This window comes from Megalops cyprinoides, chromosome 7 (assembly GCF_013368585.1).
Source record: "Megalops cyprinoides isolate fMegCyp1 chromosome 7, fMegCyp1.pri, whole genome shotgun sequence".
In the NCBI taxonomy this organism is placed as follows: Eukaryota; Metazoa; Chordata; class Actinopteri; order Elopiformes; family Megalopidae; genus Megalops; species Megalops cyprinoides.
This window is the reverse complement of record NC_050589.1, coordinates 17,096,141-17,237,544: the sequence shown is the minus strand read 5'-3', so window position 1 is coordinate 17,237,544 and position 141,404 is coordinate 17,096,141. Positions and strand designations below refer to the sequence as shown.

The 141,404-nt window shown below is 43.5% G+C and overlaps 7 protein-coding genes across 12 annotated transcripts; 6 read left to right on the top strand and 1 right to left on the bottom strand.

Annotated features, from left to right (window-relative positions):
• Positions 1-4,516: 4,516 nt before the first annotated feature.
• Positions 4,517-7,598, bottom strand: snai1b (snail family zinc finger 1b). The gene is made up of 3 exons (XM_036533659.1): positions 7,316-7,598; positions 5,939-6,460; positions 4,517-5,448 (listed from the first exon to the last, which is right to left on the bottom strand). The coding sequence occupies exons 1-3, from the start codon at positions 7,389-7,391 to the stop codon at positions 5,270-5,272; spliced, it is 777 nt and encodes a 258-aa protein (XP_036389552.1). The 5' UTR covers positions 7,392-7,598; the 3' UTR covers positions 4,517-5,269.
• Positions 7,599-23,797: 16,199 nt separating this feature from the next.
• Positions 23,798-37,547, top strand: LOC118780765 (tumor protein p53-inducible nuclear protein 2). Of its 2 annotated transcripts, none has more exons than XM_036533444.1 (4): positions 23,798-24,049; positions 31,388-31,799; positions 32,841-32,970; positions 33,211-37,547. In XM_036533444.1, the coding sequence occupies exons 2-4, from the start codon at positions 31,676-31,678 to the stop codon at positions 33,473-33,475; spliced, it is 519 nt and encodes a 172-aa protein (XP_036389337.1). In that variant the 5' UTR covers positions 23,798-24,049; positions 31,388-31,675; the 3' UTR covers positions 33,476-37,547. The 2 variants fall into 2 exon arrangements, with proteins under 2 accessions (XP_036389337.1, XP_036389336.1); XM_036533443.1 differs by having other exon boundaries at positions 32,487-32,970.
• A 566-nt stretch (positions 37,548-38,113) lies between these two features.
• LOC118781149 (glutathione hydrolase 7) lies at positions 38,114-50,016 on the top strand. 2 transcript variants are annotated; one of them, XM_036534055.1, is made up of 16 exons: positions 38,114-38,201; positions 39,877-40,345; positions 41,133-41,359; positions 41,795-41,946; positions 42,766-42,883; positions 43,090-43,157; positions 43,611-43,684; positions 43,820-44,013; positions 44,386-44,473; positions 45,147-45,274; positions 45,434-45,522; positions 45,754-45,906; positions 46,145-46,262; positions 46,722-46,859; positions 47,122-47,221; positions 47,428-50,016. In XM_036534055.1, the coding sequence occupies exons 2-16, from the start codon at positions 40,126-40,128 to the stop codon at positions 47,595-47,597; spliced, it is 2,037 nt and encodes a 678-aa protein (XP_036389948.1). In that variant the 5' UTR covers positions 38,114-38,201; positions 39,877-40,125; the 3' UTR covers positions 47,598-50,016. The 2 variants fall into 2 exon arrangements, with proteins under 2 accessions (XP_036389948.1, XP_036389947.1); XM_036534054.1 differs by lacking the exon at positions 38,114-38,201 and adding an exon at positions 39,268-39,401.
• An 814-nt stretch (positions 50,017-50,830) lies between these two features.
• ncoa6 (nuclear receptor coactivator 6) lies at positions 50,831-66,456 on the top strand. 3 transcript variants are annotated; one of them, XM_036533125.1, is made up of 15 exons: positions 50,831-51,121; positions 52,804-53,098; positions 53,517-53,672; positions 54,192-54,314; positions 55,829-55,957; positions 56,126-56,929; positions 57,027-57,173; positions 57,856-59,164; positions 59,260-59,381; positions 59,562-62,795; positions 63,020-63,073; positions 63,372-63,402; positions 64,204-64,245; positions 64,536-64,708; positions 65,568-66,456. In XM_036533125.1, the coding sequence occupies exons 2-15, from the start codon at positions 52,849-52,851 to the stop codon at positions 65,618-65,620; spliced, it is 6,627 nt and encodes a 2,208-aa protein (XP_036389018.1). In that variant the 5' UTR covers positions 50,831-51,121; positions 52,804-52,848; the 3' UTR covers positions 65,621-66,456. The 3 variants fall into 3 exon arrangements, with proteins under 3 accessions (XP_036389018.1, XP_036389019.1, XP_036389020.1); XM_036533126.1 differs by having other exon boundaries at positions 52,801-53,098; XM_036533127.1 differs by lacking the exon at positions 64,204-64,245.
• Positions 66,457-68,600: 2,144 nt separating this feature from the next.
• On the top strand, positions 68,601-75,314 carry zgc:114123 (uncharacterized protein LOC569174 homolog). The gene is made up of 16 exons (XM_036532807.1): positions 68,601-68,890; positions 69,077-69,102; positions 69,202-69,375; positions 69,582-69,707; positions 70,102-70,164; positions 70,289-70,453; positions 70,820-70,900; positions 71,485-71,614; positions 71,747-71,877; positions 72,131-72,179; positions 72,686-72,807; positions 73,504-73,560; positions 73,672-73,739; positions 74,264-74,291; positions 74,462-74,589; positions 74,858-75,314. Exons 1-16 carry the CDS (start codon positions 68,635-68,637, stop codon positions 75,024-75,026), a joined length of 1,773 nt encoding a protein of 590 aa, XP_036388700.1. The 5' UTR covers positions 68,601-68,634; the 3' UTR covers positions 75,027-75,314.
• A 4,120-nt stretch (positions 75,315-79,434) lies between these two features.
• LOC118780815 (DNA topoisomerase 1) lies at positions 79,435-104,728 on the top strand. 2 transcript variants are annotated; one of them, XM_036533527.1, is made up of 21 exons: positions 79,435-79,601; positions 79,945-79,969; positions 88,269-88,365; positions 89,742-89,862; positions 90,717-90,772; positions 91,520-91,612; positions 92,572-92,659; positions 92,756-92,850; positions 93,313-93,428; positions 95,188-95,309; positions 95,567-95,689; positions 95,904-96,091; positions 98,355-98,499; positions 99,128-99,271; positions 100,629-100,814; positions 102,420-102,488; positions 102,634-102,748; positions 103,045-103,172; positions 103,286-103,380; positions 103,488-103,637; positions 104,478-104,728. In XM_036533527.1, the coding sequence occupies exons 1-21, from the start codon at positions 79,569-79,571 to the stop codon at positions 104,578-104,580; spliced, it is 2,292 nt and encodes a 763-aa protein (XP_036389420.1). In that variant the 5' UTR covers positions 79,435-79,568; the 3' UTR covers positions 104,581-104,728. The 2 variants fall into 2 exon arrangements, with proteins under 2 accessions (XP_036389420.1, XP_036389419.1); XM_036533526.1 differs by lacking the exons at positions 79,435-79,601; positions 79,945-79,969; positions 88,269-88,365; ... (3 more) ...; positions 92,572-92,659; positions 92,756-92,850 and adding an exon at positions 92,907-93,023.
• A 3,588-nt stretch (positions 104,729-108,316) lies between these two features.
• Positions 108,317-139,091, top strand: plcg1 (phospholipase C, gamma 1). Its single transcript, XM_036533734.1, has 33 exons — positions 108,317-108,584; positions 109,330-109,617; positions 118,896-119,048; positions 119,228-119,321; positions 119,735-119,782; positions 121,458-121,542; positions 122,599-122,682; positions 123,653-123,675; positions 123,808-123,880; positions 124,367-124,468; positions 126,257-126,375; positions 126,785-126,870; positions 127,223-127,343; positions 127,920-128,088; positions 128,325-128,447; positions 128,696-128,797; positions 129,097-129,284; positions 130,958-131,158; positions 131,495-131,614; positions 131,843-132,023; positions 132,703-132,780; positions 133,058-133,161; positions 133,463-133,556; positions 133,845-133,914; positions 135,159-135,322; positions 135,533-135,629; positions 136,086-136,310; positions 136,541-136,689; positions 137,429-137,543; positions 137,832-137,993; positions 138,476-138,564; positions 138,651-138,898; positions 139,012-139,091. The coding sequence occupies exons 2-33, from the start codon at positions 109,395-109,397 to the stop codon at positions 139,052-139,054; spliced, it is 3,933 nt and encodes a 1,310-aa protein (XP_036389627.1). The 5' UTR covers positions 108,317-108,584; positions 109,330-109,394; the 3' UTR covers positions 139,055-139,091.
• The last annotated feature ends 2,313 nt before the right edge of the window (positions 139,092-141,404 follow it).

Sequence of the window (141,404 nt, the reverse complement as noted above, 5' to 3'; positions counted from 1 at the left end):
GAGAGAGAGAGAGAGAGAGAGAAAGTGTTCATGACTGTGTGGTGTGTGTATATCTGATTGTGTATGCATTGCAGTAATTAAAGGTGAATGTTTGTTACTGAATGTGAATGTGATTGAATGTTTGTTTTGCACGTGCGCGTGTGTGTGAGTGTGTGCGCATGTGCCTGCACGTGTGTAAGTGCTGCTGCTCCCCTCCAGCCCTCCTATGTAACTGAAGTCTCTGTAGCGAGCAGGGACAGGTGTCTCTCCACCTGACCACACCCCGAGGCCAGAAGGCACCTCCTGTCTCTAACACCTGTCTCCCTCCGTCTGTGCAGGGACCTGCTTGTCCCTGAGCAGTCGCTCTGACTTGCAGTGGTCCCAGATTGACCCTCTTCCTGACAGGCTATCTCAAGGACCCACGCAAGCCATAATAACTCAACTCAATAATACTACAACACAAGACATATGCTTATTTTCTAAGCAGACACCGTTCTCTGGGATAACTTATGTTTTAATGCATCTTCAGCATCCTGCTCAAGAGTACAACAGTAGTATCCCACCTGGGAGAAGCTTCATTGGAGTTACAAAATTTAATAATTGTTCTCACATGTAATCATTGAAAGTTATGGTTGTGTATCTCTGAATATACACAGTTATACCCTGGCAGTGGAAAAGAACACAGAGGAAAAAGGCAAAGTGCATGTAAGCAGAGGACTAAGAGGCAACACTATCCTTGCGCCACATGTGGAGATGCTGTAAACCCTGCCGATGGGGAGATAAGCATGGTGTGGATTTCAGGCAGGTGCGTTTGTGCGCCCACAGGGTCCCGGGGGGGAAGGAGAGCTCGGGGGGGGGGGGGGGGGGGCGGTGATTGGGGAGGGGTGGAGGGAAGTCAATCTGTGCTCTCCTTGCACATGCTGGGCAGCCTCCCAATTCCAGGGCACACACACCGCCCCTCTCTCCCTGTCCCTCAGAGTGGAATGCGCCAGAACAATAGAGCCCTAAACGCTCCTCCTTAAAGTCCTCCGGGCTCCTACAAGTCCTGACAGGAGAACAAAAGTGCACCTTGCACCTCTCAACCCGCCTGACACCTCCTCAGGGCAAATACCTCCGGCGCATTCTGTAAGTGTATGACCACAGGTGATCTTTTTTGTTGTTTTGTTTTTTCTTGCCATTTGGAAAAAAGAAAACACCCGTTCCATGTAGAGTGAAGAAAAATAACAACAGACTCCCCCTCTCTCTCTCTCGCCCTCCCTCTCATCCTCTTGAGCTGAGCTCTCTCTCCCTCCCTACCTTTCTCTTTATCCAGAATCTCCCTCACTCTCTCTCTCCCTCCTCTTCTCCCCCCACGCCTCACTCCCTCTCTCCCTCCGTTCTCAGTGTGGCACTCTGGTCTGCTCAGTCTCAGCGCCTGTTAGTGTTTAATAGTTTGACATTCGGCCTGCGGAGCGCCAGTGCTATCCTGGTCCAGTTTACTCCAGTTTGCCCTCCATACACACAAGGTTAGGTGATGATGTCACAGCTTGGCACAGCTCATATATCCTGTCTGAGGAAGGCCAAGAGAGAAAGCCAAGAATGCATGACAAGATGACAAGAACACATAAAAAGGAGAAAACGCTATGTATTCACTGACGCTCCTTCTATTAAAAGCAACCCCCCCTTATCCCGGATCACTGCCTCCCCGTCAAAACTCCCTTGGTTGCATAAGCGAGAGAGAGGGCCCAGGCTGGAAGAGAGCAGTGCAGGGCCTCTCCGGCTGGTGATAAGGGCCCTGCCTAATGTGGGAAGGGCCTGTGAGAGCGCGGGGGCAGGATGCAGTCTGAACCCCTCGTGGGGGCCACTTCCTGTCTCTGGATAAGCTGGCTTCATTTGTCCAGAGAGCCAGAGCGAGTAAATGGCCGTCCGTGTACGTGGTGCCTGAGAGAGAGAGCGTGGGAGGGATCTTCCTGACACAGTTTTTCCTTTTGGCCGGGGCTGAACAACACATGTCACTGATCAGATGCAACATCCGCTGAAAACAAAACAAACGCTCTGACCTTGTGCATGTCATCGTTCCTCGACGCGCCTCGTAATTTGCTCTCGGCCCCTCCAGAGCCCTCCAGGCACCATCCGTGCTCATTATGTCTGTGGGAACGTTGTTTTGTGGCAATGTTGAGGCTCTCTGTCTGGCCCACGCGTCGGTGATCTTTTCTGTGAGGACGTGAGGACAAAGGCAGAAAGGAGAGGGACGTAGTGGGGGACTGCAGTGAGCTGGACATGAGGCTGAGGATACAGACAGGAGACTTTGGTAGGAGTGAGGATACTCCACTGTGGACCCCTCCATGAACAGCGCCGGCTGTGAGAGCTGCCCCCGGGCCCTTTATCAGCGGTCCAGGATGAGCTGTGTTTATACGTGGCTGACAGCCCTCTTCCTGTATCCCGGGCCTGGGCTCCAGGGCTTGGCTGGAGCGAAGGCTGCTCCTGCAGCTGAGAAGGAGGGAAAAAAAAAAAAAGAAGACATGTAGCCCCACTCCAAAGTAGGTCAATATAAACTGCCAGTTTCCTGCCTGGGACTTGAACTGTCTCAAAGAGATTCATTAGGGACCCCAGATCCTCACGTGACACGAAAGAAAAGCTGCCCGTTGCAAACGCAAACCCTTAACATACCACGTATAAGCACTCACAGAGGAGAACAGGGACATACATGGAGAATGAGGCGGAATGTCGAACAGGCCTATTGTGACACAAGCGGCAGGTTCCCTGATAAATCACAGAGCACATATTGCTCTCGAAACGTGCAATCGGCGAGTCAGCGGAAAGTTCTCTTATTTCAGTCCTAAGCATTTTTGCCCCAAAAGGAATGAGAGAATGCGTATTGCTTTCAGTGATAATGAAACGTAAGCTCTCCAGCTTGGCCACGGTTTACATATTTAAGGTTAGGCACCGTTGGAGGGCTTTGTGGCTTTGGAACTAGTCCTTTAAAATTTTGTCTTTTTGCAAGAGTCCCACTTGTGTGGGGCCTGACTAATGTGACATTCCTGAGCCATTAGTGACAGACACACAATACAGCATCGGTGGCCCACAGAGATCACAGCCTCACAGGGACCACGCGCGTTCAGTGGGACAAACAAGACCAAAGAAAAGCAACCATTCCTGACTGTGCAGTCATCAATTATGGCCATCGCACGCCACGACTAACCATGTTTTCCCCAGTGAACATTTCTAAAAAAGGGCATGAAACAGAAAAAAGGTATCATTTTCGAGCTGGGGGAAACTGCTCTCTGAAATGACTTACATCACCCCCATCAGCCACCCTCCCACACACCCCTTCTCTGCCACGACCGAATCTGACACCAGGGGGATCAAGTAAAGTTCAGCCTCCGACTCAACAACCTCTGACTCACTGTCTGGGCTAGCCTTTTAACACATCAGTCCAAGGACCTGAGCCCAGGTCTCCCCTAAGAGCGCTTCAGGATTGGCGTCAGGAAAACTGCAATTTAGATTACATGCTAAACGATGCGGCCTCGGCCTGCTCTTTTGAGGTGCCCGAGGGTGGGGGTGGGGGGAAACGCATCGTTGCCGAGCAAGACTGCTTGGCGCCAGGCAACCCTGTCAGGAGTCCAATTCAACCGCGCAGCAGCGGTAGGGTTGCAAAGCAGGGCGAAATTTCACGCACTTCATCTATCTGGTGCTGAGCTGTTGTGAGAGCATGGACGTCCCTCTGGGTGCACAGGCCCGTGAGGTGCTCCTGGGAGGGGTTTCCTGTCGAAGGGCAGCGACGGAGCCTCCTCTAGCAGGCCACCTGCCTTACACCCGCCCCCACCCGTGCACTAGCCGCGATCCAGCCGCAGTGTTTGCACAGACTGAGTCAGTGCTGAGCAACTGCTGCTGAAACCTGACAGGTGTGCGCAGGTGTCCTGCCCATCACTCAACGCGCTTACCCTGCCCCCCCCCCCCCCCCATCCCCAACCTTCAACCTTCTCCCATCACCCCACCGAAACAGTAAGAACAGAAGCTACAACAAATTTACAAACATAAATTATTTTATTGAACACTAACCTACCAGCCATACAAAAGTGTGGAGATAAAAACAGAAACCAAAACTAGTGTTTGTCAAAGAGATTGCACAGCATTTTCAAAATGCTTCCCCTATATAAATTATAGTAGTATAAAGATACAAGGCATATACATATACCACTGGGACCTGTAGCCAAGCGTTAGGGCTTGGCTTGCATAGTATAGAGGGCATACACTCAAGAGGAACAAATATGGCATATTGTAAGACAAGCAACAACAGCAATTTACATATGGAAAAAATAATAATCTGAGCATAGAAAAAGACATCTTTGGTTTGGGAATTCGCACTTTAACAAGCGTACTGAAATATTTCAAAGTATGGCTTCCTTTCTATCAAAGACAAAGCATCTCTTCTGTTTTGTATGATTGTAAAAAAATCTATCTGAAAAACACTTTTTACAGTCTGCTATAGTGCATTGTACAAATTTGGCTGAAGCAGCCGAGAATAAAGCAACCCTGAAGTCATTGCAGACACCTCACAAGGCTGAACGAGGCCTCCCCGCTTTCCACTTCACATGGTCAGTTTTTTGGAAAAAGGCAGTAGTCTTCCACGACCAGTGGCAGACAGCCATATTCTGCAAGTCCCGCAGCCTCCACGCCACCGTGCCCCGTCTTGTTTGCCGCTGGGGGAGGGGGGGGGGTCACCTGTTGGCGCTGCGGTAAAGGTCAGGACTAACGCACCTGTCAGCACCCAGCCCCAGCAGTGCAGCACCAGGGCAGCTGTCTCAATACATTCCTGGATGTGTGTGGAGCGTGGTGAGAGACAACCCCCCCACGCACAAACACACTTGCCAGCAGCTGCAACAGAGCCACAGTCCCGGGCCAGCCGGCACCGCGGGGCATCCTGGGAATAAATGACACGTCCATCTGCCCTCCCTCCCCGCCCGTCTCAAAAAACACACCCCACAAAACGCATCTGAATGGTTATTGCTGTCGCGACTGTGTCACGTATATCCAGTTCATATGCACGAGGGATAATATTTGCTTTTCTTTGCTTGTGATTACAGAGTGCATGGAGCACTTGAATACTTATCCACTTCAAAGAAGATATCGGCTTTCACGAGCCACATACTGTACACCCACTCCGCTCTCTCCATGGATGTCCCTGGCGAGGTCTCCAGTGGCGGAGGGCAGACTGTGGCATTTTGGAAGGTGGATGGAGGGGGGTTGTTGAGGGGGTCTGGACCGAAGCTGTAATGGGGAGGTCACAGTCTCTGGGCGTGCCACCGCTCTAGGTGGAGGAGCAGCCGGTGAGGTTGTGCTTGTGAAGCAGCGACATGCGGCTGAAGGTGCGAGAGCAGGTGCCACACTGGTACTTCTTCACCTCGGAGTGGGTCTGCAGGTGGGCCCGCAGGTTGGAGCGGTCGGCGAAGGCGCGGCTGCAGTGGGGGCAGGAGAATGGTCGCTCGCCTGAAGGGGAGAAAAAGGCCAGTGGTCGGGGGTCAACGGCCAGGGTGGCATCATCAGACTTCTGTGTTACAGTTGTTATCAGCTGCACCATGAGCCCTAACCATTGATCACGTTCTGTCCCTACACAGGAATCACAAGCACTTCAAATACAACAAAAAAGCTCCCAGGTTGATGGCAGTGTGATTATTTAGTAGGTAATGATACGTAATTAACAGACACCCATTGGTCCTTGTATCCCCTCTAACAATGTTATCCACACACAGTCTAACACATGTGAGAGATAAGATTATCCCACCGGGCTATTTACACAAAAGGGCCATCAATGAACAACAAATCACAAACTTCACCCCCTGATCTTGTCCACCAGTACTCTAAGTGCTACGCTAATCAAACAATTTAGCGGACAATTCTGTCGATGACACCAATAAAAACAGCAGAGAGCGAGGACACTGATGTTTGCACAAGCTGAGGTGCGGAGATCTGAACTGACCTGTGTGTGTGCGGATATGGCCACGCAGCAGCCAGGGCCGGGAGAAAGCCTTGCCACATGTGGTGCAGACGCAGGGCAGCGTGTGGGAGCGGATGTGCATCTTCAGGGCCCCGAGGCTGTTGTACTCCTTGGGGCAGTGCTTGCAGCGGAAGGCGGGACGGGCCCCTGGCGCGACCCTCTCGTCTTCCCGGGAGCAGGACAGCTGGTGGCGGGACAGGGCAGCAGGGCTGCTGTAGCTCTTGCTGCAGTGAGAGCACTGGAAGCAGTCGGCCGGCTCCGGGCTGGGAGGGTCCGACGTGCGGCCTTCGTCTTCCTCACTGCTGCTGTTGCTGCTGGACTGTGAGCTGAGGTCCAGGGGTCCTGAGGGGGAAGGGGTGATTGGGGACACTGGGGTGTACAGTGCAGGCAGGAGGCCCACGTTCCACACCAGTCCAGAGGGATAGCAGGACTCAGAGGAGCCGTTTTCCCCCGTCGGCAGCTCTGCCAAAGGGTACCTCTCTGGCACCATTGCTGAGAAAGGGTCTATAAACAAAGAGAGCAGAGAGTGGGGAAGTTAGGACTCTTTCCATATTTCGTTAGCTACTGCCATGGTCACGATTCAGTTCTGTTCTTACGGACGAACGACGAACACGTAGGACCCATTACTGAAAGTGAAAAATTTCCCGAGACCCCACTCCGACTGACTTAAGTGGCAACAGTAAAAAGTCTTCCGCTTATCCGCTGCATTTTTTTTTCCGCTGCATTTTTAGCGGCGCACCTTGTTGCAAACATTGTGACGTGCCTGACGCGGCGTTAAATCTCAGGAATTACTCCAACTAAGGCTTATTAAGGGCTATTTCCTCCACTTGTTGACACGGGGTCGCCAAAGCACTCGAAACGATGTTCAACTGTTAAACTCGTTACATTCATATGAAGATTGTGTTACCGAAGGTCTCCAGTTTTAAGGTTAGACATTTACTGTGGTGAAAATATAACGTTACCAAGTTCAGAATATAATACACTTGTGTAACAGCGTTGCATAAACCGTTAGCTATGCACTCACAGCTCTGCCAAATATGTCTATTCCACTCCCCACGGTATCACTGCTAGACCAAAGAATAGTGATAGTGTTATATTTTGTGGAAGTCGTATCGTTAACAGCTAAACATCACATAAACACTCCAAGCGCAGCGAACACAACACTATCATATTGGTCAACCCTCTGATAGAAATAATTAACTGCAGCAAAAAAGTCGAAGCATTAAACTGTACTTTCTCTTACATAAGCATACAAACGCTACTTCTGCAGCCTTTGACAAGCGCTGCACCCGCTGAAAACAGGTGGCATGAACCGTTGCGTTTAAAAAACCATACACGTCGGGCATTTTTGTTACTCACCAGCTTGACTCTCCAGTTCGCTGTAATTTGGCTTTTTGCTGGTGAAATACTTCTTGACGAGGAAAGATCGTGGCATTTTGTTCTTTGTATTAAATTTGCAACTGGTGAAGAACTTCAGCGGATTTGCAGGTGGTGTCCCGAATAAAGCTCACTGAGAACATAAAGTAAAAAAATACCCTTTACAAATATATGGATTGGACCAAAGTTCCTTCGGAATGTACAGAGCAGGTATTTCCTAACTCGACAGAGAGACCACACAATCTGCAGCGATAGTGCAACTCGTTTGTAGTCTCTCTCTAATATAGTCACACTGGATGAGCCAGGGGGTTGGGGTGTGCAGACGTATCTCCGCCTCCCTACACGGGCTAATCCATCCCTATTCTAGCATGGCTAACGTGTCAGAGTCCTGAAAAACAGGTGCCCCGAGGCGCGAAGTGGAAGCTGTACACATCTGAAGTCTGCGGCACTCGCATTGATCACGATACATCAGTCTATACAATGGGAATGTCATTGTTTCATACTGGAAAGCGCATTCCTGTCGGGGATTAGGCAAATCACTCCAATTTCACCATTCATTTCTCCACCCGCCATCCGTGGTCTCAATATAAAACACGATTGCCCATTAGTAAAGTGACAATTTAGTGACTTTTAGCATTATTTTTCCTTCCAACACATTTAAAAAGCCCCTACTCATTTTAAATGTAAAGTAAAATATGAAAAGACACATCAACTACAACACGCATTTCCACAATCAGTCAGCAGCTTCCTTGAATAGTTTACACGCAGCACGTTATTGTGCGTAGCCCACGTTTAACTATGTACAATATGCTATTGAATATAACTTTCTGAAACGTGTAAGGTAGAAAAACCACGCAATTATTTTTCATTGGTTACACTTAGTTGGCATTGCCAATTTCCCTTTTTGAATTTAGGTTCTAGCGTCCCCTGTCGAAGCAAATCACATTTAAACATTAAACGTTTAAAATGAGGTAGGCCTACTTATGTCTTAAATACACTGCGAGTGTAGCTTAATATATTTTGAACATTTAGATAATTTATTCAAATGGTTTCATATCCCCATCCACATCTTAAATACGGTCATATTTAAAAAGGGATGTAGATCAATACGGTTAATGTCACTCTTCCTTAGTTAAGACTCTTCTTTAGTTAAACGTGTAGCAAGTAAAGTCATTATCAGAATGCTATCATGGTGAGTGACAATAGTTCTGAGTCATCCATCCCCTCTAATTACTGACGTCCACCTGCCATTATATAATTTTAATTTGAGGTACTACATTTATTGTGTACACAAGAGGTTTAAATATGGAAGTTTGTATTTTGCAATTGTTTGGGGAGAAAACCACAGCAGACCGTCAGTGATGGATTTAACGCAGTGTGTTTTGGTGAGTGACAGGGGGTGTCAGTGGAGAAGGAATTCAACAGCGGACCAAATGACAAGATAAAAGCAACCACCGAATTTGGGGAATATGAGCATTTCATAACAACGTTACCCAATTTTTGTTACAGTTGATTTTTTTTTAATTATTTGAATTGCTGCGGAAACCATGACATCAACGCTTATTTCGAGGTTCATTCAAACACTGTGAAAGGATTTTAAATTGTCCAGAAGTATACTGTATATATTGGGTCCAGCAGGGGGCAGCCTCTATAAGTGATTGTTTAGACCACAACCAGTATAGTACTTAATTATGATTGGCTACGATTTGCTTAAACAAAATTATTACCATTTAGACAAACATTCTTACACAAAACACTGGCAAACGCTACCTTGTCGTCTAGTTTGCCCTCAAATTAAGCATTCTGCCCCACTAAGTGATTCAACAAGAAACATTTTTTATTTCTTTACTTGTTTGACACCTGGACATATGGCTTTGACCATTCTGAAATTGTAAACGTTGTAAACCATTCTCTTCTATGACGAGAGACTGGGAACAAGTACAAGACTTTCCAAACAAGTAGGCTTACAACTCCATTCTCAGGTCCGAGCATAACTGTGCGGTGGGGTTTTGCTCTGTTTTAATGCAAATAACAATGACCTTCTCTCAGGTGAGGACTTACGACAGCTGTTGTGATAAAAGTGAACTTTTCAACAGGTACAACACTCGTTCTCCATTCACCCCTTCGTTCCGCCTATTTTAATCCATCCTCGCCGTGAAGCTAAGAAAGAGATTATCTGTCCATCTAATGCTTTATTTCATGCTCTGAATTTATCAGAGTTCAGTTGTCAAACATTGTCAATTCAATCGACGTAACTATTGGCCCATAGCACCTGGCGGTTACTGATGACCTTTAACCCACCATACATGCAAACTGCAGCAATTCCTCTGGTTGCGACCAGGGGGCAGCAACGCATTGCACAACAATTACCTCACGTGATCACTTTGCGGAACATTGTTATCACGCTACCCCATCGACGGGGCAGCTGCACCCACTTCAAAGTGGTACTGCGGCTATCAGATTTGTGATGCTCTTTTAACTTTTTTGTATCTGTGTTTTGCGCCATTCCCATACTGCATGTTGTTGTCTTTGTAGAAATAACGGTGGTGACTATATCATTAAACAAACATACTTCACAAAATGTAGAATACACATTTTACATTTGTGTAAATGTACATGTAGAATACAAATACGTTTAATTACACAAAGATTAATTGTACATGTTATCATGAAAATGCATTAAACTTGCAATGAAAAATACACTGTATTTTTAAACATTTATAACTGGATGTCTGAAGTGTTTTTTTAGATTTGATTTAGGTCTTTAATCGTTCAACTGTGTTTTACCTTCAAATTTACAACCCTCTGCATGGTTCTCATCTTGTCAGACAGTATATGTAAACCTATGGAAGACTGCACATGGGGCACAATAAGATGGTAGCAGTGATTTGATTTCATTAGAACTTGCAATGGGGGGAGGGGTTCCCTCACCTGAGACCATCCCTTATAATGTAGTCAGTGCCCCACAGACAGGAATGTCACAAGATTGAGTGCGTCCTGTTAAACATTCAAAGAGTGAATGGCCGATGAAATGCCGTTGCTGGATGAATGAGAGGGAGCACCTGTCTGGAAGGACAATTGTTGCATCTCTCAGGAATCTCACAGCCTGCACGACGGTTCACACCTCATTCAAGCTTTAACACCTGATGCCTTCAATCAAGGAAACCTGCTACAGCCTATGCTGTACAAGAACATAGTATGCATGCATAACTTATGTATATGTACTGTTCATAATTGAGCAGTATTATTAAAATAGGCAATTTTCCGTTGTAGTGGTTATGTAATATTTGTCAAATGTAAGGAGGTATTGTGTGTAGCACCTGGACTGCCACCTAGTCCAGTGTCTTACAGAGGTGGAAACTACATACATTTGTTTAAGCCTATTGTGGCAGAACAAGCACAGAATGAGACATTTCCTGGTGTTCCACAACTCCACTCTGCATAGTCTTTGGTGTGTCAATCATACACTCTCCTTCCATTTTTCAGTGGACTGATTGACATTTTGTTGGGCATGCTGCTTGAAAACAAACAAACCCACACAGCTATTTTAAAAAGACAGATGTGGAATAGAATTAAAGGATAAATTCATTTTATAAGCAAATTCACAGCCATTGCAAGAACAGGTAAAGTTTCTTTCATAATGACAAAGAATGCCAGAGATGAATGAATTATGGTAATTCAAAGCAATGGAGAATTAGATTGATTTTGTTTTAAGATGAAGGAGCAACATGCATAACAGACCTCTTTTGGTATACCACCACCAGATATTTCCAAAATATGTGGAACTGGCATGACTGGTTTGATTCTCTTTCAGATGATGATGATTAGAACTGGCTGGTGGGCAGAGAAGCAGAACAGCAGCGGCTGCTGACTCAGATTGGATAGATACATCCTGCTCTACATGACGTCAAACTGAAATTGCTTATTTTATTCACCCAGGTCAGACTGCCAGGTTTAAATTCACTTTAATATTATGACATGGTGACATGGCTGATTTGTTGAGTCAAATGAGGTATGACCATTGTTTTAAATGTGACCAGAGCATATTTTATAGTTCATTGTCATGTGGTCTGTGCACTGTTCCTCTTTCATTTGCCTCTGCCAGACCCCGGGGCTCTGATTCCATTTTTTTCCCTGTGACCTCTGACTGTTCCTCTGTTTAGTAAGTCCCCAGTTTTAAAGGAAATTTATCTCACATTTTCACTGATGTGCTTTGCACATTTGATGACTATGACTGTTCATGTTCTTGTCTTCCTCTGTCCATGGATTCCCTATGAAATTGTTTCCCAAATACACAAAAGCACTGTGGTTCCATTGATCACTGTTCATACGTTTGGATGGATTGTTCTTTGTCAATGCGCTCTGTGTTTGTTTTCTCTTCAATTAAGCGAGCTTAAGATGTATTTGTGAGGATTGGAAATATATTCTAAACAAACCTGGACTTCAGATGAAAAGAAAAATGAAGCAATCTGCTGTGTTTCGGAGATTTCCTCAATATTAGCTTTTCATGGGAAAGGCTTCAAATTTTTGTTGATTGGCTCTCCTGTATGTTGACATAAACACTAGAGATATGTGGTATATCCTAACTCCGTCTAAGCAGAGCCAAAAATCAATCCATCAGAGTATGTTTCTTGCATCTGATTTGCTATGCACTGTCTGTTATGGCTCTGTATTATACAGCCTAGTCTATATAGTCTGTCGATCATACAGCCAGTTTTGCTGATGTTTGATGAACTATGTTATGTAAGGATTTTTTTTGGAAAAAGAATGATAAATTTTACTATCCACATATTTTTTTAAACTTTTGTACTTGTGATTCTTCACCGTTTTTTCCCCAGTTTGCAATCTCAAGATGTCACATTAGGCTTATATCAGTGCAATAACCCCTGCACTTACACAGGAGTGTAGGACTAGCTGAATGCAATCCTCAAGTATACACTCACACCAACACAAATATTTTTCACGCTATAAGTCCCACAGTGCACTACACTGATATCCAGCAAATTGGATAGTGCACACAACTCCCCCGACATCATCAGAGCAACTCTCAGATGCCTTTCAGGTCAGCCATGTTTGAAGCAATCCCCCTTCTCTGTATAAGACACCAAGGGGAGAGATGTCACATCATTGTTTATTATCAAAGATAAGGATCATATAAACAAGTGTTCTGTGTCTGAATATTACAATATCATTTTCTCATTGTACAATAATGACAAAATAACAGTCTGTGAATGAGGTGTAGATTAGAAATCAGTCTGCAGTAAAAGCAACAAATAATCCTGCAAAGCCAGCCATCTGGAGCTAGATTTCCATTGCTTGTTTCAATGCCTTTTTTCAGCCCCGTTCTATGTAGAATTGTTAAGGAGAGATGAGGTCTTAATTTTCCAGTTTGTCCAACAACAGTTGGACATCTGTTTCACACCAGTGTTGGATTATTTCTGCAGAAATATGTAAAGAATCGGAACCGTTGCTTTGTTTTAAAAAGGAAGAAGGTGGGATGCTTCCACTGAAACACAGCGTCTGAAAGTTTCTTGAACAAGGTGATGACTCCTTCTATGGCTGGGCCGAAAAATGTGTAGAAGTTACCTGCTGTAACATACTGTCTCATCCAGCACTCCGCTCTCTTCAGTATGTGAGCACTTGATGCTTGAAGAGGGAGAAAGTGGCTCCCCCTACAGAACCCTGTGAGCACTGTGTACATTACGGGCCCCACCTAAACCAGTAAGGAAAGCAATGTATCTACATTCTCAAGTCAGTCTAACGATGAGTTTTAACGGTAGTGACAGTCTATTCTCAGACCAAACCCATAGAGATTTCCAGTTCTGTCCAAATTCATGTTTTAGTGTTTTAACTGGAGAGATTAGGATGTAAATGTGTGCATCTAATTTGGGTAGTGGGAACCGCAATGTTTCTACATGACTTGATTGAGTGTTACCTTTAGAGCTTGTTTTTAGTGCATTGAAGTATAGTGTAATGAACATGATGTGATGATTATCATTGCAGATGAGTCACATAACATTTGTTAATGTGATTTGTTTATTTTTGGCTTCCCTGGGGGCTGCACCACTCCTAGTCTCACAGTTACCCCCCTCCACCTCTGTAACCACTGTGTCATTTCCTTTGCTATGTGGCCATCCCCATAATCACCTGCCTCTGTAACCTGGGTGATCATTCATTGAGCTGTTCTGTCAACTGATTCTACCACATGTTTTCTCCAGTCCTTCCTAGAATCTCTGTCCTCCCATTTTGAGGCCAGTGTGTTCATATTTCCCCAAGTCCATGGCTGTCTGGCCATCTCCAGAGGTCATAAGTGATTATCCAGCCAGTTACATAACATAGCATTACAGATATTAACTAGTCTGCTAGTTGTTTTACTGTGTTTTGATATAGTTGGCTAGCTAATTGTAATTTCACAGATTGATTAGCAGGATGGGGTTAATTTTGTGTTAATTTGTGATATAATATTGTTTTATGTTGCTATAGTTTGTGCTTAAGTAGGCACTCTGTATCTATTTATGCAGTGTTAGCTACAGCAGATATTTGGCACATTATTTCTTAATGTGGGAGGTCCTAGCTCCAGTGGCTCAAGCCAACTACTAACTGACCACCAATGGATGATTACAGCTTTTCTAGAGGAATGTAACAGGTACTGAACCACTATTTTTAGATTTGTATTTCAGACTCACAGTTACAGCCGTTTAAGCGCTGAAGACAAATACCTGATAGTATTGTTTGAGTTCTTATTCCCACTCTCAACTTTTCAACTGTTTGCTATGATAACCAGATTTATTCTGACTAGAAAATAATAGAGAATAATTTAAGATAGAAAGTAAAGAAAATATTAGATAAATAGAAGAAAGATCTGTAGATCTTCCAACTGGCAAATAATGTTTGATGCAGCAACCTTGTGAATATGGCGCCAGTCTGCAACCGAGTTTCCATATAATAGTGAGAACACCATTTTGTATAGAAATTCTACTCTTGAAGAGCCCAGCAGCAGGTGCTGTTTTGTGACTTTATAATCAGCCATATTTTATGAAGAAAAATTATCAATGACAAAGTCAAAAATATTTAATAGATGAATGGCTTGGGAAATATATTTCATTTGGAGGATTCACAGGGATAACCTTTTCATATTTAGTTGGCTATGTTACCAAATGAGTTTTTGAGTATTATTCACTGATCTTTAACTTTGTCCCAATAAAGTCTATTGCTCTCATTAGCTGCTGGTCAGAAGGCATTTCTAACACTTTCGGTACTGTGCATCTCCAGGGCCAGCAGCTGACACCATACCATTACAGTCCCAGCAGAAGCCATTTGTAATGCAAAACCAAGGCATTTAGGTCAACACGTGAGGAGGTAAGAAAGTCAGAGGGCAGGCTAACCTCTCAGGTGCTATTCTATCTGCACAGATAAAGTGAAGACTGAGAGGGCTATTTTAAGATTTCAGTTCTCTAAAACAGTATTCAAAGTGAAAAGGTCACTATGATAGTGGTTTGATGGTGGGGTTTTATGTTGGCTTACTTAGCCATAGTGAGTAGTTGTTGTGGTAGTGGGCATTTACCCTTTTAAACAACATTCTTTATTAACTAAATTGAAAAATCCTAAATTGAATCATTCACAAGTATCTATTGCTGCCTTAATATATGGCTTAAAATTAATCAAAGAATATTGATTGGGGTGTTAAACTTGGGCTGGTGAAGGATATCTAGAGAATTATCCCACTGCAGATGACAGGTATTGCAATGGCTCCTGTTGAGGGCTTCGTTAGCCATACAAATCCAAATCTCTGCACTGTTCATCCTTAAAATCATGCGTGCATGTGCACCTCCTGAGGAGGAGGACACTGTGCCCTGAAAGTTTTTTTTTTCAACCTTTCTGCTGAATGTAGCTGATTGTAATCCCAGCAGTGCTTCCTCATCCACTTTACCACCACTGCTGACACCAGAAAACACAGACGCAAGGGCAGGTGGGGCTTTGCACCACACTGAAATACATCTATTTATTTATTTACACTTTTCACATAGATTCCAGTTCACTGTTACCTTCCAGTGAGAGATGCTGTTACACAAAGACTCCAAATGGTAAATGGTAAGTAATCCTGACTGCCACAGAACCCCTAGCTTCATACATGAGGCAATGTGGGAAATGATCAGAAGCTCTTGTTGAAAATGTGTCTGCATTTGCAATGAATATAAAACACCCACATTAATGAGCAACCCCCTGTTTCCAGAGGGTCTGGGTCCTTTCAGCATTGTACTCTTTTTTCCTGGTGTGGGCTGTTGTGTTGGGAGCTCGTGACCTTGACAGAAGACCACTAGATTGTGTGCGATATTGGGATGTCTCGATATGTGTGAGTTTTGAACTTAAAAATGAAGGAAATGTGAAATAGCCTGTCATGCATGCAAGAGGATGTCTAATGTGGATGTTCATTTTGCTATGGTTGTGTCAGCTCTGATTCTGAATGGTTATAATTTGGAGACCATCGACGAGAAGCTTCAAAGCAAGGATCAGCCTTTCATCTCTGGCTCTGAGGAAATTGTAGGGTGGCTGGCATCGGACTGAAGGTGCCTTGGCAGTTGCATGCAGCACAAAGACAGTCTATTTTTGTGGGCAAAGTCAGTGGATAAGGATGTCCATTGATAATTTTTCTTGTTTTCGCAGCTTCACTAATGACTGACTGATGAGATGGAGCAGTAATGAAAAGTGGAAAAGCTCATCAATTGCTTTGGGAAAGTCTAGCTTCGTATCTGTGTACCTGCAAAACTGTATCAGGGACATGTTTTGAGAGTAAGTACAGTTTCTATGTTTTCAGGGACGGAGGCGATAAAGCTCCCTGATTATGAAATCAGGAGTTTTTGAAATTTAAATTGCACTGTTTTATTCCGGGTTATGTAGTGGAGAAAGAGCTAGAATCGATTAGTATAGGATACTCAGCTGTCTAAGGTTTGACATTCTTCACAAATAGTGAAACAGCATAATGTGGGGCAGATTAAGTGCTTGGTGTTGTAGAGGGCTGTTTTGATAACACCTCTGTCATAAAGAGGTGCTTCAAACTTCAAAACAAAGAGAGGAGACGGCATTCTCTCACAAATACCACTGTAAAATCACTCAGTTCTCAAAGAGGCACTTATTTACAGAGATACATACATAAAATGAACTGAATGCAGAAGACCAATGACTCTTAGTGTACACTTAAATAGCTGTATGGGGAGCATGACCTTAGGGTCTCATATAGGGTCTCATGACAAAGTTTACTGACGAGTCAAACATCCCTAAGAGAGTGAGGTGAAGGGCAGTGTGGGAGTCAATTTTTTTCTATCAATAGACTTTTCATGACAATTAGATGTTTACTTATCATTCAGTGGATTTGCTTTAATAAATGATTACTTTACAAAATAAGCCAATGCAGTATTTATTTTGGAGTCAGGATTGAGCAGATTGTGTTTCTATTAGATCTTAGCCATAGATCTGGAACTGGAAGGGGGTAAAAAAACAAGTGGTAACGCTTTGGGAGTAAATATCGTGGACTGAAAAAGGGTGCCACCTGTTGGTTGGCAGAGGTAAAAATCCACAGCATGACACAGTTCCATAAATTACCTCTGGGTGATGACAGACGACCAGCGTGGACTGTATGGAAATTGATCGTAGGAACTGCAATATTGTTTGTATTGATAGAGCTTGCCAAAGTGTGGCTGCTATTGATTGCTGCATTAAAGGAATGCATTAAAATGATTTGCACTGAAAAGAAATAGTGTATTTAAATGGCCACCGGTGTTTCCTTGCAGTGGCAACCTCCCAACCTCCTTAGTGTTTGTGGTACCTCACACCCAGGGGAAGGGCTAATTATGGCTTGTAAGCATAACAAGAATAGCGTGCTGGTTTTAGTGTATTATTTGTCTGGAATGCAGATAGTCCAGCTTATATGGTTGCCTATATTTGTTGTATTAGATGCGTTTGAGGAGTAACCAGTCTCTGAATCATCAAGAGCTTTGTTAGTGTTGTTAAAGATGGGAGTCACTCCTATCCCATTATGGTCCACTGGCAGTGCTAAACCAAGCCTCAGGCACGGCCACGTTTCACCTGCATCTAGAAGCGGCCCCAGCTGTGCACACTGCAATACGATGAAACTGTTACATCACCTAGTCCAGCAGCAAAATGATACACCAAACACCAGGAATATTGGACACTACAGTGCATGCTTCCGTTACAGACCTTTGTCTTAGACATATAGTACGTAGTGATGGCCAAGGAGAGTGTTCTCTGGACAACTGGGGATTCCAGTCCTGGGCCATTGCTTCAAACACTCTTGTACAAGGGGAGCTGCTTAACTGAGGAACTGAATATATATATATATATATATATATATATATATATATATATATATATATATATATATATATATATATATAATATATATATGGGACACTGTAAGCTCACCGTGAGAGCTTGGTGCTCAGTATATGGAGTCTGCTCAGGTCATGTATGAGTCTTCTGTGTGTTCCCAGGAGGACTTAATGCACCAGTTTTGTTTCTGAATTGTTTGGTGCTGTAGTGACTCATCATCTCCCTTGTGTCTGAAGTATATTCAGCCAGTGAACACAAGGCACAATCATGTATATTCTTCTGTGTATCCTGTGCGAAGTCATTGTGTTTCTGTAGCACGCTTTTAACTACATAGTTTATATGTGGTATGTGAGATATATGGTGGATGGCATTCCACTCTGTGGACCTAAAAGAGGTCGTGTTCTGGCTGGACCTGTGTAAGGGGAGCTGGGCAGTGGGCAATGGGCAATGGTATTTTTGGCCTGGCTGAGAAAAGTTATGTAATGTGAGTACAGTATGACCCTGTGCTTTGCTCTGAACTCCTGAACTTGAGTGAGTGTGATTGTGTGTGTGTGTATATGTGTGTTTGTGTAATTGTGTGTGTGTTTGTGTGCTAGACAATGTGCATTTAGTGTATATGTGTGATTGCGTGTGTATGTCTGAGTGTGTTAGTCGGTGCGTGTTAGGTACAGAATCTGATGATCTGGTAATTGTAAGAGCACTGATCATCTGACCAGCAAAATAACCAGCAACGGGAATTGAATTATTAGTTTGTACATGGATAATGTCACTGAATAAAAAATACAAAAATAGTACATTACAGTAATGACCCACTCAGTGTCCTTGGTTTTTTAGTACTGTGAAAGATAACAGCAGTCAGAGGTAGGTGGTGGCACAACATAAAACTGCAACAGCAAATTCAGAAATAAATATAAATACATTTCTAGAAGTGTTGCTGTTGTGACACTTGGTGTAGGTAGTGAAATTCTTCACAGTGTATTTGAAATAAATTTGTCACAAGCATAGGAAGGTACATTTTTTTGTTAGTTTCCATTCATATGTGGGGTTATTAAAAACTCATCTGCCTGGGGTGGGAAGAGTGGTCCTCCAGCTGGACTACTGCAGCAGTAGCCAAGGTTTCCTAATCCATCCGGGTTTAAAATAGCTGACTCGTTAGGACTCGTAATATTCCCCATGAAAGTGTCTGGCTGGCTCCTCGGGGTTAATCCCGCTGAGCACGGGCTGTCCCACAGCCTGTGCCCTGGACTGCCAAGGACAAAGTGCGGCGGCTGTGTTTGTTACCCTTGTAGGGAGAAGGTGGCGCCCTGGTTTGCAGGAGAGGGCAGCGGCATGCACGTGCACCCCGGGCTCTTGGCACATGCCCACCCCCATGTCGGCCCTGCCAGCGGTGGACAATATGAGAGATCTCCAGACCAGGCCAACAGAGCAGGAAACTGCAGCATATCGTAACAAGCCTGAGGCGCAACAGGTCACTTTGAGAAAAAGGCACTGTCACTGCCGGCGTGATGTCGCAGAAAAAAGAGAGATAAGGAAGGACTAAAGATATACAGCATATGCTAGCTAAAACACTGAGCCACACGCTCCACTGAATGTCCATCATGGCTCTGAGTGTTTGTTCACCCGCTACATTTTGGCCGGGGCAAGACAATGCAGACGGTAGTTGCAGACGCTCCACCATGTTTCTGTCTGAAGCTCTCTGGCCTGGAACCAAATGATAACAGAAGAAAAAAAACTGCTCACCATAGCTATCTGCAGCCACTGTGGTCTTATCATCTGCCAGCACCTTTAAAAGGAAGAAGGGCATGGTGGGATGGCAGCTCCAGAATGCATTGCTTCAAAGCAGAGACAGCCACAGCTGCTCAGCATCTCTGACACGTTCTCCTGTTCAGGACCACTGTAAATAACCCAGGAGAGTGGTCAGCACAAACACTTTGCTCAGTGTGGATTTTGTTGTTTCCCGAGCAGGGGTATGGTGCATCATGCCCATCCCAGATGCACCACTCTTAATACCAGCTGCTCTAGCGAGCTGTAAATGCCGCTGGTGAGAGCATCTGAATTGTGATGCAGTGTACAGCCGGTATTGCTTTGCATGGCAAACATCAAACCTAAATATCGATCTTTGCCCTCCTGCCCCTCCTCATCATCTGCGCTAAGAGCATCAGGTTTACCGCAACCCACCAGCTTTCCAGGACAGGCACTCCTCAGATCCCTTCCTTCCAGCAAATCCCTAAGCCCATCCCGTTTCACAAAGGAGATAATGGGAAAGTCACTCTCCGTCAAAGAAGGTCGAGCCCAGGACAGCAAATGAAAAAAAAAATGCGTTTGATTGTTAAACACTCTAAAGTGTGGCCCATCTCTCAAAATCAAACAAGACCCTGAGCACAATGTTTGATATGTGAGCAGGAAAGAGCAATGAAATGATTATCACTTCCTAAGGAGGTCTGTTGGCTTGTAAACAGGACCTGCACGGTTACGAAACAGGATCTAGTACACCTGTTGAATGTGTAGACCCTAAATTAGCTGTAAGAGCAAGACTACAGTTCCCAGTATACCTTAATACTACAGAACAGATAGAAGCATACCCATTCAATTACAGACCCTAACACAGCAACATCATTATAGTAAAAGACTACAGACTCCAGCATACATGAACACCATAGAACAGATATGAGCATACTTGTGTAGGTCTACACAGCAGGCCCTGACATGCAGTTAGATCTACAGCTCAGAACTACAGATCCCATGAATGCCTGAGCTCCACAGAGCAGACCACAAAACCACAGCTCCAGTGAGGGGTCAGTGAGTGCGGTCGACATGACGACACAGATCAGCAACGGACCCTCTGGGGCAGAAATCGGACAGTGCCATATGACCTTCCTCCCAGTTCTGTAAGGACAGGCCTGGATTCCAGCAGGAGCTCAGTCAGTCAATCAGGTGAAGTGCACAACTACAGTCATGCAAAGTTGCGTGGGGTGAGCAATCTAGGACCCTGATCAGTATACAACAAGAGTGGTTTCTGTCTGCCAGCTTTGTTCAGTTCACTCATTCCTGCCTTGTTGGTCGTCACAGTGCAAGCTTGTTTACAATGCCTAACATTATGCAGGGCACCTTTAAGGCAATTGCAACATAAACAGTGACACATGGTATTATGGTGCTGCAAAGATAACATGCATAATTCTATGCACATATATACACTTTAATGAATAGTTTATATGTATGCTAAAGAGCCTTTCATTTTGGAGCTCCAGTATTGACAGATTTTCCATGCCGCTGGTGCCAGGCAGACGTGGGATAAGTGAGAAGGCGGGAAAAGGAGACCTGTTTGTCCTTCTCGCGTCGCAGGTTGCTTAGCACCTGGTAACTGAAGAGGCCCGGTCCCCACTCCGAATTTCAGCCGCACGTTGTGATCACATCGCAGCAGAAGCAGCGCGCCTACTGCGTCTGTCCTCACTGCTCTTTTAGCTGTTCCGTAACATTGAGGGAAGTGATCGAATCGTGAGGAGGGTGGCAGATCAAGCGTGGCGATGTATGTCCTGCAACATCCTGCCGCCCTCATTTGGTTCGGGTTTTATCTGATTGGCATTGCTGCTTTCAGACACCCTGCAGCTCGCCAGGCGCCTGCAGGTTACTACATCAGCAACGCCGCGCCCATCCTCCCGTTGGTGCTTACTTTGCTGTAGTGAGCTGGGTGACTTGTGGTGTGAAGAAGGGTTACTGCTGGTGTGCAAGTGTATCAGAGGGCTGCATTCGCTATGTCCAGTGTTCCTGTGTGAGCGCTCAGGTTGTTGTGGTGGAATAAGGCTAGTGTGTAATTGACAGTACCAAATTGGGATGAAACTGGGAGGAAATGCAAAAGGAAAATGTATTTTAAAAAGCTGAGGATTATGCAAGTCTGGGCCTTCTTCAAGAGAATCTACAAATTAAGCTTTTATGTCAGTATGTAGCTGTCTGTGGTAGGGCCATATGTAGTGAATGTTTACATCACCTCCAGAATGTCATCTCAAGATGTCAAAAAAACACATTGACTCATAACATCCAATTCTCACAGCTGGGTTGTAGGGGTTGGTGACTGCCAATGTAGTTCTGTGAATATTTAAGCTTTATCTCTCTTTTCTAGGCCAAGGATGTCTGCTATGCAGAACTCTGAAACCAAGGTGAAGATGGCGAGAGCAATGGCCAGAGAATGAAAAGCATTATGAGATAAACTGTTGACCACCTAGCAGTTTTTGAACACAAAAATGCAGAAGCATGACTTTGTATAGAGCCAGGAGTCGGGGTGGGAGTGTCTGTGAGGCTGAACAATGTTTTGTCAACAGAAAAACAGGTTTGTAGAGGAACCAGGAGTTTTAGCAGCCAGGGAGTGAGGTGACAATACAGGGATGGTGTGAAGGGGTGTGCAATTTGCAGGATAATTACCTATTGTCCATCCTATGCTGTGGAGCCAAAGGCCCATTAACACACATCATGTTTCAAGTTTTTTCCATTTTACATTAGTAAATGGAATTCACACATTTTGTGATCCACAAGGGAGATGAAAATATAGCTCTTTGGCCATTATGACTTGCCTCATTTCCCTCATGCAAATTCAGTCTCTCTACTTCCACAGCAAGCTTTGGACTTCATTATCCAACGTCCAGGTGTAATTGGCCTTAGCCGAGCACTGACAGGCCTCTAAGCAATTTCCCGTGCGGCCCTGGGGAGAGATGACAGCGTGATACTCTGTCTTCTTTGAGAGTGTCAAATGTCTCTGTGTCATATTGAGCTTGTCAGTTTGCCCTGTCTCCGGTAATAGGTAATAATACACCCGCGGCCCTCCCTCCTGGCCTGACGAAATCCCATTAGCAGTCACCTTCAGCTTCTATGGCCGCTGCAGGGATATGGAGCCTGGCTCAGCCCTGGTGAAGGGGAGGGGAGGCATGTAGGGAGGAGATCAGGTGAGAACTACTGTCCTGTCAGTGGCGGTCCAATAACCACTGCAACAGTTCCCTACTCCATATGAGGAAGGGGGTGGAGCTAAGCTAAGGTGACTTAAAATGACGGCTGATGACACCTCTTAGCTTTTTAAATGATGGGTGGAATGCACCAGAAAGCTAGGAACCTCGGCTCTCACGAGACCAAAGCTGACCACTGCCACATTGGTTGCTTAAACATTGAATTCTGCCTGGATCCTGTCTCAACAGTTTCTTGTCCTCTGCAGCGGTTGAAGCTCCCCCCAGTTATGAAAGACTGAAATAAGGGAAGAGGAGAAATTATTAGGCGTTTAACTATGTACAAAAACAGTTTAAAGAGGTTGATAGGTTTTTTTTTTGTTTGTCTTTAGAATTTTCTGGATAGGTTATAGGTTTCAGAGCATCACAATGTAACCAAAAATACCAGAATACTATGGTGTGAACTGTTATGTAAGGAATTTCTGATCAAACTATACATGTAGAGAAACAAGTTAAGATAGGTTACGTGATTGCCTGAAAACTCTTTGTTTAGAATGCCAGTTAGTGTGTTATATTGGAGTTATCACTGTAAACAAAATTACAAAGCTGTATTTATTTTAGACGAGAATCAGAAAAAATGGCATTATTAATGTTACAATTTGGTTACACAAAATGTGTGTTCTATTTGTATTTTTAAGTTGCCATTACAGACGCTTAGTTGTCATGTTGTCTGTGTGATGATAATGATGTATTTATTTTAATTGTGATTTGTGATACTTTTTTAAAGATGTTTTTTGACTAAAACAAATTTCCAGCAAATAGAAAAAGTTCATAAGGTATGTTTTTGCTTGGACGAAATTAAGATGCTTAATGGAACTTCGATGTTGCGTATTCAGTTTAACGAAGAATAAATGAACGCTGACATTAAATCAAGATGAAGGATTTGTCTTACCCAAGCAGCACTGCAATGGCTTCCTTGGGCTTATTACGACATATGGAATTGCCCTATTCACTGAACTAGATGACAACTCAGTCTCCCCACCCCCATCTTTTCACTTGAAGTCCAGTCCGTGGCTTGTGTAAAACGCCCATTGGTTCAACAGCTCGAGTGGGCGGAGACAGGGCGTTACTACGAGCGTTGTGATCTCACGATCAGCTGTTTGGTATGTTCTAAATTCTGATCCAAGGATCAGCTGGGCGCAGCAATAACAGCAGAAAAATCTGCAGGAAGAAAACAAGTGTAAAACTGCAGATTTTGTGGAAAACAGAAGCAGCGTAAATGCAGTTTTACATGGAGTATTTCTTCTGAGAAGAAAGCGTTTTTATTTTTTATAGTGTAATAACTACCTCAATTAAAGGCTGCCTAAAGCTGTGCTTTAAGATTTATTATTTTAAATTTGTAATCATCGCGTTTACAACTTGAAAAACATTGCGAAGGCAGGTAAGCTATCAGTATAATTTCCATTAATATTTTTCTTGATTTGTTTACATGTTCTCACCAAATCGAACTGTAACATTACTTGTCAAAGACGTTTTTGTATTCTGCAAGAAAACACCGTATTCAGCTGCATTGTTGAGGAAGAAAAAAAAAACAGTTACACTGTGAAATACCAATAGTGTATTGAACATTAACAAAGGACAAGCAGTTCACATTGTAGATATTGCTGTTACACACGTACTGTTGGTACATACAAAACATATTCACAAATGCATTACACAAAAGAAAACACAAAGCCTGCACAATATCGCTTGTATGGGATTCCCAATAAAATGCATACTCTTCATTCGCCCGTTTTACACGGTAATGATGGACTACAAGGCTATGGTGTGTCTGTGTAAACGCGTCTTGCATTATCGATCATTAATTAATGAACTCATATTTCATTGATAGTGCTGTACAAGTAACAATGGAATGTAGCTTCAATTAAGCGTTCGAACATATTCGTTCGAATTGACTGATTGGAAGGTTTAGCATCGGACGGAATAGGACGGGGAGATGGCAACGATACATTTTCTCTTTGCGTTTTTATTCTGGAAAAAAAGCGGTGTTGTCCGTTTGCTCATACATTGCTACATTGCTCATACTTGTACGGGAAAACCACTATATGTGGATCAATCGATTCCCCCACGTCAATTTTCGTACTGTCGATCTGTCATTGCGCTGACCCCTTTGCTCTCCTAGAGCAGCTGAACGGACGTTTAGCTTGCACGGACTATTAATATTTAGCCTTTGCATTCGACAAGGACTTATTTCAAGGATTTAGTTCACTTTAAATAGACAGCAAAGGAAAAAAAAAATAATTTGAACGTAATCTATGCTGCCGTCAAATGTAAACACTGTCTTTTGATAGTGATGGTGCACCTATAGACTGCAGTGTTTTTCTTCCTTTTCATTTTTTTTGGGTCTGCATCTGTAAGACGAATACAGAAGAAGATACGAGAGTCTATAATGCCCCAGTCTGCTTTCGCTGAAGGCAGAGTACGTTTAGTGTACAATAATTTCCACTTTCTTTGTGGACACTTATTTTTTCGCTGCGTCCTATTTTTTCCTTTATCCTTTTTTGAAATATTTTCCCTTCAGCCCGACTAAGGTAGGCTGGGCCATAGCAGCCTCGGTGACGTCAAAGTATGTCGTCATACGACGCATACGAGTCTTGTTTTTGTTTGCAAAGCTCCTCCTACCTTCTACTTCAGCTGTCCCTCCCACTTTGACACCAAGCCCTAAGTGCGACAGATTCACTTCGTCCCAGTGCACGGAGCCCATCTGTCAGTCATCATTAAGCCTGGCGGATTTCGACGTTTATTTTTGAAATATGCCAAATATAAAGTGATCTTTTCACATGAACCCGCCAGCAGAAACTGAGACTTATTACTTAGATCGGAGCTGCAACGACAGGTTATTTAACCATTTGTTCCAAGGAAAATTACAGATGAAAGGCTGAGTTTGATGTGTACTCAGCATGTCCTTGTAAGGAAGTGTTACACAGATCCTGTGGTTTTATGAAAACAAGGTCATGATAAATGCCTATCCCCCAAACCTAACTGGCAATTGTCTGGTCTGTTTTGTGCTGCAGCTTCTTCGAGTGAGTTTGTGGGTTCTTTGAGAGTGTTGGACCACTCAAAATAAAAACTGCTACACTGGGAAAAAATTAGATATATAATCATAATATATAATCTTATTAAAGTCCATAAACAGTGCATAGAGATTTATGGTTATCACTCTGTTTTCTTGCTTCAGAAACAGGATGAGGTATCTTGTTAAGGCATTCAGTAAATAGCCAATTCCTCTGACTCACATTTGGCAGTATTGTTCTCGTGTCAGATCACATACTAAGGCCCATAGTACTATCGCAGTCTGTCTTCCTTTGAAATGACACATAAATAGTTTTTGATAAGGCCTGCCTTTTCTTCCCTTTTCTTATATACATCTTTATCTACATGCAATGAGATAAAAAATGTATTTCTGCAGTTGATATTTTTATCTGTGCAACTGTTTTCCATGAGAATACATAGGGAAATGTTATGTTTAGAAAACTGTGCAAGCTTGTCTTTAGAATGTTTACTTGTCAAATTGATTTGTACAGTTTTGTTTGTGGAGCCTGTTATGGCCTACTCACACAGTCACAGCATCTACTACAAATGAATCTGCCAAGCCCTCAGCAGATAGAGCAGATGATAACATCCTTGATCTTTTGGGGAAATATTTGTTGTGACTGTCACGGCTTAGTAGCCATGGTGAATCTTATTAAACCAAAGTGATAACACCAAGACCCAAGAGAAATATTTAATTTTTCTAAGGTTTAAATTCTGTATTGCACTGCTGTGACCAAATTAAGGTAGCTTCAAGGTACTGTTGACCCTAAACATAGTTATCTACAGAATATGAATGACAGCAGGAATGTACTGCAACAAGTAATGCACACCACACCCTAACAGTGTGTGGGTCGAGGCAAAGGAAGTTGTGGTTCATGAAAGAGGGATTCATGTTTTCACCAGTGATGTCATAGTTCCCTCTGCCCACAGATCCAGGAATGAGGGAGATGTGTGGAAATGCAAAGCAACTCTACTGCAACTCGTTCAGATTTATTTGGCTTTTACATTCGCTGCTCCACACTAGTGTGGCACCATGCAGTTTTATTGCTGGGTGAGCTGGCGGGAATCGACAGGAATGCGCAAAACCAATTTCTTTGCAGTAGATGACATTTGATCAAGTGACTACCTCCCTTGCCAAGTGTTAGCAATGAGACTAGGTTGAATGTGACCATAGGTGAAGGTCAAACCAGACTCTCCGGGCTCAAGCCTCGCCAGAAATAGAAGAAGGCTTTGTGTTTTGTTGGCATAAAGCACATGATAATGAGGCATTTATAATTGTTTACTAGTCAGCCTGTGGAGGGATTGTCTCTCCCTGTAGTTTTTTTTTTTTTTTGTGTTGCATACGATCATGCAGCTCATGGATCTCAGAACAACTCCCTCACACAAATAAAGTATGATGGAGTCCAATTATGATGAAATGATTCAGACAAAGAGAAGAAAGGTGGAGAAGTGCTCTGTCTGTCTGTTCTAATCCTAGGGCTCATCTCTGATTAATATCAGAATGGAATCATTTGCATCGTAGGCAGGCTCCAGATGCCAGTGTCCCTGTTTTCTGAGGGAGAAGGTGTTGTCATTTGACATATGTCGTGTGGCCCAAGTGTCAGTGTCACCATGGCCACTGGCCAAGGGGGCAGTCCAAAACTCTCTCTCTCTCTCTTTCACACACGCACACATCTCAGTATCTGTTTTTTTTTACCTCTATCTGTCCGATGCGGTGCTATTTCAGAAAGTACATACCGTGTCTTCCAAGCCAGATGGACTCAATGTTCCATTGCATTCAGTAAGCGCACAGAAACTTTTCCATGACAGGACTTAGTGTGAGGGATACGTAATCATCCACAATTTTGCAAACAAGTATTTTGTACTGTATTCCCTTATGAAAACTGTATGAAAAGTCCTACAAAACACTAAAGAGTTTAATCAGCAAAATTTTGAAGTCATTTCACTTGAAGTGGGGGTTGCTTCTTTTTTTAATAATAAAAAAAAACAATTAGCCTCTTTATGCTGCATGGAATCCCACCTCTAGAAGGACTAAAATAAAATGTCTGTTGTAGACCCGAGGACCTTTCCAGTGCCCAAGTCAAACAAGCAAAATATAGAATCTTTCCAAAATATAAATAATTTTGGCATCGTTGTCTGGGGAAGTCAATTGCGTCTGAGTTTTGGGTTGAATTATTAAGCACGGCCCTGGCCAGGTCACATGGGACTTGTTGTGTATGAGTGCTATGACATAGGAGTTTCACTGCATAATTCATGGCTGCACTGCGCTTGGTCAGATGGGGTCAGCCGCCTGGACATAATAAGGGGAAGAGGCCGCACATATGTCAGCCAGGGGAGGGTGTCCCCCAATGATTGGAGAGCGCCTCAGAGTGATACACAGGAGTCTGCCTGCATTATTCCCTATTCATGGGTGGACTCCTCCTCAGACCATGCAAGGCCTGATTCCTCCTAAGCAGTGGCCGTATTTAGCTGCCCCTCCCCCCACGCGCTCCCAGGCAGCTGGACCCTGACAATGGGGCTCAGCAGAAGAAGCAGCATCCCCAAGTGAATTTGTTTAGATTCACTACTTCACCACGTGTGAAAATCAAAGTGACTGCCTGCCTAACAGACCTGTTTCTTTGTTTCTGTGAAAAGATAATGTGGTGCAGAACTGGACTCTGAACCTCAGGTTCAGGTTTTGAATTGATGCTTTGAATTGGTGCTGTTGGGAACTGTGCTTCCCTACGGATTCACTTGAAATTTCTCACAACGTTATGCACTGTAGACACCCTTGAAAGGTGTGTTTTCTACTGTGAACAGAATGGAGATCCCCTTTAACACAAATCTACTCTGTAGAGACTAAATAAACGGTACTTTTTAGGGCAATTGAGGGATCCGTGTGAGAAATAATGACCTTTCCTAAACTCCTGTGCTCAGAATGCATATAATACATAATAGAGGCATAAACAAGAAAAATAGTTTTTTTGTGTTAGGCTGTTACAAGGGCTACAGCCTTATCGATGTGCATTACTATTTAATTAATCCTGATTTAGTAATAGGTTATAGTTTATTTTCCCTTGAAACAAGACAATGAAGAGGGGAACCACATTGAGGAGATGCCTCGGGTGGTGGAGTGAAGAGTTTATGGACCTAAATGCCATACTGATGACTATGACACATCAGTGTAGCAGCGATGGTGTAAACAGGAGACTGGCAGCTCTGTGTGTGTCTTCTGTCCTCTGTACTTTGGCAGGGACAGAGTTTTCAGTGTTAGGCACGCAAGCTCCGTATTGCGTAAACGAGACAAAGTAAAACCCAACTCTTAGTTTTGTTAAAAACTGCAATTTTATTTTGAATTGTGCATTTTAATACACATTTCAGGCATCTGCCTGGATGTGTCTGTCAAAATGAACAAATTATAATAAAGCAAGGTGACCATATCACAACATGCTGGCAAACCAATGCTGGGGATAGAGTAAGAGTGCTCTGCTTGTGTGATGTGCCAGAGAACTTGCAGTTAGCCCTCCGTCCATCCCTCAAATTTCCGTGGAATCCAAGATGCCCTTTAGCGCTTAACATTGTGCACCATGTCCCTTAACATTCCGAACGAAAGCTTTCTGACCCCTTACGGAGCACCCGATTGTGTTTTCATCCTCTGATACCACTCTGGAATGTATGATTAAAAAATGAGTGCATTTGGAGCTTTGATCCCTGACACCTTAAAGTTTAGACTTACCAAAGCCCTCTCAGCTCTGTCACCTGAGCTCGGGGGATACAGAATGGAATTCGCCTCTGCGTCATATCCGATTTCGGGACAAAAACATATCTGCACAGCATCAGGGCTAGTTAATGCTGAATTCATTTCCCATGCATGAGTCAGATCTTGTGATGTGGGTTGGCACAGATGCAGGTTGCAGTTCACCGGGTGCAAAAGCCTAGGTTTACACATGGATTGGACGGAGGCCTGTTCTTGCACACTCACAGTGGACATCTCACGGTAGCCAGCATAGGTGCTAATAAGGGATATTGACAAACTACTGTTATGATGCAGATTGCATGTCTTTGTTGACCCCTTCAGATAACAGATCAAGATCATTCATTCTCAAGCACAACAGATATGAACTTGCTGCCTATGTTTACCCCAATTACATGATGTTCATCTGATAATAGTATAATAGATGGACTGTTGAATGTAATTAAGGCCTGCATCCTAATGTAATTCATGCCTCAAACAATATTATTATTAGTAAAATGAATAAAACAGGATTAGCTGCCCCAATATAATCAGAAGAATATTCCTTTCTTAAACAATGAGTGTAATTAATGTCATAATAATTAGATAGACCTTGTTACATTCTGTGTGAAAGAGGAGGCAAAACCTGTTATATGTTCATAATCCTCTGAGAAAATGGCTTCCTGAAAAAAGTAATCTAATTATCTATGGAAACATGCCATAAAAGGACACAGAGTTTTCTGTTAGTTTTCCCTTTTGTAATGTCTTTTTTGGTCTGGTCACAAGTTTCCCTCTCAGAGGAAATAGTAGTCTGACCACACAGATTCAATCTCTCAAGGTCCTGACCATCTCACATGGGACCACTGTCACTGCGCAACAGTTTATTTTTTCACTGTTGTACCACACACTGAATGAAGAATTAGAATTAAACAAAATTAATTTGCATGCAATATTTATTAATTTAGCAGTTGCTCTTATCCAAAACGATTTACAAGGTTTAAGACATATCACAGGAATAGCAAGAATAAAAGAGTAGGTAGAAAATAGCCAATAGCACAGTGTAGAGGCATCAGACTGAAATCATTGCTAAGCTGTTAGCATGTTAAAACAGTAGAGTTTTTAGCATACATATAGTGCATAGCAACTATCCTAATGAGCAGCATACAAAGAACATACTAGTGTGCTCCTAGAGCCAACCAATAAACAGTAAGAGCAGATTTACTTTTTATCCTAGTGTACACATGATGGTAACCCATGATTCATAAGAGTAATATTAATGTGCATCATACTACTACGCTGAGTAATAACATCAAAGAGCTATATCAGATTTCGCTTATGGTTTGGAGCAATGACATACTAGCTCACATTATTCCTCCCCATTTTTCATTGTCCTTTTATGCCACTGAATGTGGTGCAATATCATCCTTTTTCACTAATATTGGTGATCTTGCATATAAGGTTAAAGGTTAAAGCAAGAGCGAGTCAAAAGATATATATAAGATAATATATTGAAGGAATGACAGAGGAATTTAGAGTGATTTTTCAGTAACTTGTTTGTAATTTATAAAGGTGTTTACCTGAAAGACACCAGAGGTGGATGATGGAAGTCATGAAGGGGATCAGATTTGGAAAGCAGAAGCAGAAACCTGTAAATTGTAACAGGGAAAAGATAAAAGTTAAAATAAAGCTGATGATTTTAATTAAAGAATTCAGGGAGCAAGTGGAGAGAAAAATTCACAACTGCCCCCAAAACTGAGCCATGTGGCACAGCTGCAGAAACATACATGTGATGAGAATGATAAGAAGAGAAGTCTTAGCAGTTGCACATATACCTAGATCAGCAGAAGTAAAAAAGGGATTGATCTGCTCTTTCAAAGCTATACTGTGCATCACTTCATCTGTAATCTAGTATGTATGAGAATATAACTTGTAAATAATGCCATTTTTTTTGTCTGTCATCTCTGACTCAAACAGGCCTTTGCACCAATACCAAGTGAAACCTTACATTTGCACTACACAAGCCGCTTGGCTGTGCTGAGACTTTCTGCCAACAAGACCAAGAAGGGCCAGGAGTGTGAGAAGTGGAAGTGAGACGGCCAAGGCAACGTGTGTGAAGATCCTGCCCTGCTACTCGCGGTGAAACAACAAAAAGACAAAAAAAAAGTCCAACAAAAAGATTTTGAAAAACCTAAAAAAGGCAGCTTCCCCCGAGGACCACCCTAAAACCCAGCCTGATCCCGCATCAGACCCTTTGGTCCGGCCATGTTCCAGCGCCTCAGCAGCCTGTTCTTTGGAGAGGTCCAAGATGTGTCCACGGAACTGCAGGGGCCCAAGCCAAGCGTGACTGACGCAGATGAGGAAGGCTGGCTATTGGTCAACCTGCCTGGTGAGTGTCACTCAGACATCTGGCAAGGGCTGCCCCCCACCCCATATCTGTGCTACGCTAGCTGTGTTCAGACCCTGCAGGCACTCTCACCTTTGTCTGTGGCCTAAGCCCTGATTAGATAAACATGTATTCCAGTTCCATCAAAATGGGAATGAAAGATCACAGCATAAGGAGCTGGTGCGTTGTTGGCCCATGAAATGGTGGTTGACCCACCTTTTTCCATATCTGGATTTTCATTGTTTAATTTCCCCTTAAAATTAGCTTGTTTTTACCACAGTTGTAGTCAATGACAGTTAAGACATTATTTATAGAGCTGGCACCCAGTTCTAGAGGTTATTTATTTTTATTTATTTTATTCAATTATCATCCCAAAGAAAAAAAAACAGCTGCCTGTAGTTTCAGAGTTGGAGACAGAATCTGTTATTGACATGTGTCAAAGTGAAAACATAGGGCTTCGCAGTAACTAATGATTGCTATTTTTATTTTCTGTGTTGTGTATCTTCTCTTCTTCCCCTCCCTTTTTATTTGAATCCTCTCACTTTCCTACACTGGTGTGTGTGTGTTTCCATCACGCTTACACTCCACGCCTGCATGATTATTCTCCCCCTGCCTTTCCTGAAAATGCACTGGTGTGTATGAATGCTCCCTACCTGCTGGTCACTGGGAATGTTGCCTTGCCTCGCTCAGGGGAAGGCAATTGGGTAGAGCTGGGAGAGGGTGGAACTGAGGCACCAGCACCATCACACTCATTGCCCCACAGTGATTGTTCGGAAGTGGAGCTATGCAGGCCCTCACGGACAGAGGCCTCTCCCCCGTGCAGTCGCTACAGGACTAAAGTTGGTAGGATGAGAGCAGTAGATCTCTCCTCCCCTGTCTCGCCCGATGGGTCATTGGACAGGGCGGTGCTGTCCGGCCCCTCCCCACTTCCGCGCGGTTCCACCCCGGTTTCCCCAGGCTCTCGGAGTGACTGTAGCAGTGGCCACGAGCGCTGCTGTATGGATGAGAGCTGGTTTGTCACCCCTCCCCCCTGTTTCACTGCAGAAGGGGCCACCGCTGAGACCAGCCCCATGGAGGACCTACTCATCGAGCACCCCAGCATGTCCGTCTACGTGTCCCCAAGCAACCTGTCCATTGTCGAGGAGAGCGCAGCTAGCCTGGCCGCGAGTGTGAGGTGAGAGTGGTCACAGAGCTGGTCACAGCAGTTGACCTTGTCTTACTGACTGTGGAATTAAATTGCCTTGTTTTGCTATTCCCTTTTCTTCACTAACTGTTTATATCATCCCATCCTCTCATTCTTCTCTCCTCTTCACCTCTGACCAAATGTTGTTCTCTCTGCATCCTTTTTGCCATCTTTCTCTCCTTTCTCTTACTCCCTCACTCCTTCCCGCTTCACCTTCTGGTGGGCCCTCAGCATTGGGACGGACCCGGCAACACCTGCTGTGCAGAACGCCACGCATCGCAGAGTCACCCGAGGCACGGCTGCCCAGGCCGGAGCTCTGGCCAAAGTGACCCAGGTGACCCGTGTCCAGCGGGCCAAGGCCCGGGTCGACCGCCGCCACCTCAGCCGCAACCGCATCCAGCGGCAGAACTGGGTGCGGGACCGCGCCCCCCGCCACGCCGCCCACGCCCGTGGGACCTTCCTGCATCAGCCATGCCAGCGCAGCTACAGCCACTGAGGTGCTAGGAGGGGGGTGCTGTTTACATTGAGGGCATTACGACACCCTCACCCCACACCTTAACACCCCCGCTGCACCTCCTTCTACCATTGGAGTCATCATCGTCACCTACTCCTCCCTTCACTTCACCTGTCAAGCCCTCCTTTATAGCCCTAATAGTTCCATTTTTCTCCACCCTGGGTAGTTTTTGCTATTGTCACATTAGGGAAAACACATGGTACACACTGTTATGTGCACACCATTTTCACTCATGTTACTGATAAATGCTTAACTGTCTCTCTCACTAAACCGTCTCATTCTCCCCTTGTGGAGGGAAATTCCGTCCAAAAAACAACCGAATAATTATTTTGATTAAGCCCTAGTTTAATATATCAAAGGAATCTGGGGCTGTATGAAATCCTGTGTGCTTTAAATGTGCCTCAAACAGCTCAAAAAGTCTGGGCTTGGAGAGAGGCTGGAGAGGACAAGATAAGATCATAGTCACAAGTTGATCTCTGCAAGGACAGGCTTTACTGGAGGACACACAGCAAACCATTCTACCTTGACATGTGCACTGACTATGAGAGCATGCGTGCATAAATTACGGACAGGCAGGGTCCTTTTCAGATACACTGGGGCAAGGTCTCCATATAAATCCAGAGGAGGTCCGTCAGTTGCTTTCAAGCTTAAGTGGAAAAGGGTTTTATTTCTTGGTTTTTGGAAGGAAGAGAAGTATACCGTGAAATGAGTTGAATTGTCTGTTTCTATCTTTGCTGTGTAGAAGCATCTCAGGTCTTATATACTGGAGTCCCTTGATGTTACCAAGGGAAGAGACCCCAGAGAGAGAGATTGGTTAAACAAGATATTCCTGACACGCAAGGGCATAGGCAGATTTTTTTAACAAAGTGGGTTAAAAGCATGTAGAAGAAGGTGAGAGCAAGACGAAAACAGATTAAAGAGGACGTATGTAAAGCAGAACCATTTTGAGACAGGAAGGGAGATGCTGAATGTGTAGTGTAGCTCTTTGAACAGTTAATGGCAGTTTTATGTAACACCTATCTCATCAGTATAGCAATAATGAAATGCAATAAAAACAGATTAATCTCACGGTGCGCTCGAACGTATGAGAGGAAGGTTTGGGCCTTATGTCTTTTTATCTGAAATCATGACCATGTAGCACAATTGGGACTTTGTTTGCACCTAAGTAAACTAGTAGGTGTTTTGCTTAAGGGATCTCTAAAGGCTTTAGTTGAATAGTCTGGAAATTAACATGTTTTTAAAGGGTTACGGGATAAGGCACGTAAAAGAAGCTGAAGGACGGTATAGATGGCAGCTCTTTATTTTGTTTTCTAAATATTTATCCCTTTTTTCAAAGTTAGGGAGACTTGGACCTCCTTCTAGGTTTAATATGTTTGCCTTTGGCTAGTGTCCATATGATTATAACACCTCGTTGTGAGAGTCTGTCCTTGTAGCACCAGAGGTCCATAGCATCACTGTGAAACAAGTACACCATAAGAAACCTGAGAAAAACAAGGGGGGCAGGGGCCTGGAGTCACACTGTCTTGCTTTGTTTTCCCCTTGCACCACCCACTTTTGACTTAAAGATTCTGCTGTTGAATCACAACCATTTCCATAACCTTATGGGCACAATGTTACCGCCTTACCATAATCCACATAAGACCCTTCCTACTGAAGCCAATTGCATCTTTGTCCATCAGTATTATGGGTATGCTTGGGGAGAAAAGGCCAAACAGAGGCCCTTTCCCCTGCTTTCACAGATGTCCTCTCCTTTCAGATCAGTTTTACTTTGATCTGGTCTTTTGGTTAAAGCATGCAAAGTTTCCCAGGACACAATGTGACCGACCCTGTTGCTCTTTTTTCCCATGGCTCCTTTTTTTGATAATACATCCAAATGTAACAGTATCCTCCACCCAAAAGATATGCATATATTTAATAATAATTGTAACAAAAAAGCTTAGCGTAAGTATGGTGCTGAAGTATATGAATATATACTAAAGTTTGTAAAATGAAATATGGATGTAAGTTTGCAATTTTTTGTCTTACATTTTTGTGAGTTGAAGTTCTAGCAGTGTGCTGTGTGCTGTTCCTATCTGAGATTTGTGTATGAGAGGCATATGTTGTCATGTAAGAGAGACATTTTTTAAAATCTAGATTAAGAATTATCAGTTAATTTCCTGCATTTTAAAGTTTCTTTTTTTACCCCTGCTCTTAAGAGGTCAAAGTCAGAGTTCTCAGGATATATATTTCTTCAATCTCCCTGCTGGATAGCATGTATGAAGGCTGACTAGTCACATGATTTAGGTTCAAAAGATTCAAACCTCGCCTTGCCTCACTTGGTTGCTCAAATAGAATGAAAGTTGTTGAATTCATGGACTCTATCCACTGCAGAGAAGGTAGATAGAACCCTCTCCAAGATTGCCCCCTAGGGGTGATACTTTGAAGAGAATCTGTCGTTAATTGCAGATCATTTCGTCTTTACCTCTGTCAAGATTCCTGGAATTGGGGGTCATTTAATCAAAATTTAAATGATAGCCTATAGTTTCAGAGGAACGTGATTTATATAGTTAGAGGTAATGACCTGTGGCAGTCTTAAGTGTTGTGTTAAGATAGAGTGAGGTGGGGAGGTTACTCCAGTTTGCTTAGACTATTGTTTTCATTAGACTTATCTTTATGGAAAATCCTATTTTTTTCTAGAATAAATCACAAACCAGCATTTCCCTGTCTTGTTACTGCCATTTATCTTGTAAAGTAATTATGTAGAATTTGAAAAAAAAATCTGTAGACACATAGATATATATTCTTTTTTGTTTTGAATGACTATGTATTGCTGTTGATCTTTTAAAAGACACTGTGGGGTAGCTCTAAATGGTATGCATGAGGTGTGATATTGACCCCCACCCCCTGTTTGAGTGTGTTGTGGGACAGTGGAAAGTGAAAGCGCTGGCTCCCTGTGGCCCTCTCCCCTTTGGCTCCCTTCAAGCTCCACTTTGGCCCTCTTTTTACTCTGATTGCTAAACCACAGTGCCTCTAAGGTTGCTATTCTGACTCACCTGATGGCGATTTTTGAAGGAGCTTTTGGGAGACCAAAGGGCACACATTTGCTCGGGTGCCTCAGGGATGCCTGCCCCTTTCCTTATAGGAGGTTAGCAAGGGGCCTGTCACAATGTCCTTATACTCCTCTTCTTTTGCTCCTCCCACCTCTGGCCCCTTCTTGTTTTTATTTCATTTTGTTCTATGAGATATCTGTTTTACTGTGAGATGCAGGGTAAGGTGGTTTTGAAGGGTCCCATGACAAAACCTGTCTGCCAGGTCAATGGGTGTGTAATGGGTGTTGACACTTGGGGGGGCGTTTCACCTGGTCTCTGGGTTCAGGATAATGCCACAGGAGTGAGGCATCCAGTTCAGTGCTTTATTGAATGTGTGCGTGTGTTTCATGGGCATAGACGCACACAACAACACAACAATCCATCCCAAGGAGTTTAGTATCTCCAGCTCTTCACTCCACAGGAACTGGTGTGGCACTGAAGTGTTGAGGTCACTACAGCATTTACAATGTCCAAAATCCTTGGCTCTGTTGGGGTTCCTATTGATGGTCAATGGATATGGACAGGTGACCTGGGGACTGTCTTTGGGGGTGTGCCTGTGCTTCAGGTTACCTGTGGGGGTGCTACTGATAAGGGGGAGCAGCAGGACAGATTTGGGAAGGTTTGAGCTGATTTATAAACAAAGGTCAGTGAAAGGTGGGGTTGGTGTGCGCATACTGAAACAAACAAAGGAATGTGACCCTTTTAACAGGTGTAGTGTGAATGAAAGTATGGGGGGAGGGAGACAGGAAAGGGAAGTGCATAGATTAATTATGAGATGAAAAATGCTTGTATTTTGTCCTATTGTTATTAGAAATATTGTTATTCTAATGTTTCAGACATAAGGGTTGAATGTTAGGGGGTTTATTCGCTTTGCACCCTGCAAATATGGCAGCTTTAGAGACATTAACTGAACACCAGATGCATCCACATGATTAAACTGGTTAGGGGTTTACTGATGTGTTGTATATGACCCCCCCCCCCCCCCCCCCCCCAGAAAAAAAGAAAAAAAAAGTATATAAATATATATATATTAAAAATTGGTGTATCTGATATCTATGGTGATTGTGCCTTTCACTTCTCTGCATGGTTTTTGTGATGTACTGATTTTTCCATCCCCAGTGGACACTAGTCCATCTACAGTAGAGACCTATGCAAACAAAAGGATGGGGTTCCAGCAACCATTCTGCAGGTACCAGGCAAAAAGATCAATAAACACTCAGGTTGACACCTGAATTATGTCTCATGTTTTGCATTTCTGAACTGTGGGGACCTGAGGGCAAGCAGAGAAATTATGGGGTGGGGCTGGTGTAGGGACTGGGAGTGGGAGTGGAACTGAGGTGGAAGTGAATCATTGTTAAAAGAAGAGTGGAGGGGGAGGAGTCTTAGGGTCCATCCCCTAAGCATTGTAATACAAACAGAACAAATATTTGCCATTTAACACCACACAGGTGACTTACATCTACTGCTACATTAGTTGGGTGTTCTACACCTACAGTTGTGATTTAAACTAGTGTTTTTTTTTCAATATCTGAAGAAATCCCAGATGAAAAAAAATAAACAGGACTGGTGAAGTACAGGACTGGAGGGCCAGCAAATAGCTGGTTTAGTTGGAAACAAGGATGGTCATTCACATTGCTTTGGTGAGTATGCTATAGCACTATAATGCTGTTTAAATGTAACTTTAGAAAGAACCAAGAAAGAAACATGTTGCATACATTGGTAATCAAATATGAGCTCAAAACAAAGATCAATCTGTGAATAATTACACTAATACTGCATAAAAGGTGTGTGTGTTAAGTACAAACGCAACAAACAAATATAAGATGGCAAGGAGACACCGGTTCAGGAAGTAAAATAGGGCAATTCAGCACAATAGAGTTGTGGGACAAGTTCCTTTTAAATCTTTTCTAGAAAACACAGCTCATATTTCTGGAAGTGCTGTGGGCTGAAATGTTGGTTGCCCAGCCTAATTGTTTGTGTATGTTAACTGCTCTTGTGTGCAAATAAATGCATTATTTGGACCTTCAGCTGTTGCAGGCAGGTTGCAGTGGCACTTTGCGTGTGTGTGCTTGTGTTTGTGTGATGGTGTGTGTTTTGAATAGTTCATTTCAAATGACTGAGCTGTGCATAGAAATAGTGAAAGAACAACAGAACCCGACAACTAATATTACAGTATGTCATGTCCAGCTCTGTATATGGGAGATGTTACCTCAATCAGTGTCCAGCACCTCTGTGTGTCCTAATTCTTCAGCCTTCCTAGATGGTGCAGAGTCACATTAAATTATATTTACATTTACATTCATTTAGCTCTTATCCAGAGTGACTTCCAGCACAAAAGAACAGAACTGTATACATTCAAGCTGAATGAGCAACGGTGTCAGACCAGGCTAACAACACTCCTAGACCAATGAGTGTGATAATAACAAGCCCCACCACAAGTTAACCTGTGCAACCTGAGCAGACAAGAGAAGCCATGTATACTGCCAGAGTTGTAAGACAGGTTCTTTCGTAAGTTTCCTAGTTTCCAATTCCTTCCTTCTCATGTTCCTGCGTCAAGGAGTCCAAGCAAACACCTGCAAACAGAAACAATCCTTCAGGAACGCCAAGAAGAAGGGAGAAAAGTGTTTCATTCAAGCTGAATACAAGACTCTACCGTGTAACCTGTACCTTTAAGCCGGTGACATTCACTCTGTGATGTCAGCTGATCTTTGAGATTTTTTTTTTTGTCTGGTGATGGCTGAAGGAAAGTGTCTGTGCTTAACGGCGCTCAGACTGGAAGGACTAGGCAGGGTGATTCGTAGCAGCACATCGTTGAGTAGAAATAACACTGCATTTAGCAGGTAAGGCGTTTTTACTGCGAGATGCTCTTCGATGCTAGACATTTTAGGAGAAACCTACAACTGCGTCAATGCATGGCTGTTGAATGCGCATGAGGGAGGGCAGGCTCTCTCAGCAGCCTCTGAAATCGCGTAGCGCTGGATGTCTTGTGCCAGCAAACGTGATCTTTGGAAAATTGCGACCGTTTCTTTTAATAACTGCATCACTAATGCAGCAGCATTTCCATAATAGCGAACCCAAACAAAAGTCGGTTATTGATCTAAGTATTTTATTAAACATTATCCGTCAGTTCTAATCTTTGCATGTGGTAATTTAGGGCGATGTAGCTGGTGGCTGTAATAAGGATAAGGATTTTTTTATAATAAGGTTTTTTTTCTGACGAGTAATTATTATATAGGCACAGCGTATTTCTCGGATTGTATAGAGTATATGTACTTCATGGGAATGCAATCTAAAATCGGTCTTCTGTCATTTCAGGTCTTAATACTGGAAATGAAATGCTGCATCGTCTAGTGATATCCAGTCAACGGTATTGTGGGTTCACTGACAATGAATCCGTTTCATCTATAGTCGTACCTTCCACCGCTCGTGTAAATAGTAGGTATACTAAAGCTCTATTTATAACCCACTTAAAGCGAGAGATCTGCGAAGTTTCATTGGGAAGGTGGAAGAGCGTAATATCTGCCTGTCCTTCTTGCTATTGTGTGGAAGAGTGACGAGTTTGTTATGTATACGCCCGCGGCCGATGCCGTGGCCGGATACTCCAGCGGCAATATGGCAGATAAAGATGCTAGTCAGGAGACGACGCTAGGCAGTGCCTATTCGCCAGTCGATTACATGAGCATCACCAGCTTCCCTCGGCTTCCCGAGGACGATACTCTGTCCGGAGAGAACACGATGAAATCTCGCAAAGACGATGACAACTTTCTCAGCGAGCAAGACACAGGTAGGAGCCGGCCTTGTCACGGCGTATAATGTCGTGTACTGCAGTATTATTTTGGCAGGTTTTCAGTCCCAAAGCCCAACCCCAGAGGCTTGTCTTAATTACATCTCAGATTGCACTTGAACGTAGGGCCACTGCAATTACATTAAACGTGCAATATCCCGATGTGCAATACGTTTGCTGCTTTTAATAAGTTCTGTTTTTATATCTTATTGTTTTAAAGGTTGAGCAAATATATACATTTTATATTTTATTTATATATCTAGCATTTTTTAAATTAGTTTAGCTTGAACTCTTTTCTGTTTTTCTTAATTGCTGTTTGTTATGTGTAAATGCACCGCCAGGATTTTGCTACACAATTTCGTTGTACTCTGTGCAATGACAATAAAGGAATCTGTATCTTTATCTTTAATTTCCGCGTTGTCCTTAGGGTCCATCTTATTTAATGCACTTATGGTTTTTCCCAGCAATGGGAAAAGTGGCGTGTTATTACTTTCACATGACCAGAGAGAAATAGTAGACAAATATACAACAAAGGTTGTATGTTTACAAAGGTTCATATTGTGCGAACAGTGGTGTATTGGGTTGTGCTATGTTTGAATGGCACATATTCATTTGCTTTATGGGCAGGGATTATGTGGCATGGATAAGATAAAGATAGTGGAAATGATTTCTTTTAATACATGTGGCCTACATGTTTATACTTTTGTCATTGTAATATGTGAGGATTTGTGGAACTCCTGTGTATCCACAGCGTGCCATAGCATTGATTTTTGGACCCCTCTCACAGATCCTGACCTCTTCCTGAAGTCAGCCCGCCTCCAGCGGCTGCCGTCCTCAGCCTCAGACCTGGCCAGTCATGATGCCACTCCCCTGCAGGAGACCCATCGTGACCCCCTGGCCGAAGACTGCAGCTGCCGGCAGGACGGCCTCACAATCATCATCACTGCCTGCCTCACCTTTGCCACAGGGGTCACTGTCGCCCTCATCATGCAGATCTACTTTGGAGACCCACAGGTAGGCCTCCGTTTGGCGTTGCCTTTGTCCCCAGCTCTCCCAAAACAGACGGTTGAGGACATTGTCTAAACGTCATCGTATGTGTTTTATTTTGTATTCCCTCGTATATTGATTCACAGTAAAGCGCCCCATTAACATTCTCACCCCAAGCTACTGTTAGATGTACAGTACTGGTCAAAGGTTCGGACACACCTGATTAAGAGAATGGAAAACATTAATCCAAAGGCATTTTGATCTAAAGACCTATGTATAAATTAAAAATAAAGAATAAAAGTTGTGTGCAAACAGTATGTCATATCTCTCAGGGGATTAGCTTCATGTGATGCCTCACATCAAGATGTAAATGGTCAAATAGATTATTAAACAGATCAAATAGGTATCGAATAGTTTCCCTGTTGTTTGGTAATTTGCTCCTCTGTCTCCCTGCCTGGCCAGATCTTCAATCAGGGTGCTGTGGTGACGGACGTGGCACACTGCACCTCCCTGGGGTTCGAGGTGCTGAGCAAGCAGGGCTCCTCTGCTGATGCCGCCATCGCCGCTGCCCTTTGCCTGGGCATCATCCACCCGCACACGTCTGGCATTGGGGGGTGAGTCTGGATGGTTCTGCTGAGGCCACAGAGTTAAGGAGCAGGTCTTGGTAAACCAAAGGTTGCAGGGTTGGTTTCCCTTGAATGATCTACCTACCCTGAATTGCATCAGTAAATCCAGCTGTGTAAATGGATGATGCGTAAGCCATCCGTTGCTCTGCGTAAGGATATCAGCTGAACAAATAAATAATGTAAATTGGTGTAATGGGGCCAGCCACCATTTTATCTTACCACTGTGAAGAAATGCATGGTCTCTCCTTGTTGGATAACATTCCATTTTACGAAGCCTCTGATCGATCACTTAAGCATCTGTATGGCAAACCAGTCTGACGGCATACTGTTGAAATACTTCATAAATGACTGTATGGCATAGTGGTAGTGTAGTGTAGTGCAGTGTAGCGTAGTGGTTGCAGAGCATAGCAGGGCTTGTAACCAGAAGGTTGCTGGTTTGATTCCCCGCTGGGGCATTGCCACTGTACACTTGGTTAAAGGTACTTAACCTACAATTGCCTCAGTAAATATCCAGCTGTATAAATGAATAATAAAAATTGTGACATATGTAAGTCACTCTGGGTGAGAGTGTCTACAAAATGACAATAATGAAATATATTGTTGTGATGAATGCAGCACACATGGTAGGCAGCAACAACATCAGTGACAGCAAAGAGTCTGAAAATTTGTGTCAAGTGTGACATGGAAGAATGAGTCATCCAAATATCAGGCAGACACAGGATGCACAGTTCAGTAAATTACTGATGTTTGTGTCATCATAAAAGCCAGTGCCCTTGGTAGACTTTTCTCTGTTTGCCTTCACTGCAGTGGGGGCGTGATGTTAGTTCATGACATACGCAAGAATGAGAGCCGGGTCATTGACTTCCGTGAAACGGCTCCCTCTGCCATACAGGAGGAAATGTTACAGTTCAACTTGGAGCAAAAAGTAAGGAAGTAACAAACTGTCTGTCTGGCCATCCAGCTTCCCTGTTGAAATGCAATATACATTTTCAGACTTTGGTACATTATGGCCACATATTTGAAAATAGGAAAACAGAAAAGCAAGAGATATAATCTACAAAGTGTCCCATGTGGAGCGGAGCCCCGTCACTGGGGCTAGTCAGTCTCAGTGTCTGTACCACTGTGTTTCAGCCGGGCCTGTTGGTTGGTGTACCGGGCATGCTCAGTGGGATGCACCAAGCTCATCAGCTCTATGGAAGGTAAAATGAAAGTCACCTTATCATCAGTGAGTGAGTAAGTGCTGCTGGAGTGATTGTGCGCATGCATACATATTGAGCAAACGGACTTGGTGCTCTTTGTGTTTCAAGGATCAAATTGCTGTTTGAAGTTTGAAGTTTTATCACTAGCTAAAAAGAAACCAGTGTGGCCTATAATAAGATGCAGAGTGTTTCTATTTCACTTTGACTTGTAAAGGATTTTTTATTTCTGTCCTTATTCTGTTCTTCTGGAATTGGAATTGCAGAAGAAATGCTTTGGGAGTTCATTTTCTGGTCTTTTCAGCTAATAATAGAGATAAAGAGGTGTTTTATGAAAGCATTTAGGTTGTTATTTTGGTATCTTTCCAAAGGCAGAGCAAACTTGTAGTAATAATGAGAAATCAGACAAATGTGGCATAACTAAAAGGGACCCTCTTCATTAATATTTTTCCCCAGAATGCCATGGAAGGAGGTGATTACCATGGCTGCAGATGTTGCAAGAAATGGATTTAATGTTACCCATGACTTAGGTAAGGAAAATACATTGTCAGCACTTCTGAAACCAAGAATAACCCTGTTTTTGCTCATTGTTAATTAGATTTTTATGGAAATTGACATCCAACTTTTGATTTTCATTTTTCTGAACTTTTCTTCTCTGACTCAAGCTGAGGCCCTGTCCAGAGTGAAGGATCAGAATGTTTCGGAGAATTTCAAGGAGCTGTTTCTTCCTGACGGACAGCCCCCCCTTTCTGGCCTGTTCACACGGCGCCTTGATCTAGCGGCTATCTTGGATGCAGTCGCAGTTGGTGGCATTTCTGAATTCTATGGTGGCAACCTGACTCAGGAAATGATAGCTGAAGTGAGTGCATATTAGATCTACTATCTCAGATCTATCAGATCTATCATGGTCTGGAAGATTTCTTTAATGGTTTATGTCCATTGTTAGTTTTTATGTTTTATCTTCTCTGACAAATTTTTCTTTTCACTGGTGTCACAGGATTACAGTTTTGATAAGTTTAGGTGTATCAATAATAATAATAATAATAATAATAATAATAATAATAATAATTGCCTTTGTTTTTTGTGGTGATTACGCATGGGTGAAAGCCTATTTGAAGCGCATACGGGTTGTGGGTCACTGGCACATAATGTTTTCATTGATATTGTATTGATACTTCATAGAAGTGTTGTGTACCAAATGTATGATGTACCGTAATTGTCTTTTAAATAGGTGCGAGCAGGAGGGGGAGTGCTTACTGAAGAGGATTTCAGTAACTACAGCACTATTTTACAACAGCCAGTGGAGGGTCAATATCAGGGTAAATTCTCAGTGCTTTATATGTCTACCACGGCCAATGACAAGTTTAACGGTACCCTCCTGACTGTGTATTAAAGTTTAATATTAATGTGCAGGGAAAGGATAATTTCTCATCAACCATTTTAATGTCCATGTAAGGTAGTCCACCTAGAGTCTTGCCTAGTTAGTGCAGCAATATCAGAACATGCAGATGAAAAGTAATGCTAAGCATGCAATGACAAATCTACATCCAGGGGTAAAATATAATAGGATATTATTTCCAATTCCAAGTCAGAAAGGCAGTCTCCTTCTTCTGCTCCCTGGGGGTGCAGCTCTTCAGCCCCCGCAGCCTTGGTTCACTTTGTCTGAGCAGAGACTCTAAAACTATGCCACTTTTCTGGCACTATGCTGTTCTGGCTTCAGTGTCTATTTCAGTTTCTGTTAGTAGCTGTGTCGTGTCAATAGAGAGTTGTATTAGAAGTTGTAAAATATGTTACTAAGGTGTATGTTGCACTTAGCATTTTGTAATTTGCACTTTGAAATGTACTCCACACCAGGTTCTGCCAGTGCAGTGGATAGGACATTTTTTGCCATGGATATACATAATACCTTCAGTAATCACCTGAACATTGTAATCAAAATATGGCTCCTTTTGAAGTGATGGTGCTGGTGTGACCTGTCATATTGTCCTGCAGAAAATCGCATTTTGGCAGCACCCCCTCCTCACGCTGGGGCAGCACTGATTACTGCCCTCAACATTCTGGAGGGCTTCAATATCACCAGCCAGGTCCCGCGAAACAGCACCTACCACTGGATGGCCGAGGTACTCCGTCATGACATCGTAATCGAGACATCTCCAGCTGTTATCCTAACCCAGCTGAAGAAATCACCAGAGTTTGAGCCTCTCAAATAACAGAAGGGGCTCCTACATAGTACTGCTGTACTTGCCTGATCATTTTTATCCCCATTATTTTTATTTTAGGCTCTGAAAATTGCACTGGCTATGGCCAGTGGTTTGGGCGACCCCATGTTTGATGCCTCTGTGTCTGAGTCAGTGAGTCAGATGTTGAGGTAGGTGGAACTCTCTTTATGTTTTAGTTCTGTAGTGACACATTTCTTTGTGTTTGGCTCTCATTGATGTGTATTGCAATTTGATAATTCTCAGCCAGATGGCATTTGACATAGGAAACACTACAACCACAGAAAGTTCACAATGAGTAGCAAGTTGAAATGAGGCAGAGCTTCAAAGAGACAGTGATTATAATATAGCTCAAAACTGGGATTTCCACTCTTGTGTCTCAGCAAATCCCAGGCCATGCTGTTCCGTCAAATGATCAACGATTCCCAGGCCTTCCCTCCAGGGCATTACACCCCCTCCTATGCTCTGGAGAAAGGAGCAGTGGCTGGCCAGGTGATGGTCATGGGTCCTGATGACTTCATCGTATCTGTCATGAGGTACTGTCCAGTTTTTTTCAGAGGGGCCTTTTGAATGTAAAACTTTACTGTATTTAAAACACGGGAGTTGAAATTAGCTTTATTTTACCGCTGGGAAGAGGATATGTCAGAAAATTCAATGATCAGAAAGGGAAACCTCAATATTTTGTTTTTTTCTAGGCCTAGCATTTCCTCCCTTCAGTCTGCCTTCAGTCATCTGCCTCACACCTTGAATGCGTATGTCTGTTCTGTCTTCCAGCTCCCTGAACCAGCCCTTTGGAAGTGGAATTGTGACCTCCTCTGGGATTCTCCTCAACAGCCAGATCCTGGACTTCTCCTGGCCAAACAAAACTCTGAGTCCCATTCCACCCAATCCGGTACTGACAGGCTCTGCAGCTTCTTGCCTTGAACTTAATGAGTTAATTCCCTCTCATTGTGTCTAGAGGAGTTTGTGGCCATGTATGGATGCCTTACATTGTGTTTACACTGAGCCATTTATCTTGGTTCTCATCAGTGCAGTCTGGAAAAAAGTCCCACCCCACCCTACCACACTAACCCCTATGTCAAGCTATATAGTTAGGGAGGAACTTCATGCCTAATATTGTCCTCTAGGTTATGTTATAGAAAACTGCAGCACATGTCAGGTGAAATCATTTGAATGTCTGAATATGATGACATTTATACTATTGAAAAGTTAGTGCCTAAGAAAAATACATGCATAATGTATGTCAGCAACAACTCCAGATCTCTCAGAGCATAAAGCTGGTTTGCCATGGTTTGCCAGACTCCCTAGATGAGAGTGTTGTTGAGCAACCTGTGATGTTTTTTCTTTCCAGCGGAATAGTGTGCAGCCGGGGAAGCGGCCCCTGTCCTTCCTGCTGCCCACTGCCGTCAGGCCGTCCCAGGGGCTGTGTGGCACCTACGTGGCCCTGGGCTCCTCCAACGGAGACCGCGCTCTCAGTGGCATCACACAGGTTCATGACACTGCTCTCTCCTGCCATGCTTCAGTTTTGCTTTATTTACATTTACAGCCAGTGGCTTTGCTTGTAGGTATTGGCAAAATACGGTTGTACAGTTTTGAAAATTTTTGAAGGTATAAATTAAATGACAGGGATAGTTTTTGTCATGTTTTCCTGCATGACTGAATTGTTTGTTGTTTAGTTTAACTTGGTTGCCTGTGCATTTTTCTCCCATGGTCAAACGTGACCTCTGGGTTTCCTTTGCTAACTGTTGCAGGTGTTAATGAACGTCTTGTCATTCCGCAAGAATCTGAGTGACAGCCTCTCCTATGGAAGGCTGCACCCTCAGCTTCAGCCCAGTAGTCTTCTAGTGGACTGTGAGTATTCCCATCTCCACTCCCTTTTTCATGGAACCTCTACTGTATTTTACTGTATTGAACTTTTTACTGTATTTTTGTGACAGTGACACACAGCTGCCTTGCTGTAACTGTTGATTGGCTGCAGTCCGAGCCAGTTTTAAGATGAGAACCTTCTTACACTCTTTATCCATTCACGTTGTGCCATTTCTCCTCTGCGCCCCCAGCTGAATTTCTTGAAGAGGACATTGAGCTCCTGCAACTGAAGGGGCATGAGGTACAGAAGGTGGAGGTGCTCTCTCTGGTGGAGGGGACCAGGAGGACCAATGACCTGATCATCGGCGTGAAGGATCCCCGTAGTGCGGATGCCTCCGCAATGACCATGTCTATGCCCTAACAGTGCCTGCTGCAGGGTGAGGGAGTTGGGGAGGTGGGGTGGGCGGGTGATCCGCAAAGCAAAGCGAGACTTCCTCACCAACACTTGTGTGAGGAAAGGGCATGTTGTTTGGCATCTGTCTGCTGTCTTGTCTGGTCCTAGTTGACACACTCGCTGTAAATATGCACTGAAACAACAATGCTGCCCTATGGGAAGAGGGTGGAAATGAACCCCCACCACCCTAAACACACACTCCAATGGTACAGACACCTGTAGCTGTCACCCATCACCCATTCCTAAACACTGACCAGAATCATACTCACACCTCCACCTTGTCTCAAGAACATTTTTACCCTTTCCATTTTTAAATGGAAGAAGTTTGTCTGTTTATGCTGTACAACAGCTTGTTTGGCACCACAATTCCTGGAACACCCCCAAGTAGGAAGGTCACATGACTACATCTTGACATGCTCGAGGTCACCCATGCATTTTGGTCATTCCTTTACTGTGAAGTTTGTCACCATGTGGAATGATTTTGACCAATTGTGAGTTGTTTCGTCTGCTCTTGTTGTTGGCAGTCTTGTGGGAAATTATCACTATTGAGTGCCAGTTTATTTATTTCATTATTTTTAAGTAGGTGGATGCACATGACTGTCAGTGATCATGAGTGCAAGAGGCCCTCTGCATAGTACAGCTTCCTCCACACTTAATATTATTTATTGTCTAAGCTTGTGAGAACTGTGCAAATGGCAATACTTGAAGTTAAGAGCTGTTGAAGTTACATTGACTGCAAGCTTGTGAGAACTTGCAGTCTTGAACAGTTTTCCTAGAATGTATGATAAAAGGCAGAATGACCAAGTTTAAAGCTATGATAGCAAATTAAGTAACCATTTCCTGTAATGGTTTGTGGCTTTTTATATTTCAAGGGAATGGATGGATTCTGGTACTGACGTCATTTGCACTATTAAAACCAATGTTTTGCTCAAGACAACAGAAAAATAGAGAGATCATTGATATATAATTATTTGTGTGTGGAAATTTTGAAGCTGACATTGTTTTTTATTTTAAACTAGTTAACAGCTTGTACTTCCAAAAACTAATGTGGATGGAATATCCATACTACCCTTATGGTGAAGGCTTAGAGGTCTAATGGCCATTTTAGGGAAATATCACTCTTCCCTTTGTGATCCTGTTGTCTTTTATGGGGCTGCTATTTTGAATAATGGCTCAGAGTCGTCAAAGCAATGAATTACAGCATTATATGTGCCTCCACAGAATCCAATGTGCATTTGAATGGTCCTAAACTATAAATGCAATCAGTCACTCAAAGTCTGTCTGTCTCTGGATCTGTTTGATAGAATCCGTGTTTTCAGTGTCAAAAGCAGAATACTACCGAATAGTACACCTGCATTAAATGCCAGACCTGTGTGTGATTTTTGTTTAAACACCACTCAACACACTTCCTGTTGTGTGAGATTATGAAAACTTCCCCGCAGCACTTGACTTTTTTTTTTTTTCCAAAATGTAAATCAAATTGGATATTTGTACAAAATGGCCACAGTAGTTATTGAGGCATTAGCTATATGTAACCCATACGTTTTTGATCTTGTACAATGGTTTAGGGTCACTGTTCCGTTTTCCTGTTGCTGCTGCCTACTCTATTTATTGTCAAGAAATGTGGTTGTTGGATTCACAGCAGTCACACAGTGTGACGTGTTATACTTTTGGTCTGATGAAACTAAAAGCTTTGGAGAAGAATTGTGGTTTTGTTATGAAACCATAAAAATTAGTATAAGTTGCTTTCCAGACATTTTATGAAGTTTGGTGGGATTGTACACGGATAAAGGGGAAAAACGCTAGGACATACAAGGAAATTATAGGTGTGGCTGCCACCAACCACTGTATAAACACAAAGTATTGATTTAGTAGTGATTTACTCATTTCATGTTTGTTTTAAATTATTGGCATACTGGTGATGATTTTGAGTTCGTCATGGAAAAAGAAGGCAAAGTCAGTACAAATATCACAGTCAGGGAGAAAATAAGTTATGTGTTTCCTGTGTTTTTATTTCTCCAGCTGGCTGGTGCTCTTTTGTGCTTTTGCACATGTCTGATGGGCTATTGGCTTTCAGAGCTGAATGCTTTTACAGATTACATTTTTGACTTATCTTTTAAATAATTTCTTAAACATCCATTGCTTCAGTGAAAAAGGAGAAGTTGGCTTGAATTACTCACATGTCAATACAATGTGTTATTGCTAATTTGCTTATTTGATGAAAGGCTGCACCTTCAGTGTGTGAATGCAAAAGCTCTGTCCTCTTCAGAAAGATGATGTTTAATCAAAGATTTTGCCATTCTATAATGTTTATTAGGTTAATATTTTAATGTTAATACAATGACTATTGTTTATTGAACTTGTGCTCACAATTGTTTTTATAATAAAGAAGTGGAGACATCCAAATTGATCGTTTTCCATGTCTTTCTTTTTTCACATTTATTTTTTTTAATCTACAATATGTATTTGAAGACAGCACTCGTATCATTTTTGAAGCACAACAGATCAAGAACAATCAGAAACAAAACAAATACAAACCCATATATGTTGTCATTAGTGGAAAAAAAAGAAGAAAAAAGGAAAAAGTTCAGTTTAGTCATCTTTAACGTGAATAGGTAGTCACATACAAGTGGGATACAAGACTCAAGGAAAACAATTGCCATGCTCGTCTTGAATGGCCTTATATACTGTATAGATGTAGGCCTCACATATAAAAAGTCTTATTTGCACTGCAGTGCATACATTGATTTCAAATAGACTGAAGAGTATTACCACATATGTTGATATTTTGAGCACATGGTATTCTATCTTGTTCAAAGAACACAAAACAAGATGGTTTTATTACTGTAGTAATAAATTACGTGGTTGGAGTCATGCTGTCAAGATGCTGCGCACATTAACCCATGCTCATAGCGTAAGGTTGTCATGTATGATGGTTGCATGTTAATTGGATGAGACATGCATTATGTAAAAATAAGTGCAGTTTGGGATGCCCTAAATACGACCTTTATATCACCCAAAGCAAATTAGCTGCATAATTTCTGCACCAATAATGTCTCGCTGCGTTGAAAATCGTTTTAACGATTGGCCTGACTAACCGTCTTCACCGTGTTTCGCTTTACTCAGTTTTTAATCCAACTCTCAGCCAATCGAATTCATCTTTATTTTAATGTTACTCGTTTCCGCTTTCGGGTTACGCAAATAGAGCAGCATGTAACGTAAAGTGAAGGCGATTGTTGTTGGGAAATGACCCATATAATAAAAAATTGTGTACTTTACATTGTTCACTTGAACGCATTTACGCATGTCATGTGCATGAATGTTAGCAGAACGTTCTGAGAATAGGAAGAAAACGAAAGAGGGAGGGAAATCTCGGACTGTAACCCTCCCTTCTTCCCACCCACCCCCTGAGTGTTGTCACAGTTGCCTGATCCGTGTTTTGTTAGCTAGCGTTAATGAACGGGAGGGGTTATTTCCAATGGAGTGATCTGGTAAGTGTTAATATATTTTATGTACATGATTAAGTCGATGTAAATAAAACTAGAGCATGCCAACTAAACAGGGTACTTAAACAACATTGTCTGCCTACCGGCTGCAGTACTTCCGATGCTTCACTTCAGCTAACGTTAACTTGCCAGTTTAGGAACCGGTGTCTGCCAAGATACCTCGCTAGCAAACGTTGTATTCTACCTAGCAAGCTAGCACACTACATCACCTTGTTAACTACAGCTATCTTGTGGCGTCTGTGGTGGCGTAGCGAGTAGCTAGTTAGCTGGCTAGCTAACCCAGGGCCTGCGATGGGCAACTTGAAGTGCATCGAAAATCTAAGCCTATTTTGAGTAGGAAATTAAAGCCTCAAATATGTGAAATACTGCTAAGTGCAATCGATTTTGCACGTAAGTGTTTTATACATTTTCCCTGGCTATTACAGACGTACCGGTGTGCATATGGATATTACAGTAAGCTAGTCAACGTTAGATGGTTTACGCAAGGAAAAGCGCGTTACCAAATGTCATTTTGGAGGTTTCGACGGTTCGGATTCATCGTAGAGTAACTGGTTAACTAGCAAGCCTTGTAGCGAAATGCTGCATGCACTCTAGAGTCTTTATAATAACTTTTTGATTCTTTATATTAGAGAATGACAAATCGACAAATGGATGTTCCTAACAAGGTAACTAACCTTAACTTAGTTAATGTTAGTCATTTTGAATTGACGTAAGCATTACTGCGCAAGAGTTCGTTAGTCCGTCTAGCGAGCTTGCTAACATTGAGACAACTAGCTAACGTTAGCTACATCGAGGTATGACGAAAATTTATGATGGTGGGCATCGCTGTAATTCCTACACTGCAGATTTAGACTAGCAGGCTAATTGTTATCTAACGCCAATTATGTTGTCAAATCAGGAATGATGTGGGTAGCTCTTCGCTATGAAGTAGCTAACAAGCTAGCTAGCTAACATAATTTCGTCTATCATGGTTAACAGTAGCTGGAATCTGCATGACCTCCATTTCAACGGTAGTTGGCTTGCTAGCTAGTATGGATTGGAATTGCTAGAAACTGAGCCTTATGACTCAACATTACGACCGATTCCAGTGCCAGAATTAGTGTTCTACATTTATGTTAGTGTGAATCTGTTGTTAGGTTCAGTATTTTCATTTTTCTGTGATATGATCTGCTGTTCTGAGTTTCTGAGAGAAAACTAGGAAAACTAATTAAACGAATAACAGTTTGCCAGTTTGTAATCGGTGATTTCTGTTTGAGGTGCCTTTGAGTAGTATTTCTGTGAAATTTCTGCAAAAAAGCGGTCAGTGTCTTTTCAGTTTTATATCACTGAATACGGTGTGTCTCCTGCCTTAGGTGTTATGTGACGGAAACAACCCAATTCTAACACTGACTCAACTATATCACAAATGGTAGTAAATTGATCTTATATTCACGGAACTGAATAAAATAAACCTCTGAGTGGACTCTATCATTTGGCCTCATGCTGGTTCTCTGCATGATGCCCCAACACTGTTGAATGGTCAGTTGTACGTGACAGTTGATCTGTGTACCTATCCTGGCCACCGCACAAGTGTGCAATAATTATGTCTTCCTCTTGTCATGTTTTGGTTCTTATTCTTAATATCCTTAATATGCCTCTGACAACATGACATCTCTGGTGCCCAGCAGGATTGACACTGTCAGACCACGCTAACCCGTCCTTGACAAGTAGCCATGGCGCACTGTCGGGTTCCAGCTGAGCCTCACGGGAGGACAGCAGCACCTGTGGATGATCCCGAAATGGACCAGGACTCTGGAGTGGAAGATGATGACAGTAACCCGGGCATCAGATTACCTTGCGGATCCCACACCCAGGAAGAGGAATCCACTGTTTTCATCGCCTTCCAGGGAAACATGGAGGATGAGGACTTCCAGGAGAAACTGGAGAACATATTAAATGGTGTCCCTGGCATGCTGCAGCTAGGTAAGGCAGTCTGGGTAACCTCTGTTTGAGCTTCATCATGCCGTGTAATCACCAAAGGTGTATCAGTTACATATTTTGTTTCATGCACTTTTACTGGAAATCACCTGACACATCTTAAGACTAAAGGAAAAATAATCCTGAAATTTGCGACAATAGTGCTGTTTTTTTTTTTTTCACATTTAATGTACTTTAGTCTTTTCAGATATTAGAATATACAGTAATTATATCTCTATTATTCTGTTTTATTTGTTGGTAAGTAAAATATCATGCTGTTGAAAGACCTATAAATGCACATATATTGATCTCACAATTAGTTGGCAAGCTGGCCTCATAAGTAAGCCGTTCCCATGCCGTGTGGGTTTGTGCTGACATACCGTCACCTCACACCCTGACGCCCTCCTTCACGCCCCTGTTCCAGAGTCTCAGAGACTGCAGCCCAAGCGTGTGGAGCCCTGGAACAGCGTGCGTGTCACCTTCAACATCCCACGCGATGCTGCAGAGCGCCTGCGTCTCCTGGCGCAGAACAGCCACCAGCAGCTGCGCGACCTGGGCATCCTGTCTGTCCAGATCGAGGGTACGAGTTGACCGTGTCCTTCATTAACACCGTACCGACCTGAAGGAATTTGGAATATGTATAAATTAGTAACTTCTGTGTAGTGTAGATTGTCGTTAGATTTTGTCCTCTCTTCGTCCTCTCTTGAATAAATAGAAAAGCCATTTTGCATTTGATGTACTTTGTTGATTGCTGTTCGAAAGCACCATATACATATATGCCTGTATGTACAGCGGAAAGAAGTGGCACAGTGGGCACACTGCTAGCACCACATGAATACAAATTTAGTGAGTGAGGAATGCGGAATGGATTGTTTTCTACCTCTGTTGTGCAATACTTTAATAAAAAAGTAACTGTATTGTGATTCTTTTCAGATAGGTGCTCACGTGTAATAGTCAGTAGGCTAATGACCATTTGTCGATGCAGACAGAGCTGAACAACATGACTAAAATGCTTTCGGAAAGTCAGCTGTTAGGCTGCTGTGCTCCCTTTTGGCTGTCCAAAAGGTGTACTGGCTTCACTAGCTTGTTTTACATTCAGGTGAAGGTGCTATAAATGTGGCCATGGGGCAGAACAGAGCCCAGGAGGTCAGGGTGAATGGACCCATTGGAGCAGCCAATCAGATGAGGATGGATGTTGGTTTCCCAATGCAGCAAGGCCCAGGTAAGAAGTTGCATTATGGTGAAAAAGTGTTTTTGGATTTTTCTTTAGCACTCAGTCTTTTCATTTTTGATTTCATTTGATTATAAAAGAGCATCATAAAGTAAAAAGATATATCAGTGACACATCAGTGTACCACATAGTACATATTTAGTATGTAATTGTAAATGTAGTTTAACAATTACATGTAATAATTTTAATGATGAAAGTGATAGGCTAAGATCTCTGAAAAATTCACTTTGCTTCTGTTTGTCCATGGACTAAATAAACTTGGTATTCATGAATAAAATCAGTTTGGTGTGTGCCTCGCCACATAACGCATAAAGCAAAGTATTAAACTTCTGATGTACTGTGGTGGTGGAGCCTCAAAGTTATGCAATTTACAAGTCTCACTGAATTACACAGTTCAGCTCTGAGCTGTAGTGCCTTTGCCATATCTGAAATAAAAATGAACAGAAAGAGACAACTCATAGGTACTGTCCCAAAGAGGATTTTTGCTCACTTGCCCTAAGCACTTCCCCTCAGTATTGCCTTGAGTTGAGTGTGTTCCAAACAAGTAAGAGGAACTGGAATAGCTTCCCCTTGATAGCTGTTTTATACCAGATTTCCTACTGATGGTATTACATTTGACTGTATCAATGAATATTTCATACACAGTCGTACAACATTGGTTGTATTGGAGCGAGTGATTCTAGTACTTCTAATAATTTGTGAGCAGAAATTGTGACAGATAACTTTGCTGCTGGATTTCAAGGCTCAAACTGATATAAATCATGGTGATATTTATCTATCAGTCAGCATTTGTCAAGAGTTAGAAAAATTAAACATTTTATACTAGTATCATTAGTGATTTTTGCAATAAAAAACATGTTTATTACCCTTGGCTACAGTGTATAGCTAGCCTGCTGAATTTAGTTATGAACAGTGTAGTATTTCAATTGTTATATTGCAAAAACTGAGAGATTAATTAACTCTAGTTTTAGCAATATAGCAATTGTTCATTTATCTGTCTTTTGAGTCACTCTTGTTCTGTCATGAGCCAAGGTGCTCGAATGATGACTGTGCAGAGTGTCCCAAATGCCCTCCCAAATAACACCTTTGCCCTAGGCCAGCATGTGTGTAGTTGTGTGATGTCTTGTGAAGTACGGTCTCAGTTACACTTCATCCATTCAGGTGGATTGGGATGCAGCCATGGGTAACTAACAAAGCACTAGAGGGTGCTACTGAGCACTGCAACAGGGTAACCCACCCCATCTCTGTGGAATGTAACCAGTTATGTTCCACTGCCATTATTCTTGACTAATAGCACAGCCCAAAAGCAAGCAGTTCCTGTTCTGTGTTTTACTTCCCTAGCTCATTTGGAATGCCTGATGTTTCTGGCATTTCTTAATTTCACTATAACAGTGACATTTTACACAAACAAAAATCTTAGTTGAAAGAAAAAAAATGTAAAGTATAGTTCTATCTCTGTTGAAGAATATTCATGATTTACGTTTTTATGCAAATTTTCTGTGCAGGAGGCATTCGCATGAACAACCCTTCGGTTCCAATGGTGCCACCGGGTCCTGGTATGGCGGGTCAAGTGATGATTCCTGGGGGCAGTGGGCAGATGCAGGCAAGGGGTCCCCGGCCCCCCTCCCAGCCTGGTAAGGGGCCTAACACTTCCTGTGCCCATCCCTTTTTTACATTGTGCGCTAGTGTAAACAGATCAGTAGGTTCCTTCAAATCACAGTTAAGCAAAATAAATACAGATTGGGCTACAGCGACAATTACAGTGTGTAATTGATTTAGTTTACTCTGTGCTTTACCCTCAGACTCGTTGGACCCCATGCTGGCAGGCCTGGCAATGCAGCAGCAGCAGCAGCAAGTCCACCATCCACAGGCTCAGCATGGCCCGAACTCCATGCCACCGCAGGGTCACCACATGCAGGCTATGCAGGCCAGCCGCCAGCTGAACCCAGCTGCTTTGCAGCAGCTGCAACAGCAGCACCAGCAGCAGCAGGCTCAGCTTGCACAGCTAGGTGGTGCTCGCACACCTTTCAACCAAAACCAGATGCCTGTCCCTGCTGGCTGGAACCAGCTTCCCTCTGGGGTCTTGCAGCCCCCACCTTCCCAGGGACCTATGGCTACGGCCTGGAGAAAAGGGCCTCCGCAAGCTCAGATGGGACCACGTCCCTCCTTGGCAACAGTTCAGACGCCTAGCCACCCTCCACCTCCATATCCCTTTGGAAGTCAGCAAGCTGGCCAGGTCTTTAATGCCATGGGACAGCAACAACAGCAGCAGCAGCCAGGGAATCCTCAGTTTGCCACTCCTCAGCCCAAGGGGATGCAAGGACCCCCAGGAGCGGCTGGGCAGAGGGGGCCACCTCCTCCTCCGCCACCATCAGCAGCTCAGCAGGGCCACCTCACTGCTAAGTCCCCGGTCTCTTCCCCGTCGCCGTTCCAACAAGGCTCTCCTGGAACTCCACCAATGATGGGCCCACGTCCCACTACGCCCCAGGGCTTCCCCCAAGCTGTAGGCTCTCCCGGTAGGGCGGTGCTGGGGCAGCAGGGGAACGTGCAGCCTGGATTCATGGTTATGTCCCAGCAGGGTCAGGTACCCCACACTGGAATGGGAGGTAGGTGTTTCTAACACAGACCAGCAACACTTTCTGTGTTTTAGCATTTCATTGTGCCACCCTTTTCACAAGAAATAAACTGGTCGTTTCCTTGCAGGCATGTCGAAACGTATACCTATGGGTTTCCCCAATGCACAAGGCAATCAGAACTTCATACAAGGTCAGGTCACACCGAGCACAGCAGGGACGCCTGTGTCCGGCACCAACCCCCAGCTACAGAGCAGCCAGAGCATGCAGCATACAGGTACAGCTGTCCTTCACAATGTAAATGTAAGGGTGGTGTTGTATGTTATTACCAGGTATTCTTGTTACCTCCAAACCCCTGTCTCAATCATTGGTCTGTCTTGTTTACATTTGAACAGCCAGTTTCTTTGGCAGGGAACATTATTATCAGAAAAAAACATACTGTTCTTTTTTTAGAATGATGGGTGGCTGTTTTATTCTGGAGCTTGGAGCCAGACCTGCTCTCATTACTGAATTTCTTGAGCAGCATGCCAGTTACATTATGGAAAAGAATATTTGCTTTGAAATATATAAAGAAATAAGCAAAAGCTGACATTCCACAAAATTGGCATGTATTGCTATAAGCATTTGAAGTATGCAAACCATTTTGCAAAAGATTTTATAGGAGGAAAGAGGAAAGCAAAGAATGTCCATTGCAGTCTGTAGTACACAACAGGTTACTGCTACAAACTGGGCAATTCAAAGAAAGGCATAAAGCTTCTAAAATGATTAGGGAATGCTGTTGATGGTTTGATGGATGGAGACCACCATTGTGAAATTATGCAATTTTTTTATAGGATCCTCTCTGCAGGAGGTCTTTATAGGATCCTCTCAGTCTGTCTGCCTCATTCTCGTTTCTATTTGTAGGGGTTATGATACCCAGGGTCCACTGAGTTTGTGATTCCGTTATAATGATATTTCAGGTGTTCAGCCCTCTGCCTCAGGACCAAACCATATGCAGGGTTCCCACGGTCAGCCCAACACCATTCAGAACAACATGATGGGCCTTCATAGTGGCATGTCCAGCCAGGCTACAGAGACTACCACAGGGGGAACCATGGGGCAGCCCTCACAGGGTCTCCAGTCCCAGATGATGGGAATGCAGCATCAGCCCATCTCCTCCTCCCCTAGCCAGATGGTGCAAGGCCAAGGAGGAGGCCAGACAGTCCTGTCCAGGCCACAGCTTGTCAACCAAGGGCAGATGATGATGGGTAGCCAGAACATGGGCCCACAACGTGGAATGACCCCTCCAAAGCACATGATGCCCCAGCAGGGCCAGCCGATGATGCAGGGTCATGGGCAACTTGTGGGCAGCCAAGGACACCAGGCTATGCTGCAGCAGCAGCAGAATGCCATGATGGAGCAAATGATGGCCAATCAGATGCAAGGAAACAAACAGGCCTTTGGGGCTAAAGGTCAGTCTGCAGTTATGCAGGGGCAGATGATGCGTGGCCCGGCACCAAATGTGCAAGGTAACATAGCTCAGTTCCAGGCTCAGATTGCCCAGCAGCCACAGCCACAGCCACAGCAGCAGCAGCAGCAACAACAGCAGCAGCAGCATTTGCAACAGCAGCAGTTGCAACAACAGCATCAACAGATGGCTCAACAGCAACAACATCAGCAGCAGCAACAACAGCCACAACCCCAGCAAGTTCCAATGAATGGGAATCCTAACCAATCCATGGGCCTCCATGGACCACAAATGCGACTTCCAGGAGGCCACCATTTGGTTCAACAGCAGCAGCAAAAGCAGCAGCAACAAGTGGCTCAACAGCTACAGCAACAGCAGCAGCAGCACTCGCAGCAGCTAGGGGACACCGGTGGCACAGGAGACATGGCTCTGCAGCAGATGCTTCCTGACATGCAGGCCCAGCAGCAGCAGCAGCAGCAGCAACAGCAGCAACAGATGATTCCAGGTGCCCAGCATATGCAGGTGGGCAATGGTCACTTCCCTGGTCATGGGATGCCTTTCAGCCCCCAGTTTGCTGGACAAATGAGTATGGCAGGTGCATGTGCACAGGGTGGCAACTTCCCAGGCAACAAGGATGTGACCCTCACTAGCCCTCTGTTGGTCAACTTGCTGCAGAGTGACATTTCTGCCAGTCAGTTCGGTCCGGGTGGGAAGCAGGGAGCTGCCAACCAGGCCAAACCCAAGAAGAAGAAGCCCCCACGTAAGAAGAAAGCCAAAGATAATGGAGTGTCGACAGGAGAGCAGTCTGAGCAGGCCATTGGGTAAGACTAGACTTTGCTTTTCATTGTCCCAATCATCTTGTGTTCTTGGTGCCGATGCTTATGAAATCATTGAGGGGATTTGGATTTATCCACAGCAGTCTTGATGTGCAGCCCCCTGGAATGGAAGAACCTGAGGCACAGGGCTTGAGTGGAGATCAAGGAGTTGGAATGGATCCCACTGGCCCAAAACTCTCTGACTTCCCCAACAGGCCCTCAGGTGCTTGACAAAAAATAAGCCACGTTGTATAACCTTTGTCAGTTTGTTTTAAAATTATAATTCGGACCGTGCACTAGTTTTTATTTTCTTGTGCTAGCTCTCAAATAACACTAAACCTACTTAACCTCAGCCGTGGTTTCTTTAATTTTAAAATAAGCCTGCTTTTTTGATTTCTTTTAGGGTTTCCGAGTCAGCAGCTTGACCAAAGGGCCCTACAGCAAATGCCCATGCAGTTCATGCAGCAGCAGCAGCAGCAACTGCAGCATCAGCAGCAACAACAACAGCAGCAGATGCAGAGTCTACAGGTTCCACCTGGTCAGGCAGGAATGATGCCCCAAGGCCAACCCCAGATGCATCCACACCAATTACAGTTACAGCAACAACAGCAGCAGCAACAACAACAACAACAACAACAACAACAGCAGCAGCAGCAGCAGCACCAACAACAGCAGCAGCAGCAGCACCACCACCAGCAACAGCAGCAGCAACAACAACAGCAGCAGCAGCAACAGCAACAGCAGCATATGATGATGATGCTCATGATGCAGCAAGAACAAGCTAAGAGCAGGATGCCTGTATCCCAAGGTGGGCACACACCCAGGGGTCTTGTAAATCTAGTAGATGGCCAGAAGATGCCTGTTTCTCAGCAAGGCAACATGCCAGTGATGATTAACCTTCAGGGGCATGGGGGCATCCCACCATCCCCAGAGAAGCCCAGGGGAGGACCGCTCATGGTAAACCCACAGTTAGCCGCTGGTGCCAGGAGGATGCCCCACCCTGAGGGACCACAGGGGGGCCCAGTGCTGAGCTCTGAGGAAGTCTCTGGTATGAACACCCTGCAGGAGAGGTCCGCCCATGAAATGGGTCAACAAGGAAACAACGGTGCACCCCAGCTGGTCGTCAACCAAGGTCCCAACCAGCACCTTATGAAGTCGGGGCCTTCACCTGTCCCACAGCATCAGGGGGCAAGTCCTCAGCAGCAGCAGCAGCAGCAACAGCTGCAGCCGCAACAGGCAGGCCCCATGCCAGGCTCGCACAGCCTACATTTCCCCAGCATTCCCACCACTTCACAAAGTTCCAGACCCAAGACGCCCAATCGAGCCAGTCCCAGGCCATTCCACCACCCGCTCACTCCCACCAACCGCCCACCCAGTACAGAGCCCTCTGAGATCAGCCTGTCCCCTGAGAGATTAAATGCCTCCATCGCTGGCCTCTTTCCACCCAAGATAAACATCCCTCTGCCTCCCAGGCAGCCAAATCTGAACCGTGGTTTTGACCAGCAGGGTCTCAACCCCACAACCCTGAAAGCCATCGGACAGGCACCACCCAGTCTGAGTTTAGGAAATAACAACAATAGTGGTCAGCAGGCATTCCCTGCGGGTAATAGTGCAGCAGCTGCAGCTGGGAAACTAGACAAGCACTCCACTGGAGGCCCCACTAAAAAAACCACCCCGGGCACTGGTCGGCGACCCAGCCCAGCAGTGACCCGCAAAACTACTCCCAGCCCAGGGAGGCAGAAAGGAGCCAAGATTTCCCTCACCTCTCCTCCACACCAGCAGCCCATGGTAAACCCTCAAAACATCATGATTAATCCCTCTCATGTCCTCTCCAGCCCAGTTGCTGCTCCACCAGCAGTGCTGGATATACAGCAGGCACATAACCCATTGCAGGGCGTCCATGGTAATCCCACTGAAATGAACCAAGTGACCTCAGTAGAGCAGCGGCAGATGGTCCGAGATCCTCCACTGACAAAGCTAACCAGTCCTCATGTCCCACAGGAGCCTAAGAGTGTGATGGAAGAGCCAGTGGTGTCAATGGCAGACAAGGTCCAGCCACAGACAGCAGCCCAACAGGGACCTAAATCTGATCCTCCACTTGCACTCAGGGATGCCCCGACCTCTCTTAATCAGTTGCTGGATGATTCCGGTATTTCCACCGTTCCCATGAAACCAACCCAGCACAGCCCTCCTGAAGGAGATCGGGGCCAGAGAGGGAGCCCTCGTGTCCCCATGGACCAAGACAGCCAGCGGAATTCTAGCACTTCTCACAGCTCTGACACCAGTGCTCTCTCCATGCTGAACGACCCTGAGCCCAAATCTAAGATCAGTCCGATGCCAAGTCCTAAATTACATGCAAATGTCAGTCCCAATGTTAAGATTAATGTCAGTCCCAATCCAGCCTTAAATTCCATTCCTAACTCAAGTGCAAGTCCCATTCCCAACCCCAACCTCAACCCAAGCTCTGGCTCTACCTCTATGGCAAATGTTTCTACAGTCTTGCAGAGGGCTTCATCATCTACCACTATCCCTCCAAACCAGATCACAGTCTTTGTCACTTCCAACCCGATGAGTTCAGCCACTACAACCTCCCATGTAGCCCCCACTTTAGTTTCCACGGTAGTTACCCTTCCCACTAAGAACCTAAGGCCCCAAGAGGGGAGGCAGACACCCACTTCCTCGGTTGCTAGCACTCGTCCCACCCAGTTCATCACTACTCCTGTGTTCATCAATTCCATCTTTCAGGTCCCTGCCTCTACCATGTCATCCAGTACAAACGTCATGTCCCAGTCAGGTACTATGGTGGGGCCAATAAAGATGTCAGCAAACATACAACTTTCCCCAGCCTCCACTACAGCCCAGCCCTCCCTTAATAACATGACCAACAGCCAGGTCAGTCGTGCACTTGCTGGACAGACCCAGAGGCCCCCCAGTCAGTCAGCTCCAATGATGCCACTTCCACAACCTCAGCAGCCACCTTCTGGAAAGCAGGATTTTAACCCTTCCGAGCCTGCTGTAAAATCCAGCCCTTTGGGGCAGCAGTCTCCCCGTCCCACCGGTGCCACTTTGTCACCATTCTCCCAGCCTCTGGCATCTCCTCCTGCCTGCGCTAGCCCGGGAGCTGCTGCCACTGCCCGGAGGAGCCCCATGTCCCCTACAGCTGCCTCAACAAAGGCCAAACCAGCCCAAGAGCTTGTGTCCAAGACAGGCACATCTGGGTCTGACCCTCCACAGAAAACCAGTGACCAGCTGACTCGACGACCTGAGGTGATGGCACAGCCAGAGCAAACTTCTGGAGAGGCACCGATTCTGGCCTCTCCTGCCGCGGTTCAGATGGACGCAGTGGATGGAAACATGCCCTCAGCCCCTCCGAAACCCCTTACTCCCTCCGTCCCAGCTTCTGCCTCGGTCACTACCACTGCCACTGTCCATGTCCCCACTCCGGCTGCTGCTTGTTCTCCAGCTGTCCCGACAGTACCTGCACCCCCCAACCCTTCAGGTAGCTCCTCAACAACATCTACACCATCTGACCCCATCAGGGGTCAGAACCCCCCTACAGTGGTGGAAACCAGCAAGCCATCTCCACTGAGTGACATACCTGAAGCCACGGGATTCCCAGAAAGCAGCCAGGACTCTGGTAAAGACACATTTGTTATCTCTTAAGATACAGATAGCATGTAATCTCTTAAACTCCTTATCAATGCTGTATTTGTATATAAATAGTATGTTTTGTTTACCCTGTTATGAACCTGGGGAAAAACAAACAACTGCTAAGAAATGTGTTTGCATACATCACAATGTGCATGTCCTTTTCCTTGTTACTTTTGCTTCATAATGTCTGTTCTATCATTTTCTGATCAGGGCCTGTTCGGCCAGAACCTCCACAGCAAGAACGGCCTGCTTGTGAGAAACGAGGTGAGTTTCTCAGAGCAGCATATGACTCGTATTAAAGTTCATAAGGAAAGACTGGAACAATACCATGGCGTTTAACTTGGCATGAAAGAAATACAGTGTTTATTTGAGTTACACACAAGGTCATTTCGATTATTGTTTAATATCAACATTCTGTGAAAGTACGGGTGAGCCTTGATAAAATGCCCTATGCTGAAAAGACAGAACTGGGGAACTAGTAGTATAAAGTCTGTGGTTTTTAAAATGGTAGTATATTTAACATGGAATCATGTGAAGTGGTTAATCTTTGTCTTTTCTACAGGAGGTGAAGTCCCTACTGTAACTGAACAGGGGTAAGATGCACTACAAATGTATTTCAGAATAAATAATCAGCTAAAAATCATCAAATAATTATGAAAAAGAACTTTCTCTTATGTATAATGTTTTACACTTATGGTGTGCAGTTTCAGTCCTTGAAGTCTCTGATCAAGTAGGGTGAAATGTGAGATTCAGTCAAGATGTAGTAGCAATATATCAAAATTCTGGATTGAATAAACGCCTAACTTTAATCTCCTCCTTTTGTTGATGTGTCTGGCATCTCTGCACTTCAAAACTGACATTTTATACAATGGTGGATAAAAGCATGGAAAAATGACATACATTCATGAGTATATCCACATCCTGGCTTGTGTCTTTTCATGGTCAGTGACCTTTTTGTGGGGGCGTAAATATCAGTGTGGCAAAACTCAAGTTTCAAAATTGCGTGACTGCAGATTCGCAGTGTTCTCTGGACTTACCTTCCAACAGAGATCTTTATCCCTCCATCTTCTTCAAAGCTGGAGTGGTTACAATTGCCTGAAGAAAATAAACAGAGTCAGCGAAATATTAAGGCCTCAGGGGAAGATCAAATAGAGAATGTGAAGATCTTAAACTCATGAACTGGAGCTGTGCACCACTTTTGGATCGCATTTCTTGTATGTCTTTTAAAAGTCAGCATCAAAAATCATTCTCCAAAAATGATCCAACTACAGCTTGGGCTTGATTTCCAGAGTCTAGGAGGCATTTGGGGCACTTTGATCAGACTTTAGATTTCTCACATAATTTGTCATTAAACGCTACAGTATTTTACTGCTGTTTTTCCACTTCTATAACAGATTGGTAAAGAAAAGAAAGACGCCCGTCAGCCTTGCCCCAAGGTATGTATGTGTGTGTTGCTTGGACATACACACAATGTCAGCCACTTCCAATACTGTTGGGTGAAGACGGACGTTATCTGTGCTAGGTGGGGAAAAACAGCTAAAAGATGCCCCAGTCAGCAAGGACTGGAGCGCTGTTGAAATAAAACTCAAGCAAATGGACTAAAAATATCAACTAAAGCTCTGACAAATGCCATTAAAAAGCATGCAGGTAATGATCAATTAAAATGCCCCAAGGTCCAATGCCGCCTTGCTCTTATTAATACACACTCTCCCCCGGTCAATTTCAGGGATGCAAAGGGCACCCCAGAGAAGGTTAAGGGGCCAAGCCGCCGCAGTTCACGGGCAGAGAAGGAGTCTGAGGACGGGGCCCAGAATGCACTGGAAGCATCTGACAGTGGGCAGAGGAAGAGGACCGCTAGGCCAGGCTCCGCCTCCTCCACCATCGCCACCACTGTCAAAGGTATGAACACACTGATTCAAACTCATCTGCATTTACATGACATTGGAAAAAGGTTACTCGGAGAAATGCGTAAGTAAATAATGTGGCAGAGGTGAAGTGAGTAGCTTGTGTGAGCCCTGCGTAAAGCCCTAGGTAGCAGGTAGCAGGTAGCCGAGTGGTTGCAGCAGTTACGTCACTCCCTGAGACCTGGTTAACTAGCATTGTTGCCGTTGCCAGCTGCCTTTAGCTCAACTGGCAACGACGCTGGCCACACCCGTAACAGAAGCATACAGGACAGAATGATGTGCTTTTCAGAGTAGTCAATACTGTCAGATCTTTGCATTAGGTCTGCACACTGATGCAGGGAGATGAATGAACTCGTTTTTCTCAGCTGAAATAGATGCATTGCTGTCCCCCTTTCCCTGAGCTTCCTGAACAGGTCAGGAACTGACAGCAGCTGCAAGAATGCTGATGCAAACAAGAAAGAGCACACATACCAGTCCTTAATCCTGCTCATTAGCTGCCTGTATGCTTTATAATTGATTTTTTGAAAGCACTTGGAAGGTTTCACGTCAGAATACATGACATAACCATAATAATAATGGTAAATGAAAGTATGCATACATAATGAATTTATACGTACATATGCCTCTTATATCTGTGTGTGTTCAACCACATCTATAGGAATTCAGGGGAATATTGATTAAGATCCGATAAAACTTTATTGATAATTTTAACTTCATTAAGATAAAACTTTATTGATCCCGAAGGAAATAATAGGCATTGTCTCTTTAATTAACAAGGTACATCTGACATCTTTGTTCTCCTGGATTTTGTTTTACTGAAATTAAGCCTCTCTCCCTCTCTCTCATCCTCACAGATTCAAACACTGGTGCCAGTCCTACACAGGCTAAGCGAAGGAAATCAAAATGACACCTGTACTGTCAACCTGTGTATTGTAAATGTTTGTGAATTGTCTTTTCGGCTTTCTTCCCATGTGTTTTTCTAAAGATGAATTAACCATGTACAGATAATTGTTTTAATAAGAATTATGATATTGATGTTTGTCTCCCGCTGCAATGTGAGGTTTTTTTAGAAGGTTGTTCTCGATTTGTGTTTTCAGATGCTGGATTAATTACGTTTAGGGTGCTGGTAATGAAAATGTCACAAGCCTATATTGTATAATTTTGTCGCAAAGCTGAATTAAATTTTCTACTACTTTATTCCTATGATTAAGCGAATGAAGGAGAATATTGATTTATATAACTTTATATTGATTAAGCAAGGGGGGCAATGCATAGCAAAGTTTTCAGTGTCCTTATAAATTTAGTCGTATTTAAACTTTTTTGTTCATGTATTTTTATGTTTGGGCGCCCAGATTTTTGAAGACCTTGATAAAAATGTGAAACTGCACAGCGTGAGTGTGTAAAAAGTAATTAGATCTATAATGGGCAGCTGCAAACTATATATCATAACTACCAAGACTCCGAATGAGATGTACACAGCTTGAGAGAAGCAGAATGGGAGCACAGTGTACTACAGTTCTGTATTAATCAGTTTGCATAGTTGAAGTAGAGGGTCTTTGATGCGTTAGACTACACACCACTACATGTTATTCTGTGCATTAACAAATTTGTGGAATTTTTTTTTTTTTTTAAATAAAGGTTTTGTAAATGTGAGTGGGACCAGTGTTGATGTAGCTGTTTACATGGGCTTCACTGGACTGAAAACATCAGTGCTCACTCTGGCTCGATGGCACTAGTGAGGTTTTAGAAAGAGTCAGTACTGTTCAAATCCAGTACATTTTCATGTTTTTTTTTTTTGTTTATTGGGTTAATTGGCTGTTCCAGTTGTAACATAAATAAGAAATGTATTTATTATGTTTTTTATTATATATGGAATGTATGACAAGGTAAGTAAAAATTATTGTAATTTATACCATGTCAGTGCACTTGCTGCATCATGAGATTCTGGATATTGTTTTGCCAATACTGTTCCAAAACAAATGATCCCAGTTATGTGTAAATGCATTATACCTTAAGCAGATTAATACATCTTTCATTTTTGACAGTGATTAGGACACTGTTGCCCTCATAGAGGAAAATGCAGAAATAAAAAGAATTCATGAAAGTGTTGTATCAAGTTTTTGAAGAATAAATATATGTCCTAATTCTTGAGATGGGAAAGTAGTTGTAATTGTGTTTCTGAATTTTAAATCTGAACGAGCTCGGTTGCTGTCATGGTTGTCACGCTTGCATGTCACTTTTGAGGATCACTCCAAACATGAGCGTCTGTGTTCAAATGAGTTTTCTCTGCCTTCAAACGTAGTAGCTGACATTTTTGACCGGTTTCACTACACCACACATTGCTTCATCATGTTTGTCTGTCCTCAGCAGTTCTGGAAAGTGAATTGCAAGTCCTTGTTACATGCCTCCCTTCTCAACGTGCAGGGCTACTGTGGCATCAGTCAAGTAGAACCAAAAGATAAGAGAAAGGGTGTTTCAGTTGTTTTGATTTTCCACTTGTCAGCTGAAGGAAGTGGAAAACATTTTCAGAAAACTTGCAAAGACCTGTATAGAGAGCTTTGTTTTCATTCTCGTCAACCAATGATAGCGAACAGGATATGGTGTTTTTTAAGCACAGGGAACACTAAAAGAACACTGTCCTCAGTAAAAATTGTAGCCATGCATTTACATAAATAGAATATCTGAGAATGGTTATGTGTACTATAGTATAGTGTCTGTTTGTGATACATTATATTGGTTTAACTTATTTAACAGTCAGGCCTGTTGAAGTTGCAGAGCGGAGTGACCTGGCTGGTGTGTAGAGTCTGATGATGGATTGAAGATAGGGGGAGCCATTCCCCTCTTAGGGAGTTTAATAACAGCACTAGTTGAGGCAGACAGGCAGGGGTGAAACATTGACTACTTGGGAAGTTTGTGGGCCTGGCCATCCACTTAGATGAATTATTGAGTTTTCCCTATTATTTAGAAGTAGTAATTACTCATGAGTCAGATACTCTTATTCGGCTACGTAAAGGTCATGCAGGAATGCAAATAGTGAAAATCCTAAACTGTTTTGTTACGTAAGCACACAATAAACCAGTCACAAGGGTTTACATTACATCTCATTTGATGGTGAGGATTGGTGAAGTGTTAAGAATGGCTTCACGGATGTAGCCTGAACAGGTGAGTTTTTAGTCAGTGACAGTTTTGCAGTTTTGATGGTTGCAGAGAGCTGATTGTACCACTAGGGGGCCAGGGAGGGACTTAGTCGAGGCTGAGATGCATGCAACTGGAGATTATTTGTGAACTAATTTGTTTTTTAAACATTTTCAAATTAGCGTTCGTGTTATGAATTCCTTTTTCCACAGACCTAGCTGTAACCTGTTGAACGCTAAGTGTTTGCTGCCTAATAATCATTCGCTCGAGATATCTGTCGTGATAAATGGTACATTGTCGCTTTTGACAAGTGTTGCAGAGCCGCCCAGGTGTTTGATATTCCGCTAATTATGGGGAGGATTCACTAAACTTCCTTCATGTAAAACAAGAGATAGGTCTCGTAATCCTGTTTCATGTTCGAACCGAAGACTCCGCTAGTGGATGCTTCTTAAACGTTCTCTTCCACAAAGAATTTAAGTATAGCTGGCTATTCACTCTACATTTTAAAATCTTTTGTAATCTTTCTGCATTTTAAAATCTAGTCTTCCGTCTATGTTAGTGTTAAACTGAGCATTTCGCTGTAAAACGGATATATCGCACTGAAATATTTTTTTTCGTATTGATATCGTTTCCTGAATTAATTTGAATGCTTTTTTTTTTTTTACTTTTTACTAATTTGATCGCAGCATAGCTAGGCCACCACGGATATAAATAACCGTTGACGTTAGCTAACTAGGCCTCATCACCAGCCTCACTAAGACCAAAGTGCACTTTTAACTAGAGTAAATGGACAGTCCCACATGTCTTCCCACTGTCCGTCAAATGTCGCTGAGTCAAATACTGGAGTTGCAGGAACAGCCAGTAAGCGAAGAACAAGCATGGGCGCTTTGCTATCAACTGTGCACCCTCCTGTCTGTGGACAAACGTGTGGGAAGAGGAGAGTACTACACGTCCCGTAAAACGCTGCAATTCCCCGGCGCCGATAGCATTTTACTGATGAATGATGGGAGTGTTTGTCTTACAGGGGACGACATGGGCATGGGTAAGTGGTCCTTTATTTTTTGTAATACGCCTGTTTTATTTGAATTGCTGTGATGTTAATGGTTGGGTTGTAGCCTATAGCCTGTACAAATTTAGTTGGGAAAGAACTGAATACATTTTTTTTTCAATGAAATTTTTTCAAGAGCTGAATGAATATTTCTTCTTTGTCATGTACTTTTTCTTTCAGATTTTCCATTTGAGACTGAAGATAAGGTAAACAAAGTTCATTCTGTGAGAATGAGTTGAGTGAGTTTCTTTTCCCACATCCTCTGTCCTAGCCCTTCTTTGATGGTGTCCGCCCCATTTCTCCAGATGGTTGATAACCTGGGAAGGCTGATCTACTCCTGCCTGGACTGGGGTCTGGACAGCAATGTGGAGCGGGAGCTGAACGAGACCCTGGAGGCTCTGGTGTGCCAGATGACCAAGGTGAACCTCGGCATGAATGACTCCTTCCAGCATGTACGCACGTTCTCGGAGGTCATCCAGGTATGTATGTCTGAGCGGCAACCATTGGGTCAGCCTACTGCGAGCTACACTCTGTGGGCTGCCCTGCCTGCACACACAAGCCACACAAAGAAGGGTTGTTGTGGTTCATTTTTAATCAAGCCCCCCCCCCCCCCCCCCCCGTTCTGTCCTACCCTGTTCTGCTTCACATTGCTGTTGGGATCCGAATCGTGTTTTGACCTCATCAGATCTGTGAGAACCGCCTGTATGACCCGGCCCAGGCAGCACGTCACTACAGAGCGGTCTGTTCCACCCTTTTCTCGGAGACAGTGGAACTGTGCCGGTACTTTCACAACGTACAGCACAACAAAAAGGTGAGCAAGTGCCAGGGGTGGGGAAAGAGTCACCAGGGAGGAGGTGTAAGAGGCTAGCTGGCTTCGGTGTGGTGGAGGTGGGTTTTGGTGGCAGTGTTCACAGGGATAGGTTACATTGCTTGTTTATAGCCTGGTTGTACCAGATATTCAAATGCATGCCATGATGCATGATGTCTGGGCTCTGCGATTCCACCAAGAGCCAAACATACAAACTTTCTCACTGCTAGTGCAACCAGTCAATCATAAAATATAGCTATAATTAAACATGGTGTTAAGCTTTAACTGTTTATTTTTAAATTCTCATACTTTTTTACGTAGACCTGGGGCAGACACATTCATTGACAATATAGCTGTTGAATGTAATGTAGTTTGGCTCTGATTTTGACATCACCAGGCTCTCCAGAAGCTGATCATAGAACCAGACAGGAGAATCGTTGCACAAGAAGCAACAAACTGGGTAAGCATATGTTGCACATTTTCTGGATCTGCACCACGCTAGACAAAATGTCAGCGTGAACAGATCAGCACTTTATGTGAGACGAAGGCTGTGGGATGGTTGACGGTGCCGTCTGCTCCCCCAGGCATTTTCGTGGAAGCGGTTGATGGAGGAACTGAACAGAGGAGTAAAACTCAGGCCCCGGGGGGAACGGTTAAATGTCAGCGCCCCCCTCCCCATGGACTACTCCCCATTCAAGCAGCTGCTAGAAGACATCCAGCTGAGGAGGTATAACCTCCGCAAAGTCCAGGTGAGGCCCTTGCGGTCTTCACTTTGCTCCTGTGCAGGCAAATAGTCGCCCCATGTGGGCTGCAGTGGTTGTTGAAATTTATGAAACTGGGTGTGCCTCTGCTCTGAAAACGCATGGAGTCCCTCCTTACAGTAGATTGAAGTCTCTTCCTCTTTCAGATATCCCTAACATGGTGGTTTTAACATCCCTGCTGATTTTTCCCCATTGTCCTTTATTGTGCTTTATTGTTGGGCTCTGTGTGTTGTTAAAATGCTTATTTTTTTTCCCCAGACAGAAGGAACTGGGCTTCCAGGACAGCTGGTACATGTATCCTCAGGGCACATTGCTGTATTGACTGACATTGCCCTCTCGTTCTTCCACACTCAGACAGTTGGAGAAAGGCAGAAGTTGACAGGCCCTCATGCAGCTCTCCTGGAATATATCTGCTCAAGGCCCAAACTGAAACCTGTGAGTTTGGAAAGCATTGCATTTTAGATAATTTTTTTTACATACAGTACTTTTTAATTTCTTTCAAGGATGTCAGAGAACTTTGTGGGGGAAATATAACTCACCAGCACAAATGTGGTATACCCCTGGTTGGTATACAGTAACCATTTTGTGCCATAATCCATATACATTCAGTGAGGTGGAGAGCAACAATTATCCATTTAAATAATTGGAGACTCAGTTGATGGCCACATTCTGAATTTGAGAAATATGGAATTATTGATGGTGTAATATCTCATGGAAGACATTACAAGGAAGCATTGGTTTTCAACTTGGTCCCAATAGAAGACCACTCCTGTGGGCTCACAAATGACATTTTCAGACACAAGGTAGCTGTCCCAGAAGGTCTCCTATCCTTTTACTAAGCCCAGCCCCACCTCTTATTCAGCAAGTCACATAGGGAAGGTAGTGGTAGTGCACCTGGAAAACAGGCTGATTGCAGTGATGTTCTTATTATACCATCTTGTTTTTGGAGTTATCAAGATCACTATTGTATTTAACCATTTGATTCATTTTGTCATAAATATTCACTTTTTGTTCTACAGGTCTCAGAGCGAAAATTAAAGACCCGGCCCAGAGAGGAAGCAAGTCTACATGAGCAGCTGATGGACGAAATCCGAACAGTTGACCAAATGACACTCTTGTCTTCACGTAAAAGAAAGGTTGCTCATAAAGGTACCTTAACTGTAGTATCTTTGTTACAACTTGCATTTTGGTGCACTGGCTAAGAGGTGCATGCTGGGCCAAGAGCTGTTCTATGGACCAGTTAAAGCCAGTTCTGTTTCATATGCTTATTGTTCCATACAGATAATGTTTCCTCACCTGGGAACTCTCTGATGCCCTTGTGTGAGGACTCCTCCACTGAAGACACCTCCTTCCTACTAAACCCCATCCCAACACCCGACCTTCAGGAGGTTGAGACTGAGGTGGACTCTGAGGTAGGGGCCATTGGCCAGGGGCCATCTGCTGACCTCTGAATTTTTTTCTTTTAAGATGCCTCACTGGGCAGTACATTGGAAAGAGAGTGGTGTGATAGACTTTTGAACTAAAACTTGCCTGAATCTTAAAAGGAATATTTTGAAGCGGCATCCGCCTTATTGCCTCCAAATGGCTGAGCTCCCACTGAGAAGGCAGCAGTCTTTGAGGGAAGCTTTTACACTGTGTAGAAGATGACCATCTGTCCTCTTGCAGGAGGAGCCCTGTGAACAGGGAGTGTTCCAGCAAGCCATCAACACAGCAGGTATGGCACTGCTAGAATGACCTCTCTCCCATTCTTATTTCTATGATGTATATTTGTGTTACCTTCGCAGCAGGTACAGGGCTGTCCAAATGACCTTTCCCATTCGTATCTCTGTTATATTACATTGTATTATTTGTTTGTTGCTGCCCTTTTGGCGTTCTGTACACTGTCAGTGGGCGGCTTTCGTCTCACACTAGCACTCCTGCACAAGTGCGGAGGTTGTCACAAGCCTGATGTACAGCTGGTGATTCCAAAAAGGGATGCATAAAAGGGAAAGCGCGTTAAAATAACTGGTTGCAGGTTTCATCACTGTCTTTGTCATTACATTATTGTCAATTTAGGGTTGGCAGACGTTCTTATCCAGAGCAACTTACCTAGGTTAGTTTTTTAGTGTTGACACGTTATCCAGCAACCTTTCAGTTATGAGCCCTGCTCCTTAACCGCTATGCTACACTGCCGTGCTGTGTATCTAAACTTACACTCTAGCATCTCTTACTCTACCACAGTGGACAGAGAACTAAGGTTCCTCCCCGCTTTGTCGTCTTCCCCAATGGACCCCCCTTGTGGCTGCCCCAGACGGAAGCAGAGGTCCCGCTCTCTTGGCAACAGCCTTGCGCTCTCCAGACGTGTAGGTCTGCTTCACTGACCTCAGTGCTTTCATTTGTTTCCAGGCATAAAATGGTCACAGAGGCAAAGCTGGATAATGTTCGGAATAGCACACTTAAAAACCAATGGAAAACCTTTTAAAAATGTTCACGTGGTGAAGTATAGAGTTTGAAAGGATGCAGTATATCAGGCTGAAGTTGTGGACTCATAGCTTGTGGTTTTTAAGAAAGGAGGTGCTGGGGAGGGAAATCGGATTTTAATTTCATGGAGTTGTTTTTATTTTAACATCGTATGGTGGCTCTTAACATTGCCCCAAAATTTGTATATTTGTAGTCATTAACAAATTGCAGTTGAATTATATCAGCATTCATAAAGGGACTTTAACAGCATCTGTTTTGGTGGAATTACAGGAACATTGCTGTAACTGGCATAACTTCCTGCTTCCTATCAACCTATGCCTACATGCCTACATGTGTCTAAAATAAGCTTATAATAGCTTTAATGTCAAGAAAAGGTAAGCTGGGTAGAAAGGATTCCTTTGTGGTGTTTATCACAGTAAATCTTGATCTGTTCCAGTTGTAGCAGGGTTTCCATACTCTGTTCATGCAATCCTTACCAGCAATTTTTTAAAAATATTTTTTTATGTAAGCCCTTACATCTTAAAGAAAGGAGCAGTGACAAGGTGTGTACTCCCCTTACTATTGCTGATGTCATCAAGAGGCACCAGACTGAGATGAGGGCATTGAAGACCTGTGACAGATACAGAAATTGGCGGGTGAGCAATTGGCACTTATTAGCACTTAGGCTACCTGCAATTTAAGTTCCTAACTGACAAAAATATTCAACATCTTTGGATTTGTTTTGGACAGTTAATGTGATTTTGCAGATATGTTCATGTTGTGCCAAGAGGAGCCTGTATTTCACCTGGCATAACTCCTGTTCCCTTTGTAACAGGTAAACTCTTCCCCCCACAATGCCTATTTCAGTTTACAAGGTTCTCAAAGCTTTTTATATGCTATCCTGATTCCATCAGCACGATCATAGTAGAAATAATAATGTTAATCTGAAATGTATCAAGTGTATTGCCTTGTCATGAAAGCTGGTTAATATTATTGAGTGAAAATGTATCCTCAACTGGTTGTAAAGCACTGTGGAGAGGAATTTTCAGTTTTTAACATTGTGGTGTAGATTTAAGTGCAGATCAATGGTGCAATTGTCAGTTATCATTCATTCAAGTGTCTGTCATTGGATTGGAAAAAAAAACTTGTGTATGACATCCATTAAGTCACATTGAAGCAGAATTGATTTGAATTGTTCTATGAAGGCTGTCAATCCATAGTTGTGACTTCAGACTGGTTGACTGCGTTTGGCATTGCACTTGTATAATCAAACAATACTTTTAGGATGGGATAGGCTCGTAGAGAACTTCCTGTCTGTATTGCTTCCGAAAAGCTAAAAGCATTCCGATTGTCTTGCAGGGTCATGTGCCCAGAATGTTGCATAGAGGTAAGTGTGTAGGTATTTCCTCTTTCATTCTGGTCTGCCCCCCCCCCCCCCCCCCCCCCCCACCACCTCTCCCTGGGGATGACAGGAGTTCAAAAAGGCTGTTTTCTCTCGCTGATCCCCTATGGAATGTCTGTCTTTACACAATCCCAATGGCCTGGAACATCTTGCAGATGCGATTGCCCTTCAAGTGGTGTGTGAACCTGCCAATGAGCTTTTTCAAGAAGATTGTGTTGAACAAGGACTGTGAACAGGATGTGAGTGACTTCTGGAGACAGCGCTGGGCCTGGGACAGCACCAGGTTAATTAGGCTGACACTCATTACCTAGCAGATCACCATCGGGGAGCACTCCCCCCACCATAGCAGTATAGTACTAGGGTATCACCAAGCGGTATTTAAAGTAATAATATAACCTTGTCTGGCCCACACACAGATCAACAGACTATCAAAAGGCTCATATTAGAATTGTATGGCTATCCATTTGTTGATTAAATTTGTGAATTTGTGACCCACTGTGTGTGGGGATGATTTTGTTTTGATTTTGCGTGTCTGTATGTTTGCTTTGAAGGGTTCCTCTCGTCCTGGACTGTCGAACCTCTGGCTCGTTCCCCCTGCATAGTTTGGCCATGAGGGACTGGCACAGTCAAGACATATGCACAGGCTGCAAAGGCTTTCTGCTGGATGCTTGTGACTCTGTGTTCAGCCTGTGCCCCATCTCTGTTCCTAAGGAAATCTGACCACCTCTCTCCCAGGATGTGTGAATGTCCATCTCCAATGACGCATCACCTACCCTCACCGCTGTCTGTCATGCCACTGGGCCAGCTTCTTTCCACATTTATTCAGGCTTTTTGTCTTCACCTGCACCCCCTGCACTGTTCCTAAATGTTTCCATTTTTTCCACTCACTGACCTGATCTGTTTGTGTGCACTTTTGTTTCAGTATATTATTCAGACATATGTATATATGTATTCAAGCATGATCTCCACCAAGCACTTAAAGGAATCCCATAACCATACATCATGGTCCACAGATTTCTCACCATTTCCTGTTTTATATTGTATGGCTTTTTAAGTTATTTTAAAGATATTTCAAAACAAATAAATATGTTAAATTTCAGTGAAAATGGTCTGTTTACTATGCATTCACAGTGGACTAAAGCCAGTTGTAATTATTGACCTTCTTAGTGCTGAAATGGATACAGTGGCCTTTATCAGGTTTTAGAGCTTCATGACACCATTTTTGTCTATCAACATCTCCTGTCTCCTATTTTGGTTCATTTTAGCATGCGACATTTTAGAATACTGACATTTTTTTACATCTAATTGTTTTTACTATTAACTGGTTGTGTTGTTTTCTCTTCTAGTTTGTTTAGCTGGAAAATAAATGAAGATTTCATTAAGTGCACTGGAATTTTGAATTATCGTCGGCGGTATAGTGCCTGTTCTCCCATCGGTGTCTACTCCACTGTGGCGCGCTGTGTGATGTGCAGTGAGGGAAAAATAGTTGTCTGCGTGAATGTTGGAAGACTACATTCATCTTGACTCAGCGATCCTGAGCGAATCAAGTGGTTGTTGCTGTGAGATGAGCCTAATACACACCTCGAAGAAAAAGGCAAAAAAGTTAGCTTGGCAACAGGAAACCTGTTGGTTACCTAAACAAACAATGACATCATAGATTGATAATGATAACTTCAGGTTGCGGTCTTGATGAAACTGGCATTAGCTAACTATATTGTTGAGTCAGAGCTTCCCCTTTTCCCAATAATGTGTCCTTTAGTTTGCACTGTAAATATTTCTGGTTGGAGCTTCATTCATTCTGAACATTTTGTTAAATGAAACTGAGCAGCACCATGGTGTTACGATAAGGAATGGGGATTGTAGCCAAAGGATTACTGGTTAACTTCACTGGTGGAGCACTGCTGCTGTATCTTTGAGCATGGTATGTAACCCAAACTGCTTATGTAAACATCTAAATGTATGAATTGGATGATGTGTTAGATATGTATATTGCTGTGGATAAGATTGTTAAATATTGCAGGGTCAAAAGTGTACTGTATTTTTTTTCATTCTACTGTGACTCAAATGTGTGTAGTTTCACATTTGGTAATGTCTCTCTGATAAGATATATAGACAGGAAATAGGTATATTACAGCTTATACGGATTATTGACATTACTATGGAGATCTCAGGTGCAGGTATTGGTTTTGTGCATAGTTTTTGATATTTCACTTTATTTCAGTTTGGCCTTAAACTTATTTTTAGTTTTTGTTTCATTTTGTATAAAATGTTTTTATATTTATACATTTCTTAAAGTGTTTTGAATAATGCATAAAGACAGGTGGATGTCTGTTTCAATATATTTCAGTCAACATGTTCAAATTAAATCTCAGTACACAACACTTACTCAAAGTACTTTCTCAAAAGTTTTTAGTTATCATGAGGAAGAAACACTCTCAAACCAACCAGCAGCTTCAGCGTTCTTAGTTATTGCTCCCGTTTATGTAAATTCAGATTTTTCTGAACACACATAAGGCACATAAGTATTTGCATCTGGGACACAATCTATAAAAATATTCCTGTATACATGCTGTTCCTCAGGGAGCCTGCTGAGACTTGCTGGTTCAAAAGCCTCTGGTTGGGGCTGAAATAGGTGTGCCTGATTATCTGATCGTCTGGTGCCTATTGCAAAGCCTCCTCTGGCTATGACTCTGAAGGATGCCGTGGCGGCCATGCTCTCGTAGCCTGTCTTCATAGTCTTAACATTGCAGATTTATTTTGAAACCCAGTGCCAGCGGAACAAAATAAGAACATGTCCGTTCAATATTTGCATTTATGAATCCCTGCTTCAACTACAGAGGAATGTGTCTCTTCAGGCAGCCAATTTCTATGGAATGTAGGCCTGTGGAAAAGTAGACATGAGTGTATGGACTGTGTTTTTGTGTGTGACCTTTGTAATTTCTGAAAGAAAGAAGTATATTATTAGTTAGAAGCCATTCCCTTACTGAAGTGACTTGCATGAATATACTGTGAATGTATTGTACAACCAAAGTATGTACTATTTAAAGCTTTGAACACATGTAATAACATCTGCCAACTAACCAAATAGTCTTTAAGAAGGTATTTACAGAGAGCTTTTAACAATTTAATTGACTTGATTTACAGCTGCCTTACTCTAAAAAGTTGGAGATCTAATAAAATCATGTACGGATACACACGTCCCAAAAGGATATTTTTGTGTCTTAAAAATATTCCAAATCAGAAGTTCTCCTGTCTCAAACACAAGCAAAAGAGTCTCAGTTTTCATATTAAATATTTGTTTCTCACTCTACACCATAACAGCCATCTTTGAAGTAGGAACCCAGAGGTCTTTTGTTGGTTGAGACATAGTGGTGGGTTGATTACAGCAATGGAGTATACCATGACTGAATTTTGAAAGAGGCAGGTAACAATACTGGCAGCACAGGGATGCTGGCCCTGTGATCAGCACTTGTGCGATACTTTGCTCTCAGTGCAGCAGTTGAACAGATAAAGCATGTTTTAAAGTGGAGGGGAAGCTGTGTGGCCATTGTGGTATTTACGAGTATCTCCAGCTCTGAGGCTGCACCGTGGTCAGAGATAATCTTTACTTGATAATCTCTGCAGGGATGTGGCTCTGCTGTCCAGCATACATGTGGCAGAGGGGATGGGCTCCTCATGATTTGATTCATGCAGCTCTAATTATGTGTTCTCTGTCCTGAGGGGGAACAGAAACAAGTAAGCAACAGAAATTGTTTAAATATTTCTGGAAAAGGAACTGAAAATGACATCAGAATGATTCAGTTTGTGACATCTGGAGTCGGGCTACACATAGAGAAAACAAATAGCAAATTATTGTCAACATACCTGTAAAAACGGGTTTGCATATACATGAATTATCAAAAGAGCTGTATCAGACAAATAAGAAATCATACTTACTTCCAGACTAAAATGGAAGATGCTAATGCCTTTTTGGACTTATGCAAGATACTGACAATGTTATTATGTTCCTCATGAATATGTTTGATATGTCTAGTGAGATTACATGCGGAACCTATTGTACAAATGGGGGCAGACTGTGCAGACATACTGTGGCGGTTTGAGAAGAACATTCTGTGTAGGACCACATATAGACATGAACAGACATGGCAGCTGGGTCTGGTGGGTTGTGTGAGGCCTGATGCAGATGACCAAGATGCAAACTATACAGGTATGATGTACAGATTGTCATTATTATTCAAGCATTTTTCCAGCTTTACTCGCACAATGTAGACCAGTCACAGTTTATCATCACACGTTTCCATATATTCCTTCTCATTCCTGTGTCTTTGGGCTGTTTGGCATATAATGAACCCAGTACAGAGATGTTCCATCTTACAGGACAGACTGGCTGAGAGCAGAGCTGTCTGATTATGTATTGGTGTGTCTTTGCCAGACGTAACCAATTTTATGCAGGTGGTGACATTGGTTGGATCATTTTCCATCACTATCTTTAATTACTTTCAAATAAGTGTTTGGTGCAAATGCACCCTGAAAAGCACCAAAGCTCTCTGAACTTCAATCCAATAATGTAAAGGACAGGGGTGTAATAAAAATAACACATGGATGCGACGTGTCCACAAGGTCAAACTGAAAAGCTTCTTAGCACAAAATAATAACGTTATCTATTGTTTTCGATGTCTCAATTAACACGACAAAGCTGTAGAAATGGGGCTGCATATCAGCATTGTCTCATCTGGCATTCTTCCAGTTGTACAACACGGGCAGGGGCCAGATAGGTTTAATGGCGCGCATGGTATTCTCTTTCATTACATAGCGTCAATGTTCAAATATTATTATCACTGAAAGGCGTTTCTGATAAATGCATTTCTCCCAAAATTCCATGCTCACATAATTCGTGGCATGGAATTTTGTTTTTTACTTTGTTACAGTTACGTGCTCTTTTCATCCCTAACAAAACTGTATGTGCAAGCTGTCACAGTTCTGTCCGGATCAATGCAGCCGTACTACCCAGACACCCAAACAGAAGCTAGCGTTTTGTCGCCACATGGCTAGCGGTTCCCACCACCACTAGAAAATCTGAGCACACTAAAAGGGGAGGTTCGCTTTCTTCTTTCAATTTAAACGGACAGGAGCATGCGCAATGGTTGAAATTTCGGACTTAGTCTGTTACACAACTATTTCATTCTCCATTCTGTGCACCGCTTCTCGCCGGCATCCACTCAAGATATTTCAATCTTTATTTTTAAACCAAGCAACAAGACAATGAGTGGGGATCATGGATACAAGGACTCCCAGGTAGTTGATGTCTTAAATATTTTGTTGTCATGGTCAGGAAGCCTTCGGCTCTGTCATAATGCCACTGCAGACTGTTAGCTAGCTTGCTAGCTATACAGTGGAAAAACTGTAACGTTAGCTATCTGGCGATGGAGTGAATTGCCCAGTTAGCTACCCAGATACATTTAATCCAGAATTCGTAGGTGTTCGAATCCCAACTTCATGAGTCACCTGGTGTTGTAAAAATATTTTTCTCATAGCGAACCTTACTTACCCAGCTAGCTAGTGAGCTAGGATACCTAGTTGAAACTTAAATATTTATATTTTTAAAAGCTCGTCATAATACATTGTTTTCTTTTTACAGATCGATTCTGGATCTCGGGTTAATGGTAAGTCAGGGCACCTCCTTAATAATCAGTGAAACAATTGTTAATGTTGACCTATTTGTTTTCGCATCTTTTCAAGATATAGGTAGTTAGCCAGCTAACGTTAGTTTGTAAGGACAGAAATGGCGTCCCAGAGACTAAGTCCCTTTTCTGCTCACAAGCGCCTATTGTTCAAATGGAGGGCTTTTAAATCACACTTTAAATATTTAATGTTTCAATCTGAACACGGATTCTTGTAGAGCCATACATCCTTTTCTCAGAAATAACATTTGTTGGCTTTGGCCATCGGTCTAAAGGGTCGCATTTTTGTGCCGAAAGTAGTGGTTTGGCGGTTGAGGACTTAGTCTCTGCGCCATTTTCTTTTCCTCTGCCGAGCTGTCTGAGTACCGAGAACACGTAGTGCAGATCGCCGTGATATGGAGGCTGAGAACTGAGGACCGAAGGGATGCCAAACGTTTCTCGTAGCAGGGTGTTACGCATCCTGTACTCTTAGTTTCGCCTGGTGCCACATTTTCACAAGCATAACTGGTTTGACAGATAGCCTATCAACATTACGATTAAAACTTTTATCATGAGCTAGACATGTTAAAGCTGCATTTGGCTAGGTCATCCTAGATAACGTTAGTCTAACCTCAATACCTGTAAGTTAAGTAGCGGTTATTAGGTAGCAAGCTAGAGAGTGTTAAATAAATAATTATAGTGGAAGCAATGTTTTAAAACTGGATTAGTTCACAGATACAGTCTATATAAAGGAAAGCTTATTTATTAAAACCACAGAATCCCAGTGTCGTGAGTTTCCAATATGGATGGAGAACTCTGGCATTAGAAGCGGTATGTAACATTAAATTATGTTGCTAACTATAGAGCACAGGAAATGTATTGCTGTACATGCGTTTGTAGGTAAAGTACGTGAAGGTAGTTAGAAGCTGTTAAAATGAATTTTGTTGAGCCATTAATTTACTTTCATTACACGGCTGAAGCGGGACAAAAGATTACATGTGTGAGACAAGCACAGGGTTTCTTCCTACCTGTATGTCAGTGTCGGTAGTTTACCAAGCTAAACCTATTACAGTTCATTCCCCGCAACATACACAACTGTTTCTTTAGTGGATTTTTGTGTAGCATTCAACTCCTTTGATCAAAATTTAATTTACATTTGTGACATTTAGGTATTCAAATTTACCTTAGTTGTATAAACAGGCAGGTTTATCAGTATAAATGGCATTTACAGGTTTATAGGTCCGTGAGGTCAGAATTTCCTTACTGTAAATTAATGAAGTGAACTGAGGCAATTCACAGAAGTGTATGCATTCTTTATTCAAGCACACTAGGCCTGTTGTCATTTCTAATCTATATGAAATTCATTTTACATTGACAATGAATATATTATGTTCATAATATTATATTTTATATAATAATGATATGATAATAGTATTTTTATTGTATAGATAATATTTTTATCCAAACATGGTGTACATTGTGCATACTGTGGATTATGGAGCATATTATAGCAAAGGTATGGTGAGTTAATGTCACATGTTGTGCCAACAGTCGTACCAAATTACACCGATTCATCTGTGTTTTGACAAAATTATATGCTGCTTTTATGCCTTGAATAGTACTCATCTGAACCCAGTGATTTATTCTCAAAGGCCAGCAGGCACCATCACATTTTTTTCCTGTCCGTGATTACCAGTACAAGCGGGGCAGTCACATTGAATGTCCTGTGCATTAAAACCGGTCTGTCTGCCAAGGTGCGGTGTTCTGTCCTCGGCCCTGGTGGTGCAGTTGGTGCCATATCTCGAGAGTGTGGGTGCACACAGCTGTCCCCTGTGTGGGCTGCGGAGGGGCAGCAAGAACAGGAATCTGTCATGTTTCACACTGATAACACTGATGGACTGCAAATGTGCTGAAAATTGCCTCTGAAGCTGATTGATTTTCCCCGCCTTTTGTTGTTATTGTCGCTTGTTACTGTGTCCAGACAGGGAAATGCTGGATCGTAGTCAACCTTTTCCATCTTTTTCCTCCTTTACATGGCTTTGTCCACATTGCACTTGATCTGGGTTAAGTTTACTCCTGCTCAAAGCAAGTATTGAATGTTCTCTTTAATATGGCTTTGTTTTCTTGCCACTGCTAACTGAGCAATAGTATCCAATACAGCTGAAGAAGCACACTTCCAAACTGCTTGGGTGTGATGTCAGTGGAATACCGTGCTTATTGGCATCATAATATCCTTTGCTGCACGTTATATCTGAGTTGCTGGTTTACAAGATCATTGGTGGTCAGAGTGTCCATTAACGTTAGCAATAACATACAAACTAACAAGCACAGCATTCATGTTACCATCCACCTTTTCTGGTCACAGTGCAATTGCATTGATAAGTTAAACCTGTCCAAGCTGAAAGCTGCAAGTGTGTATGAAGCTTAAGTAGACAAGAGTGTGGTGTGTTGGACTTGTCCAGCCACTTGTTTATTTTTGTACTGTCTTGTCTACCTGTATGTTGTAGGTTTTATACTTTCTTCAAATTCTTTGTCCCATTTTGCTTTCTCACTGGGCATGAAGTAGAGCATTCCATGTTGCAGCTTGTAGCATTGCTGAGCATTCGTTCCGCCACAAGCACACCAAGCTTACAAGCTTCCAACTGACACCCTCACAAACAAGCGGTCACTGCATGTCACACCACACAAGGAAAGACTGCTTTGCTGTGTAAAATCAAAGAGACCACTGTAAGCACAACTCGTATGCACAGACCTCCAGAGACCGGATCCTCATTGATTAGTTTATTTGCGGTATATTTACAAATATGGTCCCTTTTGCCTCATATTTGCCTTGAGCTTTTCATACTCTACTCATATTCATACTTACTACATACCATGAATGTGATTGTGGTGTAATGTTGTAATTTCCTCATAAGAGCATCTCACGTATATCTTTCACTGTATAATCTTCCCTTTGGTTTACATCGTCACCCCTCCTGCACCACATTCATACCCGGTTCTCTTTCACAGATAATTAGGGTCAGGTAGGTTATTATTTTTTTTTCTTTGGAATTGAGTGAATATCTTAGGGAGCCCTGTTATGTTTGAAATTACAGTTGTCCCGTGGTGTGACACAGCTAAGCATACAGCTTGAAGTTTTATCTGGGTCTGTCCTTCTCAGTGGCTCATTAGTCTTGGTAGTGAATCATGTGTCATCAAGTGGGGTGTAGAAGTGCATATGTAATTCATTTCCTTTGAATGAATAAGGCATTTCATCAGTCCTGTGCATATTGCACACATGGAATGCTGTATATTTTTGTGAGGTAACCACATCTCAGATTCAAAGTGAGTAAATGCATTTCTATTGCTAAATCAGCTAGGTAGGTGTGATATGTGAACACCTCAGAAATGACTTGTTAATGTTGTACATTACATTACATTACATGCATTTAGCAGATGCTTTTATCCAGAGCGACTTCCAGCACAACAGAACATAAGTGTGTCCATTCAAGTTAAATGAGCAACAGTATCAGACCAAGCTAACAACACTTCCAAACCAATGAGTGTGTGCATAACACCATTCAAGCCCTACTGCAAGTTAACTTGTGCAGTGTGACTAGGCAACAGTCAAGTATACTACGATACATCATCACAATACTACACTTTGTAAAATGGCCTTATTTAAAAATAACACTGTTGTGCTGAAATAAAAAGGCATGGTGGGAGACAGTTGTATATCTTTAAATATAGCACATTATTGGGAATTAAGTGCAGCTATATTCTCCAATGGTCAATAGCATCAGCAGCAATAAAGTTGAAAAGAGAAAACTCTTATGACAGTACAGCCATGTCTTCTGTTGCATCACTGAGCTCATACGGGTGTTCATCTTTTTATATAGAGCTAATGCATGCTGTGTTCCTGTGGAACGATGGTTCTGGCTGCCACAGAGTTAATCATACATATTGTATTTTATTTGTTTATTTCAAATTCCAAACACCTGAAGAGTGCATATTCTTTCTCAGATGAGTTTGCTCATGACTAAGTTGAGCTTAAAATGCTGTGCAAGACAGAAACCAACGTAACTTGCCAGGAATCGGCTCCATTCTACCTGACTTCTTTGCTGTTATTATACGAGAATTGGTAGGACTATTATAATTTAATGTTAAAGAGAAATATTGCAGGAGTCATTGTCACAATGATGAACTTTGCTGTTGTTTACATGTTTACCAGTCGTTGTTAAGTATAAATTGATATAAAATTCATATGAATAATTATTCTTCTATTCTATAATTATTCTAATTTTTTTCTGTCTGTTGACAGTTTGTATGTATGTTTTGTTATAGTAGGAGAATGGTAAAAAGCTTTGGAGCCCTACTCCTGATGCAACTTTCTTGTCAACGATTTGTGCATAACCTGTCAGCAACACAATGAGACTTTTCTGATGATCCAAATGGGAGGAATAAATGTAAATGGTAAATGGACTGCATTTATATAGCGCTTTTCTACTCATTTGAGTACTCAAAGCACTTTACAGTTATATGCCTCACATCTACCTACCAGTGGCAGAGGCTGCTATACAGGCTTACCAAATGGCCACTGGGAGCTGTTGGGGGTTCAGTGTCTTGCTCAAGGACACTTCGACACTCTGCCAGGATGAGCCAGATTCGAACCAGGGAATCCAATCCTTCCTTCCAATCCCTAGTCGACTGCTCTATCTCCTGAGCCACTGTCGCCCCCCTAGGAACAGGTCATGCGCAGTTTTGAGGAGTAAGCAAAACATAAAATGTTGAGAATGAGGAAGTGTGGAGTCAGAACCAGTAATAGGAAGAGTGATAGGCTGTTATCTTAATCTGTTTATATATTGGTTTTCTGTGTTAAAACCGTAGTGGTGAGTGGTTTGCTGTACACACTGTGATACAGTAGTGCAAACCTTGTGAACCGAATTCTGTGAGTTTGAAAAGCTGGAGTTAATTTGGACAAGCACTTAAGTTTCCTTTTATTGAATTCCTTCAGTTGGAACAGGAGACAACATTTTTTTCTGCAACAGTCCTATTTCTTTTTTTGTTGTTCCTTACACTCTTCACTTTTTAGGTTATTTAAATGAAGGGTTTTTATTAATGATTGAACCAACCTTTACTTTTTTACATTCAGTGCCTACTTTCTGCTAGCCAGTGTGTGCTGTAGTGTGGAAAATAAGAACAGCAGCTTGAATGTAATCTTTATGGTGTTTGGACACCTTTTGAATGTGTTCATCTTGAGCTCTCATCTGTTTTCACCTCTGGTTCTCTTTGCCTTATAAATCTGTGAAAGTTAAATAAATTGTGAAGGAAAGTTGAGCTGTTCGGCATGCATGCTTTCAGGAAGAGGAGGGACCTCAGGCTGAAAAATTGAGAGAATGCTCAAATAAATGCTCTAAGAGTGCCAGGGGAAGATGGAGTGAAGTCACCCTCCTGAAAAGTTCACAGAAGTTTTGCCTGCTTGCATGTATAGTTTTAATGCCACGTTTTTGAACTTAATTTTTGAGCTCTTGTAATGGCATGCGTCACGACCCAAAACATAGATGTATCAGCTTGAGTGTTGCTCTGTTTTTAATTGTTTGATTTCAAGGTTTACAGTGCTTTTGTTACAGAATGAATCATCTTACATATCAAGGATGGACAGATTTGATTTTTGATGTCAGACTGCAACTCTGTGTCTTCACAACGTTTTGGCCCAGTTATGTAATGATCAATGATTTTTAAAGGGAAAAATAGCCTGAATTTGTTGTAACAGGTGATGGGTATCCCTGTTGTCCCTGTTGACTCTGAACAGACTGGGTGATGTAGCTTACAGGTTTGTTCAGAATGGTCCAGAGGAATCTTTACAGTGCGTTGTCTTTGAGCTGATTTGTGATCTTCCATAAGCATTTGGAAAGCCCTTTAACTGGCCTGTAGATATGCATGTTCTCAGGTGAAGCAGCCTTTAAATGGGACACCCCCAGGGGACACATCACATAACTAACATGATTGTGCTCTGAACTGTTTGCCCCGGGATTCGGTTACAGGTCAGGAGAAACTATAGAAACGGCACAAAGGGGAGTTTACCTCAAAGGAGAATCAGATGGTGCATTTCGTTACAGCTCGATGGCAGCACTTGGGATGGTATATTGCATTTTATTTATTTATTTTTAAACTGATTTGCAACCACAAATGCAAAGCAGGCTTTAACGGCCAGAAAAATGTTTGCGACAGGGAGTCAGGAAGGGAAGAGGTTAGCTGCAGGTGCAGCACAGTGTTAGCGCTGCATATGAGCTGTGTCCGCAGTGGTCTCTTTGATTTTACATAGTGAGGTGGCATCTTGTGGCTTGTACTGTGGTGTGGTGTGCTGTGTCTGCATGTTTGTGATGGCCTCAGTGGAAGATTTTGAGGCTAGTATGCTTCTGCTGCTGCATTTTGCTCATGGCTTTTGTGGCATACAACGTCATGGTGGAAGCTTCACAAAGGTCAACATCCATTTGTTCATCTGGTCTGTTGGTGAAAGAAGAGTTAAATGTATTTGGCTGTTTTATGTAATGTGCTGCTGATTTCCCCTACCTGCCTAGTGAAAGTATTAATCGGTTCTGCTATGGTAATGAAAGTGCAGTAGCCCCTTTGAATGACTGCACAGGACAGGGCAAGGGAGGAATTGAAGCAATGCTAGTGAGGGAGGTGGTCCACGTTCGGTGCAGAGGTGTGATAATCTCTCCATGTTCTCTCTGCCATGTTCCCGAGAACAGAGCCCGTGGAAACCCGGCCTTGGACCACAAAGCAGCTCTTTGCTGCAGGTCTGGGCACAGCCCTACAGGGCTTGACCTGTGTTTGGGCTGAAAAGCTCCAGACAGTTTCTGTGACTTGCTCTGAGAATGGGGTTAAGGCACTGTAATTAGGGAATGTACAGCACAATCAAAAATATGTGCCCGTTGAGAGTGAAAAGATTAAGAGGAAGCCAACATCCCATTAACAGAAAAGCTGAGCGTTGTCTCAAGTCTCTGATGCTTCAGACTAAGGATATGCATATTGAGTAGTGTGTCTTATTACAGCCTACATTTAACATTCAGATAATCAAACCCTGCCAGTCCCTCCAGCTTTTTTCAGTGTTAATACTCACTACAGAGCGCTCTGTATCCATTTGCTAATTTAGGCAGACAATTAATATTGACTCCCTTGTTGTCTCACGTCTTTTTTTTTTCGTATTTTGTTCATCAACAAGCACTCGAATACTGATCCGGGTCATTGATGAGCGATCTCCTCTTAATAATGAAATATTTGGCCTCGTCCTTATATTAGACTGTATTGTATTGACTCAGATTCTCCTGTCAGAAACGCTCTCTGCCTGAGGCCCGCGTGTACCAGCTGTCGTTTCCGCAGCCGTGGCTCCTGTCCTCCCCCTTCGTCTGCCCTGCAGAGGCCTGGACTGATAAATGCAGCACAGTGCTGCCCCTTTGTGATCCAGCCCCCTCCCCCGGCAGACAGTGAGAGTGGGCCGGCCCATCACTTCAGACCGGTACTGGGCTGCGCCATACTCGCTTTGGACAGGGCTCCCAGTCGGAGGAGCTGGCAGGGGTGTCTGTGCTGGGCTTCACACCCCAGTGCTATCCTGAGAGCGCTATCCTGTCAGATCCAGCACCTGGTTTCAGATCCTCGTCCCCCCCCCACACACTGTCTGTTCTGGTCAGAGAGGGCTCTGGAGGGTTGTTATATGATGTCGCCAAGGTTTCATTCAAAGGTCTTTTGATTTTGACTTGTACTGTATCAATGATCAAGCAACCAATCTGATTCTACTCCTTATTTCTAATGGTCGCATGTATTGGTGTAATAAAGACCCACTTAGACGTAGCAGAGAATTCCCCTCTGAATTAGCGCTAGACTGTGTGTCTTTGGAGCACATTCTCTCCATTTAGGCTTATGGAAAGATTTCAGAATACTCCACTCTTGTGACGTTTCTGTCACCCTTTGTTGATGAAAGCTTTTGGGAAATGCAGCTATGCTGTTGTAACTTTCCTGTTGTTGTGAAATATACTGGCTGTGTTGTTTTTGACTGCTGTGTAGCTGAGTCGTAGTCAGATGAGACAGATCTGTTGCAAAGGGCAGAATAACACCTGCTTGTCTACTGAGTAGATGTAGGTCTCTGCAGTATCACTTCCTGCTTAGTGCCTGAGTGGTATCCTTCTGTTGACTGTGGCATTGGTTTTCTCGTCTGTCATGAGGTAACAATAGTAAAAATGCCTGACAATGCACCAGTTACACCGTTTTCACCTCCTATTGTTTGTAGAAATCCATGAACATGTCTCCCTCCTTTCCACAGATTCCCACAAACACAAAGACAAGCATAAGGACAAAGAACATAAACACAAAGACCACAAGAAAGACAAGGAACGGGAGAAGTCCAAGTGCAGTAACAGGTATGCTGTTCCCCTCCCCCCTTGCTCACTTAGGTACACACGCTGACATCCTCTAAGACACTCTGATTCTGTCTCTGTCTGTCACTGTCTGCCTCCCTCTCTCCTCCTCCTCTCCCTGTGAACCTGCTTGGTTTGTGCCCTGTTTTCTGTCCTGAAGGGCAGACTGATTGACAGTGGCATATTGATTGACAGGAAGTGGCTCCTAGACAAGGCTGTAAAACTCGCAAGCACCTGAAGCTAATTCTCTCACAGCTGCCGTCCACTCCAGCTCGCTCTGTGCTTTCCCCTGACGCCCCCTCCTTCTCCTCCAAGACCCCTCCTACACTTCGCCACCAATCCGTTCAGACTGGGCAGTGACTGGGATTGATTGGTGGAAGGGGTTAGAGTGGAAATTTGAGTAGAAACCTGTATCGGATCAAAGCTGGTCCCCACTGCATGCAGGCAAACTTATAGGTCAGCCTCCCCAACCCTCATCCCTCCCTAGTATGTGCCTGCAACTGAGAACATGAATACATGTTTATTCTGAAAGTCCAAATCGCCATGTATATCAGTGTCCAGTGTGCAGGGCAGTTAAGTGTTGAGTCTCATTAAGTCCCTGACGGATGGCACAGTGACAGGAGATCAGAAGGCTGGGGCCGTATTCTATGCTGGGGCTCACTCCCATCATCTGTCCCGCCCCATCCCCCTCCTTCAAACTGTAGGCAAGAGGAGAGGAGAGGAGGTACCTGTAAGGGCTGGTGTGGCTTTGAGGTGCAGTAGCCAGCACCTGTAAAAGGCCGCCCCCAGCTGCACCCCGTGCACACACACGTATTCCTTTCTCTTAACCTGTCCGTGAAGGACTGGCCTCAGCCCATAAACAATGTCTGAAGCCCAGGAAGTCTGGCCCTGTAACCCCAGGGCCTGTGTGAGCCAAGCCCTTCAGGGGTTGCTCTCCTGTTCACTTTCTCTTTGGTACAGGGGGGCTTTAATAACAGTGTTAAACTGATTTTAAAAAGTTGTCAAAATATTTTCATACTGGATATACACACAAACAGGCATTTATGATGTGCTTCAGTGGAGAGTAACTTTTTTTTCTCCCCATTAACATCTTTAGTCATGGAGGCATTCCAGAACAAAGTGCTCTTTTAATGACATCTGTAGACAATTTATAGTTTTGTTTTCACCAGTGCGTTCTGTGTACTTTGGCTGCACTCATTTGTCATTGGTCGTGGGCTCGGGGGACCGGCCCAGTGGAAGTTATCAGAAGTATGACATTCTTTTGTACCCATGAAGCCTTCAGCTTTGTTCAGGCTGGCCTTCCTTTGAGTTCTTTAATGTTCTTCCTCAAGAAGGGGCAACTCATCCCCCTTGTGTGTTTTATTTTTGATCATTTCCAGCGAATACAAGGATTTCTCCGAAAAGAAACACAAAGACAAAGACAGAATGAAGCACAAGGATGGCAGTTTGGAGCGACACAAGGACAAGCACAAGGATAAAGAGAAGAGGAGAGAGGAAAAGGTCAACTTCCTGGACAGAGCTGTCTCACAAGAATGCCATGGGTTTTGCCCGCAATACCCTGGGGGCAGGAAGTCCAGTTTGTTTCATAGTCTTGATTACAGCTACCACTGGTGTTAAACATAATCAAGGTGACAGACACGCCTTATAGACTGAATGAAGCCCCTCCAAATTTCATGTTGCCCTAGAAAATATCAGACTATGGGTCAGTTAATATGAATAATTTAACATGCCCCTGCATGAAGTATGGCAATGCAAAACACATTGTGACTTGATATCAGGCCTGTTTTAATAAGCTAAACTCCACAAAGGAATCCAAGATGGTTAACCATTTGGGATGGTAAAACATTTTTACTGACATTGTTGTATGCTATTTTAGGTCATTTCAACACTTGTTGTATTTAAATTATCTTCACCTTCATTGGAAACAGAGCACATTGTGCTGGAGTTATTTAGTTACCATGTAATTTGAATTCACTTATTGTGCTGAATTTTCTCAGCATTTTGTGTGTATAGTATGTGCTGATCACTGAGCCCCTGTTCCCCTGTAATAGGTCAGAATAATAATCAATCTGGGGGTCAGAAGCCAGAAGGGGTCCCTCATTTGAATAATGTCAGAGTGCAAAGCAGCAATATGAACAAATTTTCAGAAACCAAGATGTAAACTTATAGACCTGTCATGAAAACATATTTTAGCCTTATGCTGCATCTGTAATAATCAAATGTTTACTCATTGGCACCATATTGAGAGTCTAAAAAATGTTGATGTTGGAGTGGGATCGTTTTGACAGAAAGTGAGAAGGGAGGTGCTTTGATTTCAGCACATGATCTAACAAGGCCTCCCTGTTGTCCCACAGAGCAAGTCCAGTGGGGATGGCAAACCGAAGAAGGAAAAAGAAAACGGGTTTGCCAGGTAGGAGTTGTCTGTTCTTGCTTGAAATGAACATTGACTGCCTTTGGAAAGTGCATTTAAAAAAAAAAAAAAAGTTAAGTGCATTCATTGTTATGCACTCTCTCTCACACACACACACACACACACACATACACATATATATATGTGTGTGTGTAATATATGTGTGTGTGTATAATGTGTTCTTATGTGTATATGTGCATTATCCACCCAAAATGTGTCTTCACACTCTTAGACTAGTAAAGCTATAAATGCATCATGACATTATATATAGTATTTACCTGTGTACCCATGTGTTTATATTCATGTGTCGTGTTGCATTTGTAGTCTAAGAGTCTGAAATCACATTTTGGATGGATAATGCAGGTTTTGTGGTAGATATTTAAAAAAAAACTCTACAGGAAGAATGACAGAGAGTATTATTTGGTAGTGTGTGTCCTGCAGTAGTCTTCAGAATGCAGAATTGTCTCTCTGAGTCTTTCTAAATATTCACCGTTCCCAAGTTTTGTGTTCCACTGTTATGACTTGTGGTTTCAAACCAATTTTAAAATATGGAGTCTCAGAAAGTCTCTTGGTTAGATGTGAGGTGAGGTGAAACTGTGGTAAATGTTATTTCTGTTCTGAAATGTTTATGTAAGTGATACATTAATATCCAGTGTTTTTTAAAAATAAACCACCCATCTGTTTAGTTCTGTAACCAAGGAGAAGTATATTTACCTGAATGCCTAAAATTGCTCCCTTTTCCCTCAGTCCTCCTCACATTAAAGCTGAACCTGACAACGACAGCTTCTACCACTCTCCCAAACATGAGAAGTCATTGAAGCGGGAACGTGATGATGACGAGTAAGTGTCCGGGTTTGTAGTCAGGGGAACGTCACTCTGGGGAGTGCTGTTGTCTCTGCTGGCAGTAGATATTCTTGCTGATAACTCAGTAGTTATGTTTGAATTGTAATCTACATCATTATATTAATGTTTTTATAAAGAATCATTTATGACTAAGACTGTAAATTGTGCTCATTTCAGAAGGAATATTCTCCTTGCAGTTTGGAAATGCTCTTGCCTTACCAAGAGGTTGGGGATAGGGTTTAGAAATATTCCTTAATATTTCACGCTGTACACAGTGTTGTATCGACTTTGCCTCTTTCACATTTAGGCATCCCTATTGTAGCCTGTCGCTATCTGATATACCACCCAGTGTGAAACATGGTGTGAGAAATTTGTGGTTTCACGCTGTTTTAACATTATGTGCCTCCTACCCTTGAAAGATGTGTGACATTTCTACTGAGGGAGAATTATGTTTTTGAAAAATGGGACTGCCAAACCCCAAAAACTGGAGAAATTGCAGTAAAAATCCTTCTTTGTGCATGCTGAGCCAAGCTAGTTCAGTAGTGTAGAATTATGCACACTTTTTAATTGTTTTTATGTGTTTTTAATTAATGTGTTTTTAATTAATTGCTGAATGCTACAGGGAGCAGTGAAGCAATTTGTGTCCAGTGTACATTTTCAGAATTTGTATGAAATACACAAAGAGAGGATGGCTAGTAGTTGACCTCATTCACTTGGGTCACGTTATCCTTGTTTCCATATTCAGAGAGCAAATGAATGCGTACCTCATTGCTGTGGGTACATGTGGAAGTCTTCTCTGTGACTGTGTGAAGTTCAGTTTGTAAATGTCTTGAATTTTGGTCCTTAACATGTTCTGTTATAAACTGCAGCATTCATTTGAGATCCAAATTGTTTTATTTTGGGTATGTATAAAAGAGAGTTAAATAGGATAATGTTTTGGTGGTCTTTTTTCACAGTTTTGAATTCAAGCCTAAAAAAATTAAGATTGAAAATGAAAAGAAGGCAAAAAAGAGGAAGCAACTGGAGGAAGAGGATGATGAGGAGGTAAGTGACAAGGTTTTGTCTCCTGTTATCTTTTTTTTTCCCTCTTAAGGTTTAGGTGAGCTTCTCACTCTTTCCTTGTTACTCCTGATATTGCAGGATGTAAAACCTAAAAAGAAGACAAAAGACAAGAAAGGAGGAGAAGGTGATGGCAAAAAGAAGGCAAAGAAGGAGCCAGAGGAGAAATGGAAATGGTATGATTGTGGGACAGACTGGGGCTCTGACTTCTACACAGTGAAGCTTAGCTCTGGCCCAGGTCTAATTTGATTTAGGAGAGAAAAGATGAGTACCTTACTAAAACCTATACTTTATGTATTTGACTTGCTTAGTTTCGACATTGACTGATGAGTGGACCTTTGGAGTACCAGTAAGTATCAATGTTACTGTATCAGTCAAGGTTGCATTTAGAGAATTGAAAGACGTTAGTGTTTTACTGGAAAAAGGAAGGCAGCAAGTCTTCGTAGTACTGAAAAATAACCTGCATTACTTAATCTCCATCTTGCACTTTTGGTAAATTTCATTATATGTACATATTGTCCAAACCTATGCAGCAAAATGGTGAAACAGGCCAATTAGTCAGTGTTAAGCAATGTTTGTCAAAAAGTTGAAACCTACTTAACTTGCTGGTGTTGTCTTTCTCCCTCCGTGATCTGTAGGTGGGAGGAAGAAAGGTATACTGACGGCTCAAAATGGAAGTTTCTGGAACACAAGGGTCCAGTCTTTGCACCTCCTTATGAACCTGTCCCTAGCAATGTTAAGTTTTACTATGATGGTGAGTCACATTTACATATGATTAGCATGACCAAGCATGTAATATAAAGTAATCACAGACTATTGGGGTATATTTGGTATACTGATTTTGTAGACAGTATGTATGAGGTGTGACACATACCTACAACATACAGTTTTCTTCTTGATAATATCTGTCTTGCATCAAAGACCTTTATTAACCCTCTAGTATGTTTGTAGAATGTATGCAGACACCTATCCTTTTTTCCCAAAGTTTGCTACATGAGTTAGACAAAATTAGACAAATTTGGCAACAGTTTCAGAGCTATGTGGTCCTGGTTTGTGCTCATCATTGTTGTGATGATGGCTAAGGTGACCCGTTCAATAGGTAAATTAACAGCTAGCTAACTATACATTGTCACATTGCATTGTGCAAAGTAGTCAACTAGCTAACTTGAGATTATCACATTGCAAACAAAGCGTTAGCTACTTCGCAGCCTGCTAGCCACGTTTTCCGCTCATACCAGCTCCGTGAAAATCCCCGGTTATACGATTCCCCCCACCCCTTTGTAGATACTTGCTCGATGTTTAAATTTGGTCTGGCTGGTACTAATTCTTTAGTTGCAAATGTATCCTGATAACTATGACGACTGAACGGTATTTCTCTTACTGACACAATCAAGTTGCTCTGAGTTGAGGTAACATTAGCCATGTTGACCTTGAATGTGACAAGATTGCTGGCTGTCCCAGCGATCCCTACACCAGGTTACATATGACGAAAGCATGTTAGTGCAAGCCCACCCGGAACCCATACAAATTGCATTGCAGTGCCTGCAGTTCGAAAAAAATTGCCTTAACATGAGAGTCTATCAGAGCAATCTGGGAGTGAAATCGCCCGAAAGGGGCGGTACTTCATGGAACACAACTTGACACTGATTGGATTATGATATTCAGAGGCAGGACAAACTGTCTAGAACAGTCACAACTAGCGTAACACTGTGGTAGAATGTGATAGAAAAATTCCCTCCCTTTCCGCTTATGGTGGTGCGTCGCCCAACCGCCCTAAGGAGCAAACTGCCCCTTGTACAATTGCAAAACAAAAACAATACAATTTTCGACAAGGAGAGAAAGTAGAACGCAGCTATGCTTGAGAAATAACCATGTTATATCCTGGTAGACTTCGTCACAGTCCCATGATGGTATCGAGACATTTTTTTTATCGCGATATCACGAAATTCGATATATCATTACATCCCTACTAAATGGCAATCTCCAAAAATATTATGACTACTTGATATCCACTCACAGCTCATGAGGAACTACAGAGAAATTATTGTCATTCATAAGACTTGACATAGTAGGTGATGTAGGTCTCTTGGGTGATGTAAGCCAATGTACATTTTCAGTTTGTGAACAGAATTTCTCTTAAGAATATTGGCATAAATTGAAAGGGCAATTAACATACTAAGTCAGAGCTAAAATCATGATGTGTGTGTATAAGGCATAAGAGTGTGTTTTCATGGAATAGTAGTTCTGTGTTTGCTCTCCCTGGCTAATTTCTCCATTTCCTCTATACCAGTTTTAGCGATGAACAACTTTATATGTCGTATTTTATGAAGTTTTCTGTATATAGCGTTTCCGTTTTCTCGTTGAATGGTTGTCTTCCTGTAGGTTTTTCAGAAAATGAATTGTCTTGTGGAACAGAAATGTTTGAACCAAGTTTTATGGGAATATGAGCTGCAAGCTGTGTTGTTTACATGGGGGTTGGTTTCTTCTCTGACTCCATCATGGATTCTCTACAGGGAAGCCCATGAAGTTGAGTGCACAGGCCGAGGAAGTGGCTACGTTCTTCGCCAAAATGCTGGACCATGAGTACACTACCAAGGACATCTTCCGTAAAAACTTTTTCAAAGACTGGAGGAAGGTAAGGAATTTACTGTGCTCACGGGGCTGTGTTGAAAGCCCAAAAACAAGGTGGTTGTGTTTAAAATCGGCACTTTAAAGGTCAGCTATTTTTATTTATTGAATTTCCAAATCGAAGCTTTCCGTTTGGAGTCTGTGCACTTTAGTTTGAGTGTTTTATCTTGTTCACAACTTGCCTCAAAGAGATGAATTTTGTGGCATCATTGTTCAGTAAACTAATAACGATTTGTATGTTTGATTCCTTCGTCTTCTCCCCAGGAAATGACATCTGAAGAGAAATCAAAGATCACAGACTTGAACAAGTGTGATTTCACAGAAATGAATGAGTACTTCAAGGCTCAAGCAGAGGCCAGGAAGCAGATGACAAAAGAGGAGAAGCAGGTGAGCAGTTGACCTCTCCTGTAAGTTTTTTTTTTATATGCTGCTGATAAACACAGCGGTAGCACCCCCTGGGGGTTAAGACTGAGAGTATACCTACACATAAAGAAGTGTTTAATGAAGTGCCCAAGGAGTGAACTGATTTGAGAGCACTGGACAATGGGTTACACGATGTGCATGTTTGTAACTTTTTATTCTTTTTCGCTGTCACCTGCAGAAAATCAAAGAGGAGAACGAGCGCATCTTGCAGGAGTATGGCTTTTGCGTGATGGACAACCACAAGGAGCGAATCGGCAACTTCCGCATCGAGCCCCCGGGGCTGTTCCGGGGGCGAGGGGACCACCCCAAGATGGGCATGCTGAAACGTCGCATCCGCCCCGAGGACATCATCATCAACTGCAGCAAGTGAGTGGAGGGGCCCAGGAGGGGCAGGGGGTTCAGGTTGGGCATCTGGCTGAGTTGGGTGGTAGTAGATCAGGGTGAGGTTTTATTTTTTTTTTTTTGGATGAGGTCATAAAGTGCAAAAAAGGTAGGGGGTATTGTTACAGTACATCATGCTCACGTTTGCTTATTTCAACCACAAGAGGCCTCTGAGCATCAGTGCATCATTAGCATTATCAAGCTACATTTCTGTATTATGTTTGCACAGCAAATTCCTTACCTGGTTTACCTTACGCATATTTGGTACATAGGGTACATACGTGAAGCTACATATCTGTAGGATTAATTCAGTACCTTGGCTTAGGGTACAGCAGTATTCCGCATAGGATTCAAACTTGCAACCTTGTAGGTATATGCTCTGCGGCCTGACTGATATGATACTGCCAGTCGGTCACTCTCACACAGTCTCTTCTTTAGCATTTTGCAGACAATACACAACTGTTCTTCTGCGTTTACTACAACACAGGCGATAGGCGGGGAACACTTTTTGTCAATAATGTGATCTTTATCAGTGCCGTTTATGGCTGATGTCATTCCTTCTTGGGCGTGGGGGGCTTTGTATCCACTGAACACGAAAAGAGCCGTGTGTGAAAAGAACACTCCCCGCTGCCTCCGTCCGCATTGTCTCTCTCTCTCCGCTTCCCAAGGAACCATTGTTTTTGTGCTCCCTGACCTCCTCCCCAGCTGAGCCCTGGAATATTTCTGTTGTGGTTAGCACTATCGCCATCGCCCCTCGCCATCATCATCGCTGCGGGTGTTTTTTTGTTATTAGCGGCGGTGTTATTTTTAGCCTCGGGACTTTAGCTCGCCGTCCCATCCTGTCCGCGGTGTTTGCCGCGGTGCTGCAGTCCATGTGAGGCCACCTTGTTTACCCGAGTGCTCCACTCTGACAGTGTGTCAGAGGCCACTTCCCACACATGCTGCCTCAAGTCCTGCGTACGCTAACAATAACATGACACTTAAGACCTCCGAGGATCAGGCAAGGAACAGATGGGGACCAGGCAGTGTTTGGCAGAAGTTGTGTACAAAATGCTTGCGGATCATATGAATTTCCAGGTGTCATGCTGAATTTGGTTAGTATGAGTTCTTTTTCCCCAGATATACAGATTTGAATAAATGTACAGGCTCATCAATTTCCCCCCAGTTTAGTGTAATGGTACCTGAGGCAAAACATGAATATTAAAGGCTGTTACATGGTTTCCTTTCCCACTTGAAATATTTTGGCATGCATTATAGAGCGCAGTAATTCATGTGCATGTTCAGTTGAAATGCAAATTATTTCACTTATTTTGTTCTCATTTCAGTTTTTATGTAATGGTTTTCATGAATTGCTTGGCACTGTGAAAAATCATCCAAAGATGGATTATGCTTTGTATTAAATGGATAAATATCTGTATTGTCTTAAACAAATGTTATGCAGTAGTAACAAGATACCTGCAAACTCTGTATACTTTGACATTCTGCTTCAGCCGCCAAAGGTTCCATCACTGGAAGTCCCTAAACTTAATTTCTCAACTCCATAAGTTACCAGAACAGTTCCAGATGCATAAATGTGTACATGGTAAAATCTAAGATATCCATCCCCCTTCCTTTGTCAGTGTACAGTTGTAAGATTACACAACTGACCATTTGAGAGAAATTCAAGCACATGAACATATTTTTGGCATAGATAATATGGCAAAAGGCCATTGGAGCCAGTATGGTCTAATTAACATATCAATGTAATGTCCCGAACCCTATTTCCAAGATCAAAAGGTTGGACAAGTAATGTAGAGGAGTGGCTTTTGACTAAATTGATGCATAATGATCGCAGTACACAGCACTGCTTTCAAGGCATATGACCGAGTCAATTGCCAATTATGACTCATTTAAAAGAGATATATGTTGATCTCTTCATGAAATTTGTAGGTTATGTAAATAAATGACATCAAATAGTCCTTTTGGCAGTTCCTTGAGAATACTTGGTAAGCGCAAGAATTTTAGCAAATCTGTAACAATAAAAATATTATGGGCCATTGGGGACCGACTTCTTCCAATATAATTTGGCATGTGTCAACAGAGTGCGCTTGATACACTTCCCATTTCTTTGGGAATCAGATGGTGTGGTGATGAGTTATGCAAGTGAGAAGAACAGAAGCAACAAAGACAGAGCTGAACCAGGAAGAAGCACAGAGTTTGGCATCTCCTTTACACAACAGCCTGTATCCTAAATGCTCCATATCTGCAGGGACTCCAAGCACCCCAAGCCGCCCCCCGGCACCAAGTGGAAGGAGGTGCGGCATGACAACAAAGTGACGTGGCTGGCGTCCTGGACGGAGAACATCCAAGGCTCCATCAAGTACATCATGCTGAACCCCAGCTCCAGGATCAAGGTAGGACACACATACACACACACACACACTGCTCTTTACTGCTATACCTGAGAAATGGCCAAAGTGCTATTTCCCACCTCTTGATTTTTTTTTTTTTTTTTTAAGTCGTGTTGGCTGTTAACCATCCTTGTACCATTTATGGTAGTGGTTCCATTTACAGGTGTGTAGTAGAATATTATTAGTATTTAGTATTAGTATTTTTGGCTACTAACAAGAGGCCATATTGTTCCTCTATTTTTGATTAAGGTTTTGTGTTATTTTTCATTGTGGCCTAAGTTACAGAACAGCTTATTTTGCAAATCAGGTTTTTTCCAATTTGATGTCCTTCAACTGAATAAAAACTTGCAATAAACTCACACTAACAGCATTTAAAGCTGAAATGATTATGTGGATCACTGATTCACCTTGCATACATGATTCACCTTGCTTTTGTGTCAGTGTTTCGTCAGTCAGTGTCAGTTCACACATAAGCGTCCAGTCATGACTTTCGCCTGTGTTTTGGCCTTGAGTTTTATTTCGCAGCTTCTTCCAGCACGCTGGCCTGAGTGTAGCCTGCTTAAGTCGCAGTGTCCTTCTGTGTGAAAACACAAGTGCCTTCATTGCTGCTCATCTCCACTCCCACCCACAGGGAGAGAAGGACTGGCAGAAGTATGAGACGGCCCGGCGACTAAAGAAGTGTGTGGACCGAATCCGGGCTCAGTACCGGGAAGACTGGAAGTCGAAGGAGATGAGGATCCGCCAGAGAGCCGTGGCCCTGTACTTCATCGACAAGGTGAGGAGTGCGGTTTACCTCGGGTGAAAATCCCAGGAAACACTGCCACACAGTGGCTGCTTTGTGAATAGCATCTCACATGGGGAGAGACGCTGTTCTTGTTAGTATGAATAGGTGGTGGTGGCTTGAGTATGATGAGTATGATGGATTTCCTTCCTTTTTCAAATGGCCCCTACAAAATAATGAAAGCCCAAGAATCAGCCATTTTTATTCCATTTGGGTCAGAATACATTTTTAGGGAGAGGGAGAGAGTTCAGGAATGATTATAAGCATCATATTTTGTAAAGCCCATTTCAGACTGCAATATAATGATGAAAATGTTGCAGGACTGTGTTGCAAAGGTGTGTTTGGATAGCCATTTCTAAAATTTGTTTACTTCAGACCATCTAGGGACAATATTTATTGTACCCAGCCGAAGGATACAACAAGAAATGAAAATCAGTACAGTTTTGGGTTGCTTTGAAACTGAAAGGCCTGGGATGCCTGTATAAAGAATAAAGCATGATTAAAACTTGGCTCACTGACATTTAGACTAGCTAGCTAACCACAACAAAATCAAGCAACTGATTGCCAATGTAACAAACTCCAATCCATGATGATGACAGCCCAAAGCTGTACCACAAGGTTTATGTTTACCACCATTTGTTCTTCATTTACTGAATTTTAGAACCTTTGAGAGCCAAAAATAAAAGCACGAAAGAAAATGCTGTGCTGCATAGTGTCTAACTAATCTAAAGAGTCAAATCCAAATTTGGCCAAAGTGCATCTGTCTCCATTGACTTATTCAGCATTTCCTGGAGATGGAGCTTCTAGCTTTAATGTGCAGAACTGCTAGTGCAGTACATATGAGAGATGCAAAGTTCACAACTGCATTATTTTTCTTTTAAATAAAACAAGGGAAAAATACTGCATAAACAATAGGATTAAACTTTATTTATATGATACATTTTACTGTTTTACTGTGTAACTTTACAAACTGATCAAACTTAGCAAAGTTTTCCATTTGTCATGGTTTATTATTTGATGTGGTGTAGTAAAATTGTGAATGAAACTATAATGTTTTTGTGAAATTCTAATTTGCTGATTTACAGACACAGTTTGATAACGACAAATAATTTTCAAATTTCTGTCATTGTGACTGTTTAAACATTCTATTATGCGAAATTCTGACATCAGCTGCCATTTTTAAAAGAACAGAATGTTCACATTTAACATTTCCACCTCAGATTATTCTAACTGTGAGATAGATTTCACACTGTGCTGCACAGTACTTTTATGGGATGGCGCATAAAGCCAGTGACTTCAGTGAAAAATAAGTCAGTCTGAATCTTGCAATGGCCTGTCTCCCCAATCACAGCTAGCCCTTCGAGCGGGGAACGAGAAAGAGGAGGGCGAGACAGCCGACACGGTGGGCTGCTGCTCTCTGCGGGTGGAGCACATCAAGCTCTATCCCGAGATTGACGGACAGGAGTTTGTGGTGGAGTTCGACTTCCTGGGAAAAGACTCCATCCGCTACTACAACAAAATTCCTGTAGAAAAGAGGGTAAGTGCAAACAAGCTGAAGGACAAGCCACAGACTGATGGGTTCCTTGGCCTTTTAAATTTGCCGGCACCCTTTTCTGCTGTGCTGTGCAGTGTTTTGGTGGTACAAGGCTATGTCCACAACCAAGTCAGGTGAGTATAATCAGTAGAGTACTGGTTACAGCTCAAGCCTTAAATGCTGACTTTCTGTTAATTTTTTTCTGCATGACTGATACTCATTCACAGGTGAAAAGACTTTTTTTTTCCTGACTTTTTCCCCTTTATACAACCTTATTTTGGAATAAGGAATTTTTTGGCATTTGTGTATATTAGGCTCGTCTCACAGCAGAAGCCACTGCATTTGTTCAAGAACACTGAGACAAGATGACTGCAGTCCTCCGATGCATGGAGCTAGCAACAATTTTTCAAACTACAAGTCACACACCACAGTAGACGCTCATAGGAGGGCAGGATCAAACCAAGTTGCAGGCGTCTCACGAATTTCAGAGTGCCTGACAGTGGTCAGATTAAGAAACCCCGGCCAACCTCCCCACCTCTATTCCAGGCAGAACAAAGCCAGTTTGTTCCGCTGCTGTGGGCTCACAGTCATTGTCTGCAAATGACACGGCTGGGGTTGAACTCGGTCCATGAAGCAAACGCCTTAACCGCTGAACTGTTTGGGAGTCCTGATAAACATATTTTTTCAATGAAAACAAAAGTTCCTTGTTTTAGTGAATGGCTTGGTAAATGAGCTACAGAGACTCGTTGGCAATGCCTCTTGCTGCTTGCATTCTGCCTCAGGTGCCGTTTAGTCTACCCGGGCCTCATGCGCACTGGTGTTCTGGTGGGCTCCACTCATCTCACAGCTCTGTAGAGGAGCCACTGCTGTGTCAGTGGTCCGGTTTGCCTGGAGCCACAGAGCAGCGGAGTGTTTGCACTGATGAGACAGTGGGAAGTGTCGGGGGCTCCGGAGAGGAGGCTTGTGTGTGGGAGGATGTTTGCACAGACAGGTGATCCAGGCTCTAAAGGGTTTCCGCCAGCACCGTCTCGTGGGGAGGTCTGTTTCCTGCTATTACTGGCAGAGAAACGGGACAGATCCTGACAGAAGGACGCACAGTCACTGAACACGACGTACTCCTGGGCTCATGAGGACATTCAACACACACACACACACACACAATGCACACATGTGACGCCTGTGTGTAACATGAATCGCCATCACTCATATACTCTGCTCCCCCTCTGACACACTGCACCTCATACCCACCCTTCATATTAGCAGCCTTTCCATGAACAGCACATCACTGGCAGATGTGTCAGTCAATACATTCCTGGCGGAAGCTGGAAAAGGTTAGCTCCCCCATCTGGTCATCTGCATACTTTGCAAATTGGAGCCTTTCCATTTGATGGCGTGTAACTTCTGACGCTGGTTTAGGATTTTGTTCTTCCTTCTTTGGCCTGGACAATACAGACCAGTTTGTGTCATAGCCTGATTGTTTCTTTCTTTCTGACTGATACTTGTGAAGTAGTGTTTAACTTAATAATGTTTCTCTGGTCACATTTATAATTAAGATGATTATTGCTATTTGTGAGAGTTTACTCAGCTATATTTTTTGGTCCTCTTCAGGTCTTCAAGAACCTTCAGCTGTTCTTAGAAAACAAGCAGCCGGAAGACGACCTCTTCGACCGCCTTAATGTAAGAGTTTTTTTTTGGCCTTCTGTTGAAATGCTCTGCCCTGGAATATAAACGCCAAATAGCTGATGTAAACTCACACAGTTTTAGATTAAGTGAAGTGTACTTTATAACCAAACATATATGAGCTTTATCCTTCTACCTTCAGACCTCAATTCTGAACAAGCACCTTCAGGAACTGATGGATGGGCTAACGGCCAAAGTGTTCCGTACCTACAATGCCTCCATCACCCTGCAGCAGCAGCTGAAGGAGCTCACCAGCCGTAAGTGAACCCAGGCATATCCACTGTGGTGCATTTACCCCATCCACCGCAGTAACTGTGAGCTCCTGAGAATGACTGGTCAATTTTCTTCACTGGCTAACAGGGCGATGGTACCGTATGTTTGTCCAGGACCACCTAATATTTTGTACGATATAGTTTATTATTTAATTGTGGAAATGAGCTTGGCTGTCAGCAGTATTACTGTAACGGGTGAGGGAATTGGGTGTGTGCGTGAGTCATGCTGTTGAGTAGGCTTGCTCAGACTCTAAAGGCCTCTGTAACTGCCCGGCCTCCAGCTGAGGAGAACGTCCCTGCGAAGATCCTGTCCTATAACCGGGCCAACAGAGCAGTGGCCATCCTGTGCAACCACCAGAGAGCCCCACCCAAGACCTTCGAGAAGTCCATGCAGAACCTGCAAACCAAGGTAAGAAGCGTTTCCCCCCATCCGTCCCCCCGTCTTCTCGGCGGCATGGAAAACCTCCTGCCGCCCTTTTCACCGCCCTTCTCCCCGCACCCACACTTTGTGCATCGTCTCAGATAGACGCGAAGAAAGACCAGCTCGCTGACGCCAGGAGAGAGCTGAAGAGCGCCAAGGCTGACGCCAAAGTACGGAAAGACGAGAAGACCAAAAAGTAAGCGTGCCGCACACGGCCTGGCTGACCGGGATGGGAGGGGTGCTTAGTATGATGTTTTAGCAGATACACAGACGTTCTGACACCCCCTGCCCTTGTATTCTCAGAGCTGTTGAAGCTAAGAAGAAGGCTGTGCAGAGGATAGAGGAGCAACTGATGAAGCTTGAAGTCCAGGCAACAGACCGTGAAGAGAACAAGCAGATTGCCTTGGGCACGTCCAAACTCAACTACTTGGATCCCCGCATATCAGTAGCCTGGTAAGTGCTCTTCCACAGTACAGGGTGAAATGAACTATATTGGCCACATCTGATTAGTTGTGAGCTTGATCTTAAAGACCCCTCTCTAATGTGAGTGTTGCTGTAACACACAGTCTCTGTGCCTCTGCAAAGGAATGTAACGTATGTGGAACAAGACAATATTTAAATGAGGAACAGTCAATTCGGTCCATTTTGGTATGTCATGTTGTTTCTTAAAAATGATGAACCTGCATGATGATTGATGCATGCAGGCATGGCCCTTCTCTCATATTAAAAAGAGTTATGGGATGTTTCTCATTTTTTAAGTCATTAAGTCAACAATAATAAATAATACAAATGTGAATAATTATCCTGATGTTCACTGTGGTGCATAAATGTGTGAAAGGTAGAAGACCTAAGAAATGTTTTAACATTTCAAATTGTGTTGAGGACGGAAGTACACTTGTGTTGTGGAACAACAATAGAAGCAGCAGCTGCGCAAAAAAAAAAAAAAAAAAAGAAAAGGGAAAAAATGCAAGGGGGAACAATGGGGTTGTACAAACGCCAGAACGTGTTCCAGGCAAGGCTTCTCTTACTTGTGGGAAAAAAAGGTTTGCAGACAAGCCAAATGTTCCAGCTGAATGGAAGCCAGACATGGACTTGTGAATAGGATTCAGCCCTCCCTCCAGCATGCCAGCATCTAAGTGTCACAATGGGCACAGGAACTTGCTGGCCAATCGGCAGCGGTCAACCTCTGCCTCATTGGCCTGCAGGAGCAAGAACTATGTCCCTACGGCAGTCACCTCCACCTCTTTTGTCCTGACGGTGTGCATGGGGGCTCTCTCCTCTCTCTTTCTCCAGGTGCAAGAAGTGGGGTGTGCCCATCGAGAAAATCTACAACAAAACCCAGCGGGAGAAGTTTGCCTGGGCCATCGACATGGCGGATGAAGACTTCGAGTTTTAATCCCGTTTGCAGTTCTGTTTCTTTTGCCCTATTGTAATTTGAATTACATTTTTAAAGTATGTCTGTAGCATCACTGATTCCACCATTGTGGCTCAGCCTGACTGAGGAGAAGGAGAGGGGGCCAGAGGTGGTGATGAAATACTTGAGAGGACAGGTTGTGGGTTGGGGGGGGGGGGGGGGGGGTGTCATAAGTTTTTTGGAGGGGTTGGGTTAACGTGGCTTTCGAAATCTGCAGTGGAAGACGGTGCAAAGTGACTGTCATAACACCTACGTAGCAGTTCCCCCCAAGAATGGGGCATCATACAGTGGCTTGACGCTCGACCCAAGCTGGCTTACCATGTGTTGGTGAAGCACCTGACAACCTTGCGAACATTGAACTCTGTGGTTTATAGCTACTGTATTCAAGAGAACTGCTTGTGTTTTTATCATTTTGTATATATATATTGTTTTTGCTCTCTTGGTCTGTTTTTACCCCTAAGATTTATTGATGAATTCTATATTTTAATAGAAAAAAAGATAAATCAAAGAATTCCTTAAACTACACCCACGCCTTGTAAGAAAGTGACATGCAAGACCAGCTGGGAATGAACTGTTTGAAAAAGCTGTGTGTTTGGGTGAGCGTGTGATGTGTTAAGTGTTCATTTTAGCTCAGCTTTGAATTGTGTGGAATTCAGAAAATGAATGAGGATGTACAGGAGGAAATCCTATAACTGTTAATATAACTTTAGCAGACAGAATGTGAATTTCTTTATTTTTTGTTTTACAGTTTCTATCAGGGATTTCTTTTTTTTTCTTCAGCATATTTGTGAACCAGTGCTTTTTTTTATTTTTGACCTCCAGCATTCTACAATTCTCCTTTTGCATCAATCTGAGTCGTCACTTGGTTTTAAATTAATTTTACTGTCTATTTTCCAACAGATGAAATGTCCTGTCTTTGTTACTTGAAGCAATGGCTATGTTTTTAATGTACAGCTGCCGGCTAGTTCTCTTCAAAAGGTCAGACAAAAAAGCGAGGGATACAAACTTTGCCAAAAAAACAATCAACCATTAAGTTACAATTAGGGTGTTTTTTTTTTGTAATTGTGTAAAGACTGAGGAGACAAAGGTCAAACATGAATTTAATGTGAATTCTCATGAGTTACTCTGGACTTACAGTTTGATTTTGTTTTTAGGAAGAGCATTAATGTAAACAGCTAATGTTAATCTTTTACCAGCTTATCCACCTGTTGTCCTAGCCTTGTTTTTTTATTTTTGCCATTGTAGGTTATTTAAAAAATAAAAACCCTACAACTTACATTTTCATGTTCTGTGACCTGCCATATCAGATTCTGCTGCAGCTGTTTTAAACACCAAGATCACAACGAGTTTGCAGTGGAGAGCCAGCATTTAAATTTACATTTGACATTTACATGCAATAGTGTTGATGAATGACTTAAGGTTGACAAATTGGGAAAGTTTATACCAGGATCCTATCAGAACAATAAAAAATAAATATAAGACTGAGTTTAGAAATGCAGCAATATGGTTATGTACAGCAAACCTGCCTCTCCACACCCCCCGGCCCATTCCTGAGTGAAGTATATTCAATAACAGCCTACAGCCAGTGAGAAATCCCATGTCAAATTTTATTTGGGCTGGGTATGTTGTGTGTAATTGGGGGAGGGGGGGGGGGGTAGATCTGTTTCAAATAATGTACTTATGTTTGAGTACTGGATAAAGGGATACTATGTAGGCCATGTAGGTCCATATGAAATGTAAACTGCGATATCAGTGCTGCACAAAACCAGACCCACAGAGTAGTATGGTGAACAGGTTCCCTAGGCTTTTTAAATTATTATTATTTCCCACTGACCACACGAGGTCGCTATAGTTCCTTTCAGGCGTATTTGCAGGTGTGGAAGTATAACAGCAATGCAGAGAATTATGGTTAAATCAAATAATAGGCATGGTAGGTAATAGTGGTCTGCAGAATGATTGATGTGTCTGATAAATATTTTAATATTTATTAACTTTGCAATGGATATGTTCAGTATTTATAGGCACTAGCAAAATAAGTATTGTCACTTTTCATATGCATACAATATAGCAGAGCTGCGTAGCCCTTACGAAGTACACAACACAATGTTACATTGTGAACGTAAACAGGGCTTGATAGTTTGAACCTGGTTAAAACCAGTATACCAAGTGAGATCATTACAAATACATTTAAATTGTTTCTACAAGACATGTTAGTTGTCGGACACAACAAATGAATCTTTTGAGACTTGTCTCTATACACCTACACATCTATATAGTTCAGAACCTTTCCTGTGGACTTTGTGATCCATTGCCAGTACTTTCGGAAAGAGGAGGGCTGCCATAGCACGTTGAATACGAACTTGGTGTATGTTGGTTTTACTGATACAGATCCCAAGTGTAAACGGTAGTGGTGAGAACAGCAAAATGCATCATTAAAATAACAGGTTTCTCATCTATTTACATTTACAGGATAGAATGTTCATCTTAACCGCATCATTACCATGCTGTGCCTGTTACTCATTTCGTATAGACACATGGATCCCAGTCCTGAGAAGTGATACAGTTACAAAGCCCCGGCAGAATCTTCGACAATTGTCCTGCAATTTTCAATAAAATTTTGGTCTCCAGCTCAGCTTCAACATCATGACCTCGAAGTGTACAGATCATACAAGACTGGGACATCCAAGCTGTACAGTACTAAACTGTACAGACAGCGTAACACTGGAAAAGTTTAGGGTATATTGAAATCTCGCAAATCACAGTTTCTGTTATCTCAGACATAGTAACTAATCCTTATTTCTCTAATTATACCAGAGCAGCATTGGTGAGAAAAAAAACTTCATTCGTCTGCGCTATTTAATGTCTGTGCTTGTCGCAGCGTCGCGAGAAGTTGTGGTTGACGGTTAGTTAACTGATCCTGTAGAGGTGTTATATGCATGCATTTGCAAAAGCGTGCAATGCACTGCGTTGATGTTTAAAGTGTACGAGCTTGCATTTTGAAATAGTAACGTATTTTGGGGCATAGAGAGCGGTGAACAGTCGAGGGCGATCTATTCACGCACCCTCAAACAGGCGAGTGCTTCAGTTGGGGATAATCTAGATTTGAGGAATACGCACCAATCTTTTTTTCCCTCAATGCGAAGTTTTATTTGTGTGGTGAGATACGGGTACAATTCTGAAACCAGAACACTGAAGGGGGAACAATAAGGAAACATCTCTGTGAGCAACTTTGTGTGGGGTTGCAAATCATGTCACAGGCCGGATGCATGCACAGCACTCCATACTCTCCATGTACAGTGCGGCCAAGACACACAAACCTGGATGTAACTAGTTGAACTGGCAGCGTATTAAACCATAATTTCACACGATGTGAACAGGTAATGTAAGTCTTAAATTCTATATTGTGGTAATATAACATCTCTGTGGTTTAAGTACAAACTTCCTCTCGTGAATTTCATTTTAGGAATGATATGTGGCTAAAGGACATTTCGAACAGGTCACGAGCGCATTAGTCATATAGTGTACATATGACTGATACTTATTCAACAAGTAGTTTTGCGCAAATCGGAAGGGAAACAACAGTGGGGTGTTTACATGGTTTAAGGTATTCACAGGGAATGGTAGTACTACGGCATGTAGCCTGCGGAAAGTCAGACCTGTGTCTTTAAGAGGCAGATCTATCCGATGCTTTGTTGTACAGAGGGGGTCGGATGGGGGAAGGGCCGCTGCTGTGTCTGAAACCGACAAGCTTGCATATGGCTAACTCGATGGAGGCTCACTACAGGACGCGGAGGGAAAAACCACAAGGCTTTTCTCGGGGCTAAAAAGCATTCGCTTGCCCAGACGCACTATGATATAAACACCAAAAGGGGAAGTCAAGAACACTGGCAAGGTTGGAATAGCGATGTGCGGGGCCGAGATTGCAGCGAAACGACGTGTTGTTCTGCTTTTGTTGAGCTAGAGTGTGCCAGCTGCACTCGGAGAAGGTAAGTCGAAGGGTACAAGAAAGACGACAAAAATACTGCTAGCTACCTGACTTGATTGCAGGGAGATCAGCCATACTTCCCCTCGCTCACATCTTCTTCTTCCCTAGGCTTTAGGAAAAAAATCTGGATCACGCTCTGCCGTACATTCCAAATGTGTTATTATTAGTAACAGTTGGTATTTTGTATCAGATGAGAGTTACAAAAAAGCACAAGACCGAAGCAGTGAAAGAAACTTTGTTGCCAGCTATCTGGTTAGGCAGCAACATGGAAAGGAAACACGAATTCCCATTTAATACGGCAACTTGCTAGTCAGCCAGTTTCAGTTGCTGCAAAGCGATAAAGTCTTTAACCGTGTAACGGATTACGGTTAAAACCTGTGGCTTTTTTGCTACTTGTATCTCCGTGGGAAATTCATGTAAGCTAGCTCATATAGGTTGCAGATATGAGAAGTGTTTTATATTACATCTGTCTCAATAATACATGGCCTTACTTGGAATTACCATTTTGCTCAAAAACCTCTCAAACAAAATGAGCAAACATCAGTGCAAAAATGCTAATTTGCAATGCGTGTATCTATTTTCTCTGTCTGTGATATAGCTGGCTCCCCACTGAAATAGACACACAACATTGTACAGCCAACTAGCTACCAAAAATTAACATTGGAGCCAAAGTTCAGTTATAGCTGTTTCGTAAGTTAAACCTATACGAGTCCATGTTCATATCAGCTTCTGTTTTGCTTTCATAGGTATCCTCATCTTAGCCCCCCAGCTTGTAAATTGGACTGAAGGAAAAGGACAACAAAAAAGGGAAATGACCATGGCTGCAACGACAGGATTCTTTTCCAATGGACCCGTCTCTTGGATTGAAAATGATACTGAGGTTAACAATCTTTACCGAGACCTGGAACTGGGCACCGTTTTGACTCTGTTTTACTCAAAGAAGTCTCAGCGGCCAGAGAGGAGAACGTTTCAAGTCAAACTCGAGACAAGGCAAATTATATGGACCAGAGGCACGGATAAAATCGAAGGAGAAAGTGAGTATTCGTGATAAACTTTCGACAGCTGTGTCTGTTAATATCCATTGGCAATAGTGAAACATTCAAAATAAGACAGCCTACACGACAGCATAAAATTTAGTTCGTTGATCCACAGAACGATTTTGATGCTAAAATTGTGTGGTTTATTGAAAGAGGATTGGTGGTATCTTGATTGTAAAAGAGCTGTCCTGTAGCAATGCAGCATAAGATTATTATTGAAGGAAGAAATGGTTACAATACTTTGCAAACGTTAACAGTTCCGTACATAGGTTCCACAAATGGACATATGCGCACAGGTTTCTCTGATTTACACGCGCAAATAATCTAGTGTACAGAGTACATCTACACCATTAACCAACGTCACTGTATAACTAAAAATATTTGGATAGAACAAAAAACTTCTCTTCCATTCAGAAATGGAAACATTGTGGCTATTAAAGGTTTTTGACAAAAGGGTTGCGTATAATATTTAATAGTCTTAACATCGTAATATATACTTTGATTGCAATCACTATCAACTAGAGTTAAAGAACTCCATAACAGAAAATGAACATGAAAATATTATTGAAAACGTGTACAATAATTCAGTCTTAAACGTTTGTATTGACCATTATGAGGCCCAGCTGGCTGGAGCAAAACGCAACCGGAGGCCCGGCATTACAAAACAAAGATTGCTATCAGAGGTTAATGCAGTAGTGCTGACAGTAGTTATAATAATTTTGTTGAGGATCTGTATACGCTTAGATTTGTTTCGTGTATTATATGCCTTTGGTGTTATGGCATTTGTAACGTCAAAGGAAAGCTGTACCCAGTATCGCGTCGTTCGCTCAGTTTTAGGCGATGCAGGATGTCAGGCGAACAGCTGCACTCTGCTCCGGATGCAGCAGAGGGGGAAAAGCTTAAACGATTTTTTTTAAGGTCTGCTCTCTGAAGATGGTTGTCATACATGTGAGCTCACCACGGCCACTTGATACTCCAAGAGGGGAGATATCGGCGAATGCTGCCTAATAATGCAGCTACAAAAATAGCAGCAAGGCATGCTTCTACGGGAAATGTGGAATCAGGAGAGACTGGGGCGCAGTGCGTGATTGTTTTCCGTTTTCATGGTGACAGGCTATGGTGGAAATGTCTCCTGTCCTCCTGCTACATAACAGTGGCTGATTATTACCTATTACTGTTTATAATGTATCGTGAATGCTGAAATTTTTTTTATGGATTTCACTTCAAACAATGACACGTCCCCATCACTATTGCATTTGTTCTCCCACGTTGAAACCAGGCTTTTGGCGTAGCTTTTTGGCGTATCCTGTAAATTAGAAGCTACATTCCTGGCACAATGCAAAAAAAAACAAACAAAAAAAACAAAAAACAAAACAACCCCCCCCTCCCCACGAAAAAAAAACACCGTGGCCTCCTCAATGTCAAATCAAAGGGGCAACCACAAAAAGGCAATTTCCACTGGTTAACAGGTGAAGCTCTTTCTCTTTCATCAGTCATGTATTGTGGTAATTTGATAGAATGGCTTGGCCAGCCTGGTGTGACTTGCTCCCACTGATACATTTCTTCCAGTCTCTTGTTCCATTTTGTTCCTTTGCAACAGAATTAGAAATTACATCACAGAAATTACAAAGGAAATTCACAACTCATAATGTGAAGATATTCTGACTAAATGTATACGTATGTGTACAGCCATTGAAACAGTAATATGAGAAGGCAGGCTTAAAGACCCTTGCATTGACATGAGCAGTTTGCTTAAGGATTTTTTTGATAATACAAAGTGGAAAATTAAGGTACACTCATGATTGTATTTGTCATTGTCAGTCATATCAAATGGATGGGGGGATTTGTTACAAAGGAGGTCTGATCAAATGTGTATGACCGTTTCTGAAATGGGAGACATAGGATCAAGGACCTGATCTTATTCTCATTCTTCGGGATTTTAATTTTGCTAACAGTAATGCTGTGAAGGAGAGGCTCCTTCAGGTGTGCTGTCACATGAGGTCACAATTACCATTTGATCATAATCTATCACCCATGACAACTTTTACTGCCCCTTTCTAGTGTAATGTGTTAACAGACCAATGATAATAGCATTCTCATAGTGTCCATGGCCTTCACTTTTGTTTCTGTCCCATGTTTATATTGAATATTGTTTATATTTGTGGGGTTTAAAGATGACACGCCATTTCAGAATTTCTTTCCCCATCACTTGGCTCTGCCACAGCCATAAGGATGAATGGTATCATTTATCAGCCTCGGGCGAAAGGTGACCTCACTGTCATCGTCAAGAAGGACATTGTAAACCTAACACTGGATGCACGGAAGGAGAAAAGCACCTCTGATTGATAGGACTGGCATCAAGTAAGTTCACTTGGAACTTATTTGCGGAGGCTTTGATTGCATGCTGTTTTTGCTCCCATTTAAAGTGTCCCGTCACCATTGTTCGTTTAAACTTCTTTGAGCCATGGTTTCCATTTTAAGTTCATTCCTGTGTTCTGAGGGTGCTGGGAGCCACAGCAACAATGGTCAGAGACTACCGTAGATGGTAGATGAGCTGGTGACATGAGCAGTAGTGTGGGAAGTGGGTGCCCTTCAGAGTAAAGGAGAGAGATCTGACTCCGTGACTGGAAGAGGCAGCTGGTGCTGGTGTAGACTTGATAGATGATGGGCACATGAGCAATCAGGTTTTGGAGAAATGCACTTAATGTCCAATTCACATGCCACTCTTTCATTTATGATCATAAGATGTCCGTGGGTGCGTTTCCCTTTAATGGGCACCAGTGATGGTATACATGGCAAGGCACCTTTATACAAGAAGGTTCAAATGTTTGTATTACTTTTATGAGTTCAGGTCTGCTCATCTGATATGAGGGCCATCTGAAACAGGAGTACATGTGGTGTAGCGAGGAATGACTTCCTGTAAGAGCAAGTCGTTTTTGCACCATGCTTATTTAATGCTAACAGCATTGACTTCATTTGAGCGCAGCTTTCGCCGCTTTGGTTTAGCCGCTCATGGTCAAGGCTTCCCTCCGTCCCATGCAAGTATCAGGTTCCCCCCCTCTCTGTGACCGAAAGAGGATCATCACGCTTCCTCTTTCTGCGCAGGCTGGTCTCTTGGGTCCCCTAAATCCACTGTGCTGTCTGAGCGCGTGCAGTACCCGGGGAGGAAATCTTCATCTCTGCACAAGGGGTGCATTGTAACACCTGACATCAGCAGAGGTGAATGTGGTGACTAGTTGTCAGTCTGTGGGGGGGTGGGGTGACCACTTGTGTCCTTTTCTAGACCAATAAAGGCCCTTCCTGATTGTCTCTGAGGTGTTTTTGGAGTCTTGCATGTTATGGTCATTCATGTGTGGTGAAACTTTAATTACAATCTAAAGGAATGGTTGGACTGTCATTAATTACTTGCTGAAGTGGTATTTTTATTTACGATAGAATGTTACTTTGTCAGATTTCTCTTAAATTTGTTTTGCATCACACGCCTTTTTGAGCATCATATGATTACAACAGACAGTGAATGTAGGTAGACAGTTTAATTGTGCTGGACAGCTTTATCACTCGGCATTGTGGGGTTTCAACCTTTATGCAAATACGAAACTATAGTGTAAATTTCCCTTGTATTTCTGTAAAGGGTGTGAAGATCACAGCTCTGTGGTCATGTTGCAGTGGCTGGGAACCAGGAATGTGCAGTTGTTGTGAAGATTTATACGTTTATGTGCCTCTAAGGTACACTTACCTCAGTTTCCCATATAATGAGTGTGCATAATCTAGGTTATTTGTTTTCCCATTTTGATCATAAATACAATGACTTTGTCCCTTTTTATATTAAAAAAAATATTGTGCAAATGGAGACAGAAGGCTAGGGAGAAGGTAATTTTTTCCTTTGTAGACTGTGTGTGTGTTTCAGTAAAACAACAAAAAACATTCTTTACAAAGTGTGTTTGTGAGAAGCATGGTGGGTTTTGAAAGTGCACTTTGCACCGCTTTGCGTCCTGTATGCAATTCTAGAAACACATATTTAGAAATGTATTTGAATACAGTTTCCCTGGCAGGGGAGGGTGCTTGTAAGCCATGGCACCATTACACAGCTATGGAAACTGTGATGATTCTTTTGTTAGGTATCTTTTTACCTGTTTGTTACTCACTTTCCATACCCCAACATGAAAAGGCAGGTGGGGGCTGTAGTTTCTGTCTGAATTATTCTTTCTAGTTCATCAGGGGTGTTGGTGTCAATTACAAATCAAAATGTAGGGGAGGTGAAACTGATACTTTTAGTTGAAGTAAACTTTGTGAATGAGGTTAGGTGCCTTGTTTATTGACAAGCCATCTTTAGGGGTTTTTCTAAAAACCTGCAACAGCAAGTAGGGTGCCTCACCAGCTGACTGAGTGGGCCTCCCAAAGTAATGACAGAACCTTCCCGTTACTGTTGCGTCGGGAAAAGACACAAATTAAGGGGCTCGCCAAAGCCATTACAGCCCTTTTGTCATATTCAGATAGCGTTGAAGCAAAGCTAAACTAGTTTTTTGCACAGATGGAATGAAAGGTAATTACGAAGTGAATGCCTTATCCCAGAGTACACAATACTTTTACCAGAAGCATTGTTATATTCTGAGGATGGGTGCTTGTTTTGCTAAAATTGGGGCAGTTTAGAAATCGTTGGAAGCTACAGATCATTACTTGTTGCATAATGTTCCTGCGAAACTCGAATATTGTTGATTCATGTATTTATTATTTTAATTTTTGTGTATGTGTTTGTATGTATTACAGCTGTTGAATAATGATGTTGAACAGTCGTGTTAGGCCTCAGCCAAGAGATGATAATGAATGCTTGCAGGCAGTAGACTTTGAATGTGTGATGGAGTAATGTTTGGGGGCCCCTGGGTTTGCCTCTGTACATGTTGTAGGATCATCCTACAGCTCCTCATTTAGCTTGGTTTATTTAAGACTGTTCAATATCAGTGGTCCCCAAGGCAGTGGCTTTTACAGTTATGTTGAAAACAGAAAAAATGTCAGGTGAAAAGCTGACTTCTGAATCATTGTTTCAGTATCGCAAAGTAATGTTAAGAATGACTTTTCCAATGTTTTCCAAAATGTAAGGCGCATAAGGAAATGTACGCCAAAGTTTCCAGCGTGAATTGAAATAGATTTCTAAATAAAAATAATTCTGAAAAAGCCCCCCTTGGAATAAAAAAAAATATACACAGTACCGTTTGAGAGCGACGTTTCCCCTCGTACAGAGATGAAAGGAAATCACAGATAAAATCAACACAGAAACATGCAAGCTGCATTTACTCTCCCTGCATAACAGCAGTCTCAGGTCTGCTTCATGAGTGTGCCTGATACTGACGGTAGGTGCTGCCAGATCAGTTAAAAAACCTATAGCGCTCTCCTAAGATACAGAAAAAGAAAACGGTAGTAATACAGAAATGAAGGAGCGTAGAGCTGTACTGCTGAATGTGTGAGTCCTTTAAAAAGATGTTCCTTTCAGGATCTCTGTAGTTTTTCAAGAATTTCTGTAAACATTTGAACTGAAGTACAGTTTACACAAGTCACTGGTCACTGATTTAGTCTTTAATTAAGTAAGTGTGATGAATGTGGTTCATTAAAGGCTATTAAAGTATTTTCACATTTATTATGAAATACACTTACGTTTTAGTATACGTCGTTGCTGATTCTATCACAAGTTGGTTGCTGATTTGATCCACAGGTGGCACAATGCTTTTGTATATTTGAGCAAAGTACGTAACATGAATAGTCTCAGTATATATTGGATCTCGCTGTATAAATTGATGTGTAAGATATGTAATTCGCTGTGGATGAGGGCACTTGCTTAGGCAAGTAAGTACACTGATTTGCATGTGTCTCCGCTTGAGTCCCAGAATGAGTTTCCCCACTTTACCTCAGCAGAAGGGTGTCCGACAGTATCTGCACACACTTTTTACAGTGTGATGTTTGGCGTCAGCGTCAGTGAACAGAGACACCCTGTCCTGGCTCTGTGTGTCTCAGTTTTGATTCACACTTCTAGCTGTAATTAGGCTTGATGTTGAGTGTTGATTTGGATTTGCCATTGCTTGAGTTACTGAATCATCTGCAGATTCTTTATGTGAGAACTATTTCATGTTGAGGTAATTTGCTGTAATTAATTTATGATGTAATAAAATTATGAAGGTACCTATATTTCAGGTACATATAGCTAAGTCTCAGTTAATTCATCTTATTTTCCTGCAGTGTAATTCCATCATACTCTTGATTCACTCAGCTATCAGCTAATCTTAAATAGAAAATTAATCCAGATTAAATAACAGGCTTGGGGTGCTGGTTAGGAGAGCTAATTAACAACGTACATTGAGAAACACCTTTACTTGTCATTTCACCTCTAGCCGTTGCCTGTTTCGCAATAGGTACAGGAAGTAAGCCTAAATGGATGTATAATGCATAACAGTATGCAGTTAATAATCCAATCTAAACAGAATAGTTGAGTTAAGCAAGAATGAAAACTTGAATATACGGTGAGAATGCTTTGTCCATGGGTTTGAATCTTTGGTGGAGCACTGCTGTGGCAGTCCTGGACGAGGTACATTCACGCCATGTGTTGTAATACGCCAAATTATTATCAGTTCTTCATTATTACTATTACGTCTGGTGGCCGTTTTCTCCCCTAGCCTTATAAAGTAGACATGGGGCCACACTGTCTTTTCTTTCCTTCCTTTTATCTGAGCAGAGAGAACCAAAATCAACTACAGCCTCTTTCCCTGGGTGCCATTTTGAAATTGAAATTGCATTAACACCGTTTTGCGTGAGGTTCCCATGGGGTACCGTGTGGGACAGAACACAAACTCTGTCTCAGGGGGTAGAAAAGGCAGCGGCATCGAGGTGGTAGCGCGGTACGACCTTACTCTCTTATTCAGAACTCTTGCGCCATGTCATCCCTGAGCCCCAATGATTCCGTGTGGAATCACCGTCACCAGGCGGCACGGTGTGGGCGGTGGCGCCACAGCCTTCCAAACCTGCACCGGTACACTGAGTCTGGGCTTAAGGGGGAGACAGAGGGGCAGGGGTGGGTGGGTGAGCGAGCTCAATGACATGGGGGAGAGAGAAGGGGGGGGGGGCACAGGAAAAAGAGCGAGGTGGGAGAGAGCAGAGGTGTGCTGCAGATGGAGATGCGCGTCTGAGAGATGTTCCTCTCTGACAGTGCGGTGTAGGTAGCAGCACAGGAAGTGCGGTTAAGGCAGGAAGATCCGCAGGCAGCACCCTCAGCGCTGACTGCTGCATTTTGTGGCCCCAAGTTTCAGCGTCTCACTGCCACACAGACCAAAGAAATAAGCACACGGGCTGTCGGTTCTTAAACAAAGAATTCACACATAATAGCAATTCACACAAATAAACTGTGGCTTTACAAGGTGAACTGAACAACTTTATATGTACTAAATCAGGATTGTGGGTGATTTCTGTTTTTAGAAAGCGGGTCAGGTGCACAATTATGAACACAGTCTAGTTTTGGAGCACACATTCTACACTTTCATGCTAGCCCTGCACTGTATAAAGTTATTCTGTGGCTCTTGGAATATTTTGGGACAAGCCAATTACACAGAACTGCTAAATGACAGTAGGAGATCAGTCTGTCTTCCCCAGAGTAGGTGAGGGTGTCAGGGTGTACGCCTTTGATCTTTTAAAAATAAAACTTGACCATAGTTTGATTTGGTGAAAAATGTGTGTTTGAGTTGAAACTCATGGTTAAGCTTGAAGGTATACCATATTTTCCACATGAGTCAATTAAAAGTGTGTATGTATGTATGTAAGTATATATTTACAAATATGTAAATGTGTTTGCACTTGTTCATATACTGAGCATGTGTTAGCGGAGGCTAGCAGCATACTGTGTTTTAGATGTCAGTTACAGCCAGAGGCCATTAATGACACAAACCTTGCTTCCCACTTTCACCCTGACTTTAACCAAATGATGCAAACCTTAGCCCTTCTCATTAGATACAGACTCAATGTGGCATGCTGTCAGAAAAGCCTCTCTGAAACTGAATCTGGTTTTGTTCACTGAATTCAACATGGCCACCTGTAGCATTCTGACACAGTTCCTTGGCACAAGGAATAAACAAACGCAAAACACGCATGCACAAAAAAAAGTACTGATTGTCATTTACGCCCATACAGTGGGTGCAGGACACTTAAATGGCACCTCTGTGTGGGATGGGTGGTCCACGCCCGTCAGACTCCCAGTAGCAGACAGGGCTCCTTTGTCCCGCTCAGAGAGGGCCTGTTTAAAGACACACGCGCCTCAGTGAGACGCGCTGGTGTCCCGGGACCTGTCCTGCTTGCGCTCTGTGGGATGCCATGTAACGCCCAGCTCCTGCTGCCGCCTCCCCGTCTCGCCCGTTCCCCTCCCGGCCCAGTCCGCAAGCAGCAATAGCAACACCTATATTGCAACAGCTGTACTGATGTCGCATGTGAGGATCTATCCATACCATTGGCTTACAATGTTTTATTCATATTAATACAGCAATTTGGGTGAAATTTAGAATGTGACAGTTCTATTCAACATTGACTGTTTCTTGTATGAAATGATGCTTAGATGCTCTACATTATTTTAAAAGAATGGAGTAATGTTAAGGTTGTTAAATCACGCTGTGTCAAAATGAATTGTACTGAATAATATTACATCATATCAAAGTGAATTATTAGATATGTACTGATATATCATTGCTTAGTTAGTGAAATTGTACCATATTGTTATGAAAACAGAGCTTTACACCCGAACTTGACAGCCCCTTTTCCCCCAAACTCGGGAATATATAAGATTCAGTAAAATCCAGTTCAAGCCCTGTTACTTGACTGTATTGCGGCTCTCTGAGTTAACATGAGAGATTAGGCCACAGTCTTGAATCTGTCAGCCCATAGACATGTGTCCAGATTCAGTCATCTTATAAAGACCCTGAAGTGGTCATTCGGGCTGTCTTTGGCATCTCTCTGCTGTGTCTCAGGGGTGTGGATGCCGGGGACCAAAGCAGCACCATCAGGCTGCAGAGTCCCATAGTCTGAATTTTGAGGTGTTACGTAATCCTGCTTTCTGCCAGCCAGCCGCACGCATCGAGACCAATGTGTGAAGCAATGAAGGAGGAAAGACTGACGATTTATCCTTGCCCTGCTGGCAAGCACAGTGATGAAGCATAGCTTTGCAGTCCCTGTGCCCAGGCAATGCTGCTGCTGCTGCTGTGTCATTCTAATGGGTGCATTCACGGGTGTGTCTCCTCCTTCCTGTCCAGTTGACATCCGGGAGATCAAAGAGATCCGGGCGGGACAGAAGTCGCGGGACTTCGATCGCTATGTGGAGGACTCCACCACCCGGCCTGACCAGGCCCACTGCTTCGTCATCCTGTACGGCACCGAGTTCCGCCTCAAGGCCCTCAGCCTGGCAGGTAGGCCCTGCATGTTGACGCACATGAACTACAGTATAACAATACTCTCTGCGCTCAGTAAAGAGTACTTTCAGAGCGCTCGCTCCTCACAGCTGAGTCCTGCAACTTGACATTGTGCTGGTGTTAACTCCATGCCTCGCTCCCGACCTGTGACCCACCTGCTCTTGTCTCGCCCACAGCGACATCGGATGAGGAGATGTCCATGTGGGTGAAGGGCCTGACCTCCCTGGTGGCCGACACCCTCCAGTCCCCCACACCGCTGCAGGTTGAGAGGTCGGTCTGCTCGCCCATCTGCTTCTCCTTAACCTCCCCCACCCCTTCTGTGTGTAAAGTTGAAATTAGGCGTAGGAGGCAATATGAAATTCTGTGCTGTGTCCATACTGGCTAGATTCCGGTCAGTGTGAATGGAAAGATGTGTCACAAATGCTGTGAGCAGTGTCAGAAAATGGCATTGAAAGTATGGATTTTTATTTCAGATGCAATTTGTAAACATGCAGCGAGAAATATTGTGTTTAAAAAACGTAAGCTCTCCATTTCTAAGAAGAGAAGGACAAATTCAGGAAAACCATTTGGGAAATTATCCCACAGTGGTGCCCAGAAGTAGACTGGTGCATCAGAGTTTTACAGTAAATCTTGACTATTATGTAGATGTTAAAAATTGAATTGTTCTTTTTTGTGCCGTTCAGGTGGCTACGGAAGCAGTTCTATGCAGTGGACCGCAACCGAGAAGACAAGTAAGTGAAGCAAAAGTTTTTGTGAAACGGGTGGAACTACTTAAAGAAATGAGGATGGATAGTTTGTGTTTCTCTTGAGTCAATGCATGTGCAAGAGACAAGGATGAATAGCCCTCTTTTATTGTGATGAAAGTCGACATGATCAGTTCAGGCGTGCCTGAGGCATGCTGGGTAATGGAAGAGATGAAGCCTAATATTAATTTTTTTCTAATGTCGTATTACCATGCTCATTGGCTTTGGTATGGCTTCACCTGCTTTTCCACTAATATGGCCAGCGAGACTGGTTTTTGCATGTTTTTCACCTTAATAACTAAAAAATATGCTTGTTTGCAAAGCAAAAAAAGTCCCCATAAGTGTGTTTTTTTTTTCCCTGAATGATGGACATCTGTCTTAGTCCAAATATTGCAATGGAAAACAAGGCGGGTCTTGTTAGCCCAGAATGGCAGGGTTTCTGGCTGCAGTGAATGGGTGAGGGATACTGGGAAATCAAAGGCTTGGAAAAGTGTCAGGTATTTCAGGTCGCTGAAATGTTACAGCATTGCCAGGAATGCTGGGTAGTGAAAGCATTAAAGCACTGTTAAAAGCGCTACAAGGAAAGAACACACACATTTGCTTCGTTCCTTTGTGTTTTTGTGTGCTGCTCTGTTAGTAATTGTTGAGGAGCATGCATCTTTACATCTGAGTTTGCACATGCTTTCATTTTCATTTTACTTTGTTTACATTCCCATTTGTTTGTGTGTGTGGTCACTGTCGGTATACTTTAAGTAGGCTTTGCAGGATTCGATTTGTATCGGTTAACATCGATAAACTTAATTTTCCCCAAACTCCACATAGCCGATGGGAGAATAGGCATCTGTAAATATTGAAATTCAAAGACAAATTGGAGTCTTTGCAGCCATTTTTGCTTTGTACTCAAAGACTGTGGCACGAAGAAACTCAAAACATCATATTTTAGGGTTGTTGTTCTGTTTATTCATCTTTGCTGTTGCATGGTTAGCTTGATTTTCGATGATGGAATGATAGAATGAAGAGTCAGGAACCTCTTTCTTCCCAAAGATCCTGAATCCTTTTTCACTGTTTAAAATGGAAGTAATCATTTTTGCTGAAACCATGTTTACTGTAAGCCAGGTACAAGTCATTGACAATTAAATATCAATTCAGGAAAATCTAGGTGTTTTTGTATTTTTATTTTTATCTTTATTTTGAAAACAGTGGTCTTCAGAGCTTTATCTCTGGAGCTTTGTGACTGTAAACCGCATCTGTAACTCTGTCTTGGGTGAGGCTTGCAGGGCCACTGTCCCTTGGCTTTGTGACTTCCTTTTCTGGACAGAGCATCTTAAAAAGTGACCTCAGCTGAGGTCACCTGTCATCATGGCAACATGACAGCCATGTCCTTAGTGCTTGGGCAAAGACGAGGTGGAGAAATGGGCAGTCTAAACAGCGGTGATGTCACATCCATTGTTGCAGTTTAACCACACACGTATTAATGATGTTTATGCAGAGTGTGGATTAAGGTGGATATGTTAGTGTAACGGAAGGCATTTTGTGTTCTCTCCTAGAGTGACTTCCTGAAGGTGGTCCCACCGTACCGTTGTACCATGGCTTGTGTCCAGTATCAGCGCTGTGTTTTTTATTTTTATTTTTAATACCTGTGTTTGTCTCTGCTCTATTTTAGGATTTCCTGCAAGGATCTGAAAAGCATGCTGGGACAGGTCAACTACAGAGTCCCCAACATGAGGTTCCTGCGAGAGAAATTTCCGGTAATACATTCCGGCCATTAAGATATCCCCTGCCTTTCCACCCCACACGTAGTATTGATAATCTGTCTATTTCTCTCTGTCCCTGTGGATCACGAAGATAATACAGATGCTTTAATATAATGCGGCATTGTGCTGGTGAGCCGTCAGCTTGCTGAAGTTAGGTTGGGGTGAGCTGAGGTCAGCCGGGCCTGATAGTCTGGACCACAATGATTTGAACACAAAACCCAAATGGATGGAAGCCTCAGTGGTCCCATTAGTCCACCATGTGCTGTGTTTGATGTGGTCTGGATTCGGCAATACCCCAGTGTGGCCTTGTTATTTTCTTTTCTTTCTCGTGTTCACCTTACTTCTCGATACACCTTGGCCCAGGCCCATGGGCTCGGCTCACTTTCCGACACGATGCCGACGTGGCCAGAAGCAGGCGGACTGGAAGCGGGCATGTTTATTGTGACTCTGTGGAACAAGGAATCGGGATGTTTTCACCCGTGCTTCTTGGCACAGGCCTCCCATAAATAAACAGTGCCGCAGACATTTTGGTGCTTTGCCATACTAAAAAATGCATTACGAAATGACCAAAAGGTAGAAAAAACTCCACCGAGGACTATTTCATTATCCTAAAGCTGTAATAAATGGCACTTTCCAGACGATGTACAACAAATGCATAGATGTCCTTAATAGGTGGCGGTACAGATTTAATCTACCAGAGCAGGAATATTCTTACTGGATTGTGGAGAACCTTGTTCAAGTTGGCATTCAGGGGCAGCATGAGGGCCTGCGGATGTTTGATACTGGCTGGATCTGACATGTGAGGTGAGGTATGTCTGCAGATATTCTAGGAAAATTGAAGGACTGCTTTGACCGGCCTCCGGCCAGTATGATGCGACCACGTTTCACTCAAACATGTCCATTGCAGGATGCAGGATGGTGCAGGCCATAAAGGGAAACCCAGCTGAACTGTGTGTGTTTCTGATCCTGCTGTCTCGCCATGACAGCACTTTCAGACATGTGCGCTGGCAGATTTTGTTTGTGATGTTTTGCTGTTGCCTCTGTCCTCAGGATGTGGAGCTGAGAAACGGGGACATCACCTACAGCCAGTTCGCTCAGCTCTATCGCAGCCTGATGTTCGATGCCCAGAAATCTGTGAGTACACGTCTGGGGTGGGGGGAGGGGTGTCGAGTGGCACAAACTATTGCAGGAGCAGCAGGAGCCAGTGGGTCCCCTGGAACAGTCAGTCAGAGGGGTACTACGGTCTGTCACTGACAAAAGGCGCTGCTGTGGACGTCAGACTCCCCCGCCTCCCTCCGCCCCCCATATGGTCTTGTGTGTGTTGCAGCTGAACCACAAGCACGCATGCGTACCCCAGCACGAACACGCGGCACAGTTTGCCATCCGCAAGGACAGCTCCCTGACCATGTGGGAGCCTGATGTTCACCCCCCCCCAACCCGTCAAGAGAATATCTGTATCCCATCCACTCAGTCCCATCAGCCTCCTCCCCATTCACTCTCAAATGGCTGCAAAATCAATACCTACCAGTTTAAAACCCAGACAGATTTTTCTGGTAAAAGCCATTAGGCCCGTAGCTGCTCTGCGGTTGGACAGAGAAGAGCTATATTTTGTGATTAATCGCCTACACTCATTGTCTGTGTTCAAGTGTGTCTGCGTGTGGGTGCCTGCGTGCGCACATGTTCACACGTGTATGTGTGTGTGTGTGTGTGTATCTGGTTTGCAGCATATTTGGAACAGCTGGGTCAGTTTTTTAGAAAGGAAGTTCTCATTTTAAAACTGTTAAATAGAAATGTATAAATACAGAACAGTGTCTGGCTTTCTCACATGATTATGTAGTATTGGTAGTATATATAAGTTTAGTTTGTTATTAAATAGTAGTCTTACAGGCCAGCGTAACTGGGCAAGGAACAATCACCCCTAATATCCCATCTCAGACCAAAAGCTGCACTTTTTTCCCCTGCTTTGTCTGCACATCCCTTGTTGGCATGGGTGGTGTGGATGTTGGAGCTGAGCAAGTCTGATGAAATTGTGCTCAAAATGCTACTAAATATTTAAGTGAGTAAAAGTCACTAACTCTCTCTTTCTTCCGTTCTTTTGTTGTAGATGGAAATCCCTTTCCTCCAGAGGTATGTGGTTTATTTGCTCTTGTGGCTATTACGGCCATCTCCTGCATCTGTACAGAGCTTGTCCTGCTTCTGCAGTACCCTCCTGCTCTAGACCTGCGGCGTGATTCGCTTTCCCCCTGTTGTGTCGCGCAGATTCACGGAGAAACCTGACCAGGTCAGAGTCACGCTGGAGGACTTCCAGGGCTTCCTCCTGGAATGCCAAAAGGTACGGGGTAATCCGAACCACCGATCTTTGCGTGTGCTCCATGGCATTCCTTGATGCCAGCCCGAACAGTACTAACAGTGGCGCCAAAGTGTGGCTCTTAGTCCCAAAGCAAAAGATTGGCATAGGCATTTGAGTCTTTATGTATTTATTTCAAAATCAAAGGGCATATTACAGTATAATTATATTGTAGCTCCATAAAGTTTATGTGCCTAACATTTAAAATGTTACATTACTGATAATTTCTCATTTATGCAGTGTAGGGGAGCTGTAGCACTCCAAGGTAACATGGGCTTTTGTCACTGTGTTGGAATCAGCCTGTCAATAAAGAACATTCCAGGTGTGTTTTTTTTTTCCCCTCAGGAATATGGGTGAGAGGAGAATAACCTCTGGCCATGGGGACTGGAAAGTGAGAGGGATTGGGAGTTGGTCCCGAGGCCTTTGTTCTCTGACCTTTGTGCATCTGTATGTGTGTGCATGTGTTTGTAGGAATTGTGGGCCACAGACAGGAACCAGGTGCAGGAGTACATGTTCAGTTACCTGAAGGAGCCCCTGAGGGAGATTGAGCAGCCTTACTTCTACCCAGAAGAGGTGAGTTCCTCTCACAGACACAACATTGAGCTCCCCATAATCGTTACGCAACCTGGCTGTTTTAAAGGAAGGCCATGGAATTGTTTTCTCTAAAAATCTTCCACTTTATCACAAATGGACCATATCGAGTACAGAGGAGGGTGTTTCATTAGCATCTTCAAAGCTGGTTCTGATGTCATTCGGTAGGACGAGAGAACTGTGACGTCTGGAAAGTTGATGTTCTATCATTCTGGGAAGCCTGACCGGTGTACCAGCTTACAGAAGAGGGGGAAACCTAACCACCACCACCCCTCCACACACATGCATAAACACACACACACTGCCATTTTCAGAAATGGAAAAGCAAACAGTGACTCATAGTGCCAGCAGGTTCATTTGAAGCTGAGGAACACCTTTGCCACCAGTGACATGAGCTCATGGCCCAGTACATTCCTTCCACAATCTAAACATGTATTAGCCAAGGCAATAAATCAATTAGAAGAAAAAACGGATACAGGAAGTCATGTAGAGATGCAATGAGCTGGAAAGAGGAAGTTGTTGGGCTGGCAGCACATGGTGGTGGTTTGGACTGTGGACTTGATTCGAATCATGCGAAACTCATAAAACATTAAGAAACAGCTACCCCACAAACCACACACACGTACAGACACACACGCACACACACAAAAAGCTGCCGTGTCAGCTGAGTGGTTTTCAAACAGATGTAACGATTAGAAAAGCAATTGTCTGATGAGCTGAATGACCTTGGGCTTGCATGTATGTGAAATGCGGTGACATATAACTGAGTAGTTTTGAGTGCTGATGATGCAGTGGAAAGATGATTCGGTTGTGAAGCTGAAACGCATCAGCACTGCTTTGCCTGATCAGAACACCCCCCAGCACAGTCACCCGTTCTTGTTTTGTTTCACAGAGGGACCGGCACATGAAAGTCCTCATTTAAAAGCCCCCTTTGATTCCTCCCTCCCTCAAGCCCACACACGGGCCTTTTCTGGTTTGCGGTCGTCTTCTAAACCTCTTTCAGCGCTGACCTGAATTCAGCCTGTGTGTGTGTGTTTTTCCTGTTAGCCCCAGTTCTTCAGTCTTGTGTATCTGAGATTTGGTTTTGGTGAAAGATTTATTCTAGCTGATTTTGGGGCAGGAAGTGCTTTGGAAATTTTGTCAGGGGTTGTTGTTGGTATTCTTGTCGCAGAAATGACCTTCATCACAGTTATAAGAAGTCACACTTCATTGAAAAGAATTTATGCGTAACCTAATTCCTCATTATTAGAGAAACAAATCAAACAAATGTGGAGGCTAACGCATTATTAGGCTGTGAGTTGCTAGTCTGAGTGTCCTTCAAATTCACTGATTAAACAGCACCCCCCATATAAATGAGTACCTTAATTTTGCCTATAGAAGGTGAAAAGGCACTAGCAAGGGAATCCACCAAAGCTGTCGCAGCTGAATAGTGCCTGTGTGTGTTGCAAGAGCGCACGTCTCTGTGAAGAGATCCACGCCAACAGTGTGCAGCACAGCAAACGCCTTCTCTGGACTTTGACGACGCCATAAAAATGGCACCTTTCCACCCTCACCGGGTCCATCAGGCAATGCTAGGGAATATCTGCCCAACACCAACTCTCTGCACACGGCCAATTGTGTAGCAGTAGCCACTGTGTTCATATGTGGCACGTACCGCACTCGTGCCTCCCTCAGGTCACCGAGGGGTGGGCAGTCCGCACCCTTCCGCACAGCCCTCTGCCATCCCTCTGACCAGCCTGTAAACAGCACCTGCTCTCCTCCTCTCCGCAGTTTCTGACCTACCTGTTCTCCAAAGAAAACACCATCTGGGACTGGAAGCTGGACCAGGTGTGCCCGGAGGACATGAACAACCCGCTGTCGCACTACTGGATCTCATCCTCCCACAACACGTAAGGGGACCGGCAGGCAGGGACCCGCGCTCAGGGCCGCGAGCTCGACAGGGGGCTGCAGCACTTACTCGCAGGCTTGTTTAGTGAAGACATTTTTGTATCCTGTCATTTTAAAGCACTACAACAACAACAGTAGATCAACAACTTATTGTTGTTTGATAAAGACTTTATCAGACTTTATTGGCCAAGTACGCTTTTACGCATACAAGGATTGCACAGTTTACTAAGAAAAGGGCAGTATTCAAATATTCAAGAAAAAAAAACTTCTTTCATTTCTTGTGTAGTGTATAGAATTGTTGTTGCAACAGGGCATATTTGCAGTGTTTTCTGAAAGAGGCAGTAGTGTTGTAAAGGATTATCTTAGTGTAACGCTGTAGTCCGGAACCCTGAAATACGTGTCTATTTTCAGCTACCTGACAGGCGACCAGTTCTCCAGCGAGTCTTCCCTGGAGGCATACTCTCGCTGCCTGAGGATGGGCTGTCGCTGCATAGAGTGTGAGTGGCCCTTCCCCCCAGCACTACCCCCCCTCCGTGCCCCCAGTCATATCTCGAGCCACCTCGTAACCCCTCCCCTGCTTCCTCAGTGTTTAAAGAATTGCTTAAACATCAACTGTGAACCTGCAATGTGCTAAATGTGTCAAGCACTGTGATTCCACCCAACAAATTCAGAATTGGAACAGCATTAAAAAAGGGCTATTTATAAACAAAGAGACAGTGGGCTACCTGAGATTGCCTCAGAGTGACTGTGTATTCTTGTTGGTGTAGGAGTCCTTGTCAGGGAAGATTTCTGAGGGTGTGTGTGTGTGTGTGTGTGTGTGTGTGTGTGTGTGTGTGTGTTGTTTTTCAGTGGACTGCTGGGACGGTCCTGATGGAATGCCAGTGATTTATCACGGACACACCCTCACCACCAAGATCAAGTTCTGTGACGTGTTGAATACCATAAAGGAGCATGCCTTCGTCACGTCAGAGTGAGTCTGCATGAGGCCCTTGGCCATTTTCCACGCATACGAGTCGCGCCGCATTTCTGTCTGCAAGCTGGCCCCTCCCCACCGCCATTAGCCTGCTTGTAGGCCCTGCTCCTAGTCGTTACTTTAGCTCCCCATCCTGTTTGTTTGGCAGTTCTCAGTGACACAAAGGCAGGAAAAAGTGTCAACTGTTCTTTGCATTAAAGCACATTCCAGAAGGTGCTGAGCTGTACTTTACATTACTGAAGCCATTCAGGTGAAGCTGGATGCTGGATGGTTCAGAAACGGTCCACTTCCCTAACCACTGCACCCCACTACTGCTCCTTTAGTTCACAATTAATAGAAGACATTTTATTTTAGCTATATGGTTGTGTTAATATAAAGAAATTAAAGTTCACAATTTAGACTCCAGCTAAAGTTCCTGTAGTATTTCCTCACCGCTTACTTCCTTCTGTTGTAGTGTAATTAAATATTTTGAGGGACATTTTATTAGCAGGAGGGGACGACATAAATTTGCCAAAACACATTGTGAGGGAAATGAGCATTTGGCTGTGTCTGACCCCCTTCATCCCTCTCCAGGTATCCCATTATCCTCTCCATCGAGGACCACTGCAGCATCGTCCAGCAGAGGAACATGGCCACCTATTTCAAGAAGGTGTTTGGAGACATGCTGCTCACCAAGGCCGTGGACATCTCAGCAGATGGGCTCCCCTCACCCAACCAGCTCAAGAGGAAGATCCTCATCAAGGTGAGTCCCACAGTGCATGCTGGGAGGAAGCGTCACGACCACAGACAGTGACAGTGACAGTGGCAGGTTTTGTGAATGGGAGCTGATCTTTACTACTCTCCTCTGTAATCTGTCCTCTGTGCAAGGACCAGTTGAAGTTGAGAATATTTATATGGGGGATTAATGGGGAGTGATTCGGATGTTAGCTTTTCCGTTCCCCTTTCTCATTGTCTCTGTTGGCTCACCCTCGCATGCAGCACAAGAAGCTGGCGGAAGGCAGCGCATACGAAGAGGTGTCCACCTCCACACCGTATTCGGAGAACGACATCAGCAATTCCATCAAGAATGGCATCCTCTACCTGGAGGACCCCATCAACCATGTGAGGAACTGCAGTCACAGCCAATCACATTCCCGCTCGCCAGTCACCCACCAATCGTTGTTCACACTGCTCCCACCACTCCCACCCTCAGTCATATCTCTGTCAGCAACGCTGAGGAATAATGTGATCAGCAGTTGCCTGCCACCAGAGTGGAAAGAGAAATTCTCAATTAAATGTGGAATGTGGAGATAATTAAAAGAAGGTGGTTTTTACTGCCCAGGTGTGACCTCTCTCCTCCCTCCCCGCAGGAGTGGTACCCCCACTTCTTCGTCTTGACAAGCAGCAAGATCTACTACTCCGAAGAGACTTCCAACAACCAGGGGAACGAGGATGAAGAGGAGCACAGAGAGGTGAGGGATAGAGTTGTTTAACTGTGGTCAGGTAGTGCACTCCCCTGGACAGCAGGAGTCATCACATACAGTACTAATACTGTGTGATGATCTAGTCAGAACACCAGCTGTATTAAGCCTGGAGGATTTTGTGTGGATATGCATAAGAGCAGCAGTGTAGCATAGTGGTAAGGAACACGGCCGGTAACTAAAAGATTGCAGGTTTGATTCCCTGCTGGGCCACTGCCGCTGTGCCCTTGGGCAATGTACTTAATTCAGAATTGCCTTGCTAAATATTCCCCCCCACCCTTCTACCCCAGGTGTCGAATGGCATGGACCAGCACGTGACGGAGAAGTGGTTCCACGGGAAGCTGGGCGCGGGCCGGGACGGCAGGCAGATTGCCGAGCGGCTGCTGACGGAGTACTGCCTGGAGACGGGCGCCCCCGACGGCTCCTTCCTGGTGCGGGAGAGCGAGACCTTCGTGGGAGACTACACCCTGTCCTTCTGGTAAACACCCAGCCCCCGCTCTGCCAGGGGAGTGCTCGCCTCCCAGCACGGGTTCCGCTGCCAGCCTCCCGGATTCTGGAATAAGGGAGCAGCCGGTTGAGACGAGCAAGGGTTGGGTTACAAGCTCTTATTATAGTCGGGTTGAATGTTTGTGGTAAGGTAATAGCTTGGATGGTTTTCAATCCAAATTATTAAATGTCTCCTACAGACTTGAGCCTTTCTTAGTGCTGGTGTCCAGTCCCAACTTGTCGAATTCTAATGTGGTCCCTGCAGTTCCAAACAAAAATGCAGCAGATGTTGCAGTTGTGTTGAAAATATATTTTTGCAATACATACTGTGTTTCTTTAAGTGCATCAGGGTCCTCAGTCCGATATGATTAAGTGATTAGTGCTGACTATGCGACCTCTCTGCTAAATGTTATTCCTTCCTTTTATGTAGCGGCAGTGTTAGGGTTGGCTTGGGCCACGGCTCATGTATGATGATAAATGTTTGTTTCTCAAGGTCCACTTGCTTTGCATAGTTTATTTTTGCTTCATGTGGAAACCATGAGCTAAACAAATCAATCACAACAACAGGTCAGCTATTGATTAAATATCATTGTCATCATTGACAAGGGTTTGCGTTCGTGTTGCTTCTCATTACAGATGAGGATGTATCTGTAGAAAGACGCTTACTGCCACGACGGGCAGCATTTCAGGATGCACATGGGAAATTAAAGTGTGCTGTCTGTTCCAGATTGATATTTTACACAAACTGTTAGCCATCTGTGTAGCTGGATTTTAACTGGGGTAATTTGGCTGTATGTTATCTCACTACCCCCACCCAGGAAATGAGTCCACACTCCTCAGATCCATAGTAGCTTACCCTGACCCCTGCAATTTTACACCTGTCTAGGACCACAGCTTCTGTTTTCCATTTTTTTTCAACTACCATTTTTCATTTTTTCACTTTTGTTTCCTTGTGTTGATCTTTTTATTTAGTCTTTCATTCTTTTCATCTCCCTAAATATATTAAATGATTTTTTTTGTTCATAACATTGATGTGTAAAAATTCAGTAATCAGTGAAAACTTAAACCTGTAGCTACAATGAAGCAAAGGTTAATTAACTTCCGATGACCAGCTTTTGCACCAAGGAGGTTTTTTAAGGTAGTTAGACAGAGGTGAGATCTCTTCTGCTGCTTCATTCTGAAAATGAAAGTAAAGCACATTTTTCATTTGTTTGCAGTGGCACTGAAGACATTATACACCGAGCGGAGACTGTACAAGTTGCAATGAATTAGCGCTGCCTGTATAGTGTAGCTAAATATCAGTCAACATGCCTTTATTTAGTTGGTTAAAACTGAACAGTGCTCCCAGTTTAATTTTTCTGTACTTGTGTCATAAATGAACATAGAAATTAGCTCATGCCATTTTGAAACGCCTCATTCTGTTTTCAAATCCCAGTTCTATTTGAAAGCAGAAACTTTGTTTACTGGGGTCTGTTCTGCTAGTGATTCTGTGGTTGTAGAAAAGTAGGCGTTGCATGTGTCCTCTGAGCCCCGGGGACTGCCGTACACGGGGTGGTGCTGTCATGCATGTAGTCCGTTTGCTGCTGTGGTGGATGCCCTTTGTAATGATGAGAGAGGTACGAGTGAGCCGCCATGGCTGAGTCGAGCACTTCGGCTGTCCTGCAGGCGCTCGGGGAGGGTCCAGCACTGCCGCATCCACTCCCGCCAGGAGGCAGGCAGCCCCAAGTTCTACCTGACCGACAACCTGGTGTTTGACACCCTGTTCGCGCTCATCACCCACTACCAGACGGTGGCGCTGCGCTGCAACGAGTTTGAGATGAAACTGACGGAGCCGGTCCCCCAGACCAACGCCCACGAGAGCAAGGAGTGAGTCTCGCCTGTCCTGTCCTCCGGCACTCTCTCCTCATTAACTTCTGCCTGTCCCCATTTCCTGTGACAATCCCCACTTTCCTCCAGCTACCCCAAGCTGTCATCTTATGTTACCCGAGGGTAAGGTATCTGAAAAGTCAGGTATCATGTGATCATCTCTTACATAGTTGCCCTCCGGCAAATGGGACATCATTGCTATTAGTTCTGTCTTTCATCAGTGAGACTATTTTGAAAAATACGGTGGTAGCCATGCTGCCTCTTTTGAACCAGTGGCTAACTAATGGTGAAATGTGTGTATGTGTGTGCTTGTGTGCACATGTTCACACACGTTAGGTGGTACCACGCCAACCTGACGAGGAGCCAGGCAGAGAACATGCTGATGAGGGTGCCTCGAGACGGGGCCTTCCTTGTGAGGAAGAGGACGGAGTCCAACTCCTTCGCCATCTCCTTCAGGTGTGTCTCAAATGCTCCAGTCTCCCCCTGTGGCTTTACTTTGACAGTCTTTGTGTGTTATCCATAGTCATTACTGATGGATGATGTGGACTATGTCTATTACCTCTGCTCAGTACTCAGTGTCTTGTATCTGTTTTCCATGATGAGTACTGATAGAAAACGTTCAGCGTATGTCTGGCAGTCAGAGAACGTGACGCGTCTCCCTTCTTCTGCCTGCTTGTCCGTCAGGGCGGAGGGGAAGATCAAGCACTGTCGCGTGCAGCAGGAGGGTCAGACGGTGGTGCTGGGGACGTCCGAGTTCGACAGCCTGGTGGATCTCATCAGCTACTACGAGAAGCACCCCCTCTACAGGAAGATGAAGCTGCGCTACCCTATCAATGAGGAGACGCTGGAGAAGATCGGCACGGCCGTGAGTTCTGCTGCCCCCTCGCTGCACCCCTGACCACACCTCAACCCTCCCTGTCCGCTCCCCACCCCCTCCTACCCACACAGGCACACTCCATCCTGACGGTTCAGTATCATGTCTGCCTGGGGTGATTTAAGTGTGCAGAATGATACCCAGCATTGCACTGGAGGTGCTGTGTAAGAGTTCAGTTTCCGAACATTTAATCACGATCCTCAAGCCCTCGCTGTGAACTTCACCTCCGTTGGCAGCATTACACTGCCGTGCCTGATTTATCCCTGCTGAACTTTCCCCTGGACTTGTCTGTGCCCCGGCTCTCGCCCACTTAGCCGAGCGGTGCCGCACCCCTCTGTCCCAGCCCATCCTGCGAACACCCTGTCCGCGCCCCGCCCCATCATCACAGCTCTGCGGGTCCACAGCTGCTGCTCCTCTCTGCCCCAGCGATCTCTGCCAGAGCGCAGAACCAGCCCCGTCCACCTACCACAGCTGTTTTTTTTCCCTTTCTTCTGCAATGCAGCTGTATGTCTGCAGGATTCCCTGCAGGCGACTGGCTCCAACAGAAAATAAAAGCAATAAAGCCATTTAATCCTGACCTCTTAAAACAATTCTGCCTATTGATTCATGGAGGCACTTCTGTCCGGAAAAAACAAAGTGGAAAATATTGAAAAATATCGTTTCCCCGCAGGAGCCAGACTATGGGTCTTTGTATGAAGGACGCAATCCTGGGTTCTACGTAGAAGCCAATCAGATGCCTACATTTAAGGTGGGTGTGCTCCGGGGTAGTTCAGACTCATGGTGAATGTGTTAGTGCATGTGCACCTCTGTCAGTTCTGATTTCTTCCTCTCTCACACAGTGTGTGGTTGTCAGGGTTTGCGCGTGCGCGCGCGTGTCTGTGAGTGTGTGCGTGTGTGTGTGTGCGCGCGCGTGTGCATTTGCGTGTGCGCGCGCATGTCTGTGAGTGTGTGCGTGTCTGTGAGTGTGTGCGTGTGTGTGTGTGTGCGCACCCGTGTCTCTCCTAATGGCCTCCCTCTACACACAGTGCATCGTGAAAGCCATGTACGAGTACAAGGCCCAGCGAGATGACGAGCTGTCCTTCAGCAAGAACGCCATCATCCAGAACGTGGAAAAACAGGAAGGGGGCTGGTGAGTGATGCCAGTGGGGACAGGAAGTGAAGGGGCGCGCTTCAGTCGCGCGCCCGAACGCCACACAGTCTTGCCAGCACTGCCAGCCGAGGCTTAGTGACCACGACAAACTTTGAGACTTATTATTTATTTTTTAAATAATTTTTATTATTATTTATTATTATTATTTATTCTCCAGTCAATGTAAGAGACTTAAAAAAAGCAGGGGATAGAATGCTCCAAAGATTCTAGGCATGAGTATAGATTGCATAGGCTGGGCCAGGGGGAACAGATGATGTCTAAAGCTCTGTCTTCATGCCAGGTGGAAGGGAGACTGTGGAGGGAAGAAGCAGCTCTGGTTTCCAGCCAACTACGTGGAGGAGATCAGTCCCACCGCAGTGGAGCCGGACCGATCGGTACGCCCGCTTTCTGTACAACCTATACTTTACACACTAACAGGAACATTTGAAATGGCACTGTGCCCTTCACACAAACGTGTAACAACTGTCACAGGTCTCCCCTCTGACCGCACACATTGGAAGTGCCTTGCACTTTAAAGTGTTCTGGCTGTAATGGCTGTGAGAGGGGCCTCTGCAGGCTACAGAGCGGATGGCTCTTTTGTTCTCGACGCGCTGTGCTGTCCGCCGTGAGGCAGGGACACTACCCGCATTAACCCCTCCCCCACCGCCTCTGTTCAAACACAGCCGCTGACGGAGAACAGCCCGCTGGGAGATCTCCTGAGAGGAAGTGTGGACGTGTCTTCCTGTCAGATCGGTGAGTGCCCCCTCCCTCCTTTCCCTTCCCACTGCAGCATCAGGACAAAGCCCCCGTTCCCCCAGTGCTGGGTCACCTTGCCCCAGGCCTCTCTGTAGACACATCTGCTGTTTACCCTAATCTGCATCGACATGCTCTAAAGATTCAATAAGCGGGCATCTAAATGCACGTGCGATGTGTTACTTTACACACACTATGGACTTGTGTAGTGTTCATATCTGGTCACACTGGGACAGGAGTAAAAGGTTGCATGGGCACATGTTTCGAAATGTTATCCAGTGGTTTCTTTGAAACCAAATCATATTCTTTCATTAGCTGTGAAGTATTCAGTATTTTTAGGCCTTCACAAACTAATGCGCATTCATTTACTAGCTGTGAAATATTAAGTATTTTGCAATCCTTTGTTCAATCAATTGATCGATCAATCAATCATATTTTATTTGTTACAGCACCTTCTTATGATTGAGATTGTCACAAAGAGCTGTATGTGCACTATAGTGGATTTTCCTATGGGGGGAAAAAAAAAACTTGAAATCCCTGGCCAATTCAGGGAAAAAAGTGGGAAAAGTGGTCGAGACCCCAGGAAAATATAACATTGGCATAATACATGAGAGACCAGTTCATCGTAGGTTATTAAATAAAAAAAAAAGACTTATGTTAATAATGTCAATATTACTGTGTGAATTTCTACTGTTTTGCGAGCTACAGTGCCATAATTTAGTCATACTATGGGTCTTAAACTGTCTTAAACTAAAAAAAATTCTTAATTTTCACACTTAACTTTTTTTTTTAAGACTCCTGTTTTTCCCAATTTTTAAATGCCTGCCGTGATTGTTGGCACTTTGATCCCTTGGCAGGGATTTTGTGTTGTGACACCTTTGTCTTAATAGAATCTGACGGTGTAAACTGTGGAATGCCCCCCAGCCGCATTTCTGTCATTAGTTTGAAGTGCTAGGTGCTTTGGTAATGAGTGCACGACTATTACACTGTTCAGATTTTGATGTTTATTTAAAAAATGCCTTTGCATTCTGTTGTGAAAGATATTACATGTTGCCCATATCTATTATTATAAGCAGATTACGCCATTCTTACAAGTGAAGTTTTTAATCAGCGTTAGTGTGGGAATGATTCTGCAGTGGAGTGCACTGTATATTGGCTGAAGTTAGTATGCCAGTCTCATGAGCTGCTCCTCACCCAGTGCACACTTCCTGTCTCTCTCTGTTACACCATCATGTCCCCCAAAGTTGTGAGACCGGAGGGGAAGGGCAGTCGGCCCCACGTCTTCTCTCTGTTCACGACGGCCACGCCTAGAGCCAGTCAGGTCCTGGATATCGCTGCCAGCTCCCAGGAGGAGCTCAAGGACTGGGTTCTGAAGATTCGGGAGGTCACAATGACCTCAGAGGCCAAGGTCAGTCTCTGATGGAGCTGGGGACCAGGTTTTAGGGGGCAAGGTGCATGTCTTCTGTTGTAAACTATTGTAATCTGTGAGCAGAATGATGCTGGAAAGGATTGTTTTCCATTTTCTAAAAAAAAATGTATCATATGTGGCATTCTTTCTTGTTGATTGAGAGGGTGCAGTGGCTCGTGGTTTCTCTGTTAACCTTGTTGCCTCTGATAGCTGGAAGAGGGGAAGATGATGGAGAGGAGAAAGAAGATTGCCCTGGAGCTATCAGATCTTGTCATCTATTGCCGGCCAGTGCCTTTCGATGAGGACAGTAAGGGCACTTAAGATTCTCTTCCCCACCACACCCTCTCTTATCCTTTATGATGAATGATGAAGGTACCTGAGTGATGACAGCAATTATAATACTGAATCATTACATTATACTCTTATTTAGAGTGACTTAGCTCATATATAATCCATTCCTACAGCTGGATATTGACTGAAACAAATCTGGTTAAGTAGCTTGTTCAAGGATACAACAGCAGTACCCCACCATGACAACGTTTGGATTACAAGCCCTGCTGTATACACCACACCACCACTACCGCTACACCACACTGCTGTCCATTGAATGATAAAGAAGGTCTGAACTAGCAACTAATGGAATGGTGGTGTCACACTGTTGATGGAGCACACCAGACGTTCAACAAACGTTCAGCTTCATTTTTGCAAATGCCGCTTGAGTCACCATCACAGGACCCCAACTGGTTTGTCTCCTTATCGACAGAGATCGGGACAGATCGCGCCTGCTACCGGGACATGTCGTCCTTCCCCGAAACCAAAGCGGAGAAGTATGTCAACAAGATCAAGGGCAAGAAGTTCCTCCAGTACAACCGGCTGCAGCTCTCGCGGATCTACCCCAAGGGCCAGCGCCTCGACTCATCCAACTATGACCCGCTGCCCATGTGGCTGTGCGGCAGCCAGCTGGTGGCGCTCAACTTCCAGACTGCAGGTGAGGGCCGGGAGCACCAGGCGGGAACCAAACATAACGGACTCTCTCTTCTAGAGTGCACTTCTAGAGAGAATATTGATTTGAATTGTACCAAACTTATCTTCACGTAATGGCATCATACTATCCTAGTATCATCCATATTGATCTGTATGCAGTGGATGTATGCCTGAAGACTGTGGATCTCTCTCTCTCTCCCTCCCCATCTCCGCCTCTCTCCCCCCTCTCACCAGACAAGCCCATGCAGATGAACCAGGCCCTGTTCATGTTGAACGGGCGAAGTGGCTATGTGCTGCAGCCTGCCATCATGAGAGATGAGAACTTCGACCCCTTCGACCGACACTCCCTGCGGGGCCTGGAGCCAGTCACCTTGCAGATAGAGGTATCCCCATGGTCTCATACTCTTTTTTTTTTTTTTTTTTTTTTGACCAAAAATTTTTTATTTTTATTAAGGAAACATCAGCAAGGATGCTTACATGAATAACATGAGAAGAGAGAAGAAGAAGAATAAATAGGAAATAAAATAACTAAATAAAATAAAATAAATAAAGGGCAGCACATTATGTTACCTAATATACAGATCATTTGTCTCTTACTCTTTACCTGATCCCATCTACCTTAACCTAGGCTATGTAGGCAGAGGATACACCAAGGTATATGAAAATATCTTGAACACTGCCAGTGTGGGGCTAAACACTGGGTGATATACTCTTCCTTACATGAGTTCTGGTACATAAGGCTAATAGAATGGTAAATGAAACATGAAACACTCGATCTTGACCTAAACACATGCATTTTTTTTTTAAGTACAAAAGCTTTAGTCTTTTCTGTTTTGTTTAGGTTTAGAGCTTTGAAAAAAAGGACATCTTTTTTTGTACTGAAATTTCTTGTTAAAACCTGATTGGCTGTGGCACTGTAATAGTTGAAACATTTTTTTACTTTACCACCCCCCCACCCCTTTTTTTTTTTTTTTTTTGCTTTGTCCAGAGAATGAGATTTATTGTCCAATGCCATTATACCTGTTGTCAGTGTGTGTGTGCATGTGTGTGTGAAGTGCCCCCTTCAAGGAGAGGTGTGTTAGAGACCAGGCAGCTGATGGTACCATCTCTCCCTGGCTGCAGGTGCTGGGGGCGAGGCACCTTCCCAAACACGGCCGTGGCATTGTGTGCCCAGTGATTGAGGTTGAGGTGTGTGGGGCCGAGTACGACAACGCCAAGCAGAAGACCGACTCTGAAGGTGAGGGAGGACCCTTCTCCTGTGATAGATGTCATTCTTTGTGCACTCACAAAGAACCGACATCATCATGGAGACTTGCCTAGACATCACTGTCTAACAAAGACTACTGTTGAATGTGTAGCAGGTTGGTCTGAGTGCCGTGTAACATGACTGTTAAGTGACTTATCATGCATATTTGAGTGCATTGTGTGTACGTTTCTTGGGCCATTCTTTGAAGACACAGTTGGATTTGAATGAGTGACAGCAGTTCTACTGTATCAGTAAGTCTTTCTGTATCCCTCCATTTAGCCGACAATGGTCTGAACCCAACTTGGCCAAGGAAGCAGTTCCGTTTCACCGTCTGTAACTCGGAGTTCGCCTTCCTGCGCTTTGTTGTGTACGAGATCGACATGTTCAATGACCAGAACTTCCTCGCTCAGGCCACCTTCCCTGTCGCAGGCCTCAAAACAGGTAGAGACTGACCCTGCTGTGCTCCGGTCAGCAGAAGCTGCTGGCGTGGCAGTGCTGGAAATAGAGAAATGGGCTGAAACTGAATTTCCAGCTAAACCTTTCAGTCTTTTTTTTTTTTCCCAGAGGATCATGGGAGTTGAGCCTACATATAAATTTCCATTGAGTCATACACACAATGTATTCCAGATTTGGAGTCAGCACAAGTACTCAGGGGAGAGGTGTGGTTGCTGCCCTGTGGTGACTGTGGGGGGTTGTTGTTGGGTGTTAGGGCCAAAACGGTGTTGTGGTTTGGGGAAGGGTTATATTATAGTACATTTTTTTTATATAAAAGAGGTGACGGCTGGTTTGAATCCTGGTTGAGACACTGCTTTTATACCCTTGAGCAAGATGCTTAACAACACTTTTTTTAATGACTTCTTATTTTAGAAATGCAAGTTGCCCTGAAAGTAAATAAATGATTGTGTGTGTGTCTCTCTCTACAGGCTACAGGTCAGTCCCTCTGAAGAACAGCTATAATGAGGACCTAGAACTGGCTTCCCTTTTGGTGCACATGGACATCTTCAGTGGCAGGGTAGGCCCATTCACCTGTATCCCATCATGCCTTTGACCGCACCGGTCTCAAGCGAAAGCTGACGCCATTCTTCTCCTCACGCGCAGATGGAGAATGGGGAGGTGATGACCCCATTCCTGGGGGCGGCGGCGGCAGCGGCGGCAGCCCATGTGGGCAGGGATACCGGGTCCACATCCTCTGCCTCTTCCATCTCCTCCCTCCCCACAACCCCCAGCCAGGCCCTGGCATACCGCGGGCGCGAGGGCTCTTTCGAGTCCCGCTACCAGTCCCCGCTCGATGACTTCCGGGTATCCCAGGAGGCCCTGCTGGACCCCGTGGATCCCCAGAATAGGAGGTGGGTGGGACCACCAGAGCTCGTGCCCATTGATGTATGCGTGCGTCTCGGCGATGATCGGGGCGTTGTGACACTTCTAACATGCCCGTCCTGGCTGTCCTCTGCTTCCCTAGGGTAATGCGCCGGACCCGAGTTGGTGGCGAGAACCGAGTGTAGGCCGAGCGCGAGGCCCGACATCCCCCCCCAACCGCCTCCCCCCCCACTCCCCTGAGGTCCTCCGCCAGTGATGACGTCACTGACTGCTGTGAAAACTGTTTCCATGGAAACGTCACCGCTTTGGCCTACATTTCAGGCAGCTCTTCCTCTACTCTCTCCTTGGCCTCCCCAGAAACTGAGCTTGAACGAGTGTGGGTGGGGAAAAGCCATCGGTCACGGAATGTCAAAAGAAGCATAAAAGCTAAGAAGTGCAGCCTTCATCTGAATTGTAGTAAGGGGCACTTTGTTGTGTTAGGCACAAGCACAGCAGTTTGCTTGTGGAGACTAGAGGTTGTGTTGGCATCAGTTTGAAACTGTTTCCAGGTTTTTTTTTTTCCTTTTTCTGGTATATACGTATACATATATATAAAAAATATATATATAAATATTTATTCCAGCTTGCTGTCTGCCAGGGAATGGCAACAGCTACAGCTGACCTGCTCTTAAAGAGCCTCTTTTTTCATGTTTTTTTTTTTATTTAAACTTCAATTTTAAACTTTCACAATGTGATTTTTATTTTAAATGTATATGCAGACCTGTAGTTTTCCCACAAGAGGGGACTCAGTGACTGTCTTCTCTGCTGTTGAGAGACAAATGTCTGGTCTCAGCCAATAGCTGACTGCTGCTGGTGTTTTGGGGGGTGGAGAACAGCCATCGCCATGAAAAGACTTCAAGAAGAGGCCTCCATTTGAGTGTCTTGAAAGCAGCGTTGGTAGGAAGGAGCAGACAAGACCGTCTCAGGCTTACTTTGTTTTGATTTCTTCAGCTCGTGTCGGATGCGTATTAAGCGGACCACTTCCTGTACTCTTTTGCGTTTGGTAGAGGCCCTCTCCCAGGGCAACTTTAAAGGTGCAAGAAAATGACAAACACCCAGTCTCAAACACAAAGTAACCCAAGAGCTGCATATTACATTGAGTTAAGCAGCAGTCACAAGCTGACATTAAATGAGCGGTTAGGCGTAAAAAAGCAGAATAAATATGGAATGACAAGTGTTGAAGGAAGAGTATGTTGAGGAAGTGCTTGGGGACAGTAAGACTGCTTCTCCCCTTGTGATGTACCTTGTGTCTCTCGCTTTATCATTGTGGCTTTTTTGTGCAGTGATGATGGATTTCCATACGAAACCAGATTCTCTGTGGAAAAGGAATCGTAGCAAATGCGACAGCCTTGCTGCATTCAGTCGTCAGCACTGACAGGTGCTGAACATACAGGCGTTCCAGTCGGACGCTCGTTAAGAGCAATCTGCTAAATTCGAAAAAGAAAAAAAAAAAACAACAAAAAAAACATAATCACTCTTTCACAATCATGGCTCGATGAATGATTTGTGTGAACTCGGGCACTAACAACTCTTAAGTGCTTAAAGCGTTTGCCATTTAGTGTTGTTGGCGTTTAACATTGGGTTGTCCTTTTTTCTCTCAAGGGGAAAACTTGATCTCAGTAAAGATGCAAACCTGTTACTCGTATCTAACCTTCTGCAATCCTCCATGTATGTTACCCCAGTGACAGCCAAAGCCATTTTATATTACCACTTGATTTTTGACTAGGGAATATTAAGTCTGTGGTTTAGGGGGGGATTTATTTTTAACTACTCCGAAACAAGATTGTGAAGGGACACAATTTTTAGCTGTGACATGATTTATTCCGTATGTTGCTCACAGGTGCCTTGGAGTATGCTTTTTATCATTTTTGTTTTTAACATTTTGCTTGTTGAGGATCTTTAGTGTTGAAATGCAAAGCCTGACGTCCCACTCGCTCGTGTTCAAGTTGCGTGGGGCGTTGAGCACACAGTATGTTAAAAGGAGGACCAAGCTCAACTGAGAGTGTTATGTTCAACAATAACAGAGGCAATTTGTGTTATTAGTATGGTCAACACAGGATTATTTTATTAAAGGGACCAACATCGATCTTGACTTGCTTGTCTGTGTATCTGTGGCAATGTGTGTGCATATTGTTTTTATGTTATGCAATAATATGCTTATTAATGGCTGCAGATGATTGATTTTTTTTGTTTTCATCTTACTTGTACTGTACATGGAAAGCCACCCAGGGTGTGAAGTTTCAGTATTTTGCAGTAACAGCCTTCTGCCAGCAGGTGTCACACCATATCACATTTAGCCCCTGGAATCTGGATTCAACTTCACAGCCCCATGCTGTAAGTGAACGAATGAGTTCAGCCCTGCGTCAAAGTGCTTGTAACTGTTATTGTCTGACTGTTTGTCCTGTCTGACCGTCAGTGGAATGGAGTTCCTTGTCTTATGCAACAGCATTCTGAAATCCATGTGCGTTTCCTGTCACCGCAGCACGGCAGAGCGGG

Excerpts from the sequence above, each read along its gene's own strand:
- LOC118780765 (XM_036533443.1), top strand. The coding sequence starts at position 31,676 with ATGTTCCAGCGCCTCAGCAGCCTGTTCTTTGGAGAGGTCCAAGATGTG. Across the intron at positions 31,800-32,486 it reads GCTATTGGTCAACCTGCCTG|GGGAAGGCAATTGGGTAGAG; the intron begins GTGAGTGTCACT and ends TGCCTCGCTCAG. Across the intron at positions 32,971-33,210 it reads AGCCTGGCCGCGAGTGTGAG|CATTGGGACGGACCCGGCAA; the intron begins GTGAGAGTGGTC and ends GTGGGCCCTCAG.
- zgc:114123 (XM_036532807.1), top strand. The coding sequence starts at position 68,635 with ATGGACAGTCCCACATGTCTTCCCACTGTCCGTCAAATGTCGCTGAGT. Across the intron at positions 73,740-74,263 it reads TCCTGTTCCCTTTGTAACAG|GGTCATGTGCCCAGAATGTT; the intron begins GTAAACTCTTCC and ends ATTGTCTTGCAG. Across the intron at positions 74,590-74,857 it reads TGGGCCTGGGACAGCACCAG|GGTTCCTCTCGTCCTGGACT; the intron begins GTTAATTAGGCT and ends TTTGCTTTGAAG.
- LOC118780815 (XM_036533527.1), top strand. The coding sequence starts at position 79,569 with ATGAGTGGGGATCATGGATACAAGGACTCCCAG. Across the intron at positions 99,272-100,628 it reads CCCTGTACTTCATCGACAAG|CTAGCCCTTCGAGCGGGGAA; the intron begins GTGAGGAGTGCG and ends CCCCAATCACAG. Across the intron at positions 103,173-103,285 it reads TGCAGAACCTGCAAACCAAG|ATAGACGCGAAGAAAGACCA; the intron begins GTAAGAAGCGTT and ends GCATCGTCTCAG.
- LOC118781149 (XM_036534055.1), top strand. The coding sequence starts at position 40,126 with ATGTATACGCCCGCGGCCGATGCCGTGGCCGGATACTCCAGCGGCAAT. Across the intron at positions 44,014-44,385 it reads CTCAGGAAATGATAGCTGAA|GTGCGAGCAGGAGGGGGAGT; the intron begins GTGAGTGCATAT and ends TCTTTTAAATAG. Across the intron at positions 45,907-46,144 it reads TTCATCGTATCTGTCATGAG|CTCCCTGAACCAGCCCTTTG; the intron begins GTACTGTCCAGT and ends TCTGTCTTCCAG.
- ncoa6 (XM_036533125.1), top strand. The coding sequence starts at position 52,849 with ATGGCGCACTGTCGGGTTCCAGCTGAGCCTCACGGGAGGACAGCAGCA. Across the intron at positions 56,930-57,026 it reads ACCCCACACTGGAATGGGAG|GCATGTCGAAACGTATACCT; the intron begins GTAGGTGTTTCT and ends GTTTCCTTGCAG. Across the intron at positions 57,174-57,855 it reads CCAGAGCATGCAGCATACAG|GTGTTCAGCCCTCTGCCTCA; the intron begins GTACAGCTGTCC and ends ATGATATTTCAG.
- plcg1 (XM_036533734.1), top strand. The coding sequence starts at position 109,395 with ATGACCATGGCTGCAACGACAGGATTCTTTTCCAATGGACCCGTCTCT. Across the intron at positions 109,618-118,895 it reads GGATAAAATCGAAGGAGAAA|TTGACATCCGGGAGATCAAA; the intron begins GTGAGTATTCGT and ends CTTCCTGTCCAG. Across the intron at positions 138,565-138,650 it reads TGGACATCTTCAGTGGCAGG|ATGGAGAATGGGGAGGTGAT; the intron begins GTAGGCCCATTC and ends CCTCACGCGCAG.
- snai1b (XM_036533659.1), bottom strand. The coding sequence starts at position 7,391 with ATGCCACGATCTTTCCTCGTCAAGAAGTATTTCACCAGCAAAAAGCCA. Across the intron at positions 6,461-7,315 it reads CGAACTGGAGAGTCAAGCTG|ACCCTTTCTCAGCAATGGTG; the intron begins GTGAGTAACAAA and ends CTTTGTTTATAG. Across the intron at positions 5,449-5,938 it reads CCATATCCGCACACACACAG|GCGAGCGACCATTCTCCTGC; the intron begins GTCAGTTCAGAT and ends TCTCCCCTTCAG.